The sequence below is a fragment of the Cygnus atratus genome, chromosome 1 (genome assembly GCF_013377495.2).
Source record: "Cygnus atratus isolate AKBS03 ecotype Queensland, Australia chromosome 1, CAtr_DNAZoo_HiC_assembly, whole genome shotgun sequence".
Lineage (NCBI taxonomy): Eukaryota > Metazoa > Chordata > Aves > Anseriformes > Anatidae > Cygnus > Cygnus atratus.
This window is the reverse complement of record NC_066362.1, coordinates 76,659,178-76,769,117: the sequence shown is the minus strand read 5'-3', so window position 1 is coordinate 76,769,117 and position 109,940 is coordinate 76,659,178. Positions and strand designations below refer to the sequence as shown.

Below are 109,940 nucleotides of genomic sequence, written 5' to 3'. Positions count from 1 at the left end.
TTTTGACGTGTTTCTTTTGCATTTGTACTGGCATCTTGCTTCTGAAGGGACTGTGTGGGTTATAGCACTCTGAGATAAGAACATTTGCTATTCTAATAATAGAGCAGTGGAGAACAAAACAAAGAATACAATGCTATGCTTTCTGTTTCTTTGGAGCATGTACTGTTTTATGTAATCATGAAATGTCCTGCAGGCACAGGTTTCCCAGAATGGAGGAAAGGGTTTCAGCTCTCCCATCACTGCTAGCTAGTGCAGCACATATTCCCACATCACATAATGTGGTTGTGGTCTTGTGACTGTACAGCCTGCCCACCCCTACTCCTATCATGTCCAACTATCCTTGAACAATGAGCCCCGAACTGGCTCATTTCAAGGAAATACTGATAAGCTAGCAAAAGTAGGGGGAATAAATCTATTTTAAAAGCATGTTCCATGTCATGCTATTCCACTGGGGATAATAAAATCTGCAAATTTCCTTTCTGGCCATAGTTCAGTTGCTATAAACTATCACACTGCAGTTTTGCTCAAGAAAGAAGTCCATTCATTCATGTCTGTGCAAGAGCAGGGAGACAAATGAACAAAATTGAAGGTATTAGGTAGATCTGTGCCAAGCTGTTACTGTGATCACTGTTCAAAGGTTATGATCTACTAACAGGCAGCACGTTGTGGACCTTAGCACGATAGCTATTAATCTCGTGGGCGTTTAGGGCAATACTTTGTTATGCAGTATGTAACTGTTAAAAACAATGTGTGTCAAGCATGGCTGAAAAAGAAACCTCATCCTAATGAGTGCCGGGGTCTGTATTCCAACTAACATCCTCTGAACGGCCAGTTGTGACATCTACCTTGCCCTCCATCTTCTGAACTGCCAGTCATGAGTCTGTTCACAGTGATTGCAACACTGTTCTTAGTCTGTAAGATGGGAAAAGTGTCTAACAGTGGTTCTCTGAAGCTTACATTGGAGCTTCGTGAGTCAGAGCCTTTGTGGTATGTTGGTGAAAGCCTGACTCCTTAATAACAATGGTAAGACTGCCATTGACCTAACTGGGGCCAGGAGTAAATTTGTGTGCATGAAGTGTAGTTCCGTTTATGTCAGTAGGGCCCCAAAATGATCCGTGCAGGTGGTTCCAATTGCAGGCTCCTATTTTTTCTGGGACATACTTAACTTAATGAGTACTACAGAAACAGATCAGAAAGACTCAATGAAAGCATGTATTGGAAATCTCTGACAGAGATTTGGGGAGATTCTGCTACATCTGGGTCATCTGGAAGTTACTCTTTCTTTGCCTTTCTCAGGTACAGGAAAGCTGAGAGGCTCAGATCTTGCCTTCCCTGCACTGAACTGTGGATACCTCCAGTGGAGTCTGTGGAGTCAATCACTAATGCTAGGGTCAAAACACTGCAAAGGAAGTAAGAAATGGGCCACAGGATGACGAGCAAATCCCCTGTTCTTGCTATTGGAAGTTTCATGCAAGTTTTGGGCTGTCCATACATAAGAGCTAGATAAATATATATTAACATGTGTTTATTAAAAAAGCCAACTCTCAGGGGTCTAAGAGTTTTCTAAGTCACCTCTGAAAAGCAGACTGAAAGGAATACAATTGCTTAGAGCTTACACTTGACTTGGTGTATTACTTAGACTTTCTGAAGAGAAAATGGAGCAAACTACTCTGCTGCAGCATACTGAAATGCACTGTGTTTAATTAAATGCTGGCTAGGTGGATTAGGTTCCCTATGGCCATCTGATGTACACAGAAGAAATCAGAGAGACCTGAAATGTGTGTAATTAACAGTAATTTCAAAATGCTTAAGTGAAGTCTTCATTGTTATTGCTTTGACTTTTTCATTATTATTGCTATGACTATTACATTATTTGACAAATGGTGTTGACGCTACCTGCCTGCCTATGAATATTAATTATTGTAATAACACTAATTTATATTTAATTTTTACTTTAAGAGAACCCAAACCATTTTGCAAATCAAATCTTTTATGTTACAGATGTTTGCACTTACACTTATTTTTCAGTTTTGTGACTTAGATTCACCCTGCCTAAATCCGGGCCTCTAACTGAGGCAATAAACTAGCAGGCTGCATACCTCAGATATATACCTTCTTTGTATGGCCAAAAAAAAACCACCATAATTTCAAGTATCCTTCAAAAGGTATCTTTAAAGAATGCTCGAAAGCACCTAAACTTTGAATTGCTCTCTACAAAGGGTACATCAGAAGGTTGCTTCAGCTGGAAAATGAGGTTTAGTGATGCTCATTATCCCATGATACTTAGCTTTTTCAGATGCCAGGTTAGTGTGTCCTGATTGTATAGGCGAGATTAAGCTCATGGCCAGATGTGCAGGCAGAAAGAAATTTTCCTCTAATTGAGACTTGTAAAGATCTTTGTTAAATTGGTTCATTGCTGTTGTTTTTATTTTATTTTATTTTATTTATTTTATTTTATTTTATTTTATTTTATTTTATTATTTTATTCTGTAGTATAGTTTAGTTATGGCCCTCCCTAAACTCTTCAAACGTAGAGACTTAAATGTCCTTTAAAGTACACAAATGGTATTTTTTCCTATTGTTGGTGATTTTCACTCTTTTCACTCTAACTCTTGTGTCTTGTTACAGTGTCAGAAAATGTCATGGTTTGGCATTCTGAGACTTTTTGAACTAAGCAACTATCACATGCATGCCCAGGTGATTCTTTCTAGCCTATTGTTCTTACAACTCTATCAACTAGCCTGCGGAAGGGTAGCTGAACTACAAAATTGTGAGGTAGTGTTGCCAGCTGGTAAAGCAAAGGATTGAAAATCCTGCATGGTTTTCCTTTGTAGCCTGAAATTGTGAAGAAATGGTGAGGGAGATGGAGATCTTTAATCAAAAGGAGGAGAAATTGAGAGGAGGCATGTCGGTAGGCCTGAAATAAGTAAAAGACTGCTGCAAGAAAAAAGAAAAATTCTTTGCCATGTTAGCATATTTAGGATGAGAAGTTATAAGCTTGAGGTATATCACAGGTCATTCAGGCTAGTTATAAGAAATCATAATTGGAAGGAAAATTACAGTCTAATACATTGCTTAGGGAGGATGTTGGACTTGTTGGTCTTATAGGTCTTTTCCAACCTAAATGATTCTAATTCTATGATTCTATGATGTCACGTCTCCCTCATTGGCAGCCAACACTGACACAGTGTTAGGATTTGCTCTAGGCACAGTTGCCATTGCTTTGGATTACAATGGATGACCTAAATATTCACTTAATGATCTAACAAATATTATATGTCAAATCACAGAATCATAGAATGGCTTGGGTTGGAAGGGACCTTAAAGATCAAGTTCCAGCCCCCCTTCCGTGGGCAGGAACACCACCCACTATAGATCAGGTTGCTCAGGGCCCCATCTAACCTGGTCTTGAACACCTCCAGGGATGGGGCATCCACAGCATCTCTGGGCAACCTATGCCAGTGTCTCACCACCCTCTGAGTGAAAAATTTCCTCGTAACCTCTAGTCTAAATCTCCCCTCTTTTACTTTAAAACCATTCCCCCTTGTCCTATCATTATCTACCCAAGCAGAGTCCTTCTCCATCCCTTTTATAAGACCCCTTTAAGTATTGAAAGGCTGCGATAAGGTCACCCCAGAGCCTTCTCTTCTGTAGGCAGCTCTCTCAGCCTTTCTTCATAGGAGAGGTGTTCCAGCCCCTTGATCATCTTTGTGGCCCTCCTCTGGACTCAGTCTAACAGCCCCACTCCTTCTGGTGCTGGGGCCCCAGACCTGGATGCAGTACTCCAGGTGGGGCCTCACAAAGACAGAGTAGAGGGGGACAATCTGTGCTCTTTGAATGATCTCTTTAGCTCCCTTCCAGCCCCCTTTCTTTTTATTTTATAAAAAGTATAACTTGCAATGAAGGCAATCTAACCAAGAAAACGGGAAGAGAAGAACCTCACACCTTCTATTATCTAGAAGTCTCAGAGAAGATTGCCATAGAGAGGAACTGAAAGACATAAGGGAATCAAGGGACATGGGAATACAAGTAACAGCTGTTGTAAGAAAATTCAGCATAACAAAATTCAATGCAAGCTCTTGGAAAAAATGAACATTTTATATTTGCTTACAAAATCTCTATGTAAATATTCTCTCTGGGAACAGCAACAGGATTCGATGGAATGGCATGGAGCTGTGACAGGGGAGGGTCAGGCTGGGTGTTAGGAAAAGGTTCTGCACCCAGAGGGTGGTCGGGCACTGGGACAGGCTCCCCAGGGCAGTGGTCACAGCATTGAGCCTGCCGGAGTTCAAGAAGCATTTGGACAATGCACTCAGACATGGGGTCTGGTTTTGGGTGGTCCTGTGTGGAGCCAGGAGTTGGACTCCATGATCCTTGTGGGTCCCTACCAACTTGGGAGATTCTGTGCTTCTATATAAATTGATGTTATGCACTGTCTTTCCCTCAGAGATTTCACTCACATGCACTCTTAAGGACCACTTGTGTGCAACACAGCCAACAAGGGACACTGGCTGTCAAATATTCATCATTTCTCTGATTGACAATAGTGAGCTTGTTTTTTGACAGATCTTTCATATCCTTTAGGAACCAGTACTTGTTATAGGGTGGTCTTTTGTTTCAGGATTTTGCTTACTCTAGTCTCCATAAATCTTAGGCAAAGTTGCTGCTTTTGCACATTTTTTCTTCTTTGTTTGAAATGTACATCTGTTTTTCTGATGGGCCAACAGGAAAAGGAATGCTATATGTCATATCGTGGAACCTTGTTGCCATCTTCCTGTTGTTAGAAGGCAGCATCTTCTGCTGCCAAGTTATCTGTGCTGAGGCCTTATCAGAGTGCAGGCCTTTTGGGCTTGACCTAAACATCACATTACTCAATTTTACTGCTGAGAACACTGTTCTGGGAGCAGTGTCCAGGGAATTGTGTTCTTCATTATCAGTACAGTCTATTCCTTTACTCCTTCCTCTGCTGTCTCATCTGGTGCTCTCACAAACATATGTTTCCATTCATACTGTGTTCATAACACTCTTAATATTTTTTTGTTACAAATCTCTCCAACTTTAGCAGCCCACTCACTCATTTTATCTGTGTGCTGGGTCATTAAACAGTTTATCTGCCTGAGTCTATAAACATCCTCAATCTACAGCCTCTGTTTGCCTACAATATATGTCAAAACTATTTATGAAATACATGTTTATTTTACACATTAACAAATTCTTCCACTTGAAACACAGGAATGTGTGTATATTTCCTCCTTCTTGTCTGACACTGACCATCCCTGACTGCCGCTAATGTTTTTGGTCTGCCAAGTGCAGTGCTTTTGCATATTCCTTCTCAGCAGAGGAGAAATCCATTATTTGAAACCGTGATCTATAATCTGAACATAGCTTGCTTTATTTGTATCTAGTCTTGAGCAACTTATACTTTCCTCTATCTAACAGAGTAGATTTAATTATAGATTCTTATAGCTCATACTCTGCTATGTCTCCTGAAACTGCTCCTGTAACAGAGCCTGTCACGACCCTGTGTAACCCAATTGACAACGCAAAGCAGCAGTCGCAGCTGGTGGGGACAGTGCCATCTAGTGACATTATTATAGCAGCATTAACACCATGCCGTATAGAAGCAAGTAAAACCAGCTGAGAAAATCATCGTCAGAGATGGAATAAGAACTCTGCTAGATTACCCTTCTTACTCTAAGAATGATGCTGATACATGTCCATGGAGAACTTAATAAAATCACCAGCTGTTTTTACTGTAGATATATTTCCAGGCAGGCATCTATGATTATTACACAAGAAATAGCTTCTGCAGATGCCATTATTCTATTACGGTATTCAGTTCCTAATTACTGTATTTTATATTTGTTTTATGGTCAGGTTGAGTTGGATTTCCTATTTTTTACAGACCAAAACTTTCAGGTACAGACCAGATGGTGGTTTCCCTTTATTGAAATGAATCACTTGTACACGCATGTTGCTCTTCTTCCTTTCAATGTAAACACCCTCCCTGTATCTAGGCCTCAAGCTGGATGGGAAATGAGTACAGTAGAGTGTTGTTGTTTGGACTGGTTCCTATTTTCAACCTCATTGCTGGCTGATGACCCACAGAGCAAGCCCTAGATAGAAAGCACATGTGAAGTCCGAACATCATTTTGCGGGGTCAGATAAATAGTCCTCTTAATAATTTTCTATGAGCATGTGAATCACAGAAGAGCGTACAAAAGATCAGGCAGAGATCAGGGTCTTCTGATACTACCTTTGTAATTCATGCTGTTAGGAAATCTACTTCCCACTCCCCATCACTTATGCAACAGCCGATAGAGTCAGAAAGTTATTTCTCTCGTGCCCCTGTGTTTAGCTGTCTTCTCAGACCGAAAGATATTTTGTGTCATGTTTCTGTAGGGTCACTTGCCTCAGCGCAGCTGCTGAGAGTATTACAGTGCTCAGGTCTGCACGTACAATCTTCCTGTTTCACTACAACGGAAATTTTTGAAAGATGGTTCTCACACTGCAACTAATCAGTTAGTGAGTAGTCATTTTGGACTACCCACACCAGAGCGTGAGACGCATCTCATGCGTAATTGCTGCTGGGAAGTCAAGTCATTGAGTATGTGTTTGCAGAAGCTAACATAAAGCCATATAACATTTGGGATAGTTTTTACTTTTTCACAACCCTCTCCCCTCCCCGAAAATGTACTGTGCTGATTATGGATTAAAGAATCATTTTAACTTGATAATAAAGACATAGCACATTCAAACATCTGCAATATAATGTGATTTTATGGATTTTTTAAAAATAGTTTCAGTCATGCAATTTTAATTGATTTTACCCTGATTTTACAGATAGCTGAAGTGACTGGTACAGCCAAGAGGTGACTAGAGTGACCAGGTACCTTAGGTGACTCATGTACTCTCCACTTTTTCCTTGCTGTGTCTTGGAGAAGAGTTGGACACACAAACTTTGTAGAAAGAGACATTATCTATTCATCTTATTATTAATAATATTCATCTTATTATTATTCATCTAGTCTCCCATCTTACGATACGGTTTTCTTATACTTGCCTTTGCAAGGTTTTTGACATTTTTCAGTAAAATCTCTGAAAACATCTCAGGAATTTTTGATAATGTGGAACAAAAAACTTTAGTCTGTTCTACAATGTAACCTCAAATCATATTTCAAAGCAACATTGAAAAGCCTGGTCTTTTAAATTTTCTACGCTTCATTACAGTGGTCTGCTTTCAAATATTTGGGCTACAATTTGCACGTATCATATATCATGTGTTGTATCTTAGAGCAATATCAGAGATTCACAATTGTTTGTTCTAAGTAATCCAAAACAAAGATCTCTGTTTAAGCGCAGGAGTGAGCTTTCCTGGGGAGACTAAGGCAAATCAAACACCACTTCTGTACCATGTTTTTGAGGAAATGACTCCTGAAAAAATAGTAACTATTGACAATACTGCACTTACAGGGATCTATGTGGTGCATGGTGGTACCAACTAAATGCTAATCTCTTGCCTGTTACAGTATTTGAAATGCATTACATCTTCTTTAATGTCAGAAATTGTTAAAACTACCTGAAAATAGATATTTGACACAGAAATAAGGATTTTTCTAAGGTTGGATTAGCTGTGTCTCAAGGAGAAAGTGCACAGATGGCTGCAAGGGGATGCCGTTCTGGAGCTGAAGCTCCTCCTGGTGCTGACCATAGCCATGCTGACCAGGACAATTAGCATCCAATTGCTCTGTCAACCGTTTTTCTCTTCAGGCTAAATTGTCCGTGTAAATAACACTGTAGGCTAATTTTCTCCATGTCTTTCTTCCCATTTTCCTTAATGAGCTACTCTGTTAGCTCAGACCAAGAATTTTTATATCCACTGAGGTGTTTCTTAGAGCTCAGAGGGAATGGCACCTATATGGTCTGACAGCAAGCACTGCTCATAGGGAGGAGGAACCTGAATCATGTATTGAATGAACATGATGCTTTAGCTTCTGAAATTCCAGCAACCTCAATACTTGCTTCAAAAGGACTACAGGAGAATGTTGTAGATATCTACATAAGATGGTTGCTCTATCAACATGTTTATTGGTGGTGGTTGATAATGAAATACGGAACATTTTTCATATGGGGACTATTCTGCCATTGTTACAAGCTTTATAAATTTTCATGGTGAAAACTGAAATGCATATTTGCAGGACAGAAAGCTTTCTGAACAAGAATCCTATTTTCTACTGGTTAACGTGTGTACAGAAACTGGGGTAAATGCAGTGGGAATATAATCTATTGTAAAACAGTATTTCAGTTTGTTTTACTTACCAGGATTGCACTTTATGGGGTTCCCCAGACATAATTCAATGTGTTAGTACATTAAGTAACTTATTCCTCATGTTCATATTCTTCAATTATTATATATGTCTCTTTATAGCTTTGTAAGTTCCTCAGAAAATGTGATTCTTGCAGATGCCAGGAATCAGCATCTCCTCCCAGCTTCAGTGGAAATGTACTTAACAGAACTAGCACTTGTTCTTAAGGAGGGAAGTTAAGATTTTCAAAATATGGGGTCTAAAGTTAGTATCCAGTATCTTGAAAATGTTGAAACAAATGTCGTAAGAATGAGACTAAGAATTTTTCATGTGTAAGACTTCTCACAATTTTATCAGACTTTTCATCTCAATAAATATGAGATATCAAGGACCCGCAAAATTCCAAATATTAGGTTTTCCAACTTCTTTTTCTGCACTTTGCTACTAAAAGAAGGAAGGAAATAAAAGAGGAAAAAAAAAAGAAAAGAAAAAACAGCTCTATTTTTCATAAGTAAAAAGTAAAAAACTTACAAAAATATTTTGAACTTTTTTTTTCTTTTAAACTAGCAAGACAAAAGTTTTTCAAAGCACAATTTCAATCAACTCTACTTGTCATGGATTTCCTACCAGCTAGTATAAACCAGCCTGATTAAACACTAGTTACCTGGGTGAATGGTAAAGAGCAGAACAAGGTATCCTTTACAACCACAGGCAGCATATGAATTTAAGAAACTTCAGAAAACAGTTGCCATGCAGTGGACCTGCCAGTCTTCATCATTATTCTGTTCTTTTCTGAAACTGACCAAATTCCTTTTTCTTTCTTTCAGTCCAAATGAAGTCACCTTATCTTACAAGAGTGTCTGCTAAATGCAGGTAAAAAGGGGATGAGCAACCATATTTTTCCTCAAAGACACAAATGCTCCTAGTCATCCTTTATAGTGTCTCCACTTTCTCTTCCCTTCACAGTGTAAATAAAAGACTGCACATATGCATCAGTTGCTCAGGACACAATACGATCTATGAAAAATGTATTGGACATGCTGCATTTCAGTTTCGTGAACTCATATTTCCACCCAAGATTTTCTGAAAAGGGACAAGGGAGTTCTGCCTCATGACGATATCATTTCCTCTGTTCAGATATAACATCATATGTATATGATTCTTATAACTAATGGCTGTTGCTTTATGTTTCAAATGCAAAACTGCATTATACTGCTCTCAGACGTCCCTCAGACACATCTAGCAGTTAGTTGCTGCAAAATGGCACACAGAATCTGTCCCATTGTAGATAATAAAACACCATTCAATTTAAAACGTCTGCTGGGTGATAACACATCTACAAACCAGATCTGGATCTGAGCTGTGCAAATGGGGTTCATTTTTAATTGTGGCTGGAATGACAAGCAATACATGACTTAACGTAGTGCAGACTCACATACATGTACTAGCTTGCTTCCTGAGATAACTGAGAGGAGGAATAAATTAATTCATCAGAATAGCTGCGTTCAAGATTGTGTGCAATCAACTTACAAACTGACTCACAAACTGAAAATTTGGCTAGAGTGATTCTGGTCATATTTGTTCGACAATGTCCAGATTGCCTCAGCATGTCAGCATTTTGTATGCAAAGTTACAAAAGAATCCGCTGGTCCACTTGAAATGAGGTAGTACTCCCTATCAAGTCCATTACTGTCGCAGGGACATGATGTAAAACAGAGAATGAACACTAGCGAAAGTCTGTTTAATTCCCTTTTACATTTCTCAGACCATTTGCTTTATTTCAGCAAATACGATGTAAATCTCCCTGAAGTCATATTAATAAATCTTATGGTGTCTGCTGAGAGTCTGTCTGGAAGCATTATATATCTCATGGTGTTCATTTTCTACTACTGTTCTATAGGAACTGTTATTTTCACCCCAGAGACTCTTTTATTTTCTACCATTTTGTGCCATATGGTATCATGTTATTGCTGTCTTGGAACTGGACTGAGTTGTGCTGTAATAATGTTTCCCACTTTTTCTGTATGTATACAATCCCTTTGACGATGCTGTCAGACTGCTGTCACAGGATCGTGATGAAATATTACAGAAGTACCTTAGGTATACCCTAATGAGGAGCTTTCAGAAAGTGTTTTTGGAGAGTCTATGGGGATACCATTCCTTGTGACGTGGTGTTTCTACAGTGTGCTGATTGCTGGACAGTTTAGGATATTTTTATTTATTTTGATTTGAGGTCTTCTGTGTCTTCTGATAAGACATTGCCTTCCACTGCTGTGCCATTGGCATATCCTTCTGTACAGAAGTAGAATTATTTGAAATTAATCTTAATGCTTTTAGCTAAATTCTTTTACGGATTTTAATCCTTGTAACCATGGGATTCAATAATGTTCTCTGTGCTGTAAGATAGACTTTAAACTGGTTTTACCATTTGCATTTCCAGCAAAGGTCATAGATAGCATCAGCAAGGAGAGAAGATGAAAAGGTCACAGATACAGGACACTAGTATTTAGTACCCACTAGATACAGAAGTAGTTGATAAGTCAAAAAGCATTTTAAGACCTGAGATACTACACTCATACTGCAGCAGTTAAATTACCCAGATGACATACTATTAACTCAAATACAACATAAAGAGTGACCACAATTAATTTAAATATATTTTAAATTTGCCTTTTTTTACAAAAGTGAATTTTAATAAAGTTGTTTTTTTAATTATTATTTTTTTAGTTTTTATTCCCAGAAACCTAGACAGAGACTTTGTTAAAAATCTTCCAGCTTCTAGATATGCAACTTCAGAGACTGGACTATAAGGATTTAGATAAAAGGCAGATGTGGGACCCCTTTTTTTTTTAGAATAGCAAGAGACTGCACTACATATCTTGCCTTGGAAAAAAAAAAAAAAGAGAGAGAGAGAGAGAAGGACCTTCTTAAGGATTGAATGCATTCTCTTATGGTAATGACTTTTAGAAGAATGTATTATATCTGGTGGAAATAACAAAACAAATGCTGTATTTTGGATACAGCAGATGTCAAATTTTAGGGTTAGTATAGGCAAATATGGACTCTATGTTTTCCTGTAGAATGTATTTCTTATCAATCTTTCTTATTTCTTATAAATCTTTACTTACATTTATACATTCATGCTAGCATAGAGCAAAATACTGCTCAAGTATGATTAACAAGTTTCAGAACTACCATCAGAGATCGTAAGGCATATTGGAGGAGGCTTGTGTGGGTTCTACCAGGTCTAGTAAAAATGGTGAGGATGACTTCTATAAGATACTTGTCATGATTATTACTCTTTTTATCACATTCTAAAGGACTCTTGCCATATAAAAAAACATAAAGTGGACCACATGCAAAAATATCTCGTGTTGATAATTATTTATTTCCATACCTCAAAGGAAAAAAAAAAAAAGAAGATATAGGGTAGAAAAAGATTTTTTTTAAGAAAAAGGTAGAATTTTCAAAAATGCTCCAGTTATCTGGATTCATAGTTCTCATTTCTAAATGTAGCATAGAAGCAGGTGTCCACTTCACTAATTCTATGTGTGTGAGAATTACTTAGGCTTAAAACAATCATACAGACTCTCTGTTAGTCTATGGAGTGAAATAGTGAAATACCCAGAGGGGAATGAGTTCCCAGTATCTTATATGCTTGCTTTATGATGAAAAGAATTTATTTTTCTCTCCAAATTCTGTATAGAGAGTCTAGGCAACTAGCCAAGATGTAAGCAATCAATTATCAGCCATCTAATTCTAGGTGAGGTGAGTTCTGTTTTCTGGGATTCCCTTTCAGGAGTTCACATTGAAATTAGTCACCTAAACATCTTTTTGTTCCTGTCTATGATGTATCTAAAAGCCAAAATTTGAAAAAAGGTGACTTGTCAAGGTAGGTGGCTGGTTGATTTCTACGGGAGAAAATGATTCTCTCCCTAGTTTAGTCCTGTCATGTTTGCAGAAAGGATAAAATCAGACCAGTAGGTTTGCTGGTTTAGAAATGAAAAGAGATTTTACGGTCAACATGCAAGAACAGTCTAAATTGTCCAATGTCAGCCCCAAGGACACAAATTCAATACAGCACAGATAAAAACAAAGAAAACACCAACACTTTGCTCCAGCTCCAGCCAGACATACACACACAACATCCACAACAGTGTTGTCATTTATACACGTGAGTCTAAGCATCTAGCAGAATTTAAATTGTAGTACAAAAGACTACTTTATGAAATTTAGGATCAAACACCTCTATGCTTAAAGGACATGCAAGTCTTCTATTGTTCTTGACAGCCTCAAAAAGCCCTCCAGTATTAAAAGAATAGCTGTCAGGTTTTGTGATTTTTTTTTTTTAATTTTTTTTTTTTCGACTAAAAATGTGTAATTGAATAAAAATGTATAATTTTGAATAAAAATGTGTAATTCAAACCGTACATGTTTTCTTGCCCATGTGACTGCCCATCAATACCTTTACCAAACAGAACAAATAAAACTGGAGATCCTAAAAGTAATACTGCGTTTAACATTTAAACATATAACTAATTTTTGTGTATTTATTCTAGTGCTTTACTTCATATTTCTGGGATCTGAGACACTGAGACTCAGCTAGTCTATCTCATTTTTGCTTGCAGCCACTTTCTAGTTAATGCTCTGTGTACAAAGGCATTTTATTCAAGTGTTCCTGTAGCAACTTAGAATTTTTTAACTCTTTATGTGATTGGACTTGTGTTTTTGAATTCATACAAAAACTACTTGCGGCTGGAAGTTTGGCAAACCAATGTGAGGAAGCATCATGGAAGGATGTGCTAACAACAGTAAGTCGTGGTCCAGGCTTGTGCTTATGAGCCTTGCACAGGGCAACCCAGATACCTGCAGCAGTGCAAATCTCTTCTGCGGATAAACTGCAATTTTGCACCCTGATTCAGCCAAGATTATGAACTACTGAGATGAATGTAGCATTGCATTTGGTGCCTGGGACTTCACTACTGCACCACTTACACTTAGTTGTCCGTCAAAAGATCAGAAGGATTGTACATCCCTGCTCAAGTCATGTGGCTGTATACACCTTTTATAGTGATGAACTCCAAGGTCTGGGATTTTCTTGTAGTTCTCCATATAGAGCTCTTTTCCACTTAGGTTGCTCTGTTGAACTTTTGCTGTATATATTTTCCACAACACTTTTCCCCATAGAAACCAGGAATAATAACTTTTTTTTTAAAGCTGTGGAAAATATTTGAAATAATGCTAAGCTTCTGCTGCTTCTCCTCTCCAAGCTTAATCACAATAAATATTTAAAAGGGACAGAGAAGTTATTCAAAGGACAGGCTGCATTTTCCATTACATTAAAAAAAAAATAAAATAGAAAATTGAGGTTTTGGTACTTCTTTAATGTGTTCTTGGCAGATCCATTTTTTGAGATAAAATTAACACAAATGCAGAAAACCTTTCTTTTATTTTAAATAGAACTGTAAGCATAAATACAATTAATCTTGAAGGTGTGTCACTCTGGTCTTTTTATATGATGGCAAGAGTCCTGACACAGAGCTACTAAAGGCTAGTCACTGTGACAAATTTAGAAGTAAAATAAAGACTTGATATGCCTTAGCTTATATAATTTCCTCCTAGCATTGCCTATGTAGCTTATATTAGTGTAAGACTCTGGTATAAATGATACACATAGGTTTAAAGTAAGTCAAGTAATTTATCCGCACTTGTTCAGCTGAAGATCCATGAGAGGTTTTCTCAGAAACAGCTGGTTCAGTGTCAACAGTTCAAACAAAACCTGTCTGTATATGTGAAACAATGATGATTTCAGCTCTTTACCTAAGGAATGGGAGAGACTGAGGGCTGGCATGCAGGTACCTAAGCTGGGCTAATGAGCAATAGTTCATTAAAGTCCAATTACTTGATTGCTAGTGTTGGTGGGCCGTGAAGTACATGTCGAGGGAGGTCTATGGACTAGTCTGCAACGTAGGAGAGAGCTGTACTCAGCTGAGACTCCACATATTGCAAAACAGCTCGTTATGTGAACAGTGTCCAAAGCACAGGTACCCTCTGCCGTGTGGTGAGTTAAATAATCCAAGATAATTAGAGTGGAAAGTGCTCAGCTGGGAGCTGTGGCAAATTAATCCACGGCTGCAGTGGATTGTATTCACAAAGGTGAGTGCTATTTCATGAAAACCTTTTCCCACTCCCGCTATTCCTTCACCATTTAGATTCCTTCGGGTTGAGCCGGTCACGCATGATGCAAGCCCGCAAACAGCGCAGAAACTACTGCCAGCATGTTAATGGGCTTTGGCACTTGATTTTTACCTGCCTGCGAGCCAGCAGCCAAAACTCGGCGGTTTCGTAAGATCCGTGCACTTTCCCCCCAGAGTCATCAGGTAATGTGGCTGGCGGCGCTGCGCTCCGCAGCCGTTCAGCCCTGGTGGCCGCACACCCGCTCCCCGAGCAGGGACAGCGGCGAAAGGCTGGGGCCTAGGCCGGGGCTGGGGCTGGGGCTGGGGTCGGGGACGGGGGGCAGCGGCCTGCGGCGGGGGGCGTCCGAGGGCTTCTGAGCGGTGGCTAGCGGGCCTTCGGGAGGCGAGCGTGGGAAACTGGGTGGGAGGTTTTGGGCAGAGATACGTAAAAATTGCCCCGTTTTTCCCATTTAGTTACAGATCCAAACACATCTCGAACCATTTTGAATTCCTTGTTATTTATTTATTTATCTGGCGAATCAACAAGCCCAAATGCAAAAATAATAATTCTGGATCAGAGCAGAATGTTTTCTGACGTCTTAGAGCTTTCCGCTCTCCTTAATCCTTCTAAACATGCATTTACAAAGCATTTTAGCTAAAAATTAAAGCATTCAATTGGAAAATAGAAAATGAAACATGCTGGTAGCTGCTATGTTTATTTTCATTTACTGTACCTTTTTTTTCCTTCCTTTTAAAACAGTTTGATGAAAATGGGTGAACCAAATTTTCATGTTTTAATTAAGAAATTCTTTCCATTAATTTTGTCCCCTTCTGTCTGAAATTATACCTTTTTTTTTTTCAGAAACGCCACATGATGGGTTAAAGATTTTATTTTATATCATCTTTAATGAAACATAGATATATAACAGAACTCAGATCCTTTCCCTTCAAAGTTATTTTTTTCTTGAAACATTAAATATTAATATGTTAGAGAGAAGGAAAGAAAGTAGAAAAAAAAAAAGGCAAGTAAAACAGCAAGTGCTGTGGAGGACGGTCAAGGGCTGTCACAGTCGCTCAGTGTAATGATGTGTTGATGTTTCAAGTCAATGGGATATATCGAAAGGCAGTACTTTTCTTCAGATCCAAGGTTTCCACTTTTTTTTCCCTACAGTCATAAGGTAAAAAAATAAAAATAAAAAATCTCAGAAAAAGGAGAAGGCTGGGTTTGTCAAGATTTTAATGATTCTGCCAATATTTGGCCCCAAGCATTCCCCTGCATATTCAGCTCACGGTTTTCTGTAATCCCTTTCATAGCATGAAAACATATTTGACCACAATCCATTTGAGACCGTCTGCTCCCCACTGATCTCAGTGCAACCCCTGGATTCTGCTAGGTCTGAGCAAACTTTGTCCCAGAGGCCTCCAGCTCTGGTACCCAACCCCAGAACTGCTGTGCTCTTAAATGCTCTGAGTATTTATGCCAAGCCACAGGTCTAGCCCTAAGAACTTTGCCATTTTTGGCCTCAAGCTGTACGGCTTGATAAGATGAAGCTATCATGACAGAAAATCTGAACCTTGGCATATCTTGGTTCAATGGCACTGAAAGAAAATAGGCAACAAACCAGCCTGTAGGCTCTCGAGGACCTCTTTATCTTTAAATAAAGAAACATATGCAATGTAGCAACTTCCAGTGCTGCCAAAAAATATTATCCCTTATAAATAAGGGCAATTGTATTGAAAATTATATCCCTGGAATAAACATAAAATTTACTTTGAATTTTATTTCAAGATTGTTTGTTTTAAATCTGTTTCAAAAGAAAAGCTATCCAATGCTTTAAGTGATAAAAAAGTGGGATTTGTTCTGTATGTTAAGCAGGAGAGTCTGGAGGGATCTAGGGTAAAGTAAAATATCTGAGTAGAGTTATGCTTTCTCTTTTGCTCAAGATGATGGACAATGTACAAAATTATGTTGTCAAATTCAAATTAACCAGGCTTAATTCAGAAGAATTCAAAAACTGAAGCTCCCGTGCCTGCCAAAAGTTAGACTACCTTGTCCAAATCAATTATTTCAGGATAACCATCTGATAATAGCCTGCGCGTTGCAATGCAGCCTCTTGGATTCTTACCACTCCAGCGAGTAAGAATGAAAATAAAAGCAAGCAGAAGAAATCCCAGGGGACTGTAGCTTCAGGAGGCAAAAAATTGGTGCTTCTTGCTTGCCTGTCTCTTCCCAGTTTCCTGCCCCCTTCGGCGTGTGAGAAAGACAAGCAGAGTTTGTGCGCTTTGGAAACTCGATAGGAGGCAGCAGCTGATCTTCCCATCACCAGCCTAAAAATAATCCACTCCAGGGCTTGGAGCTGCTTCATTAAGTGAAGGAAAATCCTGCCACCGGGATGATATTGATCACATAGCACAACCGAGTGAAAATTTGGGTTGGTATTTTGTTTTTGTGTTTGCAAAGGTAAGCTACAGAGTTTGCTCTAACATTCAGCAAGCAAGCGGGGCATGCAGTGACCCCCCCGTCATCCCCCACTAACCGTCTCCTCCTCCTTCCCTTTATATCTGTGGGACAGGGCTTCTCCTTGTTCTTTCCTGGGATTACAACTCAGATCTGTTTTCCTTTTCCTTTTCCATTCTCAGGCATTCTCAGGCTTTACAGTCCCCTACCGCTGATGTTTTCTTTGCTGCTGTGTACAGGGTTGTGTTTCTTTTTTTAAACCGTCCTGTCTCAGCATGTGGAGCCATAGGTTTTGCAGCAGGCAGCGTAGCACGCCGATGGTTGAAATCGCTTTGTGTTAAGGAGCTTACCAAAAAAGAAAAAGTAATGTCTTAGATGCGTGATAGCACTGCAGATGTTTGTGTGAAATGCTTTTCAGCGTCAGTATTGTGTTTAGCAGCCTTGCTGTTGTGATTTTGTCTGTGTTTGGGGCCTGATCCAAAACCTACTGAAGTCAATGAGATTCTTTGCATTGACTTCAGTGCAGTTTGGATCGGGCTGCTGGTATACACCAGTTAGCGATGAGAATGCTGACAAGTATCAGAAGTAATTCATCACCTTAAGGCCCAAGGTAACTGGGACAGTGCTTAGCAAGGAAGCAGGGTATATCTAGGGTAGCTGGTCAAAGCCGAAATAGAAATGAAAAGGAAAAAGAAATTTGGTACAGGATGATTTTGGGTAAAAGACATTTTATGTGGGCAGCACTTTTTTGCCATTGACTTAGCAGAACTCTTTGCAAATAATGCGTATCTATGAATTGCAGATTCCATTAGATCAGGTGCTTTTAGGGAGGTAAAAAAAATGAATGAATAGGTTTACACCTGGAAAGGAAAATGATTCAGAGCACTAACTAAAAATCCATGGCAAGTTAGACCTTTCATACTGCTTATCCAACCTAAAAATAATTTGATCTTTGTTAAAGTTTTCTCTGTGAATTTCAGGAAAGAAGGAAAAAAATCTTACTTTTGTAATGACTCCATTACTGAGAAGTTAAAAGCCAACTACTTTCATAAAACTCTCAGTACATTCTCCATCCTGCATCTGTATGTGTACGCATATGCATATATATATGTATACATGTGTACTTGTATATTTGCATATATGGGCATATAATGCAAATTCTAAGACCAAAAAAATATGAACTGAGACCCAAGTATGCTCAGTAAGCTGATGTATTTTAATCAGGAAGTGCAGCTAATGATTTTATTATTTTTTTTAAATATAGGCAACTGAACTACTGAAATAAACACTTTTTTAAAGTTCCATATTTCCCCCAAGCAAGGTCCACCTGAGAACTGTATTTATGCTCTTTCCTTTACAGACATATCTTGCAGAGTGTGCAGAACAGTGATAATCCAGGTAAGATAAAACTCTTGAATATGAAGACTTTTAAGCCCAATTTTAAAGTCCCTAAGTTAATTAAAATGTCTGTAACTCAAATTCTTAACAGTTTTGCACTCAGTGAGGATGTTCTTATTGTTTTTATGGAAATTTACATTATCTGCCATTTTCCCATTTTATTCTTTTCTATAGCTTATGTAAAATCTATCTCAGGAATGCATTAAGAATCCCAATTTCAGTTTGTTAAAATGAGATTTGTAAGTGTTTAGGTTAAATGCTACATCACATTCATGCTTAATTTGTTGTCCTTTTACTTTTTTCTTCCCAAAATGCGTTTCTTATTCACAATGAATATATGTTCCTAAACTCTTTTGTACTGATTTCTGTTTATTATATTATGACAATGTCTGTACACCTTAACTCAGAACCAGAAAGTCTCAGTTTGCCAGTGATGGAGATTTTAGGATGAAAATTTAAATGCTTAAAGGGCATAAACTTTTTTAGCTATTTCATTGCAGGGTGAGCTACTGTTCAGATAGTTCACATCCTCATTAAAGCAAACCAACAGGGAATCAGATTCCCAAATGATGTCAAGGAGAGATGAAACTCTGTCCACTGGCACCATCATGGACTCATTCTCCTGACTGTTCTTTTCATTCCTCTACTCTGTGAAGTTCTGCTCATTGCTTTAGCTTGCAGCAGACTGTTTGCAAAGGGAGAAAGAGAAAGCACCACTGAAAATCTGTAACTAGTTCTACTGTTTGCAAAGACTGAAGTTAAGCTGAACAATTTGTCATTAATTTTGAAGGACAAAGGCCTCCCATTGTACAAGTGATAAAACAAAAAATTACCAGGTATTTGGCAGCCTTACTGGGGTGCTGAATGTAGCTGCTACCCTCAGATAGTATGCACTTGTTATCCGAAGATCTTTATCACATTACTGAATTTCCCCTGACTGAAATGCTAGGTTAAGCCTAGTATGCTTGGCAACGTTATTATAAAGTGTAGTATTCCTACTATAATTAGTAGTAAAGCAAATATATAATGATATCCTCACTTTGGTGCAATCAGCCCAGCATAGTTTGGTGTATTCAGCAGAAAGAGAAATTATCTCTGGGAAAGCCATTTTTGTAATAGCCATGACTAATACTGTTTTCTGAAATGTTAGGATCTCAACAGGCATCCTGAAAGGCTACTGCTGCTTGATGAGAAATAGTGGTCAATAACTTCAGATGTCCAAAAAAATTCAGAACAACTTGTTACCCTTTCATCTGTCCTCTCCTGAATATTCATGTTTAGGTTATGCATTTTGTTGTTTTGTAGTGGCAGTTGGACTGCTCCCATTTATTGCAGTCGTTCCTGTACGCTAGACAAAGCCATCTGCCTGTAAATAAGCCTTCAGCTCCAAACACTACAAACTGAGTAAGAACTTAGAAAAAAGGTCTTGGTAATTCATGTGAGAAGAAGAGGTCTGTGTGCTTTCCAGAGGCTGTCCCTTCCTTAAGGACACATAGGTAAAGATTTGCTAAGAAACCAGTGGACATTTCCCTGCTGTGCTATTCCCCATGACTCATAGGTCCTTGAGCTTGTCCTAAATGAGCTAACATTGAAATTGAAGTATGCTGCAACAACTCAGCACTGATCTCGTCTCAGGCTAGCAGTGAGCAGAGCTTCTTGTCTTGGAAACAGTACTGTGGTAATAGAACACCGTTAACTCTGAGACTGAGTTAATATTTTCGTGGTTCCCCATTGGACCTTGTAGAGTACAGCAAAGCAGGCAGCTGCCTGGAGCAGCAGGCTGCTGGGGAAGATAAAGCAACCTGGCTTTGCTGCTTAACTCACCTACATACAATTCCAGGAAGAGAAGACCCGTGCTGCCGCCAGTGTCGCCAGGGGGCTTGGCACGCGTAGGAGGGCAGCTGCTGCTAGGGAAAGTGATAACCTCTCAGAGTTGCAACAACCTCTGCTGTTCTCTCTACCATCCCTTAACAACAGAAATATCCTTGAATCTCTCCTCATGTGGCACTGCACCCCAGCTTTTCCTCTTTGATCCCTCATTGCATACATACTGCAGCCTGAAAAGTCTGTCTCCACATCTTTGATGAGGAGAAAAGTCAGCTTTGGCTACACTGTGTGGAAAGCTTGAGTGAACTTTGTATTCTGACTTGCTTAGAGCTAACTCAAAGAGCTTCAACATGGCTATTCATTTCAGGCTTAGACTGTTTTTCAGTGTGGCCAATATTCTGTCTTTGGCAATGATAAAGAACTGGTGCTTGGGAAAAACATAAAAAGTCTTTGGTGTATTTAATTATGTTCTAGCATGATGCTTGGCACTGAGCGAAACAAGCAGCACTTCCTCATTTAGGCAATATACCTCTATCCATCTCTCTGTAGGTCTAGTTCTAAATGAACCCTAGCATAGCCTTACTAAAGCCAATGGAAGAGAAGTCTAATTATTAATGAGGAACCCAGATTTGGTCAGTGGTCAGCCATAAAAGTGTTCCATCTTCCTTTCTAAATCTAGCTGTAGTTTTGATGAGTTTTAGCAGTAGGAAAAACTGCAATTCTTGATATTATTTCTAAATTTGATGTTCTTCCATTTCACATTTTCATTCTGTGAAAAGAAATCTTATGGTATTACAGAACAGGAGGGATTAGTGCTTTTTCATTCTGCCTTTTATCAGTTATCTGCAGGTGAGATCTTCCAAGCTGTCTTCATTTCCAGGGTCAGTTTTTTGACTCAAAATTTTCAAATGTGCATCTGTGCATCTCCAGAGCCTCCTATGGAGATGAGTTTTCCAAAAGTCAGAGCTAGGTCTAGTGGTTTGGGTCACGTGGGCAAAACTGGGGAGGTTATATCTGATCTTATCTGATCTGATACCTTCTGCACCTGAAGTGGATGGGAAAGGAATGCTGGAGTGGTTTGTTGCTCCCTGTGAGGCACACTGGAGGAAAAATTATTTTTCTGTCTCTAATGTAATGCAGTGTATTTTCATACATCACTCTTCAAGACACAAAGAACAGCTAGCAGCCTGTCTTCAAACACCAGAAAGCATCCATGAAAGCTGGCATGTACCAACAGATGCAGAACATGGGTCCTCCACTCACAGCCATGGTTCAGGTCTAGCTCAATGACAGATGGACAGTTGGAAGGAAGGAAGGAAAGAAGGAAAGAAGGAAGGAAGGAAGGACAGATGGACAGAAAGGCGGGCAGACCACTTGAATATTAATGTTTCCTACCATCCTTATCTCTTCTGTTCCCTATCACTGCCATAATGTACTATATGTGCGTCCTGAAGCAAGTGATGATAAAAAGGGAGGTTGCACCTGATGAGCATTTCTTAAAGCCAAATCGTAAGTTGTATTGGGTCAACACTGCATCATGACACTGATCAGAATGCTTTAATAGATTTTAAGCCTGAGGAGCATTAATAATGGTGGTCACTGGATGTGCTGATTAAGAAAGAAGTATTTTCTGATTTAATAACTTGGGAATTAATAGTCAATTACTTTATTTCATTTCATTGACAATGCAATCTTTTTGATTGTCTGTTTTTTTTGTTTGATTGTTTGTCTTAACAAACTAACCAACCTAGATTCTGATTTCTCTCATTTTAAGAGAATAAAATTAAATTCTACCTCTTTGAACCTGTAACAAAAGTGTTGTAAATAGACTGCTTATGCATATCTTGAAAATGATGATCAGTATGACAGACACTGTCTGTCTGTGTTGGTATTAATGATAGAAACAGATTCTTTCCTCAGCCCTATCAATGTACAAAGGATGGTTGTTTTTAAGACAGTATACTGTTGGACATACTCCACCACAAAACTGAGCACAGCAAAGGTGCTATGCATCTTTCTTGACAGCTTCTAGGGACCACTGTTTGAGGTGTAATAAGAATCCTCTACAAACTGATGGTTAGGTCCTAGCTATCAGAGAGCACTCTCCACGCAGATAATGGCCTATTCTTCCATGGGAACATCTACTGCCTATATTCCATTTCACTTCCAGAAAAATCAAAAGAAAAAAAAAAAGGCAAAACAGTTTCCCTTAGCTTCTCTTGGACACAGTTTTAATCCTTTCTCCCAGATTTATTTTTGACTAGAAGCCAAAAGCTACACATGAAGTCAGTGATTCAGTACTCATTTGAACCCAGGATCCCCCTGCCCTTCAGTACCAATCCAACCACTAGACCACAATAACATCTTATGCTGTCTCAGAAAAGAGCCCTACTTGTGGGAAAGGGAGGAAAATTCCCAGCAGAACTCCTTTGGACTTCTGACCTTCGATAAAAATGAGGAAACAGCACTACCGATTTTCAAGAGATTATCATTACCATTATGTTTCTCTTAAAGGAGACATGTCAAGCTTTTACAAATTAAAAGCAAACAAACTCCTTGTAGTTTTTTTAAAAAGTTATTTGTTTGTTCTGTTAATAACTCCTCAGACTATTTAGAAAGAATTCATGTATTCAAAAGAATACTTATTTTGCATTATTAATCATTTAGAATTTTGAATATATTTTATGTTAAAGTATAATGTCAGATTGATAGTGGTCATATCATGCTATTCACTTTGGAGATTGGGTCAAATTCTCCATCAAATTTTGTTCTACTGAAAATTGAGTGAGTTGCCCATCATCTGTTGCACCACAGTAAGTACATGAATTCATGTTTGCAGAATGTGGTCCACCGTATGACCCTGAGTTATGCTTAACTTCTGGTAAATATCAATCCACGAATCCCTGATATGTTTGGAAAAGGGGCTGCATTTATCACATATTTTTCAATTAAACTCCTTTACAAGTTTCAGTGATATATTTCAGTAGGGATTATGCTTTCTGGACCCAGCAAAAAACTACTTAAAAGCAAAAAGAGGGGATTAGCAGAGGTTCAGAGTGCTTCTTTGAACTCTATTCTTTTGAAGATCTTTGTATTTGTGTTCTCTCCAAGGGAGTACTTGAGTAATTTATACTTACCTTGTCATACTTACCGTTTTTAAACAAGTAAACTGATAAAACTAATCTGAACTATCTAAGGAAATAAGGAAAGCATTTTTCCTCATTGAACTAAACTTTTCTTTTTTAAATTGTATTCATGTATTTTTTGCATGTCTTCATTGTTCTGATTATGCAAAACTCATTAATGCCAATGTTATTACAGAAAGATGCATTCACCAAAACATACAATATACTTCGCTGAATTAAAGGCATTCTTTTATTTAGTATGTAAAATTTGGAAAACAATGTTGTGAGCAGAAAAGTTTACACAAGCTATTCTACAGCACTACATTTCTGTGTATAAGTTTTGGGAAAAGAAACCAGCATGGAAACATTTTGGTGGCAATCTTTTTTGATCTTCCTATAAAGAAGAATGAATAAATAAATAATGCACAGGGTGATAAAAGCCAGAAACTGGCCATAACTCTGGGTCATATTGTGGCCCACGCTCTGCAAGCACGAACGCGTGGGCTTATCTTGGTGTACAAAGATAATCTCATAAGAAAACATGGAAGCCAGAGACTGGCCTAGATGAGGCTAAGCAAGTGCATAAGGATTTGCAAGATCAAGCATGAATGCTGATTTACTGCCCATGCAATCTTCAATACAAACTTCTTTGATTAAGAGTTTCACACTTTATCTGGAATGACTAGTGTATATGATCACTGTTGTTCAATGGGACAATGAAAAAATGCAAGATATCAGGGAATTCAAAGCTGCCAAACAAGAGGTTCAATGTGCTTGCACTGAAAATGTAGTGCAACAAATCATATGAACAGAGAAGTTGCACAGAGAGTGTTGTCTCATCAAAGAAAAAGTAACACACAGGATTCAACTAATGTGAACTTGAGTTTTCTTACTAGGAATGAAGGTATTTTTTCTCAAAACTTTCTTGTTCTTTTTCCATATCCTCTTATGAATATAGAGCACTTGCAGTCTATAACTCTTGTGCATATAATGAACACTAGAAGACATTGCACAGTATATTTAATTAATGTATATTCGTTTAATATATTTAATATAAACACGGCCTTCTTTCCAATGTGCTTATACTTGAACAGGCCCCAGAGCATTTTCAAAATACAACAAATTTATCCTTTGTCAATTGCTCAATGTGTTCCTCATGTATCTCTCTCTCTCTCTCTCTCTCTCTCTCTCTCTCTCTCTGTATGTAGCTGAAAGAAATGCTAGCAGTCTTGGTAGTCAACTCTTGCTTCAACATATCTCTTGTATTCTCTCTCTTTTTTTTTTTTTTGTAGTAGCCAGACCTTCTAGAAGCCATGAGGCTTGCATTTTGTGGTAACGACAATGCTTCAGCCTATAACATCAGTGCTGGCGTTCTTAGAAATGTCTGCTTTGTGGATGCCCTCAACTTGGTTCCCCACGTCTTCCTGCTTTTTATCACCTTTCCAATTTTGTTCATTGGTGAGTTATTCAATGGAGCTATGCAATCCTACAAACACTTGAGTGTGTGTTTAAACTCAGACATGTTTACATGTGCTTGGAGGCCTGTGGTGCAAACTGCTAGATGCCTTGTATTTAATAATTTTAAGAAAGAAGAGAAAGAGTGGTTTGATCCAGAGGACCCGAAGCAAACCCACTTGACATATTGGGAATTTTAGATACAAATCTGAAGTAAGCAACCAGAAAGATGGATGAGAACCAGAGAAACCAGTTTGCAATGCTTTGAGAGGCTTTCTTCAGATTTAAAATTAGCAACTTGCAAACTTTTTTATTTATAGATGCTAGAAGAGTTAAGACAGTGAGTTTGAATTCCCTTGAAGTTATGCAAATTTTGGAGAATATCTTGGATCTAGCACTAGGAGAAGTGTAGGAAACTTTTAAAACAGAACAATTCTCTCTTTTGCCAATATTTGGAAGCAAAGGTAAAGCAAAGGTTACAATCTTTGCCTATGGGAATGAAAATAATAAATGATAAATATCTCTCGAAGAATTTAGGACAATGAAATGGCTCTAATTTATATACTGTTGTTAAAAGCCCCATCTAAACTAGTACTCTAATGATATTTTTTTCAGTATAGTCTTCTCTTTATCCTAGTTATTTGTAGAGATGAAATAAATACCATTTAATGATCATAGAAGATGAAGACGCTTGAATGACTGTAAAAAAAGGCAATAAATATTAATAAAAATTTAATACTCTCCTGACAATTGCATGAGGTCACTTATTCTATATTCCCTTCATGGTGTTACGTATTTGCATAGTAATGCATTTCTTACATAAGGAAGATTTGAATTTAGGTCTATATTTGAATGAGAGATATAAGGACTTCCATTATTCAAAATTAATCCAAAGTGATTGAATAGCAGGCTACAGGAGCCTGTGGGCTAAGACACTTAATAACTAGCAATCAAAGGTATCGTAAGGTCCAGAGACTGAAAGCTAATTAAATAATTAAACAGGGGAATAAGAAACAAATTTTAACAGAAGGACAATTAAAGACTAAGAAAAAAAAAAAGAAAAAGAAAAAAACACCTTCAACAACAAAGGTTATGGAGGACTGCCTCCAACTGAAATCTTAATATCAGTGCTGGATCTTTCTCTGAGGTAAGATTTGAGCCATCCTTGAATTACGGGGCTTTCTGCAGAAGTGTTTGATTGAAACTCAGTACAGGGTCTGAGGGCTGACATTATCTTTTACAACTTTCTGTGTTGTATCAACTTGTAGCAGGCTCCTGTAATATTTTTACAGGTACTAGCCAATTATTTTTGAAATAGTATTGCGACCACTGAGAATTCACTGTTTTCTAACAATGTTAGGAAAAAAACATGGTAGCTTAAATTGTATGGCATGCAATTATATATATGTGTGTGTGTGTATACAATTCTTTCTTTTCTATTTTGTACCGTGATTGCCAGGAGAAATAGGTATTGGACAGAGCCTTAAGAGCCAGCTGGAGTCCACAATATTGACTGAATCTAAAATTGAAAACTGATGATGAAATGTGTGCAGATTTATGTGCGAAAGGAAATAAATATGAAAAGCAGCTTGGAAGAGACAAAGATAAAAGCAAGGTCAAAGGAAGACATATTAGACTAGGAAAATCTTTGGAAACTCTGGAGAGTTCTTGAGTTAGAGAGGGAGAAGAGAGGATATTTTGTTCCTGCAGTACTTTGCATATTAAAGGATGAAATGGTGATAAACTGACAGTTTCCAAGAATGAATAAACAGGGGTTCTTGTGTATGTCTTAGTCACCTGATAAGCCCTGTGCATTATGAGACACTACCTCTATCCATGGCAGGGACTTAGAACTAGATGAGCTTTAAGGTCCTTTCCAACCCAAACCTTTTTATGATTCTATCATTCTGTGATCCTTGTGTATCAAAGGTATATCCTCAACTTTAAATTCAGTTCTGCACCATCTGAAAGAAACAGATGGAAAGCTCACTACCCTAATTAAAAATGTTTTTTGTTTGTTTGTTTGTTTGTTTTTTCTTTACTTCCCCTAAAAATTGGTGTTCTTGAGTTTCTCTCTGTGATTTGGGAAGTCCATCAGTGAGTTCCAGAATTTGCCGTATAGTAAGAGGGACATGTACAGGCCAGAGCATTTAGGCTGAGTGGTTCAGGACAGGCCCGTACCAGAATGGGAAAGGACAGAGGACAAGTTGCCTTACGAAGCAACATGCAAGAAAGAACTCGACGCCATGAGAGGCTAACCTCTGATCAAACTTCAGCTCCCCACAGCACTGACACGTCTGTCAGGTCCCTGGTGTCCAGCTTGTTTTCAGGTTACTGGCTTAGAGACAATCTTCTCTGAAGAGGATAGTTGATATCTGAGGTGATGAAACTGAAATAGACTTCAAATTTAATTCATTGATTAAATCAGCTGAGTTCTGATGGCCTAGTGGGAGCTTTGAATGTGCAAGGAATGCACAGCACAAGGCCAGGGTGTGCCAGAGGAGACTGGGAAATGGCTGCCTGGTATCCCCTGAGACAGTGCTCCCAGCCAGGCCTGAGAGAGACATAATAAATTTTATTTGTTTGAAGTAAATATATCTCTTTGAGGCCTCATTGGAGGATGTATTTTTATATCAGCTGGCAACTTTGCCCACTGTTGATCTGTGGCTGGGAAAAACATGGCGACACCACCATTTCAGTTCTGTCAGCCCCTGTTTTGCGAGGGAGAGACTGAGATATTGCTATTGTCTTTTTCATCTTTGTTCTTGACCAGGAACCTCTTCTCTTTGATTGCTATTTTGGAAAGTCTGTTGTCCTGTTATCTGCAGGGTCAGATCTAAATTATGGAGGGCTACATGGCAACTCAGACACTCCTGGGTCACAAGGGTAGTAACAACAGGTCTTGTAGCTCTTTTATGCTGTTGATAGTTGATTTGCTCTACTACTGATGAAGCACGACTATGGCTTAGAATGGATAACCAGATCTCTTGCTGTCTGAAGGCTAACTTTATTCCTTCATTAATATTATTTTCCAGGCTGGGGAAGCCAAAGCTCCAAAGTCCAGATTCACCACAATACATGGCTACACTTCCCTGGGCACAACCTACGGTGGATCCTGACATTCACTCTCCTGTTTGTACATGTGTGTGAAATAGCAGAGGGCATAGTTTCTGATACGTAAGTGACAGTGATGGGTGGATAGCCAAGCTAACCAAATTTGTTAACGTACACTGTTAACATGTGACACACTTGCTAGTAAGGTCTAAAGAGTTGCTTTTTTTTTTCCCAAAAAAGATGGAGCATCAATTCAGAAACTCTTGATTTCAATGGGATAATGAAATGGTTGTTCTTAGCTCATTGTTATTCTCCTTTCAAGCTATAACAGTAAGTAAATATTGACAGAAGTTAACACATACACATGGAGAAAAAAATCCCACTAGGAAAGTCATATTTGTCCTCTTAAGTAGTTTAACAGAATACCTAGCAATGTAACAGTGGTGAATAAGGACACCAAATTCACTAACTTATACCTCATTTATTTTCAGACAAATGAAATCTCGCCATCTCCATCTATTTCTACCAGCTATAATGGGATTTGTGGCTGCTACTGTATCCATAGTCTATTATCATAATATTGAAACATCCAACTTTCCAAAGTTACTGTTGGGTAAGTCTGAGTCTGATATTTCTGTACTCTTACAAAAAGCAGTAGGTTAGCCAAAGTCAGCTTGCTTAGATTGAAAAGGAAGATGAAATCCAGGTGAATATTAAAAGTAATTTTCTGCTCCTAGAACTAGTATTGTTGTATGAGTTACTACACCTTTTATTAGGTACACAGTGAAAACTATTTTAAAAAAACTATCACAAAAGGGAAAGCACAGTATGCTTATTGTATTTCTAGCATGAGCTTTTAGGTGTTTTTTGACACTGCTCATTAATTTTGGGGAAAAAACTTATTCAACTCAAAAGGGCTATTTTGAAAGGCCATTTTTAATAGTAATCTGTTCACAAGCCATCCTGTGCAGGTGGCTGTTGTTTCTTAGCATCTATTGCGGCTTACTCTGCATTTATCCAGTCTAATGAATGCCATCCCTTGCTTTTTCCAAATACGATTGGCGGGTAGGCGATAAGGAAGGTTTATCTTTGAGAAACACAGCTACCTTGTATTCATGATATCTACCTCAGTCAGCAGGTGGTCAGAATTTGACTAGTCAATGCAGGATAATGTTTCATGGAACTATACTGTCCAAATTACATGTAGCTCAACAACCTGAACTAGTAATTGTCAGATACAAACTAGGATATAATTAAACTATATATACTTTGTTTCAAAATAAACACATTTCCAAATGCACACGTATGATGAACCCTACTATTTCAAAGAGGCAATAAGATATTTGTCATGTTAAGTGATTTTTACTTCATTTTAATAACATAGTTTTCCACCAGATTATCTTCAATGGACTTTTGTAGTTGTGCGAAGACTCAAAATGGTGGATCTCTTTGAAAGGTGGTAGCCCAGAAAAGTAAACAGTGTCTTGGGAAAAGAAAATGCAAAGGAAATCTCTCAATCCCGATCTCCTGACTTCGGCTGACATTACCCTGGGCCATCCTGCAGGCTGGTGATATAGAGGATCACCATGCTTGCATCAAATTAAGCCTAAGAATATTTCTGCTTGAGAAAGCTACAGCTTCTGCAGCATTAGCATAACTAAACTATGTATTTTATAATGATGCATGGGCACCTGTTTTACAGCTCTCTTTCTTTATTGGATAATGGCATTTGTCACCAAAACAATCAAGCTTGTCAGATACTGCCAGGACGGTGTGCCTTTTTCTCAGCTGCGTTTCTGCATCACTGGAATTATGGTCATTCTCTATGGACTGCTGATGGCTGTGGAGATCAATGTTATTCGAGTTAGGGTATGTGATTTCTTGATCAGGTTCTGAAAAGATATCTGTAGTATCTCAGGGATGAAGATGGATCAATAGTCCCAGTAATTGTAACTTGTGTCAAGTTTACATCCAACTTTGTCTTAACCATGAATGTCCCATTAATTCTGTAGAAATCAATGGGACCTGGCATCTCTTTTAAATATATCCTTGATTTAGGCCCTAGACTTGTTATGTATGTGTGCATATGAATATATATACATACAGAGAATACATATGTGTATATAGATATACAAGCATATTTGTGCATGTATCGGTATATGTGTGTGTAATCTATACAGTATATGCTGTGTTAATGCAGATAAACTGTATATGCATAAACAAGCATATGCTTTTACCCATTGTAATTTAAAATATATCCCAAGAGTTCTTTTGTTGCTATTCAGACAGAGATAGGTGGTACTGGTAGGGTATAGTGGATTGTCTACATACCATAGTGGTCAATTATTTGACAGTTACATTGTCAAAATGGAAATACTCCTGTTTAAATGCAAATGTATATTTAAATTTAATGTATAATTGCTTTTACATGCAAATTTGTCGTTGCAGTTATATTATACATATTTTTTACTAGAAATTGCCCTTAATAAGATAATTCCTGGGGACATGCTGTCTATTTTCTTCTTTCCAGAGGTATGTATTTTTTATGAACCCTCAGAAAGTAAAGCCACCAGAGGATCTACAGGACCTGGGGGTGAGGTTTCTTCAGCCATTTGTCAATTTGCTCTCAAAGGCGACTTACTGGTGGATGAATACTCTCATCATATCTGCTCACAAGAAACCTGTGGACTTGAAGGCAATTGGGAAGCTCCCAATTGCAATGAGAGCACTGACAAATTATGTTTGCCTCAAAGAAGCATATGAGGAACAAAAGGTAACCAGAGATGTCCATGTCAGTGTTTTGGCTTTCAGAACCGTAAAGTCACTGTGAATTTCTTCTGCTTCTATGAAATCCTAGTTTTAGGATTTTTAACTTAGGACTGTTTGTTCCAAGGTAAAAACTTGGCATAGGAAGTTCCAATCTAATAGTTACTGTTTGGTTTTAAGTGAATTTACAGCAGGGGAGAGTTGCCAAATTGAGAGCAAGTGGAAACTAAAACCATAACAGAATGATCACTTGCTAGATTCCTCTTTAAAAATGAAAGCTTTGTTTAAATATTAGATATTCATGACAGCACGTTAATTTAGAAGACATTCTAATTTTCCATAGTTTCAACTGGAAACACTCATCTTCACTTTCTCCTCAGAAATTGTGCCTTAGAAATATTGCATATTTAAGTAAATGTTGTCCTTTACCCTTGCAAGAGGGTACAAACTCATGGACAAACCTGTCCGTATGAGGTAAGGGCTCAGCTGTGGTTTTCCTCTAAGATGCACATTGGAAGGGGAACAAATCCTTCCTTCTTTAGACAGAAAGTGGTGTTTGAACACAAAAGTCTTTGGGCATACACAAATTTTAAACCTCCTCCATGTAATTACACCCTAATTTCAAAAACACACACAAAGAAAAACATGGTGGGTTGGCCCCAGCCAGCAGCTAAGCACCCACCCAACCACTTCTCCACTGTCTCAGTGGTAGGAGAGAAGCAGAAGGGGAAGAGTTTCTAGAGTATCTTCTGCATGCATTTAGGCAAGAACGTGGAGTTTCATATGTGCTTAATGCTGGTGATTTCTGCATGCGCGCACACACACAATCAAGAAATCCTTTGTTTTGTAGAAAAGAGAGAGGGTAAGAGAGCCTGTCTCCCTGATTTGTACATAACATGTCAATTTTCAAGCATAACCAGAGAGGTTACAAGGAGTCAGAGGCCACTTTGGACAATGTAGCACATAAGACAAAGGCATGTAAATCCCTTTCTTGTACACATCAGATAAACTTGTTACCAAGCAGCATACAATTAAGAATGTCAATGCAAAGGGAAGCTGGAAAGAGCAGCTCTCTCCACCCAGTAGCTGGTGGAGCTGCAGACTCTTCTGTGGTCTCTGATATGAAGGCCTAATTAGTACAATTCTTTACATTTTAATAGATTGAAGTTGCTTCTTTTGCCTTTTGTAATGGATTTTTATGCTATCAGAGTCCAAGACCCTTCTACTTTAAGCAAAAAAACACTGAGTCATCAGAACTGGGCTTTTCACACCAAAGGAGAAGTGCATCTCTTAGACCAGCTCCTTAAAGAAGCATTTGGTGCCTAAATCTTACTGAAAGAGACCAATGAGCCTTAGGCATCTAGATATCCCTGAAGAGCTCAGTCTTGTTCTTTTCTTTATCACAAGCATGCATGACAGTGCAAGCATTTGTCTGTAGCTCATTTATATTTGCAGATACAGCGTGTGCCAGCACAAATATGTGAGTCAGATTCCAAAAGGCAACTGAACTGTGTTATTGCTTCTGTGCATGAACGCAAGCATTCAGTGCATAGTTTCCATCAATGTGCACCATGAACATATGAACACTTGCAGTATTTTGCCCTTACTTTTGCATGCACCTACATTTATAAAGATGACTTACATCAGATTTTTTTCTTCCTGTTTTTGCATAAGTGTTTAAAGTCTCAAGATTATGATAGCCTCTATTTGTGCTAATATTCTAAAACAGGCTGTAACCCTTAACTGGTATTTTATAGACAATGTGGAAGTAAACCAAAGGGCTAAAAGCAATGTGTTGGTTTTGTACATGGCCAGGTTAGAAAATAGCCACAGAATTTGGAACATTGCATGGTCTGCAATCTGGAATAGATGCTACATCACTGTCTCTGTTGACAGGGTGTATTTTACACTAACCTTCCACAGGTGGTGAGGGGAGCCCCCATATCCACTGGATTAAGTTGGATTACCCCTGCCTATGCCTGCACAGAGCTGATCTCAGCTGTACTCTCTGGCCATGTGGGAAGAAGGCTACTGTTCCTTTCCAAAACCTTTTTATCGCACCTTGATGAAAGACACTGTGCATGAACATGAATGTTCTGTATTGTAAAATGCCTTTGACACAGCTCACATGAAGTGTGGTTTGTCATTTTGTTGTTGTTGTTGTTCGTTTGTTTTTGTTGTTTTTCTGTCCCTTCTGACTGAAATTAAATTTGAAGGCATACCAAAAAATAAAGCAAGGGAAGTTAATTAGGTTAATGACTGTTTGCTCAAAATCACTGTTTTCCTAGTCTGTGTCCCAAGCATGTTGGACTGTAGGTTTGTAGGGCTGAAACAAATGTTCTATGGCTGCTGTATTCTGCTAAAATAATATTATGCCACTTGAATAACAATGAAGTCTGTGAACACTGGGTGAAACCTTTTCTTCTTACCTTTGATGCCAGTAGAATCACTCCTGAAATCTGTATTCAACTCTTTTGACAGAATCCTTCTGGCTCCTTCCAGATGAGGGTTTGCCCACTGACACGAGACCACAGTTAACACTTCTTGGTGACAAATCTGAATTCATTATTCTTTTCTTACATTTACCAATCTGCATCAAGCAGTTCTTGACATTGTTAATACAAACACTGCTCAAAATTCTTTAGTTATAACTATCTTTTCAAAGCATCAAGTCATTTAATTTTAATATCACTTTCATGCTGCATTATATTTTATAGACTATTGAAGTCAGTTATCAGTAATGTTATTATAATATAAAGTATTTTAAAACAGTACAATAAAGGCTAAATAACTGGAGATCGACATTCTAATTGTCTGTTAGTTTAGTAGTCACTACTGCCAAAGGCATTCCAGCTCTTACAATAACATATAGGTTATTTGTTACCGGATTTGGAGATCGTTTGTAACAGGCAACATAAAATAGAATATCATAAAATAGAATACAGCATGTGTTCTTTCAGAGTAGAAAATATTATAAATTAACAGGTAAAACATGCTCTTTTGATAATGAAGCTTGCTTAAATATGTTGTTTGAGTTTTTTCCTAAACAATGTATATTCAACAAAACACACTGCAATTGGCTTTCCTTTACATTATTTTTTTCCATCAGTAAATATCCTAAAAGATAGACACAATGTATTTTCTTGCTTTTCTAGATAGTCTGCCCTAGAAACTGAAATACTTGATCTTACTGTATTTTAATATCACCTTTCTAAGAATTGTAACAGTGGATGTGAAGGTTGCTTCTGTGAAATAAGCTGTGGTGCACATCATGCGCATAGGGTTAGACCTTTAATGCATGTTCCTAGTTCCCACTATATAAAAGGACATTTTGGCTAAAGATAAAAAATTCTTTAATAAGATTAAGATGGTAAAAAAGTCCTTAATAATATCAAACTAATCTCTCACAGCCAAATTTTTGGACCAATGTACTACATGTGAGTAGGACTTGTCATATAATCCTTAAAAATATTTTGATTGTGTTTGTGCTGTTGCTTGGTGGTTATTTTTTTTGGTAACTGTACAAGTGGTCTAGATGTTTCAAACCACAAACTAATGCATATATCACGTATCCAGGAGAGATTTGCACTGTACACCATACTATACTGAAGCGCATAACATCAGGCCTAGAGGACCATTCCATAAAATCTCTTGTGATTATTAAAAAAAAATCCACTCTTCTTTCTCCTCCCTTCACATTAGATACTTCAGTAATGTTGAAGTCCTGATTAAATACAAAAAGAACAAACATTGTTAAGCAGTAAAGATTAATAGTCTAACAACCCATTGACAGATATGTCTAATGACGTTTCTATTTTTCTGTTAATAATGTCTTTTTTTTTTTTTTTGGTAGAAAGTTCTTTGAAGGAATATGGAATGACTTCACAAATTTAAGTGGCAGATATCAGGGAAAGAAAATAAGGCTTACATTTGATCTTTTCTTTATTTTTTGTCTTTGATATACTGAGCTTTAATAGCAAGGAGGATGACAATTGCACTTGTAATTAGAATATTAATTTAATTTAATTAGTAGAACTCCAGTGAAGAGTAAATGCATTACATGTAATGATGACAATTATGTGAATTTTGTATACGTAATGAAAATGGTAATTAAAATAGCAAAAATTAATTAAAAAAATAAGAATTCACCATTACCATTTCCCAAATTTGCCATTGATGGAATGCCCAGAATAGCATGTGTTGTTTCTAAAAGACAACATGCATTTTCCTAAGAAGGTAACTTAGCTCCTATCACACTGTTAAAGTGCAGGTCTCTGTAGCTGTCTGGTGAGATACAGATGTGTAGGAGTGCCTGGGTGCAGAGGTGCCCACCATCTGCTGCTGTGGTCTGGATTGCCCCCAGCAGCAGTGAGGATGCGGGCACACTGCAGGGCAGAACATGCGTAACACCCATTCAGACCAGGTCACTCTGTCAGTGCTGTGGTTTCAACAGGAGAGAAGAGGCTTGAGAAAATTGCACTCTAGCTCCTAATTCTAAATTAGTTCAATGGGATTTTTGGTCTGTCTGATTCCACCTGTACTCATTTATTTATTTATTAATCTGGTTGTTTCATCTTCAAGTGCCAAAACATCTTTAAAATTTGGTCTCTGCTACCTGAATAACCCAAAGTTTGTCTGTGACATACATTCTGCTTGCCTACAAACAACAAAAAAAGAGAATTACTTCTGTGAAGTGGTGAGCCTGAAAACAGCCTGTTAGCTCTAGTTTGTCCCCATGCTGCCTATTTCTCTGTACTACACTTATTGCCATTGGTTATGACCAGCCTGGTCTATTCTCTAGAAGTTAGCAAACAGTTATCTGCTCCTCCAGTACATTTGTACATTTTTGGCACCATGGGAACATTCTACCTCACTGTTGAAGTGGCACAAAAGGAAAAAAATGAGAAAAGAGAAAAAAAAATACATGAAGCAGACAGACAGTACAGACATACTAGCTTTTCGTTGGTTAACTTGCTGGGGCAGGGGCCTGTTATTACTGGGCTGTACTTAAAACGTCTCTGTGAACGCTCAAGATTGCTTGGCTTAGGTTATAACTTGCAGGCATTTGTGCTACTTGAAAAATGACAGATGCTTTTTTACAGTGTCAAAAGCTGCTGCCCAAAGTGCAAGACAGCACTCTGCAGACCATGGATCTGTTAAATAAACCTCTTTCTTCTTAAGATTAAAAGGGCCTCAGCAATATCAGTACTCCTCTGACAAGGCTCAGAGATATCCATTGGCTGGTGTTTTAGTGCAAGAGTCAAGATATTGCACAGATTCACAGAACTGAAGGCTCAAAAGGACCACTAGATGATTTAACCTTACCTCCTAAAATAGCCCACTGCTTTCACCTTTTTGAGTGCAGTAATTAGTGATCAGCTGAAGTATAATCATCCTGAAAGGCATCCAAGAGAGAGAAAAAAATCCAGATAAATTAAATTAAACGATATTCTTCTAGGTGTCTGACCATATTTTTTCCCTCTCATATCAGAAGCCTTTGGATGAGGTGGTTTCACACCTACTGTAAAAGTAAAGATTATCCATAGGAGCAAGGGCTTGAAAGGTCAGACCCTTTCCTGAGCACACGTGACGAAGAGCAATATCTACATACCAGTATGCTTAATCTGTATTTGCATTCCTGTGTTCAAGGGTTGAGAAAAGTTTTAGGATTTAGAGGTGAGGAACCACAGTTACCAAGAGTAGGCAGAATTTGAATTTGCTGTGAAGAGTGTCTGAAATCTGCTGATACCTACATCATGTTTGGTGCTTTGTCTACTCTAAAACACCCTGCAGGAACCATTTGGCCATCCAGACAGGAATGAAATGGAAGTTGCCACATACGGCCAAGGAGGCCTCTTGGTGCATTGACACCTTTCTCTCTGTTTTCCAGAAAAAGGTAGCAGACCAGCCCAACCGGAGTCCCTCAATATGGTTAGCAATGTACAGTGCTTTTGGACGACCAATTCTTCTCAGTAGCACCTTCCGTTACTTGGCTGACTTGCTGGGTTTTGCTGGGCCATTATGCATTTCTGGCATTGTCCAGGGCTTCCAGAACACAACCAATAACACAAATACAACAGAAAAGGTAACCCGACAACATGGATTAAAAGATTTTGTTTGGCATAAGTTCTTGATTGATATCAGGTATTTAATACTGTATGTTCCTATATGCCTATGATCATCATTGTAATGTTTCATTATTACTTTCAAGCGAATTGAGTATTTTTTTGTGAGAGACCATCAAGTTATAGACCTGAGTAGTGAAAGTCTTGGGTATGAATGCAGCACAGGTACAGAGATAGTGCAGGCTTCTCCCAGCTGCCCGGCTGTCTGCCTCTTTGTGGAGTCTGTTCTGAACTTCTGGGGAGAAGGAACAGCTTCTGTGCATCTCTTCAACTGTGCCTCCTCATTTCAGGCAGGACACCTCACTGGTAGTGCCCCAATGATGGATCCAGCAAGGAAGAGTGTGGAGATTATGCCTAATTTCTGTCCATCTGTCCATTTGTCAATCATTGACACTTTGAGCAATTTGCAATCCATTTTCCTCTGAGAAGCCAAGAGTAGTCACCCTCTATGACTGATCATTCTGCTTGTTGCTGTGATGAAATACATTGAGTATGTGCAAAGTTGAAGACCATCCATTTTGTTCAATAGAATCCTTTCTTCTAGAGATGCACACAAGTTGCTAGTTTACATATCATTTCAAGCTTCACTGAGACTGCACTTCCAGATACCATCTCTCAGAGCACTGAGCAAACCTCTGATGCAAAACATTTTCTGTCATAAGAACAAGAATTTGTTAGTGAAAACATAAAGACAAAATATATTTTACTAGCTGACATCAGACAAAACACAAAAAAGGTATTTTCCTATGTCTTTTTTAAGGTATGGAAATACAACCATACACTTTATATAGTGAATGTTTTATATTTGAATGAGCAGATAGGTATGTAATGGAATAAAATTTTCCTCTGCAGATAAAGCATTTGACTGTCATCGCTATCCAAGCATCTTCTTGGCTGCTTGCTCCTGACATTCATTTTCTTGACTGATTCTCTGAATTTGGCTTTAGACTCTCATCCAGCCATTACACTGAAGAAGCAGAGTGTAACTGTGCAGCTCATCAAATAAAGCTTTTTATCATCTTTGAACCTCCACATACTGGATTTGAGCCACAGAGTTAAAAGGCAAAGTACATCTTTTGCCTCAAAAATAGGTGGTGTTTTTTGTTTTGTTTTGTTTTATTTTTGCTTGTTGAACAAACAGGACATTTTAGTTTGGAAATGATCATTTCTGGATCTCAAATTTAGCAACCTGTACCTTTTCCCCTTCCTTTAACTGTTGCACTCTTCGGTGAAGTGTTTTATTTTGTTGCATTTTAATCACCACTGCCTAAAAGGAAGATTAAAATCATCGGAGAACTTGAAAGTGCTCCAAGAGGCTGGCTTGGTGACAGACAGTCACTATTTCTGTTGGATATATTTCAGAATACATTTGTTTTTAATTTACAGATTTTGATAAACTTTCCCTTGGTTGTTCTTGCTATTATGTTTTTCTCCTTTAAATTATTTCTAGCTTCAATTAATGTAAATTACTTGAATTTTATGTTTATTCTGCCTTACTTCTTGAGAACCCTATATATATATTGATAAAGGTATCTAAAATGGTAGTTTGTTATTGTTATCCCTACTATGTACACATGGGGAAGTTAGATGCAGCAGAACATTGAGAGAAAATATTTATCTGACCAATTATGCACTTAAGCAGCCCTCATTTCAAAGAGTCTTGAGCTGGTAACCAAGTCAGTCCTATTATTTCAGCAGGATTTAGGTGTCTTACAGACTTTGGCTCTTTGGAAAACACCATTAGGTACTTATAAATGTTTAAGTACCTCTATGACTTTTGGAATTTTATGGTTTAATTTGTACAGAAGATGTCTGACTGGGGATGGGAAATGATTCCCCCCAGCTCCACGACGGGTTCAGCCCAGACCCAGGCTACCCGTCCACTGTGTGTCTTTGACAGAGGGAGGAGAGTGGAGTGAGGTTAGAATAGAATAAGACAGAACAGAACAGAACCAGAACAGAACAGGAAGAACAGAACAGTTCAGTTGGAAGGGACCTTCAAAGATCATCTAGTCCAACTGCATGACCACTTTAGAGCTAACCAAAAGCTAAAGCATATTATTGAGGGCATTATCCAAACATCTCTTGAATATTGACAGGTCTGTGGCATCACCCACCTCTCTAGGAAGCCTGTTCCAGTGTTTGAACACCCTCACAGTAAACAATTTTTTCCTAATGACCAGTCTGAACTTCTCCTGGTTGGGTGACCATGGTGAAGTGCGCCTGCAAGCTCAGGGCACCTCTCTCCTCCCTGGAGTCCTCTGGCAGGTTACAGCAACCCAGAGCAATGAAAGACTCTTTAAGAGTGTAGGTACACAGCTTACCTTTCAATATTTCCCAGACCTTTCATCTCAGCATCAGGCTGGGGATTTCAGTAAAACAGGCTTTTCCTTTCTTCTTTTTTTGTAAGAATTCCAGTACATCCTGCTTCCAGCTGGATCGGAAATGCCAAAGGAACAGCCTTCCGTGCAGTATTTTGGTACATTTATTTCCTTCTCTGGCTGAAACAGAGCAGCACAATGAACATAAAAAAAACAGAAAAGGAAAACAAATTAAGTGTTTTAAACAAGAATTGTTTTTCCTCGTAGAGGCATTTACATGTCATTTCATGGGAAATACTGGCAGCTAAAACATTTCTTTATTCAGAGTTCACAGGTAAAATAGACTATATTTCTGGAAGGAATTGCTTCCATATTGTACAAATGCAACATACTCAATATTGCAATATCAATGCAATAAACCAATCACGTGTTACAGAAAATACTATTTTTGCAAATTCTTCATGTGCAGGTGGAATAAGCTTTATCTTCTGCTGAGTGGTATTTCTATCCTCCAAATCAGAATTCAATGGATAAACTAATGAACCTAATGAACCTAAACTAATAAACCAAGCATGGTAATCTCACTGTCCCTTTTCTGCTAAAAACAATTTATTTCAGAACTGCTAGAAACATGGTAATCTCACTGTCCCTTTTCTGCTAAAAACAATTTATTTCAGAACTGCTAGAAATTAGGGTCCTAAATCTTTAGAACAGGAACAGACAGTTTAAATTCTGCCTAAATGATTGTGATATGTACAACAGTAAGAGTTATAATTCCTGTAACTTTCCCATATTACCATCAATATAGTTTATTCTAATGCAGAACAGACAATCCCTCCTTTGCCACCGTTGTCATGTTTTTCCTTTTCTTTTCAGTTGAAGGATCCATCAAATTCATATCTCTCCTCAGAGGAATTCCTCAGGAATGTCTATGTTTTAGCAGTTCTCCTCTTCCTGGCCCTTATCCTGCAGAGGACATTCCTGCAGGCTTCCTACTATGTGACTACAGAAACTGGTATCAACCTACGAGGTGCTTTACTGGTGAGCAAAGATGTTCCCATGATCTGCCAAGAAATTCACTGACATTAGCTCCCACTTTGTACTTTCATTTATCTTTTTTTTTTCTAAAGACTCAGTTAATACTAATAGTTTGAGAGAAGATATGCACTGTATTTTTACACAGAAAACTAGAAAATGTAATATCACTGACACAGCCAAAGTCGTGGTAGAAATTCCTTTCACTGAGAACTAGACACATCATAGTAATACGGAGAAGTTTAACACTCAGTCTGTGCATCTAAGAACATATCTCTGCAGATAGTATTAGGTGTATGAAGATAAGCAGCATTATTCAGCATACTGAAGTTTGAAGCTCTGTGTTTGCCTTGTTCATTTGCTTATGAAGTTATTTTTGCTGACTGTGAACAGAGTCATCTGCCATATCATTGGCTGAGCTATGTTTTACTGGAGAGCTGTCCATGAATCATGAGTGGTGATTCTGAACAGTTATGCCCTTTTGCACAGAGCCCTGTGGGATGAGACAGGAGTGATTCATCTCCAAAACTGTCTTTAAAACCAGCATCTATTAACCCTCTGTGAAAGTCATGCTTATGAACTAAAGCCAGCAGCTCTAGCTCAAATTGCGGGCTGTAGCTGGAACATCCACAAACCAAACTCCTCAAAAAGTATCAGGACTTTGAGCAGAACAGAAGTTGGACTGATGTTCTCCCAGGTGTAACTAACCACAGGAGTATTGTGCCATTGTGGAGGCTTCTCTTTCTGTGTGCACAGTGACTGATGTAGCTGTTTTAAACATTTTCTCTCTCAGGATAGAGGGTATAGACTTAGTGAAGAAAGAGTACCTGATTATTTCCTTATGTTTTTATGATTCCTGGTTGCCAAAATGGCGATTCTATAGGATCTACCTTGCTCACAGACAAAACAGGGCAAAGAGTACAAATTATTTTTAAAAATTCCCTAAAGCTGCACTGTGTGAAATTTAATCATAGCAGTGACTGGGCTCACAGCATTTGTCTTTAAAATTCTTGTAGGTAGAAGCCCTAATTAACCTTAAACCCTGTTAAGCTCCTACAGATTTTATGGAAATAAATGGCTAGGTACAGGAGAGAAATGCAAAGGAATATAAATCCACCCTGTTCAAAACTTCATAGCTTGAATTCAACTATTTCACTGGAAACAAGAATTTCTTTGACAGTGCCCGGAAAACCAGGCTCACCACGTGTTTATTAAAAAAAGATCTGCCCAGTCTCCTCAATGTTGATGTTTTCTTGTCATTTTGTTCTGTTTTAGGTCTGCATTAAACAGCAAAGCTTTTGGAGTTTTTAAAAGTCTGTTCTCTCTCTGGTTCTTTTTCTCATTCTGTCTCCATCTCTCTTTGTCTCAAGTGAGAGAGTGGGAGAAAGTCTGTGCTAGGTAATCACTGATACTGAAATGTGAAACATCCTGCTGCTGCTATTGCTTTATAATGACATCATTTTCATATATGCCATTTTATTCCTTTCCCACAGGCAATGATATACAATAAGATCCTGAGACTTTCCACATCCAACTTGTCCATGGGAGAGATGACACTGGGACAAATCAATAACTTGGTCGCCATAGAAACAAATCAATTAATGTGGTTCTTGTTCCTGTGCCCCAATCTGTGGGCTATGCCTGTTCAGGTAGAGCATCAAAGTAAGGGCCAAATGTCAGGATCCTCCAACCTGTTTGAAAAGAGTATACGTCTTCTGTGAGACTAACACCAAATTCAGAGGGGAACCGCTAGCACTAGACTTCATGGTCATTTTCCTGGAAGAGGACTAAGAAGCAGAAATGTGGCCCATCATCTCCTCCAAGAACTGGAAGGCTGTCTCTTAAAGGGCCGATAAAGAGAGGATTTTCTTTTTTTGAGTAGGATTTTGCTGTCATTGATATGATCTGTGGCTTTAAAATTATGACCTGTCATCTTTTCCTGGCTCATCTCTCTTCCTCTACCGACACAAGTCATTGCTTTTGCTTCTGCCACATAGCAGCAGCAGGGGCATCTCTCCAGTGTCAAGCGTTGCATTTGCAGTGCCCACTTGTAACTGCACTTTGTGGCAGGAACAAAAAGCAATTGAATTCTGCTCTGTGACTGATGGCAGCACCAACAGTGTGCTGCGTAAAATGCTCAGAGGTGCTCTGATACAAACACCTGGTTTTTATCAAGGCTGGAAAAAAAGGAAGAGCAGATGTGTAGGAAGGAAAGGTAAAAATTATTAGCCTGAAAGAACTCTTCAGAAGTACATAGATAACTAAGGTCTTAGATAACTAAGATAACTAAGCCACACTGATTTTCCACGAAGCTTGAAACCCTATAGCACCTTCAAAATTTTAGCTTCAGGTGGGATTGGCATGCTCCTAACCTATAGGTGACCCCATCAACACCAAACAAGTTAAAAATGGGATAGAAGCCATTCTTTTTGCCTGGAACTGTGTCAATAATTGATTATAATAGACAGTAGTAAGACTACTGCTAATGGAAACAAATATTGTTTTTATGTGTATATTTTAGGATATGGTAGGGTTTAGAAGGTCATAAAATAACTAATAGAGAAAAAGACCAAAAAAAAAGTTTGCATGGTAACAGACGTTAGAAATAATGCAGAGGATTCCGTTTTAAGTTATAAATCAATAAAAAGAGGTTTCCATTTCACATCCAGGTTTATTTGGAAGTGTTGCTGTTAATATTGGAGTGTTACTAAATGAACAGGCTGTCTAGTTCCACTGAAGGAATGTAATGGCCTTCCTCATCAGTACTGTAAAAGGCTAGTGTGAGGAAACTTCTGTTCTTGTATTTCACTTTCAGGGAATCAGTAGGCAGTGAACACAGGGACAACCTGATCATATCTTTGTCCAAGAATGAGCATAACATCACCCAGGAATTAGCACCTGATGATGAATTTAGTGAGTGTCTGTGGCCTGGGTTATACTAGTCTCCTTCTGTGCTTAAGCACTATAAATTGTAGTGAGTACTTTACAGCTCTGCTTCAACAATAAAATCAGAAGGAAAATACTATTTCCTTCTCAAAGTATTATGCAGATGATGTCAATGGCACTGTTATTGTGATAATGTGTCTTTATGCCTGTTCAGTTCAATTGGCAGCTCTTTGAAAAAAAGAAGGAAAAAAAAAGAAGAGAACGAAATAACCCTTGGTAACTATGGGCTGGATTAGAAACATACTGCTTTGGAAAAAATGATGGAACTATCCTGTCTTGCCTTATGCAAAAGAGATGAGCTTCCAGGGGTGTCCCAAGAAACAACAGTTGTAAAGGCTGCCCATTCCTCAAACAGAACAGCTTCTAGCAAATACTGAATTTATATCCACCCAGTGTGATCAAATGTAGTGTAACTGGCCATAGCCTGCTGAAAACTGTCACTAACCTTAGGAAATGTATTGTGTCTCCACCGATATATTTGGCCTACTATCATATGCTATTTTGCCCTACTAGGGCAAAAACTCATTACAGGATTGGGCCTGCAGTAAGGATTTTGGAGTTTACCCCAAGTAGAAATTATTACCTGTAACATTGTACTATTCTGCTAAGAAAAAGGCATCTAGGTATGTTAACTTGCATTACAGATGCCTAAAAATCTAAATAATGCTTTCAAAATGTTGAACTCCACTGATTCTTATTTTTGATACTGTATAATAGGGCAGATTTAAAGAGAGAGCTGAGTCATGTAAGGGAGAGCAAAACAAAGTGGGGAACAAGTTCTGTGTGTCCTATGACAGGATCTCTCTGTACCATAAAGTGAAGCTTTATATGAAAATACTTATGTTGTAGAGCTTGTATTAACTCTGGCACCAGAATCACAGTAATTGCATCAGAGTCATTCCCAAGTAAACCTTTGTGGGTACTGTTCCTAAACATTTTGTAGTGCTCAGCTAGCACCTTGGTACTTTCCTACAGAGCTACATGGTATTGATGCACAAACTCATGCTTGTGTCACGCCCAGCACGTCTGCTTTGTGCTTCGGTGCCTGTCTTAGACATGCCTCTGTCTGCAGTTGGAAGAGGACCCATCAGACAGAATGCAAAAGTGATTCATGACAGTTCCATGACCTTCGAATGCTTCCAGCTTGATGTAAGGAGCTCTAGTGTAAATAAGAGTTGAGGCCAGTGATTCTGTCAGATGCCTTGGGGCAAGCACCATCTTTTTTGGTGCTACCTCAGTTCTTTGGAATCATTGTCTGGTATTAGGACTACCAGGCACCAAAACAAACTGTGCAGTTAATGTCAGAAATAAAGGCATCTGGGTTCGTTTCCCACACTTTCTAAACATGACCTTCTGAAATAAGGTCTCACTTAATTCCTAGGAAACATTTAGCTGTTTATTAGAAGAATAAATATATAGATATATTTGCTATCATTCCGGTGTATTGAAATCTACTTTTGCTTCTATATTTCTTTTTTTCTTCATAGATAATAATGGGTGTAATCCTACTCTATAATTTGCTTGGAGTGAGTGCCTTGGTTGGTGCAGCAGTTATTGTACTGTTAGCTCCAATACAGTACTTCATAGCTACAAAGTTGGCTGAGGCTCAGAAGAGCACACTGGTAAGTAATTTATATCTGGGGCAAGCCATCACTTAATTCCATCATTCTTCCCTTTCTGTTTCTCTGTGGCTCAGCAGCCCTTCCTGTCTGAGAAAAGCACCTCGATGTTTGTCAGAACGAATCCAAAGAAAGCGTGTAGGCCTTGGCTTGTCCTCTCTACAGAGAGTATTTTCACCCAAATGGCACAGTTTTCTCTGAATTCAGTTCCATGAAAGGATGTTACTCCTAAATTCAAATGTTGTATTTCATGGTATGTTACCAAATAGTACAAATGACTGATAAATTATGGGAGTATGTTATTAAAGAATGTGTACAACCCCCCTCTGAAATGGCTGGAGGTTACATTCTCACTCCAAGCCTTTGCATTCTCTAAAACTCAGCTAGCATTGCTGGATTAATATCTATTGCGCCCTCTTCAATGCTGAGAGTTTATTTTATCATCTAATTTAGTTTACCAGTTGCAAGTGTTTTCTGATACTTTGTCTAATGTTTAACCTTATTCTCATGGTCCTTGAACTTTTTTGTCAGCCTTTGATATGCGAGTCCTCAAATATTTAGAGATCATTGTTATCTTAATATTCAGTAAGCAAATTATAGCTAAGTGTATCTACTCTTCAACATACTTCAATCCTGTTGAGTTATTGCAGTTTATAACAACAGAGGATTTATCTTCTGCATCGTTTCAGAAATCTTTCTTTCACCATTTCTGAATCTTTCTTGTTGCTCTCTTCTGAATTCCTTCTGACTCATAAAATCTTTTGTGTTATGATTTTACCTGCACATATGAGCAATGGTTTCTGGTGAGGAACAATTAGCTAAATACATGAATAAACATCTCACCTATTTTCATGACCATTCTGTATGAATCCCAAAATGAATCTTGTATCAGCAATTACACATGTGTAGTTTTCCATCTGTTCTTATGGACACCATCGACCTACTAATCCACCTTCCCGAGTTTCAACCTGTTTGAGGGATTCAGGTATTTTGTTTTATTTCTCTTCTCAGAACAGAGTCACTTAATTTTCCCTCATGATTGTAAGTATTTTAATATCTCCAAAGAACCTGAAATTGTATGTTGCCTTACTCTGTTTGACAACAGAAAGTCTGTGCAAAATCACAAATAAAATTATAATTCTTTAATGAATTTTACAAGAGAATTAAAGGGAAAAAAATTCTCATTAAAAATACAAAACATTGTCAATTTCTTATCCTTGTTTTCTTTTGAAATAAAGGACTATTCTACTGAGAGATTAAAGAAAACCAATGAAATACTAAAAGGCATAAAGTTATTAAAGCTCTATGCCTGGGAGCACATATTTTGTACTAGTGTAGAAGAAACAAGAATGAAGGAACTCACCAGTCTCAAAACATTTGCTCTTCATACATCTCTTTCCAGTAAGTAACTGTTTTTAGCTCTTGGAAATGCATCCTGTTCCTCATGTCAACATTCCTTCTGACTTCAGCTACAGTGAGATACAGCTGTGTCTATGACATTATTCTGTGTGGAATGTATTACAATAAAAAGACATGACAAATATATAACACAGAAACTTGAGAAGACGTCTTGTTGATTTTTGTAAGTTTTCTGTCACCTTAATTATGACGTTACAACTACAAGTTGTTTTATAGCAAAGTTGATTACAGCAAAGATGAATTATTGTCTAAAAGAAATTGTATTCCTTGTACTGAGGAAGAGCTGAGGGGATAATGTTTTAGTTATGTTGCATAATAACTGTGCACATAAAACGTTTTATCCCAGTTCACTAAAGTATACAAATGAGATAATTCTTTGGCTTATTCATTTGTATGTTTAAGATCTCTCTGTCACGGAAGGAAATTTCTTCCTGCAGAGGAATTTTCCCTTGGGAGTTTCAAGTACTTGAATTGGAAATATCTGGATTATTCTAGTGCCATACAACTAATTGTAAGACTGTTTTTTATATGTCATGTAATCTGATGCCTATTTTATCTCTCTTCCCCAGTTTTTATGAATGCAGCCATACCAATAGCAGCTGTTCTTGCAGTAAGAAATGCTTTTTATCACTTTTTCTTAAAAAGGGGGAAAGAAAAAGAAGGGAGGAGAAAGAGAAGAAGGACACTGGTGTTATTGCAGGACCATTGTTAACGGTCATAAAACCAGCACATGAGTTAATGCACGTGTGCTGGCTGGAGCATAGCATGACGTTAAAAATGCCCATTCCCAGTACTGGTATTTCACCAGCTGTAATTCAGAAAAAATGAAAGGCACATTTTAGAAACTCAGAAGCTCTCATTTTGAGAGCTCTCATTGTGAGCTCTCATTTAGGTGGCTTTGCTTTTCTGTTGTCTAGCAGTGAAAAAGCATTCCTGTTACACAATGCATTGTAAGCCTCCATTTCAGTATTCACGAAAGCATACTACAGAGTTTAAGGAGAAATAGATTTTGTTTGTCCTCTGGCCAGATCTCAATCTCAGCCTATTCACTACAGTAGTTATGGCCTGCTGGTCAGTAAGAATTCTGCAGAGACCAAATTCTGGCCATACTCAGAGTATGATGATGGTGTGCACCAGAATTCAATGAAATATGATTATAGTTCTGTATCTGTGAAAAAAGCATAACATTTAGTAGATTTTTTTCTGAGTTGTCTGTTTTCTCTAAACACTGAAATCAGCTACAAAACTTTACAAAACTAAATGCTTTGATTTTACAAAGATTTTTATTTTTCATTCTTAATTGCATGAGTCACTTGAAATTACTGGCAAATGTTTAGATTCTTTTTTACTTTAACAGGACTCACCTTTTTCTTCAATTTTCTGGAATTCCCAGCAAACTGAGATATGTAGTTCTTTGCCTTATTGAAGTAAAACATTTTGTTTGCTTTCTTTGTTTTCAAGAGCTTTTATACTAATATGCTCTGTTTTTCTGATGTGACAGACATTTGTGACTTACGCATATACCAATGACAAGCCACTGCAGCCTGCCCAGGCCTTTGCATCACTGTCATTGTTCCACATCCTTGTCACACCATTGTTTCTGCTCTCCACTGTGGTTCGTTTTGCAGTCAAGGCTATCGTAAGGTAAGCAGTCCTTGTAGTTTCTCCAGCTCTTAACATCTACATTCATTAATACAGCAGGAAAGGTGCCGGAGAAAAAGGTTGTTCCTACCTGGTCACCTGGAAGAGGATTTAGAGGTGGGACTCAGAATGTCTATAAACCTGAGAGAAAGCAGAGTAACCATTTCTCTTCACTGCATGATACAGAGACAAATAAGTGTTCTGTTCTTTTTTATAACTTCACTACGTTTCTAAGTCTGGATTCAGAACCAGGCCGGTCTCTCTTGTGTTGAGGTTGCTTCTCTTCTCACAGTGTTGCCACCTATCATCGCACTCACATAGTACTTTTCTGGGCTGTAGCCAACACAGAGGATGATAAGAGAGGCTGGGTTGCAGCTATCTAGCAAGGCTTGCCTTGCTGGTGCAAGGAAGAGCAGCAGGCTGAACTTGACCTCCACAAAGGATGCATTGTGCTTTAAGTGAGAAGTTAGTATAATCCTCTCTCATTGTCTAGTGATAGCATGGACTCTCTTTGGAAAAAGAGTGGTTGGAGGAACATTAGGCACCGAAGAACTACTTATGCAAGAACAACAGCACTACAGGACTTTTCTTGTAGAGGAAATTCTGATTTTTTACTGCCATTCCCCTGAATGACATTAAAGAGGTGCAGGAGAGGAAGCAGAGAAAGGCAGAAATTTGTGAGTTTAGTCTCCAAGTGCAAGAGATCTTCATGTCAGGACAGCAAGGAAGCTGGCACGAAGTGGAAAATTAAAAAAAAAAAAAAAAAAAGAAAAAGGAACTCATAAAATGTGTTGCTTCATCAGAAGCATGTGTGTGCCAGGCATACGCTTCTGCAAGTAACCTGACAAAACAGCTTCCTTTGTGCTGGGGTACAGAACATTTAATCTCAAGGAAGCTGGTTGGTAGTAATTCAAATTTCAGATCTTCAGCTTTGAATCAGTGGTCTGTATGGAAAGAGTCACAGTCATAGGGCAGTTATCTAGATGTAGACACTGCCAGGCTGTCCGAAGAGGAACAGACTGACACCTGATGGGCAGTAACATGTCAGAGGTCAAGCACTAGCAGGACATGAAGATCAAACTGGCCTTCCCACCTGGAAGTTCCTTAAAATAAAAATTAGTGAGACTTCAGGCTACACAGCTGTAATTTACCAGCACCACACTCACTAAAAACAAAAACAAATTAAACAAACAGTGTTTATTTTTATCAAAGCAGCATCAGAGCCACATAAGAGATTTTCCCTACGTTGAAAATGCTTTCTGACTAGTGGAAAATATTAAGTCTGCCTTATAAATCATCCTAGCCTATACATCTTTGTACTATATTTAACACAGCCTTGATATCAAAATGGTGTGGGCATTTTCCTTAGCACTGCTGGCCATCCCTCGGGACATTATTTAAAAATATATTTGCCAAAGCAAACTTTATCCTTTGGCAATCTTCTTTGCTATCATCTTTCTCCCATGAGCATCACATCCCCCAAGTAAAGAATGAAGAATGCCTTCCGTCAGTTAAATATATGTATACAAGTATGCATTTATGTTAAGGTTAAAACACTAATACTTTGGTCAGAATCTCCATTTCATTTTAAAGAGTAGTTCTAGTAATACAAAAACTTTTGAGGGTACCTGTCCTCTTTCAAACACAAAGTAATGTTTGATGTCTTATTAGGCAGATGATCGGAGCAAGGTTTCTTATCTTCTCTAAGATAAATTCTTGCCTGATGCAGATATACTTCTGAAAGTCTGAAATTCTGTTATGTGAGTTAGACATCTAAAGAACAGGTATACCAGCAAGAGGAAACTATGACAATAGCAGTACATTCTTGCTAACCACTACCTCTGTAGCTTGAACAGGTACTGGTTATTCCATACAAAATGCTCAGACAGGTCTTGAAACAGGTCTGCTTTCCCATTTACAGGTTCATGTTCAAATCATTGATCTAAAGGCATATATCCTCCTGCTTTCTCCTGCACCTAGATCTTAGTTTTTGCAAAGTGATGTAGCTTCACCATGGCAGGCGGGAGCTTATGTTCATCCCTTCCTCAGAATGATGGAGCCAAGTAATTATGGCAGTCTTACAGGAGGTGGGACAGAAGGAAGATCAAGCCCTTCTGTGATGAAGAATTAAATGAACCTTTGTGGTGTATTTCCCAGGAAGCAGTTTTACAAAGTAAGCATAGAGAACTCTTGCTGTATTGAATATTGAAATATTTTTGGTGTATCCTGCTGGCTGGACTGCAGATAGCTGGAAAAGTACCTGTGGAAACCTGGGCTTATTTAACTCACTGTCCTGTGGTTGTTTTGTTGTTGTTGTTTGTTTTGTTTGTTTGTTTAAGTGTACAGAAGCTGAATGAATTTCTCCTCAGTGATGAGATTGGAGATGACAGCTGGAGAGGTGGGGACAGCTCTGTGGCTTATGAATCCTGTAAGAAGCACACGGGACTTGTAAGTTCTGTTTCATGACACTGAATTTCAAAGCAGAGAACCCATACAGCCCAGGACAAGGCCAATGGCCTGGCTGATAGGGTTCAGTTTTTTTGGCTTCTTACCTGACATTACTGTTGACCAGTTTTATAACTATCCCAGGTGCAATTCCTGTGTTTACAAGGATTGTTCTGTACATTGACAGTACAATCCATGGTACATTGGGCATTTTTAGGTAGGACAACTCCCTGCTCTGGGAAATTCAGGACTGGAAGTGGAAAAAAACAACACTGAAGTTTGTGAAATAGGAATTCATTCCAAAATGCTGTTGCTGGAGTGCTAAAAATCTAGTGAATTTGAGTAAAATTTGAGGAATAGTTCTAGCCAAGACATCAATGACAACAAGGAAGATGATTTGGGAAAAGACTTTTTTTCGTTTCAAAATTTTTCTAAAGCTAGATAATTCAACTGTTTCAAACTGATGGTATCATTTAAAATGTGACTAGAACTCGAAGAAAGCAACAGAAAGAATTAGCACAAAATAAGTTTTATTTTGAGCTGAATTAACCTTTCCAACCCAAAACAACATTTTTTTTTTCTGTCTTAACAATTATAATAAAGGAAATAAAAACAAAATTATTTCAGTGTTTATTTTGTTTCTTCTGTCTACCTACTATGCCTATTCAGCTCAATACAGTGCTGCTTACAAATACCCCAGGTAGCTCTAAACAAGCTAGTTCTACAATCACAATTATGCATTAGTGGAGGATTCTGCACAAGCTAATATAATACGCTTTTCACTGTTGCATCTGTTTTGCTTCCAAGAACCAAGCTGTTAACTCTGCGTGTCTTTAAGTCACTCTGTGTGTCTGTCAGTGACTTCTACTGACACAGTTTTGTTTGGAGCTACCTCAGGTAGGGCAGACGCACCTAGTAGTTTGAGGAGGATGACAGAGCTGTAATTTGGGATGGTTACGCATGGGAGACCAGCATCAAAGAGATCAATCCCAGTTCTTCACTTAAGGATGTTTAAAACATTGCAATATATACAACACAGTATAGTGTTTTATCACACATATTGAAAAGCACTGTTTTCTTCTTGTGACCAAGAATGGTGGGAGGAAAGGGAATGGACTTTCTTTTTTCTACGGAACCAAATGCTTTCCTTTCTTGAGAATTCCAACTTTTCTCTTCTCTTCACCTCACTATTTAGCACACCAAGGCCATCAACAGGAGGCAGCCCTTGAGGTATCAGCTTGAAAGCTATGAACAACCATCAAGGAGGCAAACACGTCCTGTGGAAACAGATGACATCGCAATCAAGGTGGTTAAAAAAAATCAACACATACTGTCCTCCTGCTAAGTACTACAATACTAGAAAGCACCTAATTGCTGTTCCTTTTCCAAAGGCAAATTGTCCATTGCAAGAACAAGAAAAAATAAAAATAAAAATATAAGCACTTTATCCAAAAATAAAATGTGAAGAATTGTCTTCAGACCACCTATTTACAGTGTTTCCCTGTCTTTTCAGGAAACAAGAGGCATCATGAGTCTAAAGGAACAAAAGCTAGATAATCTGATTCTCAGAAATTAATATAGATTTTTTAGAGTTTCCCTTCATGCACTTCTTTTTCACTCTTAGAACCAGGATAAAAATTTTTGTGTCATTTTTTGTCGTTTATTCTGCCACACTATTTTAAGTTATTTTGGACAACTTTTCGCCACATATGTCCTTGTTCTCTTTGCAAATAATGTTTCATGGATCTGTTAACTCCAAAGGAGGTATGCACATAAAGGCCAGATTCTACTGGGGAGTGTTTTTCTTATGTTCAACATGAACCTTGAGAATATTTAATGTGTACTTTGGGAATCCATTCACAATAGGCCATATATCACAATATGCAGAATTACTCATTCCTTGATGAGCTATGGTATTTAGAATGTCACCTGTGAGATCTTGTGATCATTATATTCAGTGTTTAATCTTTTACTTGACAGAATGAAAGTGTTTGGTACAGCTCAAGATCACAACTTTATTGCCTTTCATGCTGTGTATATATTTGTGTATATAACCTTTCTTATTCCCAAACATTTCTGAGTTTGACAATCTTTTCTAACCTAACTTGCATTTTTATGTCTGTGTGAGAATACCTCATCATTCCTCATAGGTTTTTTTAGTAACATATTTTAAATACAAACTAGACATTCTAGATTTTGCTCCTCATGTTTGTGTGTCTGACATGATAATTGTTTTGTAGGTGACCAATGGATACTTTTCATGGGGAAGCGGTTTAGCTACGTTGTCCAATATAAACATCAGAATCCCAACAGGTATGATAAATGCACATCTTAAAAATGAAATACGTAATATCAGATTGCTAATAATTCCATTTCTTGATGTTGTTAAAGGTTCAAAAATACAAGTTTAGTTTTTTAAAAGAAAAAATTAAGATTAAAAATATACACAAAGTTATGAATTATATTGGACATGGAACTTTGTCATCAATATAAAGTACTATATATACACAGAAAAAAAAATGTAGTTTTTATATACCTGTATTGTTTATATTGCTTTTATAGTCACAGGAACAACATCAACACTAAGAATAAATGTAAAAAGGATGGTTGCAGAAGAATACATTTTTTTATTTTTAATAGGAAAAAAAAAATGAGAACTCCAGACTTCTTCAAACCACAGGTCCATCTAGTCCAGGATTTTGTTTAAGCAGTGGCCACCAGTCAGTGCACAGGGATGCAGCAGTCATATGTTGTACTTCTCCTCTCATTCTTCAATGTTACAGTCTCCCAGTACACAGCTGTTTTCATCTCAGTGCATTCCTTGACCTTCATGCAGTTTGTCTTTTGAGGAATCCTGAATGAATTTCTTTTTCAAGTAGTCGTCTGGTCTGCCTCCTCTACATTTCTTGTATCCACAGCATCTTTTGGCTAGGACATGCACAGGTTTACAGAACATTGATTTGTTTTGGAAAACCTATGTAGCAAGTGCAAAAGCTATTTTTTACTTTGATAATGGTGAATGCTATAAAATTCCTAATGCTGGTCTGGTGGTATTTCATGTTATTAAATAAGATTTTATATATATGCATATATATGAATATATATATATTATATCCTACTGTTTACTTTCAAAATAGTTTGTTCCTTTAAGCTGACACATACTGGATGTCACACAGCTGGTTAGTAATCCTAGAGTAATTTATTTTATATAATCTTTTTCACAGTAGCATTCGGTGTCCTATACATGAATGAACATTCCTTTGTGCTGGTCCAGTCCCACATGTAACACCAGGAGCAGGTCTTTGCTCCAAGGAGTTTACAGTCCAAGGCCACAGGTTCACAAGTTTGGTCAGCCATTCTAAGAGCTTACATACTTTGGAAGGAATGAGTCCATTAACACATTATCTGGCAAGAAGCTCACCTGGCAAAAGCAACAAATAACACACTTTGTGATTTCAATAAGGTTGTGGCAAGATCTAACACCATTACCACCATACGGTGGGACTGCAGATGGAAAAGTGGGGGGAGGAGGAGGCAGGAGGAAGAGTACAGCAAAGGAGAAGAGAGTAAAATGGATCTTCTTTCAGATGCAAACACTTCTGTGATTGGCCCAAATTTTCATGGAATCATGGACTGAATAATTACTGCCCAGCCAAATTATCATTTGACCCTAAATAATTTTCACAAAATAATACATTCTCATACAATGTATGATAATGTATGTCAAAGCAATATTCTTGTGCTTATGGGACTTGTTGTGTACTTGTACTATCCATTAAAGTGTATTTCCATAGTTGAACAGATGCAATGCTATCTAATTACATAGTGTATACTAACAAATTTAACCAACTATCTCAAGTGCTGTAGAATGGGATCTAGTTGGGCCTCATGGACTTGAGTAGTTTTTTTTTTGTTGTTTGTTTGTTTTTTAATGTGTTTGTTGTTATTATCATAGGTCAGATGACAATGATTGTGGGTCAAGTTGGCTGTGGCAAGTCATCACTTCTCCTTGCTATATTGGGAGAGATGCAGACACTGGAGGGAAAAGTTCACTGGAGCAAGTACGTATCATATAGCTATTAATTGTTTTCATTCAAGAAGGAAGTAGCTGGATTTTTTTGTGAGAAATGTAAACTTCATGTCTCATACTGCTTGTTAAATAATTACCCATGTGCATCACCCGGATCCTCTTTGAAAAGCATCAACTGAAAGCTTATGAGCGATTTTCATTTCTGGTTCATAGCAGGCAGAGCAGAGTGCCTCAGGAAGGGAAATGGGCCAGTATGGTGATTAATACCTAATATATTAGCACTAAGAAATGACTGGAATAGAAAGAATAGAATATACTCTTCCTATTATCAAATATCCTTCCGTGGTGTGAATCAGCTCTGGGTTTACAGTACTCATTATATTAGAAGAAAATCTTACAGCAAATAACATGTATTTCCCTGTTGTGGTAAGAACAATGAGGTTCAATTTACATCTGTTGTGTTTCATCAGAGGCGTTTGTCGTCTAGTAATACTGTGCATAGCATTTGCAACTCAGGTTGTGCAAATAACAAGATTCTTCAAGAAGCATTGAAGGGATGGGATAGTTAACCAATGTAAAAGGAAAAACAATGCTGATTCCTACCCAGACTGTTAAATCAGCGTTATTATGCTGCAGCTGTTCACAAGTGAAGGCGTGACAGTGAAGGCTTCTTCACTTGAGAAGTGGTACGTGTGGAGTACCAGCATATGGGAAAGGCTGTCTTCGCCACTCAGTGATGTTGCTGCTAGCAGAAGAAAAAAAAATAAAGCTTTAATAATAACATGAGAGAAATGTTTTCCCCCTTCCCTGCTATCTGCCCAAGCTTCATCTGTGAAAGTCATATTCTTCTCCCTATGTCTACAGAAAGCAGACTGAGGATGCCAAATACTGGAGAGTGAACGCTCTGAAGAAGCTGTTATTGGGGAGGGGATTGCAGATGGGGTCAGACCTCTGGATCTACATGGATTCAGACCCAATGAATGAAAACTTCCTATGGAACTAAGTGGGACACTAACCTTTATTCCAGCGTAGGCAGGACAGAGGCTGTGGAACGGGTGTGCTGTAACCCCAAGACTTGTTCTCTGGTTCTAAAGCTCAGTTCTGTTTCCTTAAATCTACCAAGCCAAAATCTTCTTAAGTAGCTTTTTGAGGAGAATGGCTGAATTTTGTCACAGATACCAATGTTATTTTTGCCCTATCCCTTGAATAGGAACCTGCTTTGTCATCTTTTTCTTACAGCAATGTTGCAAGCTGGATATTTTTACTTTTCCTGTGTTAGTACGCATGGCATTTTTTTGTTCCCTAGCCATATTTCACTGTCTGCTATTCTAAACGTATGATCTCACTGGAGTAGTAGGTACAGTTGGAGCCAAGGCAAGACTAACTTTAGTGTAATCATATGCAAGATGAAGTTTTGATGGACAAATACGTGACTTGCCATGGTTAATTTTTTCAAGATATATAATGAAAATATTGAGGTCGCAATGAGGTGGATTCTATTCTGAAGTAGTTTAAGAAAAGATGAGCCAGAAGAGTATACATAAAAATTATTCTCACAAATGTTTTCAAAGATACATTTGAGAAAGACTCAAATCAAGTCCTAGAGAAGGATATGAAATCTTAGAAAGATTAGAGAAATAGAGAAATCTTTGAAAGATGCTACAGATTATGAAATATATTATGAAATAATGTTGAACTTTCACAGTGTTTAAGGGATTAGAACCATATTGTCTCTTTACCAGCAATCTGTACACAACCAAACAGGTAACTCAGGTTTTTGCAAGCATCTCAGGCCTTACTGAGTGACTGTTTTCATTGCAAGGTATAATTTGGTTCTTTGCTATAGTTGATGCAAACATGGTTATGTTTTGCTGATAATTTCAGAGTGCCTGACAGAGAGATAAATACAGAAGGATACTTCAGGTATTTAACTGAATGGATCCTATACTTTACAAAATAGCAATAAAGGTCGTATTTACTTTCTTGAATCGCTTTCCATGTGATTCCATATGCATGACTAACGTAGCTACTGATCCAGGGATGATATGCAGTTAAGGTGAATTCTCCAACAAATTCAGGGGGTAACAACACAGTAAAGTAATGATGGATCAGACTTCAGCCATAGTTGTAATGGGATAATCCTGCAATACATCACTGTGAAAGCCCATCATGGGGCTTGAATGCCCTGTTGCTGTTGTGGTTGGCTCTATTGAGAGCTGTATGTTCTATTGCCAGGGTTGTAATCGTTTTGGTGTCTTAGGAAAGCAAGAGCATAACAGATCTTGGCAAGAACAAATCTTATGGGCCAGACCTCAGTTCTTCCCAGTTATATGAGACATGCCTCGGGTGCATTGCAAACCTTTACAAGGAACTGTGGTTTTGTTTTCGCAGTGAACAATCAGCTAGACAGACGTCTTAAACACTGAAAAATGAGTCTATCTAGATTCAGTGATTCAGCTGAGCCTGTTTCAGATCTGAGTTACTGTTAATTGCATACCGGGATGGATGTGGGGAATATGCAAAGATGTATATTTTCCTCATCCACATCAAGCCAAGGAGTCAGAACCATCTTCTGAGACAGACAAGCAGAGAAGAGTAGCTAAGTGGAAGGCCCTTCACTTGGTATACATCCATCGAACAGGTTTCTGTGCAAACAGGCTGCTGTGTACTAAGTGAGAAACAGGGGAAACACAAGAGTTACTTGCATTAGGCTTTCTTCCTTTTTGTTTGGTTTGACCTAATTTCTAACCTCTTTCTAATCTCTCACTAGTGTCCATCTTTTGATTTCTTGTAAATTCTTTCCATCATAGGGAAGACTGTGAGCTTCTGCTGATAAAGGACCAACTCTGGTGAAGCAGTGTCTGTTCAAACTGAGCCTCGGTTTGTGGCTCTCTGACCCTTCTGAGATTACCAGCAGGGATTATTCACCTCTAATCTAACATGTTCTGCAGCAGTTGGTGCATGAAGAAAACACACTGATTGTGCACTTAAGGAAGCATTAATTATCAAAGTTCTTAGAGAGCTGATGCACAGCACAGAAAGCAGCATGTCTCAGTTCTAGCACTTCGGGAAGATGCTCAATATGTGAGTCTGGCACTATGAGGGCTCTGCTATTAGAATTTTTCTGTCCTTTGCCAGATTTGGATCCTCTGCTTTCGAGTGCAGCTGCGGTTACTGGTATCCCAGCAGGCAAAAAGACATTTCTGTTTCAGCAACAAAATACTTCATCTGGAGGATTTGTAGACTTGGGAAGGGAGGATTTTGGGGATTTTTGTTGGTGGTTGCTTTGTTGTTGTTTGTTTGTTTGTTTGTTTAAGTGAGGCAAATAACACATTAATATAATTTTCCTAGTCCTTTCTAATGTCTGTTTCCATTTCCATCTGTTTCCTGTTCCATGGCATAAACTTACTTGTTAAGGTTTTGCAGTTTGGAGTGATGCATTGGTTTTCCTGGCAGCAAGCACCGTTGCTGGTCTAGAACTCCTTTGTATGGCATTCCATGGCCTTGGCACCGTTAATAAGTTAATTCATGGACAAAGAACACCGCAATATCATTACTGTCATTACTGACATTGTGTGTTCTACAAAATGCATTTCATGGATATGATCCTTAGAAGTGGAGGCTGACAAGAAAGGTCTAGGCATTACAGTGCCATGCATAGCTTGATGCAGCCTCGCTGCTACAAACAGGTTCAAAATCTGTTCTGATTAAACAGTAACAGTGTGTCACCTGAACCTTGCGAAATCATATTTGCGAAGGTTGTCTTTGCTCCAAAGAAATCTGATGTTAGGGTAGTTACCAGCTTCCATAGGTCATTGGTGGAACAGTATAGAGAAGCTGACTTATTGATTGTCAATTTTTTATGTTCACAGGCAATGTTAATAATTTCATTTTAACAGGTTTTACAATGCAGTTTTCATTTTTAATTCATTTTCTAACAACATAGATTGCCTGTTTAGCCACTATGCACAATAGATACAAAACAGTTGTATTTAGAAAAGTTATATGCTTTTAATTAGTCCATGTTTATTTTCCCTTTAAGAGCAAAAAAAAAAAAAAAACCCTAACCAGACAAAAAAAAAAGCTGATATTGAGTTCTTAAAGTATGTACTTAACTACAGTTTTCCTGTATATAAAACTTGTGTAAAATGTTATTTTCTCTATTTCCTGCTTACTAAATGTCATTTACCATAACTTACAGTGTAAATGAGACTGAACCTTCTTTTGAAGCATCCAGAAGGTATTATTTCTGTTTTTAGTGTATCATAATACACTAATTTTTTCAGAATTTCCTCAAACTTTCATCTTCATACCCTTCAGCCATCTCTGTGTTTCCTTACTATGTCAATAATTATTTACTGTAGAATTAACTGACAGATTGCTCTAAATCCAGTGGATCCCAGTCTTTCCCAGCCATTGTACCACTACCTCAGTCTGAGGACTAGCATCCCGGAAAGGCCCACGTCTTGCTTAAAAGAGGTTGAGTGCTCCCAGCTTCCATTTGACAACACTGGGAATGTAGTGTGTTCCGTATCTCGCAAGACAGGACCTCCAGATACAAGTCATCATCACATGTACCCTCCCATGAGCTTGCATGTTTTCTGATTGGCACTAGGTTTCATGCTGTTGGTAACCCAGCTGCTTGCTGCATGATGGAGCAGGGCACACGGCGTACAAACGGAGCGATCCAGCTCATGTCAGCCAGTGATTCCAGCCCTGGCTTCCATGAAGGAGCCTGCAGGTTTAAAAGATGGGCAAGCTAAACTAAAAAGGCACACCATAAATGACAAACAAGTAGTGGCACCAATAGCTGTGGTTGGGAGCCACACCGTTATTTGATACCTGACAGTCCTGAGGACATATTTCATACTAGTGGATATCGAACTGCTAAAACTGCTAAAATTTTGGGAGTGCTACTGACTGCTTCTAACCAGCTATTACTCATACCCTATCACCCTCTCTCTCAAAAATACTAGATACTTAACATTCAAAGCTAATTTGAATGCTTGGTTTTAAGCAATGCCATCAAAGAAATGGAAAGGGAAGATAAGTGTTCAGATTTACAAGCCATTAACAGTGCTTCCCACACCTCTCAGGCGTCTCAGAAAAAGGCCTGGCATTATATGAACATTTTTGCCACAATACACAGACAAAACATCCAGAAGTAAAGAATATTCTTACCCTTATTGTACATATTTAATGAGGTGTTTAGACACATTTAAAATTAAGCCTAATAAGTACTTGGGATACTGTAATGATTCCTTCCAAATCTGTATTGAATTGCCCTCTTCTCCCATATCATGTCTGTTCACTGAACATCTAGTAGACTTAAAGGAGAAAAAACTTTGCCTGAGAAAAAGATATTTCATGTGCACAGGCTGGTAAAATAATTTAAGGCTTCAGAAAGCAGTGAGACAAGTATAGTGATGACATTTGAACAGTGCCTTTTTACTACCTGTTTCAATGTTGGAGAAAAAAAATAATTAAAAAAAACCTCATTTTTGTGATAATTTCATCATTCTGAATATTTATAATCTACTTTTGGATTGAAATTACAGTTACTAAATTGAGGTAGGTACCAGTCCTTTTATAGTAGAATAGAGTACAACCTAGAATATAGATTGTGCCACCAGGGGAGAAAGTGCGTGCTGTTCTAACAGAAGCATCTCATTTGAAGTTCTTCCCTTCACTTTAGTAACAATTGCTCTGTCTATGTGTTTCTCTGTATTTTCTATGAATGAACATTGTTTCCCCTGATTCTCAGACAGTTCATAATGCGGATGTGTTGCTTTTTACTAATGCTCTTTATTCATCTACAGTAGAAACAGATATTCAGTGGCTTACGCAGCTCAGAAGCCATGGCTGTTGAACGCAACAGTGGAGGAGAACATTATATTTGGGAGCCCATTTAATAAACAAAGGTAAATATCAAAACACTTAACAAAAAATAAAAATAAAAATAATAATAATAAAAAAAAAATCTGACTGCTTCCCTAAAGGGGTTTTGTCTTCTCCTTCTGGCAGAAGCTTGCAGATTCTGAAAAATATCAATGCACATGAACCCTGGTGTGGATTTAGCTAACCTGACTTTAACCATTTTAAAAGAAAGTTTTTGCTTTAAATTAGCCTTTTGAGGCTCTCTTTCCACCCTGAGTGCATGTCTAAAATTTATGTGAGGAATCACACAGCGGCAGCGGTTCTCCATGGAATACAATGGAAGTCATATGTGTATTTTTCAAGCAGCTAAAGTCAGGTGAGATGAATCCCATCTATGGATGCTAGTGCCGTATTTTTGTTCTGTTTAGTGGAGCTTGAGGTTGCCAGAGGACTATGGAAACAAAGATAGTAGGCAAGTTTCCACTGGGTTTATGTCCTAATCATGCTGTGATCAAGTTTCTGGAGCAGCCACTTTACAAAAACAATGCACATATGCAGATGGGGTGCCTCAAAGAAATAACCTTAATTCTTCCTATAGAAATACAGGAGAAGGGAGTGTGAAAGCTGAAGTGCATAGTTTCTGTTCTGCCTGTCCAGCACTTGCTTCTTACGTCTTTCCAAAAATGCCAGCTAACAAATACAGTGGAAAAAATGACTTAAGTAAAATAAATTGCTGTTGTTTCAAAGGTCATACTCACTTTATTTTAAATTATAAAAAATACAACCCATTCCTCTCAGTGTGTACTTTAATAAGATGTATGATTCTATTCCCACTTAACAAAAGTTAACAAATATCTCAAAATTCAGATAAGCACCTACATTTCCAGGGACCAGGTTCTTCAGCTAGTGCATCAGCCTAAATTCATTCATATCAAAGGGGCAAAACTGAATTAACACCACTCGAATTTTCTGGTCCCAGCTGCTTATTAGCAGATCATCAGAGATACCCCACAGACCTAGAAATCTCACAACACATTTCAAGTTTTTGCAAGAGGTTTCCTGACTCAGGATCAGAAGCACTGTAAGGATCCTTTGCCCTGAAATATCACACTGAAGTTAATGAAGAGGCACCTAAAAGGGGAAGAAGAATAACTCATTGAAAAATGCCTTCAAATACTCCAGAGTCCAGCAAAACTGCTCAGTGATGGGGAAGAATGTACTCAGCAATTTAAGTAACAGAATCTTCAAAAAAGAGTCTTGCCAATGAAAATCTCTGATAAATATGTGATTTTTTACAATGTTTGCCTTACTTATTTTTGCAATTATCATTTGCAAAGCATCACAGGGCCATAATAACTTAGCTGTGAATTTGAGCTTTTTTTTTTTTTTTCATTAATAAAGCATGTGGCTGGTTAAATAATTGCAATGACCATATTGGTTTTACAGGTACAAAGCTGTTACGGATGCATGCTCTCTGCAGCCTGACATTGACTTACTACCATTTGGTGATCAGACAGAAATTGGAGAAAGGGTAAATAACCTCAAGGCTTTCATGTTTGCTTAGTCTATGTATTAAGAAGAGTCTTTCTGATGTCACTCATCTAATCTGCTTTGGGTTGCCAGCCTGGTAAATAATTGTAATTCACCAGGGTTTACTGAAGTTATTTTGCATTAGCTGCTGCAGCGTTCTAGGCAGTCATGACAATGAATATGTGTTATGACAGTAAACAATATTGTTATGTGATCTCTAATCTGGAGAGCACAAGACAGATACAAATCTAAATAATGTATTTTCACAGAATCACAGAATCGTCTAGGTTGGAAGAGACCTCCAAGATCACCCAGTCCAACCTCTTACCTAATACTAACAAGTCCTCCACTAAACCATATCACTAAGCTCAACATCTAAACGTCTCTTAAAGACCTCCAGGGGTGGTGACTCAACCACTTCCCTGGGCAGCCTATTCCAATGCCTAACAACCCTTTCAGTAAAGAAGTTCTTTCTAATATCCAACCTAAACTTCCCCTGGCACAACTTTAGCCCATTCCCCCTTGTCCTGTCACCAGGCACGTGGGAGAATAGACCAACCCCCACCTTGCTACAGCCTCCTTTAAGGTACCTGTAGAGAGCGATAACGATAATTTTGTTTCAGAGATCAGAATTTGCCCTTATGCATATGTTGTTTCTTTGTATGCCATAGAATTACTACACTGGATGTTATGATACACAATGAAAAACAGAGATCCTCAAGGGATTAATTTTGTGCAAATTTCCTAAGAAAATTGGGAAAGATTCATACTGGAATTATTTCAGTGAGTTTGTTGTTCGTTATGGGATAAAATTCCAACTGTAGCAGTCAGTAAAAGGATAAATAGGGTTTAAAGTGCGGGGGGAAATGGCCCTTTTACAGTATGTTTATATAGCAGAGTGATGTTGCTGTAAGTGAGCATACAGAAGTTTATACTGTATATTTTGTCCTACAGGAAAATTGGGTTACTTGGCGCTGATCTTAAGCCAGGAGAGCTTTATTCCCAAGCTCTTGTCAAGCACATCTCCATTGCAGTCTGAATGTGTGTGAATGAGTTAGTTTAAAAAAGCTAATTCTGGTATCCCAATAATGAATACATAGCCATATAAAGCTTAATTGAACATCCTTGGATAAATACTTGGGCAGATAGACAGGACTGAGGCCTGTACAGCTACAGCACAGATCAGAAGCTATCTGGTTTATTAAGACCTCAGGGATGTTCATGAGTGGCCCTCCATCCTTAACTGTAGGATGGACGTGCCTGGAGCAAGAATAACACTTTAATGGTTGAAAAGGAAAGAAAAAGGAAGAAAATAAAAAAAAAAAAGTAATGTGCTCCTTTTAAACAGCTGCACCTTGCTTTTTGTTGTATTGACATGTTAAAAATTATTTTGGAAAAAAAAATCCTTCTTCAACTATACCTCAAAAGGGATTTTTTGATCGCCAATATTTTGCTTGCAGAATTTTATGCTAGTATTGGTTGCGTTTTTCAACCTAAGAAGCCTACTGTGCTTAGAGGAGCTCTTCATAATTTATACTTATCCATGATTTGTTGCTGAATAATATTTTTTCTTTGTCTATTATGTAAGGATTATGCTTGTTTATCAACAGGATTAGCATTTTAACTAAGCAATTGATTTTTATTGGAACCTTGTATAACTGTAAAAATCATATTTCCCAAGACCTATCATAATGTTTATTCAAAGATGCATATTTCTGATCCATTATATTCATTAGGGGATTAATTTAAGTGGTGGCCAACGACAGAGAATCTGTGTAGCTCGAGCACTCTATCAGAACACCAACATTGTCTTCTTGGTAAGATTTTTCTTTTTCATATGGAGCACATAAAGTTAGTAATAAAACTGTCATTCCTTGTATATATCTTCAGAAAACTTTATATTATCTTTAGAGAACTATAGGGACTTGTATTCAACTACAAATCCAAGTTATGGAGTTAGGAAATAAAAAGCCATCAGAGGCAGTATCAAAACATACTGGGAGACTTAAGAAGGTGGGATCTACAGAGGTTAATGCTGAAGGAGGCGAACAGCTTGCCTTTTACTCACTCACAGTGGTACCTTGTATCAACATAATCCTGCTGAAATCAGCAAGACTTCAGGATAAGGAGAAGCACCATAATGCAATTAGTTCTGAGCAGTGAACAGACTGAGCATTCAACAGTCTCCTGTAGAACGCTGTGGATTCAGACAGACTTTTTCTTCTCTGTTACTAATTTCAGGGTATGTCAGGAATTTCAGGACTCTACTGTTCATGAAGGGGCTGTCTGAGACCCTTCAAAATTAACTGGGGACTTAGCTCTGTTCTTAGAGAAGAAGTGTTTGTACAGCTGAGTGTTATCTTATTGCTAGCTGTACTTACTCCAAGTGAAGACCAAGCACACCTGCAATTTAGTTTGGGTGAAATTAGTGTAGTTCCTGACTCTGCTTTATCTTAGCTGTACCGGTTTCACATCAAAGTTAGACCCAAGTTTGGCTCTGGATTCCAACATTTTCAGTTTTGAATGTGAAATTTCCGATTTAGTGTTCCTGATCATGTTTACTTCATACTGTCAGGTGGCACCAGCACTGCACACATCTAGACACAAAAAATTATGTGAGTCTATTGCTATGAATTGAAGAATAATGGATTCTAGGTCACTACTTCATAGTGCAGCCCTCTGACTGGCTCTTAGTCATTAGAGAGAGATGATTGGTAATGGGAGATGCTTTCTATTTAAAAAAAAAAAACCTCTAAATTAAAAATATATACTTTTTTAAACCTGTTCTTTTTACTTATTTATTTATTTTATTTATTTTATTTGATTGCAGGATGACCCATTCTCTGCTCTGGACATTCACTTAAGTGATCATTTAATGCAGGAAGGGATTTTGAAGTTTCTCCAAGAAGACAAGAGGACTCTTGTTCTGGTGACACATAAGTTACAATATCTACCACATGCTGACTGGGTAAGAGAAGAGCTACTATGCTGCAGATTTGCTAATGATGAACATATGTTTGAAGTTAACACTGTAATGCTTGACAAATTCACTATTGCTTTCTGTAATAGAGTGATTAATTCTATATATCATGTGGCTAGGTACAACATTACATAACATGGATTTTATAATAGAAGAAAACATTTTATTTTTATATTATTTGTGTAGGATTTTTGATGGAAAGCCACTAAAGAATTGTGACTTAATTACAATTATGACTATAACTTATGGCTTGTCCATGTTTTTTACAAGTACAGATGAGTTTGGCTTACAGAAGTTTCAGTTTATGAGCTGTGCTAACAAAATTAAGAAATTATTTCTTAAATATTGAATACAGTGAACACAGAAATTTATATGAATGTAATCTCACCAATTCTAGGACATCTTGTAGGATCCAGGTCAGTGATTATACTACATATATTGCTGAGTAGACCTATTGGATGCTTTCTCCCGTAGATCATAGCAATGAAGGATGGAATGGTGCTTAGGGAAGGGACACTAAAGGATATACAAAACAAGGATGTTGAGCTGTATGAACACTGGAAAACTTTGATGAATCGCCAAGATCAAGAATTGGAAAAGGTAAATAGGAGCATGTGGGCAAGGATGTCAAGGAAATATTTTTCAGTTAATTTCTAAAAAATCAAAACGTGTCATGAAATGTGTTTTAAACTAGACACTAAGGAATAACACATGAACAGTTGGAGATTTAACGTCTAGAAGAGATTGTCTGAGCAGTCCATTCTAGATGGTTTTTAAGGACACATCAGGCAAACATCCTTTTGGAATGATGTGCACAATTGATCCATTCCTGGGGCAAGGGGTCTACAAAGGGACTTCCTAAAATCTCTCTTAGCCTTATGTTCTGTTATTGCCATAAGGATTTAGGATTCTTTAAGAGCTATTTTCGAAGTTTTTATCATTTTAGAAGAGAGGGAAGGAAGGAATACAAGGAAAAAAAGCGGAAGAAAGTGGGCAAAGCAGGATTTTCTGAAAGAAAAATCCTAAAATACTGTGCTTTTGCATTCTGTGGCCTCACTGATCCAAATAAAGTCTCTTTGAGGTTAATGTTGGTGCCAACACAGTAGCAGACAACTGAGCTCTTAAATTAATGAATGATTTCTTATCACAGGATATGGAAGCTGACCAGACTACTCTGGAGAGAAAAACTCTTAGAAGAGCCATGTACCCCAGAGAATCCAAATCACAACTGGAAGATGAAGATGAAGGTATGTTTTATCATTTCATTTTTTTTATTCTATTGCTATCATTGCCTTTTCACTTGAATATCCAAAGCTGACAGTTAGCAGTGAAGTATGAAGATGTTGAGGGGAGGCTGGATACTGGCAGCTGGCAACAAGACCCATCAGGAACATCCCTGGGATGACAGACCAGGCCTAAAGGGATTAGTCAGTCCTGAGAAGCAATTTAGTGATGCCAGGGAAGAGAAAAGGTGAAGTGCAGGCTTCCTCTTACAGGGAGCGCTAACCACAGAGATTCTGGTGGTGCTGTTTGCTGTAATGATCGTAGAATACAGAGTAGCTATTTGCAGGCTCTTTATTAACGCCTTGTATTTCATCTAGCAACACTCATGGTGGATTGCTATTTAGGACATAGATCTGTTGGGCCTGGATTACTGCATTTTGAAGAGATTCCCAATCACTGTACAATAGGCAGAGCTAGACACCAAAGTCCTTGAGATGGAAATACTACACGGTCTTCATATGTATTTGGTGAATGTGGGCAGAACAGCTCTTACTATGTGCAGTCATCACTACATTTTATCAGTTAATTTCTTGGAGGAGTTTAAATTGGGGTCACTCCCAAGCTCCTCCTTTTGGTCTGTGCAGGAAAGCCTTGCCAACAACCTAATCCCAGAAATTGGAAGCCATTATTTCTTTGTGGGGTAAGATAGAAAATGCAAAAAAAAAGATGTGTCCATATAGTCCACAGAATGCTTACAAAAAAGCAGTCATCGTTAGGATTATAAAATATATATCAATATCTTCAGGGCTGAAATATAACCTGAGAATACATTCCAGGTCATCCACACTTCCTATGTTACCTGGGAATGTACACGTCTCTGTGTCCAAAAAAAGTATATAATTTTCAAAAGTGTATAATATTAACTTTAAAGAAAATGCTTCTTACTAATTCATTTTTAATGTTCAAAATCAGAAATAGGTTGCATACACTGTCAGTTTAAAGCTGTCAAGTAAGAGCAGGTCATCGTTTTTTTTCCCCAAGTGTAGCCTGCAAAGCTATCAGACGTATATTCTTTTTACTTGGTGGAAAAATATTTTAATGTAATATTTATGCATATATGAAATATATATTTGCCATAGCAAAAGTCTGCCACCAATTGTATTTCAGTATGATGTGCAAATTATCATATAGTCAATGGTAGGCCTAGAAGAAACACTAATCCAACATCTACGTTCTTTTAAATAGACAAAACTTTAGTACCTCTAAATAAAGTGAGAGTAAAATTCACTTGTACAACAGATGACAGAGCCTCTGAATGGAAAGCTTGGGAGAGCGTTTTGTAATCTTGCACATAACCCAAAATGCTCTGCTGACAGTACAAGAAAAACAGCTGAACACATTGGGAAAAGGCCTAGTCTCTACTATAAATACAGTCAGTACTGAAGACTTGACACTGACAGACTACAGAGTTGCTCAAAGAACACAGGGGAAGTCTTATGAAAATATGTCTGAAGTGTTTTCTGTTTTCAAATGATGAGTTGTATTTTGCCATTAAAACGTAAGGTTCAAAACAAAAGTCAACCACATACAGTAAAGCCAGGTATAATTCTTAGGACTGCATCCAAGCTAACTTGATTAAATGTCTGAATCACAGAGGAAGAAGAGGAAGAAGATGAAGATGATAATATGTCAACTGTCTTGAGGCTCAGGACAAAGATGCCATGGAGAACCTGCTGGAGATATCTAACTTCTGGAGGATTTTTCTTGCTCTTTCTGATGATTTTCTCAAAGTTGTTGAAACACTCAGTTATAGTAGCCATAGATTATTGGCTTGCTACATGGACATCCATGGACAATGAAAATGAACTCAGGAATGCTGCTGATGCTAAGAGCACAAAGAAGGTGGGCCATACCTTGGAACCTGACAGAAAATAAAAAAATAAATAATTAATTTAAAAAAAGAGAGAGAAAATGTTTGCTGTTCATTTCAAAGCCAGCTAGACTGGAAAGACAGATAGACGTAGTAAAATCAATCATTAGGTAGGATGGATGAAAAATTTATGCTAAAAATATAAGGCAATTCAAACGTTGTCTTTTCAAACATGTAAAACTGAAGCAGAAGCATGTTAAGGGTAGAAAAATGGTTGAAAAATCAGGAATCTCATACCAAACTTTTCCAGCTGGATTTTTTAACACCTAAGTCAATGACCCCATTTCCCTAAGTACTGGCTATCCAGTTATGTCCTGTCAGGAAAGAAAAGAAAAAAAAAGAAAAACAAACAAACAAAAAGTCTTCAAATCTTCAAATGTACTGCTTAAATAGGATCTGTTTGTTGTTGTAAATGTAACTAATATACAAATATCATAATTCACTTAGCAAACTTTCAGAAGGCTTAAGTGTGTTATAGACCTGGCAGGTTAGTGTAGGATTTGCTCTAAGAATTTTAGTGGTGCTTGAACTTAATAATGTGGAAGTTTCCAACATCTCTATAGTGCCTTAATTATTGAGAGATTCTAGTCTGTTTGTCTGAATTCCCTGGCTAACAATTTGCATACATTCATGTTTACCAAGCTAGTCTATCTTCATAGTTCTATTACTTCAACATCTTGAAGGATACTTATCAGTAGCTTGAGTAATCTTGGAGCAGTCAGATTTTCTAATTATATTAACTTCATGAATTTCAGTTCCATGACAACTCTTTTATTTTCCAAAAAAAAAAAAAAATCTAAAATGTAATATAATTATGTAGTTATCTGCAATGTGACATACCAGCTGTTTCTACCTGGTACTAGTACCTTGGGAACTTCACAGTAGACAAAATAAATGTGTGGCTACTTCCAGGACTGATATGTTTGTCGTTTTATTAGACTTATCATGTAGCTGTCTTCAGCATCCTCTCTGGAGCAGGAATCGTCCTGTGCCTCATCACATCTCTCACTGTGGAGTGGATGGGTCTTACAGCAGCCAAGAACCTACATCATAATCTCCTCAATAAGATCATCCTTGGACCAATCAGGTACAGGAAAAATAATGTTCCTTCTGGAGAACTACACAGTCAAAATCTGCCCTCTTTGTAGCTGGAAGGGTACTCCTGTGAAAAACTCTTGTAATGGCCCTGTTTCCTTCAAGACTTCAAAAAGTGAAAATAAGCAGTGAAGCAATGGGGGAAAAAATTCCATGTCAGCACATGTCAAATTTTGACCCCTTTTTTATCTGGCTGAAAGGTAGGTGTGTCAGCTAGCTGCATGGAAGCTTCAAGGCTTGGATATCAAGGAAGGCTTTGAGTGTAGTCCTGGCTCCACAGTACCCAGAGCCAGCTCTGGGGTCAAATGATTTGGACACTAGGCTTCTTCTAATGCCTGTGGGGATAGATTCTGTACATGCCAAGAGTGGTCTCCTGTAGGCAATGGGCTGGCCAGAAGGGTCATATTCATTCCTGCATAATGAATACAGTTATCACAGTTCTTTCACATAACAACAAAGTCGTGGTGCCTGGACCTGTGCAGGAGGTCAAATAGCAACCAGGGAGAGGATTTGATCCTTAGAATGGAATGTAAGCCTGGAGGGAGTGTAGATGAAAGAGCAAAAGGTAAAATGATTTGGGGGCTTTTGCAAGAGGTGATTTAGCAGCTAGGTGGGAAAAACGCCAAGAGAAGCATTTGGATAGTCAGAATGCAGACATGATGGGCTGGTGTGATATTTATGTTCATTGCTTAGTTTTAGAAAATAGCTGGACACAGCCTTGTGTTCTATCTGACTGGGATTTTTATCCAAAACTGGAATTCCATTTCAAATAACTTTTTGCTTTTAATTTTTTCAACAGGTTCTTTGATATGACTCCACTGGGGCTAATTCTAAATCGCTTCTCTGCTGATACCAATATCATTGATCAGGTATACATATCAATATATTCTGATTTAGTATATCTTGGCTTTGTAAATTTTCACTTAGCTGCTGAATAAGATGATGCATTAAAGTATTCACTGGAGAAGGGCATAGCAAAAAGAGGCTCTGGAAAGGATAACAGACAAATTCAAAATATAAATTAGTCATACATTTGTAGTAATGAGGGCATGAAACTATCAGATTAAACGTGATATGAGACGGCAGCTCTTAATTTCTTCATATACAGATTAGTAACTTCTGTTAGAAAATCTGGATTAGCAAAACACAAGATTTTGGATTCAAATCAGGAAAACAGAATTTAGAATATAACAACTTTTACTATATGGGAGTACATGTGAGGTAAATAGGTGCTCCATCCTGGCTGTAGCACATATGAATTTAGATCATTCATGGAGAGGAAGGGATGCTTTTACTATGTCTGTGAATCAAAAGGTTTGGATGAGCAATAATCCTGAATATAACGATGATGGGAACATGGAAGGAAAATTAAGAGGTTCTGAGAAAGAGAGTGCTGTTTCTCTAAATATTTAGTATATCAAGAACAATATTCTCTTTCTTCCCTCTTACATAAGTGAGGTGGAAATGGCCCCTACTTCATCATGATCTTTGGAACACTGACCTCTAGAATAAGAAATACTAGGTTGTTTTTTTAACCTCTGCACATTAGGGCAGTGGAACCACAGAAACATGCAGGCTCCCAGTGTAGGGGGGTATCAATGAGTGTACAGTATTCCAGTACATTCCACTTTCCCTAGGGTCCTCTACAGGAAAAGGCATGTAGTGGTGCTATCAGTTAATTTTGTCTTATATATGTTTTTCTGTTTGCTTTAGCACATTCCCCCTACCCTGGAGTCTCTTACCCGGTCCACCTTACTCTGCCTGTCAGCCATCGGGATGATCTCGTACGCCACTCCGTGGTTCCTTGTCGCCCTCGTGCCCCTTGGCATAGCATTTTACTTCATCCAGAAATACTTCAGAGTTGCTTCCAAGTATGCATTCAAAATCTTCCCTGAAAATTTCTTTTTAAAAGTTGGTATATAAGGGCTGTATTGAAATGTGAGATTATTGAACTAGTATAAGGGGAAAATTGCTGTAGTGACCATGCCATCCTGTATACAACCCTGAGGTATGAGTTTGAGCCATACATTAGAGGATGTTTCCAGCAGATCTGACTACAAATAAGGTATTTTGGGAAGTAACATTAGTTGCTGAAGTCTTGTACACTATTGGATGTCAAGACTGATTAGCGTGAGTTTTGGTAAGTCACCTGAGCCAGCTCACATCTGGTCAAAGCTCCTCTTTGATCTTTTGAGGGTTAGTAGAGAATTGAAAATAACTTCCTGGATTAATGCCAGTCATGACTTTTTCTTCATATTGTGAAAAAATCCACAGAAAGCTATTTCCACTGTATAGCATCATCTTATACTCAGAATGGTTTGGCTAGTTTTAGAGAGCATTTTTTTCAGTAGAAAACTGCCATGATTTCTCAGAGTTATGTTTTTAGTACTAATTATATAATTTAGTAGCACATCTAAGCAAGTCATTCTAAGTTTTTTCTTACGTTTACTCAGTCATACTTCTTTTTTCTTTTCTTTTTGTAATCAGACAGATGTCTGACTCGTTTTATTCCACTTCCTGATACTTAAAAATGCCCATCAAGGTACCTGCTGGCGGACCACGCATAGAGGCCAAAATAACCTTCGAGTCAGCAACAGTTCACTTCAGGTCCTGTCTCTGTAGTAGGCACATTGCAAAGCATTAACTTCTGTTTTTTAGCATCCATCTAAGAGGAATGGTGCTTTTCAATCGAGTGCTCCAGTACAGTTAATTTCATGGATAATTCTCTTATTTAGGTAGCCTGAGAAGTAATTATGCCAGTTATTTCCCTTAAATCAATGCAGCAGGTGGGGCACAGAGCAAAGTGTCAGTAATTTATCTTCGCTGTAGCCGACTTTTCTTCAGCTATCCTCAGAATTTCCAGTGAAATTTTTTCATAAGAAAACTTCATAAAGTCAGAATTGGCAAAACAAAAACTGTTTAATTCTAAAATAATTGCTTACATTTTCTAAGATTTTGCAAAAACCTTGTTATTTCCACACTGTGTTTCCAAACTGAATCTGTGCATGACAGTCCAGCAGGTCTCAAGGTGGCTAGGGAACCAAGGGACCTGGTTTTCATTCATAAATTCATTATGATCTTCTGTGTCACCCTGTTCTGCTACACACAGCAGTGCACATCATTTAAACTTCTTAAAATACACAAGAATAAACAAAACCTGATGTATTAGACCCCAGGGAAATACTGTGGTTTCTCTCTGTGATTTTATATGTGAGAGAAAAGTCTCCATCCATCTCCAAACCTGTTTTTCCCACGTGCTGAACTGATAGCCATACCACACAAGCCAGCAAGAGGTTGGTCACCCCTGTAGGTCAGCACACACACACATGTACCCATTGGTTTTGCAGTCACTGATATTCTGCAAGTCCATAACTACCTCATTCATTTTTATTTCCTTACAGTTTTCTGGGAAAATATGCATCAGCAAGTGCTTTATTTTTTTTAACTTATTTAAATTATTTTAAATCACTTGTGAGGCACACAGGATTGAGTTGTGTTCTTCCACTTCATGATAGAAATGAGTACATATAATAGTTATTTGTAGAAAAAATATTCTTGGGAAATGTATGATGAAGGAATAGCTTGAGCCAGTATTTATAACGTATTTGCATGCTGTACTTTCCAGCCATATAAGCTTCAATAATTTTTAGAAATGCAAATATTTACAGTATTTCTTGCAGCACTTTGACTCTTTATTGCATTTTCCATTACATCTCTCAAAAACTTCTGTGTATTTTCCATCATAAATTTGAAATAGAGCATATTTATCATCAAAACATAAGCAGCAAATTCAGTTCTGTATACTGTAACATTCAGCATCATGGAGCAGCTATTTCTGCTGGCCTATCTAATGCAGTGTGCAAACAGAGTAGTATTTTAATAAGGAGTTTAAATATCTAATGCTCTGGCCTCTGTTCTGTTTATACTTGTACAGCTGGCTGGTATGCCAATGGCAGAGTATGACAGAAAGATGTATTTGTCTCTGTGCCTTGGAAAACACTCCTGTTTCAAGAGACTGGAACTTTTAGACTTAAATATCATTGCTCCATACAGTTTTTGAAAATAAGAAAATTTCTCATTCATATTATTGCTCTATCAGTGATATCTCTATTTCAACCAGTGGGCAAATATTAACGCTACACACAGGTGGTCTGCTATACTCTGCCATATTTTGAGTTCAGCATGCTGTTTTACTTACAGATACTGAAAATGAGGAAAGGTTTTTATGCAAAGGCATCATCTTTGTCAGGCCAGCTGAAACGCACTAAAATAGACAAATTTACAGATACACAAGCTTTACTTTATAACTGATGTAAGAGCCACAAATAACATACATTGAAGTTTCAAATTAACTGCTCTGAGCTGATTGTATTAATTATATTAATAAATTAGAATGTTTAAGAGTAAAAGGTGATTAGTGATGGCTAAAATTGACAGCAGGGTTTTAGCCAGGAGAGAGGTGATGATATCTTCACTGTGGGATCAAGAGAAGCTTGACTGTAACCAAAAACTGGCAGTGTGGAGGTGGCTGCGATGTGATTGTAGTCTTCTGTGACAAAAGTGAAATGTGAGATTTCTGTGCCAGTTTCTTTCTACACTATAGAAATTGTATTTTGCATGATCCTGAAAAGAATATGTTCAATACATTAAATACTGATTGTTGTCCATTAGGCAGTAACATTTCTACAGGAAAAGATGTAATAGCTTCCTGCTGTTTGTTTTCTCTGCCCCAGGGACCTCCAGGAACTTGACGACAGCACCCAGCTACCTTTACTCTGTCACTTCTCTGAAACAGCTGAAGGCCTTACCACCATCAGAGCATTCAGGTCTGTAAAACCAATGATTAGAGGGAGGCTTGGGTTCTGGTCAGGCCCATGTAGCTTTCTTGGAGCATGTCAAATTACTTGATTTGGTGGACTTTAATTAAGCTATCTCATAAAAGGGAAGTGGTTTTTGTTTTCATGTTGCTTTTCCATACCTTTAAACTCTTGTGCATGTTTTCAGTAACACACTAAGCATGTATATTGGTTTTCCTCTGAATTAAAGATGGTGACAGTTTTAGGATATGCTTTTTAAAATTTCAAGATGTTTAGTTTAACTGTGCCTTACTTGGACAGCACGGAGCTCGCCTTTGAGGGCAGGCATGGGAATCACTCCTTCAAAATCCCTGTGCTACAGCCTACAAGCTGTGTTATCCAAGTGCCTCTGAATCATTTCTTTATTTAGCCAATACCTCAGTCAGGGGTGCATCACTGCTGTACTCTCTAACTGGGAGAGTAAATAAGCAACTAGAGAGACTTTCCAAGAAAACTACGACAGAACAGAACCTGATCTTGATATTCTACAATGTAGCCTTGTCAACCAAAACAAAAAAAATATATTCCAGGTGAGAATATTTTCACTTTTCCATGCATGTTTTTCTTTTCTTTTCTACATGAAATATAGGCCAAATTCTCATATTTTCACTGCATTACAGCTAGCATGCATAACTCTGTCAAAGTGCAAGCTTGATGTTGTCCCCAAGTATAACTTGCACTCATTCCACACACAGTAAAATTTCAAACCAGAGCAGATCACACTGTACTACTATTTACATATGTATTTGATCTGATTCAGCTCAGCAGTAGACTTCTGATATTTTTCCCAGCTCTACTGGCATTGGCCCATTTTAGCCAGCATTGATCAGGCTGAGCTTAACAACAGTGCCTCTGCGTCTTTGCAGAGAGATGGGCAGAGTGGGATAGAGTCTAAACCCTAGATGGCCAGTGGCTGGAAGAACTCTTTTCTCATCTTATCAATGAATTACACATTTTCTGAGACTGTTCCATCACTTCAAGCTAGCTTTAGGACCTAGTCTATTAGTTCAGAGAGCTGCAGAAAGGACTGTGGCAAGACAAGCAAAAACGTATGCAGTGTGTTGAAGAGATATGAGCCAGTGGTTAACACAAAATGCTTTGACAAGCTGTATCAATTTGAATGAAGTATTAAACCAGTAACTCATAATTAAGTCCTGATACTGATGTATGCTGAGTGCTTCTTGAGACATTCAGCGTGGCCTTTCATCACATTATCTCCTGAGAAAGAAGAGGAGTTTAGCATTTCTTGGGAGTCATTCAACTCTTCTTTACCTTACAAAACAACTATGTGAGCTTGGATGGCAGAGAGTAAAAGACAGCCCCAGAAAATGACTAGGCATCGTAACCATCACTTGAGTTTTCCCAAATTTCTGGTGCAAATCAAAGCCATTTCATTTCCCATTTTGTGCTTCACTGTCAACAAGAACCTGAAGTCTCCAGTGTATTTTGTCAGCAAGCTCATATTTACTAATAATCCCATTAGTCATTCTCTGTAGTTTGAGTTCAGTATGTTCCAGGATAAAATAGAGCAGCTCTCTGCATAACTTACCACAAAGTAGCACAGTTGGATAAGAAAGCGATTTCAGTGACCTTTGCTGTTTGTCATCTGACAGGATAAAAGTCTAAAAGAGCCCAGAAGATGAGCTGGATGTGGATGAAAAGATACAGATCGAGCAAGTCAGATTTTCCATTAGGAAAACAGGAGTTTTGCTGCCAGAATGGCAGACGAGCAGAATATTCAGTGAATCTTTGCTCCTCCCGACGTCATTGCTGTTGCCAGTTGTTGCCTTGGGGAGGTTGCTTGCCATGTTTACAAGCTGTTCAGAGGGAAATGAAGTATCACTGGGAAAAAAAAAAAAGAAGAAGAATAAAAAAAAAGATAGGAAAAGCTTCTGGTAGAACAAGGGTTACAGGAGCTTCATAGCAGGGCCCTGAAACTTTGAAATGTAAGAACTTGCCATGATAAAACAGACGTTAAGCGGCTGTATGAAGTTTGGCTATTTCTTTCAAGTGATGGTATTGAACAGACAGCAGAATGTGAAATGAGAAAATGTCTTCCACCTGACTGCAGGCCAGACCCTGAAGTACTGTAAGGCACCATGAATTTAGTGTATTTATACCAACAGAGATTTTATTTATACCCCTCCTCTCCACCCAAGTCTACCTTCATTTTCAGGTGCTCTGATGTTCTTGCACTTGTTTTGAAGACGGCAGGCATTACATGGGAGAGGCAATTGACACTGGAGGTGATACAACTCATTTCTGTAATTCAGAAATGATCTATAGGGATCATTGACTACATGGGATCTACTCCCTCATTGTAGCGGTCTGAGCCTCTTAGGCAGTGTATGGCTGCCTGAGAAAACAGCTGAGCTGAGCAGCTGAGAGGTATTGATCTACAAATCAATCTACAACCTACTAATAAACAATGAAACCTTAGAGATGCCACTCATTTTGAAGACTCACAAAGCTGTTCAGCTAACTTCTGCCTGGTCAGAAAGCTCTGGCAGCAGGTTTGGGTCCTTAGGGAAACGCTTTTAATCCAAAGTTTGGCAAAGGCACAAGGGCAAAGAGTTTGAGGTTGAGGGAAGGGGAGGGAAAGAGGAATTAAATGCTTCATCCTTTTGTGTATGAGCGTGTAATGTGTTGTAATATAACAACTTTGCTCTCGGCAGGCACGAAGCCAGGTTTAAACAACGTATGCTGGAACTAACGGATACGAACAACATTGCCTACTTATTTCTATCGGCTGCCAACAGATGGCTGGAGGTCAGGACGGTACGTTCAGTTTAGTCCCAGCCATGATTTTGAAACCTTGGAAGCAAAGAGATTTTGCATGATGCAGAAGAGAAGATAACAAGAATAAATCTCGCGATGAGATTATACACACTGTTACTTAAAATAGATTGGGATTGTTTATGATAAGCACATAGGGTTTTTTAAGCTTTTTTGGCCATGAATAAGAAAATATGAGTCTCCCTCATCTTTTGCTGTTGTGATGTCTACTGTCTGAAGAGACTGCAAGAACAAACATTTACATAACTTGAAATAAGGTTTCTCTACTACTGTGCAGCATCTGCAGACCTGTCCCTGCAGCAGCTATTTTCAAAGCAGAGCATGGCTTTTAAGTAATTTTGTGAACTGTCATAAATCTGCCAGGGCTATTTCAGGCATCATGAAGCTCCCTGAGATGTCTCCCCAACAACAGGTTTAATCCCACAGCTGTAATTTAGAGCCCCTATTTGCACAGCCCTTACTGCAGCTGTGAGCCCATACTGTGTGTAATGTACAGTACTGTTTAATATCACAAAATATAGCAGAGCTAGACTTCAACTTAAAAACAGTAGGCCACAACACAGCCAGTACCAGTGAGACAGGCTTCTGGATTTTATAGGGGCTCTCCAGTGACAGCATGTGAGGAACTTCCCTGATGTGCATGAGGGGCAAGCAAAATCACTGTAATTTCCTTATTCATCTGACATGAAAAGAGCAGAGAATGAACAGAGCTGTGACCTGATTTTGCTAGACACAAATAGTAACATACACAACTAATCCTCACATCAGGGGCATTATTCCCACCTTCACTTCCTGGTACACTGCTAAACCAACAAAGATGTACTTCATTTCTTATGAGGGCATGGCTTTCCCTTGTGCATGAAGCGTTCAGCATGTGAGATCAAGCTGAACTTGCGTTGACACCAAAGACAGAAAAATAACAGAGCCTCATCCAGTACTGAAATAAGCTGTGGCAATGCCCATTAATGTCTCAGTCTCAGACTTGCTTACATGCAGAATGAATTTGATCCAAGAATATGCATTGCTTCATCATCACATTAGAAATGATGTGGTCTTGCCAAGGAATAGTTCATTTAGCTTTACCTAACAGTGCAGTGGTACTAATACCACTCAAAACTTAGGAGAGTTTAATGGCAGCTGTGAAGTCCTGTCCCAACTGCTCATGGAGATCCAAGAGCACTGTGCTTCTGTTTCCCAGTAGTTAGGTTAGAGTCTGTCATCTGCTCATCAACACTTCTTACAGACAGATGAACTAGGCAACCCTTGTTTCAAATCTCAGAGGAAAAGACTCCAGGCAGGACATTATCAAACAGAAGGGAAAAAAATAGATGGAAAATGCTAACCCTGTAGTCCAAAGTAAATATAATGCAGGGAACAGTAAGAGAGTGGGAATGCCAGCAGTCCCATGAATCCTGATTCAACTTGACAACTACACCTGGACAACTACATCAAGACCACACGTATCTGGCATTCACTTCAAAAGAGAGATACACATCAAGGAGATCGGTTCAAGCTCCTGCAAAGCATATGAGAAGTCAAATCTGTCCAATACAATCTCCACAGCAATTTGTGCAAGAGCAAGGCTTACTAGCCCAAATGCAGCCCTATAACTACACTGCTCTACTGCTTTCAGCTACTGCTACCAACATCGACATGGTGTTTCACTGCAAGCTGTGAGTGTATAGCAGGCTTAGAGATGTCTTCCCCAAGCACAGTGCCCCATTGCACAATGCTTTATGCATCATGCTTTATTGCAGACACTTTATGTCTGTCTGCCTACAAAACGTGCATTAACTGTAGAAGTCCTACTAGAGTCTTTCATGGACTTTGTGAAGTCAGCATTACTTCTGTTTTGAAAGGTAAACCCATGTTTGAGAAGACATGGAAGTGGAGAGGAATAGACTTGATTTGTTTTAGTAGTAGTAAATAAGGGTGTCAATGTTATGCCATTCTTATGTTTTTCTTTACACGCTCAGTAGATTTTTTTATACCTCCTCTTTTGGGTGTAGCCACACTGAGATGCCCCAGCCCAACTGTATTTGAAGAAAATACTGGACTGTTTCACTTGTGTCCAGCAAACTCCAAGAGTGTTTCAGTTTGGGCACCAAAAGTCCTGACCTTTTCCAGGAAAAACAACCCAGAAGTAAGGACTAGGTGCCATTATAGAAGTAACTCTCAGTAAACTGAATGTGCTGTGAGACTGAAGAAATTTTCTTGGTGCTGCATTTTAATGTTGTCTAGAATCTTTCTTTCTCTGTCTCATTTTAGGATTACCTCGGTGCCTGCATAGTTCTTACTGCAGCTGTAACTTCCATCACTGAAGGGCCTAACTCGGGGCTTGTGGGACTAGGTCTCCTGTACGCTCTGACGGTATGTACCAAAGCAGAAGAACTTTCAGACCAATGTATTAAGTTTATGGTAGTTTTAAAAATACATATACATGGTTATCTTCCAGCTTCCTTAATCTTGAAAAAAACAATCTTGCAAATAATGGATTCAAGCCAAAGTTGAGAGAGTTCAGGGCAACTTGGACTTGCTTCAGGTTTTATGAGCCAATTAAAAAAACACAGCCATTCCCAGGCCCCGCATGTTCCCAAGCAGAGCAGAAAAATTAAAAATGCATGAGGACCTGCTGTGCACTCTGTTTTGAACAACGCTGTGTTGGTTGCTCCTGTATATGGCAAAACCTGCCAGAAACTGCTATCCCACAGACTGTCATAACCTGGGTAATGTTTAACCAATGGCCAATAGAATCATTGCTGAAGAAGCACAAATGCCATTTCTGCTTTTGGAGGGAATCTGCTCAAATGCCCAATATTCTCCATCCAATTCTGGATGTATTTGGGGATTGAGACCTTTAAGGTTGGTAGGCATGGCCCGTCATGACAAGTAGCAATTGGAAATCAGAGAAGATGCGGTTAGGAAAGACAAGATTTTGATGGCACAGTAGCCAATTCATTTTAACTCTTATTGTTAGCAGGGAGCTATTTGAGATGAGTCACAGAGGTGAAACAGTGTTTTAGTGTAGTAGGCTGTAAGAGAGAATGAGAGAGCATCATGGGCGTAGAGTGAGTACTATCATCATAGAGAACAAAAATATCACTAAATTCACCAAGAGAGTGGGGATAAAAGCGGGATGAGGATAGCGGCAGGGAGAATTTTTGAAATCATGTCTGGCATGGCACAAAGCTGGCTGCTTTGTGCACTGGTACAAGGAAGGTGGTGTCCTCTAGAGGATATGGGTATGGGTCTAACACTGAGATTTGGCTTTACCCATAAATGCTGGTGAGCCTATGGTTGCAACAGAAGATTCTCGGCAGCTGCCTTAGGGTGGCCTTAGATCCCCTTCAAGCCACTGTTGCAGCACAGTGAGCATCTGCCAGCAACTGAGAAGCAGTCCCAGACTTTCAGCTTCACTCTGAAAACATTCCTGGTAATCCTGCTTCATTAGCAGAGATCTGGAAGCGCCAAGATGTCTGCATCAGCTTTGGCTACTTTGTATTTAGTCTGCATTTGCAAACAGATCATTAGTGCAAGTTAGCTGTTTGCTCAAGTCTGGTGTAGCAGATGAAGAGATACTCCAGTTAAAAAGTGGTTACCTGTCTCTCCCCTCCCCCATAACAACACTAGTGAAACTTTGGATGCAGTTGGATGATTGCCTGCATCCCCTGACAGGTTTTTGTGTCGTTTGTCTTTGGAGCTAAGAGAGGGCTGACGTTTGGACCTGGATGAGATCAAACTGTTTGTACCAACATGATGTTTACTGTAGACATTCAGAAGCTTATTCTCTCCCCTCGTATAAACCCTGCCAATTCTGTTGCACAACTGCGATAAAGGCTGAAACAATGGGCAGAGCCTTTGGGATGCCAGGCTCTTTTATCAAATCTGCTAGAGCTATGATTGCAGATAAATTTCTGAATCAAAAGCTGGACACAGAAGATGCGTATTTCTGAGCAATAAAGGAAGTACTTCACACTACCCCTGAGAATAACTCCTTATCATTAGGGCAAGCAACTAAATCATCTAAATTGACCAAAACAAATATTGTTGACTCTCAGTGAAAAATATTTACTGTATGCCTATTGCATCTGTATTAGGTAAGTGGTGAAGAAGTGAATGAGTGATTTATTCATAATAAACATCTGTCAGATTCATCAGTCTCTGGCAAATAAATGACAAAATCATTCTCTCACTGTGTTTGCATGTAGAATGTTCTCCTTAAGTGAGGTTTCTACACCCTTATTCAGGTTTCTAAAGCTGCTCAGTTTCTAAAGGTGCTTGTCAATCAACAGTACCTAATAAGATCAGTTCTTTTTTTTTTTTTTTTTTTAAATTGGCACCTAAACATACAGTTAGGAATGTAAGTTTAGGAAATGGCTATACAGTTTTCAGCCTTAAATAGTCTTGACTAGGGATCAGCTTCCCTAAGTTACTGGGTATTGTTTGACAACTAGTAATCAGTAGTTACTTACTACAAGTAATACCTTTTTGATTACAAATGGGAATAAAAACTAAGAAGGAAATATAATTGAGCTGATAATATATTTTTTCTCATATATTGCTATGCTAAAGAAACACACATTTTCCACTGAGATAAATGGATTATCTAAATATGCACAGAAAGAAGCAGAATTGAAATGCCCATAAAATTATTTTCAATGTATTTGCAAATAGTGAATTTTCTTAATCTTTAGTCTGTCTTTGAAAGATTATAAATTGCCATATTCCCAAATGGCGTTACTGATTTTGATTTCTTCTGTGTTGTGTGTTTAAAGAAGGTGTCTGTCAGTACTGCTTACTTGGGAACAAGAGATTCCCCTAATCAGTCACATCTACAGACTCTGGGTATAACTTCCTTCAAAAAAAAAAAAAGAATAGAGTATACTGGGTGCTAAATTACTATGTCACAGTTGTTTGCATTGGAGTATGACAGGCCTGTTATGTGTTTGATGCTGTTCCACTGAGTTTAGGACTGTTGCAATGCCAGTAACAGATCCACAGTGCTGGGTCAGGCCAAAGACTTTCACAAATTTATCTGAGTTTTATTCACAAACAGATAGATGCACAGACCTGAACCATGTCCTTGTTTTCTTTTTGTAATGTAGATAACAAACTATTTGAACTGGGTGGTGAGAAATCTGGCTGATTTGGAGGTGCAGATGGGTGCAGTAAAAAAAGTACACAGCTTCCTGAACATGGAGTCGGAGAACTATGATGGCTACTTGGGTATTGCACTCTAAACTTTTTTGTTTGTTGATTTTTGTTGTTGTTTTTTCTATAGGATTGTTAAAGCAAGGTAGACTTGGTCATGCAAAATTTATAGGTCTCCCTGACATGTAGGAACTCCCACTGATTGGACTGACAAGGATAGCCAAAAGCAGCCATGAGATATGTAGCCTATACTAGTCAACAGGAAAAAAAAAAAAAAAGAGGAAGAGGAAGAAGAAGAAGAAGGAGAAGAAGAAGAAGAGAAAAAGGAAGAAGAAGAAGGAGAAGAAGAAGAAGAGAAAAAGGAAGAAGAAGAAGAAGAAACCTATCAAAATGCAGATAAGAACTAAAAATGCATTAACAGTCACATGCTTCAGATGTGGGATCTTTGCAGCAAATGGGGGCTACAAGACAGGGGCATGATGGCAGTCAAACCTCAGTCAGACCTCAGCAACTCTTCCCTGAACTGTATGCTGCTCTTTGTACTGCTGCTGTTTTATTCAAATTAGCTTTGACTGGTATTTTGCAAGTGCTAGCAGTGCAAGGATGAAGAAGTTCACAGGTCAGAAAGCCTCCTTGGAAAGCCAGGCTCCTATTCTGAGGACAACACCTACCTGCATATTTGCAAATCAGGATGACATATGAGCTGTGATAATGTCAACAGCTCAACTTGTAAAGCAGTAACAACATCCTTCCTTGCACTGTCCTTCCTCTGCCGGTTACTGACCTCAGAACATGTTAACACTCCGCTGACCTTTTCTGCTCTCTTTGCTTCTCCCCGTTTCATCGCTAAGAGCCCCTTAGGCATTTAACCTCCTGTCTTATATGTCAAGATCTGGCAGCTAAGTGTTAACGTGCCCTGAGACAGTTCTCAGCTCCCCTGCAAAACAGTCTGAACGCCAACCTAGCGGAGGGCGCACCTTTAGCCTATGTCCTTTTGGCATGGCCTAGGTTTCTCAAGTGGCTTCATGAAGACTCCCAGGAAGGAGGGAGGGGAAAGGGAAATGTCATAAAAAGTGGCCCTTTGATAGCATTTGTTTTGTTTTGTTTTATTGTAACTATTCCAGACTCTTCTCAAGTCCCAAAAGACTGGCCTCAGGAGGGGGAAATCAAGATTGAAAATTTGTGTGTGAGATATGAAAACAACTTGAAGCCTGTTCTCAAACATGTTAAGGCCTATATTAAACCAGGACAAAAGGTACTGTATAATTGCATATGGTCCTCATTCTGGAGCAGATCCTTCTTTATTGTGTTTTCTTTTCTAAGGTAGCAGAAGAGCAAGAATAACAACAATTTGCAGTAACATCTGTATGCATTGATGGTCCTCTCTGAGGTCCCTAGTTGATATCACTTTATCACTGATGATATCACTTTATTGGCTGGGGTCAGTTTTTCTTCTGAGACTCCCATCTCTTTCTGTGTCTATCCCCCCTTGCTTAGAGTGAGCATAGGTGGCAGATGAGATTAGATGAACATCAAAAAGGAGATGAGTAAACACTCAAGAACATCTCACATTTCAGTATATAGTGTCATTTGAGTCCAGGACAAAAAAATTATGAAATTTTAAAAATCTTCCTGGAATAGATGTTCCTAAAGATTATTTAGCAAAAGGGAACTATTTTGTTCCAACATTTTTGACTGAATATCCCAACATTCCTGAAATTCTGTTGTTTTTTATGTTAAATTTCAGCTACTGTATCGTTATAAAATGCTCTAATCAAAGTACTATTAAATTGTACATTACCCCACTGATCAATTCAACAAACCGAAATAACAAAATTCTACGTGAACCAAAAAATATATTTTTTCCTTTGGTTAAAATTGCATTTATTGCAATATTAACATTGCAGAAATTTCGTTTTCCACTGTATGAATTGTGATGCATACATGCAACTCATTGCATGCAAATGAGAAACACCATAAGGTCTCACTGTGAAGTAAATAATACTCTTTTTTATCAAGCTGAAAATACCTAGCTTTTACGATGTGATTGCTAAGGTTGTTTTGGGACAGGTGGTAATCTCTGTCACATGTTCCATGAGCTCTTCAGTGTACACATGAAGCTGCTTCACCTTTCACTTAAGGGTTCCTCTCCAGGTCTCTGTGGAATTTCAGCACTGCACAAGCCATATGGAGAAATTAAGCAGGTTTTCTTTTTTCTTTATTTTATTTTGTTTTATTTTATTTTATTTTATTTTATTTTATTTTATTTCTTTATTTTTTGAGATAAGGCATCAGCTGTAGCAGCTGAAATACCACTTTAAATAGGTTTTAAAATATGTTTGTTTGTTGTTGTGGGTTGTTTTTTTGTTTTTTTTTTTTTTGTTATTACCTTCTGCCTGGAGTTTGGAGCAGGGTAATGATCTCTTCCTAATACTCCTTAGCATCAGTGATAGCCCAATGCTTTTCTTTTCATTTTACAAGTCTTTTCTGATGCACAGATCGAAAAGAGTCTGCCACTGGCCATTGGGAAGGACCTTTATTCTCACCAGTAGGGCAGTCCAGTCCAGCTTTCCTGAAGGACTGCAAGTCTGACTTACAGCTTCTTTTTATAAGGAACATCTTGCTTTCTTTTGCAGGTTGGGATCTGTGGTCGTACTGGCAGTGGCAAGTCATCCCTGTCTTTGGCGTTCTTCAGAATGGTGGACATATTTGATGGTTAGTTTTCACTGGAGTCTGTTGTCACTCCTGACCTCCTCCCCCCTTATGTCTTCAGAAGAAACTATATTGATATTTTATATCCTAGCTCTTTGGCTTGGAAGACACTTGGTTTGAATGGGGCTTGTTATACCTGATCCTTCAAAGTGTCGTATTGTGAGTAGCATTTGGTTCTTCCAGGAAATGTTACACACAGATTATGCTTGTAAATTTATTTATTTATTTATTTGTCATTGACAAAACAATATGCCATTTTTGAGGTAGGAGGAAAAAATATGCAACTCTCTGGAGCCTCTAAATTTCTCCCTAAAGAATAACTGTATTAGCTTATGATAAGTGTCATAATATTAGCAGAATAGAAACTGGAACTTGATAAGCCCATTCCCTTGATAATTATTTTTATTTTATTGTGTTTTCCCACAACTGCAGCAGAAACTGACTAAAGGTTTTGGAAACTTTTTACTATGTTTTCACTCCTGCAGCATTTCACTCTCCTAGCTCATTGGAATGAACTAGTGTGCAGCAATATGCACCCTGGCATTTATAATAAATATACATGTGAACTGTTGTACAAATGTGGAAAACTACTGGAAATTCATCTTTTTGTTACAAAGATTTCTATGTTTCTAAATTGGCCATTATGCATTAAATGTTTGCTAGGGAAACCCCAGTAGGATGTGGGAGGATAAGTAAATCTGATGCAGCTAATACTTGCTTTTGTTGTGGTTCTTTGCCTATATGTATATATGGTTTCTGATTCATGACTGAGGTTCCTGGATATATAAGTAGTGCAAACAGTTTTATTTCTGCTCAGCTTTCAGTTTCCTTCTACTTTAATCTTTGTTCTATATCTTTTCTTTGTCTGTTGCTTCTGTATCCCTGATTTTTCCCTATGGGAATTCCTCAGCCTTTTCTAATTGAGCTTAGTTTATCCTTTGTGCATAACCATCTCTCTCTCAGCAAAACCCATATTTGGACTCTAAGCTGATCCACTTCTGAGTGGGGTCCTGGCTCTAAAAAAAGATTACTTAACAAGATTACAAGTAACTTTAGTGAAGCCAAGATTTCATTCAAGGTATCCATCTTGCTTCCTTATGTCTGTGTTACTTCTTAAAATTTTTATTTATTCCATATTCCATGTTCTCACTTTCTTCTTCAGTCTTTAATGTTTTCCCTTTCTTGTCCTCTCTTCAAACCATCTCTTTCTTTTGTCTTGCTTGAGCGCCCTCATTACTTTCTTGGTTTCCCAACTCCTCTCTACTTCACTTTTTCTCACAAGTAAATCATCTCATCTGCTCTTTTCTTTCCCTTGAGCACCCTGGCTTCTATCAAAAAATATCTTACCTTGTTCCCAAGGTATGCCATATTAATTTTTCTCTCATTAGTCCACTTCATATTCTGCTAACCTTCTCTCATGTCCTCATTCATGGAGAAAAGAGATTGCTTGAGTTCGTGCAACCACTGTTGTCTCATGCTGAAGTCTTATGAGCTGATTCAGTCTTTATGAAAGTCTGGAAATAATTGAGCTTTGCATTCCACAGATGAAATCTTGGTTCCTCTGAACTTCTGAGAAAAGCATAAGCATGTTAGTCTGGCTAGGTGGGGATTGGGTCTTTCATTGGAATAGGCCCTCATATTGTAACCTACAAAATGGAATCTCATTAAAATTGGAAATGATGGAAGGGTCACACACACAGAGCTTTGAATATCCATTTATTTGCCAGTTCATGGTTAGGTTCTCCCTGGTTGTAGAGAACTTAAGTAGGTACTTTCCAGGGCTGTGTGCAGTCACACCATGAAGTAATGCACAGGGAAAAGGCAGAGTTGAGCCTGATGAAAACACCTCTTATAATATCCTCATCCAGTTTACCCCGGCCCATCCCTTCCACATGTGCAGAGGGAAGCTTCTGTGTCCAGGGAAAGTCACTGGGTTCAGTAGTTCCTGGCTTTTCTTTGAGGATCCAAGGGAAGAGATTTCTGTTGCCCTTCCAACTCTTCTACTTTCAGAGTAGCCATCCACAGTTCCTCTTGTACGTTTCCTCCACCTTCCTCGCCTGAATATCTACAGTTGCCACAACTAACACATCATGAATCAGATTTTCAGATGAGATCCATATGCTCATTAACCTGAAGTAGTGACTAGGAATGGAAAAATCTTCTTGCTTTACCAAGTATCCCAGCTGTTCCAGCAACTTCTTGTATGGGAATGAACTACTAGTTTAAGGAATGATTAATGTGACTGCTTCCAGTAATCTTATGCTAGAAGAACAGTGTATGGCCAATTCACAACCAAATATTTAAATGAAATTGATATATAAGAACTGCCATGAATGGCATTAAAATGCTTGTAGTATGACATCCTTTTTTTTTTTCCTGATCTGCCTCTTGTTAAAAAGTTAGTGCTACCCCATTCCCTCTAGAGTTACAAGAAGATTTTTGGCTCCTGATGCATTATTGATTGTAGATACATACATATATTATGCAAAAGAAGTGAGCATATCTGAAATTAAAGATCTTCTGCTACTGTTGAAGTCAAGGGGAATAGAGAAAGGTACAGAACATCGCCTAACTGCATAAGTTGCTCCCGTTCTTCTTGATCCGTTTGGCTGTAAACCGTAGGTTGCCCCAAAATAAATTATCTTTCCAGTGCTATTATTAATCACATAGCATGGAAGCCACACATTTCACTGGGGAGGTGTGTGGGTGGGTGGGGGCAGACAGAAAGGCAACAACATCACTAATAAACTGGATTCCCTCTGGCTTGTGTTAATGCATACATGCACCTTCTCCATGTTTATGTAACAATGCTGAGAGAATGCAGAGGCAAGCTGTTTCATCGTCTGGAGCCTAGCACAAAGGATCTGCTTTATCCTTCTGCCTGCTATCTGCAAATCACGTTTTGTGCAATTCCCTTACATGTCTTCTGCACGTTGTTTTAAACAGGGAGGATAGTGATTGACGGAATAGACATCAGCAAGTTGCCTCTTCATACTCTTCGTTCCCGACTCTCCATTATCCTCCAGGATCCAATACTGTTCAGCGGTTCCATCCGGTAGGTGTAAGCAGACGGGGTGAAAACAGCATTGCATGGCATGTTTGTGATGGTTACCGTGGACAGCAAGGGATGGAAATGGGAATGAACATTCCCAGCTCACCCCAATGTGCCCACACAGTCTGTCCAAGGGAAATCAATTGAGATACACTGTGCCAAATTGTTCCTTTACAGAAGACCTGAATGAACTGCAATTGTAGTAACAAGACTCCTGCTATGTTTTTCTTTGCAGATTTAATTTGGATCCAGAATGCAAGTGCACTGATGATAGACTCTGGGAAGCTTTGGAGATTGCTCAGCTGAAGAACATGGTCAAATCATTGCCAGGAGGCCTTGGTATGTCCAAGTAGCCAGGAATATAGGCCAATAATGACATTCTACACGCATGAGCATGCACTTATATAAACAGATACATGGGATCTTACACACTGAACCATCATGTTGACAGGCATCTTATGAATGTACTGTCTCCATGACAGAGAAAATATCTTTAGTAAAAAGCTGAAGAGTAGTCTTGTTTTCCACTCATTTCAGAGAAAAATGTGGCACTTCAGCATCATAGAGGGGTGACCTATCATTGAAGAGTTTTAAAAGTGCAGATTTACCTCTGCTCCTTCAGCAGAATCTGGCTTGGCCAGCAGAGTTGTTGCTCTTGTTAAGAACACTGACAGAGCATTTACCTTATCATTTGATATTTGGTTCATGAAGGAAGCTCACCTAATTCCCGCCATATTGTGTATTTCATATTACTAAGATACAATCCTGCAGCCTACCAGATTTAACTATTTTTGTCAGTTATTTGCTTAATGATATGTTGATCCTTTCCCAAGAAGATGTGCTAATTTTTCTTGGTATCTCTCCATTCCAGTGTTCAGTCAATATTATGCTTACTAGATTTTACAGGGATTTTGCTTGATGCAGGAACAGTGCACAAGCAGAGCTTTCATGGTGACCACTCAAAATCACTGCATCCTGATTGTATGAACGTACATTCAACTTAATTGATTTTATTACAGATGCAATGGTAACAGAAGGAGGAGAGAACTTCAGTGTAGGGCAAAGACAGCTTTTCTGCCTGGCCCGAGCCTTTGTTCGCAAGAGTAGCATTCTCATCATGGATGAAGCCACAGCATCTATTGACATGGCCACAGTGAGTATAGCAATTTGTACCATTGATGCATGGCTTTACTAGGAGAAGAGGCATCATCGTCCCCAAAATGTCAGCTATGAGATCTAGTTAGAAAAGAAAACCGATGGACTTTTTGCTTTTGTCTTGTGTTTAGTTTCAATTATGTTGTGTTTTGGGGTCGATGCCTGCAGTGAGGGGCAAAAAAACCCACACAAATGAAATATTTTAGAGTGTCCCTACTTTTCACCTGTGTGTCATTTCATTACTAAGAGTCTGATGTGCAGATGGAAGATGGTGTAGAATATGATCCTGTCTTTTTGATGTTTGAAGACACATAACAAAGTAAAATACAGAAGGATGAAATAACTGAAGTAACTCTTTTACTTCGGTAGGAAAACATTTTGCAGAAAGTTGTGATGACTGCCTTTGCAGACCGCACAGTTGTAACAATAGCGGTAAGTATTGACGCTCACAGATGCTCCGTCCTCATTTCTTAAGCAGTTATTCTTGCCTTTCATCAGCTAAACATCACGATGAAAACAACATAAAAGTAAAACCCAAGGTCAGAATATTCCCAAACTAAAACACTAAGATCTGAAGAAAGACTTTATAGGAAACTTCAGCATATAGATTGTCTCCAAAAAAATTTGCAGTCATTCTCATTAACAAATTGAAAGTGAATCCATGGGTTAAACCATTATTGAAAGTTGCTTTAAAATCTAGATTTGAATTTTGCCTCTAAAGTTCATGCATGTATGGCATCTAAAACCATGGCTCAAATTTATAAAAGGAGCCAAAATTCCAAAGGATTCAAAAGATTTCTCAAGTTGGATGGTCTTTTCTCCTTTAGACTAAAAAAAAAACAGTTGGTTTTATAACACAGGTTTTAAAAATTAGAATCAACAGGGATTGCTCAAAAATTAATATCTCTTCAACTGTCTCTGACATTTTTTCCTGTTTTTCCTGCCATTTCTAGTGACACAGAACATACCCAAATATCCAAATATCTGTGCAAGTATGCACATGTATGTGCATACATATACATACATAAACACACACACAGAGGATACCTTTTAGATAAATTCTACCTTGTGATGGTAGGCTTACTCAAAAAGCAGACATTTTATCCAAGAGATAAATATGTGTTTCAACAGCTGTTTCTTCACTGTGTGTAGAATCCAATCCTGTGGTTAGAGATTAGAGTTATGATTCTTGGACTCTGGTTTCAAGTCTGTCAGTGGCTAGTTGATGTCAGACAAATGACTTAACCCAGGGTAATTTACAACAGGCTCTAAGATTACTGGATGCATAAGTGCTGAAGATGCTAGCAGTAAGCATATTCCCCTCCAGTTAAATGCCATTCAATTTTTTAGTATTGTTCTCTCTGGAATCTCACTTTTCCCTTGCTTTTTGAAACTTGATGTCTCAAAATGGCACATATTAATATTTAGCTTTCCTCACACAGCTGGCTTCATTTCCTTCCTTTCTTTACTCATAGCTGATCTTTCCTTCACCCACCTGTTTTTCTTTTCTTTTTTCCAGCATCGTGTATCTCACATCTTGGATGCCAATATTGTCCTAGTCCTTTCTGAGGGCTCTCTAGTTGAATGTGACACTGCCTCAAACTTACTCCTCAAAGGGGATGGCCTGTTCACCACTTTGGTGAAGACTCACAAGTAGACTCTCTCAGTCCACACTGTTCACAAGACTTCTGGCTCTATGGTAGTTATTTTTTACCTCTTTAGTTTCCTTTCATTCTGCTTCCTTTCTACTGCACAGCTTCTGAAATGACAGTGCAAGAAGGTGTTTATTGTGTGGTTCCTGGGTTTGTTTAATTTTGTCACTATTTATACTAATTATATTTATCTAAAGCCTAGACATGCAACTAACATTGATTCTATGATGTGAAATGAATCCACCCCATAAAGTAATCCCTGACCTTTAGCCTATATAATGAAATTACTCTCTTTTAGCTAGTCATGTCTGTATTTGACTGGCTACATTCACATAGCATTGAAATCAAACTCTACCCAGTTTCATTCCTATTGTATATAGGACTAAACTATTCCCTTCAGCATGCACCAATTTAATCACAGAGGGAGCTAAATGATTTGCAGAAGGAGACAATGTAGGAATTCCCTAAGATGCATGCAGTGTGTACAGAAAATGTACAAAAACCAAGGATTGGAGCAGGATGCTAAGACACCTGACTATGCAGGCATACTCAGGATGTTTCTTGCCCGTATTTCCTTAAGGAGAAGACGTATTTCAGTGATGCCGTGGAATTTATTCCAACAGCTGTGTTGTCCATAAAGGCAATTAGCTGACTGAAAGTGAAGTGCGTGCGTGCATAAGTATTTTCAGGCTTGGTGCCAGAGGCTATAAAGTATTTTGAGATCTCTTCATATTAAAGATATAGTACAAGGACCTACTCCGAATACCACTGTAAACAAGAACAGCCGTTCACCAACTTCATAGGCCTCGGATTAGGCCCATTAATGAACTGCAATGAGAACTATCATAATGAAAACAACTGTATGTTGTTGGTTTTTTTTTTGTTTTGTTTTGTTTTTACGGCAGCATCGGGTTCACACTATTCTAACTGCAGACCTGGTCATCGTCATGAAACGAGGGAACATTTTAGAATACGATACACCTGAGAACCTGCTTTCTCAAGAAGATGGCATCTTTGCTTCATTTGTCCGGGCTGACATGTGAAGAATCACACGATGTATGTTAATAGCTTATTTTTAAACAAATCAAATGCAAATACTTTCTATTCAATGTAACATCACTTTAACCTTTTTTCAGAGCTTTTTTTTTTCTTTACACGTCCATCTTTCAAAATAATAAAACCCATTACAATACATGTATGCCTCAAAGCAATAAAAATATCATTTAATTAAAAATCCATTAAAATTCACAAACACAAACACGCAGGCAGAAAGTTTTTATTTCCTGGAAATCTGGCATTTTTCTTAGACATTTTAAGTGACCTTATTTTCTTTTATAGACAACAAAAGAATGCACTGTTCTTACAAACTGCATATGTTATTGTGGAAGCAGGAATCAAATCGTGCAGTTTGTCAAGGAAGCTAGAGACCCCCAGAAGCATTCAGTCCCCAGAGAGGAAAATTAAAAAACAACAAATCCAAACCCATAACACTTGTGGCAATCTGCTGCATTCCAAAGGGATAAACTTTGCTCTTCAAGTTGTAGTAGATGGGCAGTGAATGAAGAAAAGGAATGTCATCAGAAATAAGGAAATTCTTCCTGTCCTTCATGTTAGTTCACACACTGTAGTTAGCACAGCACTATTTTTTCAGTGCAATGATGGCTTATCCCTACAGCCAGTTCCTAAATCCATATTCATTCTGCAGACTTTTTTGAATCAAAGACCCAAATCATCCTATAATTATGCATGCTTTGATAGGTTTATAGAGTACATTTTGTACAGTATCTTAAGACTTCATATTAAAATTAATCTGAGTTTATCTGAACTTGATATTAGTCAATCTTTTAAACATTTCCACTAAGATATTATATTTAAAATGGCATGTAATTAGCCAACCACTAAATGTTTTATGTCTTTAGCCCTTCACATTATTTTTTATGCTTGAACAACCTGTCTTTTCCTTTTCGCATTTCTGAATTACCTCTAAATCAGATCTTGTCCAAGAAGACATGATTTTCAAACGATTTCTTCAAGATTTTAGGTGCACTTAGATATATATTTACCTCATACATGTTTGAAAAGGTTGCCTGCACTTAGCTAATGCATATGGCTAGATTCTGAACCGTGATAACTGCACAATGAGCAATGAACCCCCTCTAGAAGGGGTTTCATAGACGTATTTTCAAAGGCAGAGTTTGAGACATCAGTTTCACTAGTGGTATTCCATGTGATTCTTATTCATCTATTTTTATAGACAATTTTTATATTTTATATATAAATATATTTTGGCTGGCTGAGGGAGTTGGGGTTATTCAGCCTGGAAATGAGAAGGATCAAGGGAGACCTTGTAGCGGCCTTCCAGTACCTAAAGGGGGCCTGCAGAAAAGCTGGAGACGGACTCTTTGTCAGGGGGTGTAGTGAGAGGACAAGGAGTAATGGCTTTAAACTAAAAGAGGGAAGGTTTAGATTAGATATTAGGAAGAAATTCATCACTCAGAGGGTGGTGAGGCACTGGAACAGGTTGCCCAGAGAAGCTGTGGATGCCCCATCCCTGGAGGTGTTCAAGGCCAGGTTGGATGGGGTTTTGGGCAACCTGGTCTAGTGGAAAGTATCTCTGCCCATGGCAGGGGGGTGGAATTAGGTGATCTTTAAAGTCCCTCTCAACTCAACCCATTCTGTGATTCTATGATTCTGTAAGATTGAGGATGAACAAGAAGTGCAGTTATGCCTATTTCTAGTGTAAAGAAAAGAACATGAGACAATAATTGCTACCCTTGGCCCCAAAAAGTAGGACGTGAAATTGGAATTGTATTTAGTCTACTATTGTAAAAATGATACAGTGGTTTATGTTGTTGGGTTTGGGTTGTTTTTTTTGTTGTTGTTGTTGTTTTTGTTTTTTTTGTGTGTTTTTTCTTTTTTTTTGTCAGTAATGTGGGTCTTGTTTTGGTTTGGTTTGGTTTGTTTTTCCCATCTTAACTATTGGAAATAAAAGCTTTGTGGCACAACTAAACAAAAAAAATCAGCCTTGAAAATTTTAATAAGGGAAGCATCATGATTTCCCTGTCTACTGCTGTGAAACGTTTTTGCTCTTTTCCCAATTAATACCCTGCGTTGAACTCTGTCATACAAAGAAAATAAAAAAATAAAACAGATGTTTACAACATGTTTTTATATAGATTTCAGAGCCAAAAGGCCAGAAATATTCTTGGTTTAATTTCATTGTATTCAGTGAAAAGCTAACTGGATTCATTGCTGCCAGACTCAGTCAGTGTGAAGATGAAGTACAAATAACTTTACCTGTGTATCTTTCATGATGATGCAGTCCTGATTTATTTTAAGCGGTACTGATTCTATCATTGAAATCCTATTTCCTGTTAAGCCACATTAAGTGGCTGTAGAGGAACTAGGATTTGTTAGGCATTCTAAAGAACTTAAAAGGGGCCAACAGTTAGCACCTCTTTCCTCTTACATTTGTCCCAAAGCCATCACAGAAGTAAGAAGACCCTTCTTTGTTCATACATTCCTCCAGAGGTATACAGTGTAATAAACACTGCTATTTCAATATGTAGAAAAGAAAATATATTGTGGGCTGAGTATAGTCTACCAGCATGCTTGATTCGTTTTGCTGGAGGAATGCAGGAGTACTGCATGGAGTTCAGGAGTTACGCGACTGTGGTTGAAGTGTTGGATAATCATTGGAGCATATCCTCTAGCAAGTTTAAAAGCACGGTTTGGTTTCTCAAGCAATTAATCCTGCTCAGTACACACAGATTCCAAGAGACAAAGCACACAGATTGCCATAGATCTATCAGATCTTGCATTTTAGCCATCATGCCTATGTTATGTACTTACCAATGGAATACATTGAACTTTTGCTTTTTTGTGTTTCCCAATAATGAAGAAGGGTGTTCCCAACAGTCACACAAGTCAGTTTTGTTACTAAAACGGGTGCAGAAGGGATGAAGTCTTTGAAACAAAGTTCTCTTGATTACATGTAAAGGTCTTAACTGAGGCCCCTTTAGGAGCAGTTTTCTTAGGCTGTCGGGCCTACATGGACAAGGAAGCATCAGCCTAGAGATTTTGCTTCTTTGACTCTTGCCACACTCCTGCCTCCGGTGTCACTCCTCAGCCCTTGTTCTCTTGCCACAACCTCCTTGCTTTTTTTCCTCCCTCAGCACCTCCATATATCATACCCTCTTTGAGGTTCATGTTTGTAATCCTGAGTGCTCCCTACTCTGCCTGTGGCCTTCCACTCCTTTATTTAACTCCGTGCCCTCTGCTCTATTTCCTCTCTGACACAGCTTTGCTCTCTCCTCCTTCCCCTGCTTTTCTCTAGCTTGCTATCCTAACACCCCTCCTCTTCAGGGGACACATACTCTAGTGTGATCATGATCTGGATTTTTTTCCCCAAAAGCAGTAACTAAATAAGGCTTCACTATTACAATATTATACTCTAGAAATATCAAGTTCCTCCTTTTACAAAGGAGCTTTGAATGCAAACACTGGCCACATGTACATTTTTTTAAACTATGGATAGAGGAAAATCACCTCTTGTGAGACTTCCTAAATTAAGTTTCTCATCTCATCTGTAATTTTTTTTCTCTGTCAAGTGTTTTTCTGGAATGTTTGAAGTAAAATAGAAGGCGTAAGGTCCCTTTTTGCCAATGCAGCTGTTTGTGGATCCACAACTGTGTTCCTCAACCTTTGAGCTGCAACAGTAGATTGTCTTTCCCTTTCCCTGAGGTAGATGTATTGGCTGGCACAAATGGCTCTGTGCCCTTCTTGTATGTGGTCTTTCACCACACTAGTAACAGCTAGCTGCTCGTTACTGCTTCTCCTCCACCAGCAATGCCCCATACAAATGTTGTGTTTATTTCTGGACCAAAATGTTCATGTGCCGTGAATCCCATTGCAGGGGTTTTAAGTTGTGTTTCAGACAGGTCCATAAGCCTCTGCTATCAACACCGTTGACAGGTAGGAGGGTGAAACTTCTTCCTCCTTCAGATCCAGCACAATGGATGTTGGGATTCATCTAAGCAGTACTGTTTTACTAAGGGTTTTCCAGGTAATTTCAACATGACAGATGATGAGAATCTCCTTAAGCATAGCTTTGTTTGAACCACTTGTGTTCTACTAACTGTTATTTATGACTCAGGAATTTGGGGAGCATAACAATTTTTTTGGACTTGACATTTCAAACAATACAGTTGCCAAATAGGAAAGTTTGTTTGTTTGTTTGTTTGTTTGTTTGTTTTGGTCTTGTTTGTGTGTGTGTGTGTTGTGTTTTTTTTTTTAAGGAAATAAGACTATGGCTGTGAGTACTAATTCTGATCTGAGTTTGTTGCTGATTTTTTGTAACTTCAAACTTGTTTTAGATGAAAATGATAAGTTATTTAAAAGAATCCCATAAAACTCACTATTCACAGTCCCTTCGCTTTGTTATGAAGACCTCTCAGGACCACCTGGATAAGTTTGCCACTTGATACGCAGTGTGTTGTCTATATATGTGTGTGGTTATACACAAAAACATACACGCAATCTTTTATTCTGAAGTTTATGGTGCAAGTAACTCAAGGTTCATTTCCTTCTGGTCAGAAGAAAGGTTTCCCAGAACAAAATCATGCTTTTTTCAATGCCAGGCAAGGGTTTGTGACACTCAGCGCACAGAGTAGTTCACACACACTCTGGTGGTGCTCATCTCTCACTGATGTCTGCAAAGGGAATCCAGGCAATGAGCTTGAACTAGATGTCTGCCTGTTTGGTCACCCACTTTACAGCCTCAGAGAGCCTCTGAGAGGTGGAAACAGATGACAGGTGGGGATTTCTAGACATGTATAAACCACAGAGGAGACACAGATCCACCAGTGTTTCCCATAAGGCAGACAGCCCTAGGGACTTTGGGATAGCTCTGATGAGCCAGGGACATAAGCAAAGCAAAGTCTGCAGGGAGAAATCATTGCTTTGATAGGAAAACTGGTATGCAGAAAAAGTACTTTTATTTGCAAGAGCTTGCCTGCTTTTTCCAGCTATCATTTCAAATCATTTACATGAACAAATACATAATGAAAGGCTTCTCAAGCACTTGGATGAGCAACTTCTAGTTTCAAGTAAACTGGCAGAACATCTCTGCTATAAACTGATGCACCTCCACCAAATTCAATCAGTACCAACAGCAAATATGGTCCAGCTGATCTGGCATCTCATTACATGTAAAACCTCTGCTAGCAAAAAGTAACAGTGGTGTATTATGTTTTCTTAAAATACAGATTACATCAATTTTGAACATGGCCAAACAGGTCTCTTCAGACTTCTTACAAAATAAACTATTTCGTGTAATTGCTTTCTTTTTGCTTACTAAAACAATGGGCTCTTGTGCTTCATTGTGAAAAGATGCTGTTACATTCACATATGATGTTGCTCATGTCTCATGAGAAGATGAAGGAGACATCACACATCCATTTTACCCAAGCTGTATAGGCATATTATCACAAACGTAGATATACTTTATTTCAGGGAAATGCCTACCTTTATAAAAAGCTGTGGACAAAGACCATGTTTCTATTATTAGGAAATGAAATTTTTTCAATGTGACTATAACAGCAATCTTGGAGTATTTTTCCCTTGCGAGCACTGCAGGTCAATATCCCCAGTGTGGTAGTGTCAGTAGAAATCAGTTCTAAAATAGCTAGTGAAACCACATAGCTACTAGTTAAAATCTCTCTGGAGCAATGATTCTCCCATAAAATGTGTTAAAAAGCAAAAATGAATTCGTCAGATTTGCTATTTTATATCCTCAAGTAGTACCTTTTGAAAGCCTAATTTAAAATCACAGTAAGTTTTGTAAACTGTCTGATATGAATGCAGTGATGGCATGTGAGGAGTTCTTTGGTTTCTTTGGAAATAAATCCTTTCAGAGGCAAAACTGAGAGAGTACTAAAAAAAAAAGTCTGAAAACAAAACTGTAAATCAAATTCTTCACTGCCATGCAAACATTCCAATCATTTCCACATTGTTTTTTTACTGCTCTGTCTTTTCTCCACCAGAACTGACCTCTGTGTAGAATTGTGGGGAAAGACTACCAGGTTTTCAAATTATCAAAAAATTGTTGTGAGGCAGAAGTTCCCTGACTCTTACAAATCAGTGATGTGCTGACGCTGTTTTGGCAGGACAGCTTAGAGTATTGGCTTATATGAAGCTGTGAAGTTCAGAGAAGCTTCCAAATGTAATTCTTCAAGAGAAGAGAGATTTCTAGAAAAGTCTTAATTTCCTACACAGTCATTATTAATTATTCACCATTGATAGAATCTGTCTGGTATTAGACACTACTCATGCAAACATAACAGACATTCCTGGCAGGAGTTTTTTTATTCCTCTAATAAAACAAGCCACATTCTTAACAGACTATAAACAAACATTTATTGCAAAATAACTTTTATTAATAAAAAATAGTTTCTATTTGGTGTATTGACACTCACCATGTGCAAGAAGTCTTAATTCATTTTCATTGAATATGGAGATTTCCATCCTATGAATTACTCTATAATAATGTAGCATTCAGCTCAAATGTTACCATTTTGCAAATTTCACCGCCTGGTACACTGATTCTTGTGTATGCATATTAGTCATTTTTGTAAATAAATACTTTACATAGTTGCACATCCTCAGAATAGAAGATATAAATAAGTAACAAACAGTGACAGCTAGAACTGCCCATGAGTGTCTCTTAGCTATTCCCGTGACATTTCTTAATTCTCCCTTTATTTTACTTCAGGGTTTGCTGGCTGTACCAGCTTACATCCGAAAGCATCACTTAAACATCCAGTAAAATATTTAACCATGTAACTAAGGAACTAATGCACCTCAGTGTAAGTGACATGGTCCAGAACCACTGTCCTTCAGTATCACAGTTACAGATGCTCCAAAGCTGCATATTCTTTGAAATGCATAAAGTTATAGATTCGTGGTTGACAGTTATGTGTGTTTTTATCATACTAGCTAGATTTGGCCCTTACTCTTTCAGCAATACCAGCTATGAGTATTAGACTACTCCATCAGAGGTGGGAACCTTAAGTTGTGAGAGGCTCTTTGTACCGCAGATTTTCACAGCTGAATCATTTGGGTTTGGGGCCATCTATTGGGGCCACCATAGCATCTGAGACCAGAGGGTTCAGAGTTGCCAATTATTCTGTGATATTATCTGAAGATGAGAGGTGGTGTCTATCTTCCATCAATGGCATATCTTAATTTAACCCTCACTCTGTTGCCAGCAGAGAGAGCTGTTATATCAATCACTTGTAACCAAAGCGACTTGGAAGCACAGAGATGGAGATACAAAAAAAAAACCATACCTTTATGGAATTTTATAGAGATAAAAATGAATTATGCTACTCTGATGCTGAATACAGCCACAAACCTTCTGGCTCCTGCTACACAGGAGGAATAGGAGAGTTTGGACAAGGACATCAATCAAAAAACCTTTGATACCTGGCTCTGTTTCTCCAGATCCCTCCAGAGGTAAAGGAGAAAAGAATTGTCCAAGCCCTAGCAACAGGGGTATGTACCCTCTCCTAACTTCTGGTTCCCCAAAGTTCTGGCACAGAAAAAGGAGACAGAGGCTGTTCTGCCACATTCAGCACTTTGCTACCTTAGGCATCTTTGCCTGTCCCTAGAGCCAACTAGGGACAAGCAACTGCCCTATCAAGGGATAGGGCATGAAGGTTTTGTGACTAAGTCTCTATAGTGCTGAGACTCAGCAATGTGCAGCCTTTGGTTTTCAACCTGCACTATTGAGATTTGGAAAGAAAGAAACACACTGCTAAAATAAAATACAAAGGCAGGGAGATGGATAAGTAACGTGGGGCGGCAAGAAGTCTTGGTGGGTTTTGCACACAGACATAGTACGATGTGGTCACCTCTAGAGGGAAATGAGGCTGAGAGTGAGTATAAGGTAAATCCTGGAGCACAAGGCGTTTCTTTCGTCTACCCCTTTCTTGGCTCAGCCATGTCCCTGGAGCAGAGGTGGAGTGTAAGAAGCAGAGGCTAAAAGGTGCTGGATTTCATAAATCAGATCACTCTAGGAATCACATGGTTTGGGCACAATAATCTCTCTCCTCTCCTTCCTCCTCCCCCCCCTCTGCTGACTCTGCAGGAGCCCCAGCCCAAAAGGGACCTCCCTGCACCATTTCCCTAAGACTATGCCCTCTGTCACAGATGCATGCTGGTGGCCTGCGTGCTGATCCTCTGGAGCACTGGGGAGAGCCTTCTAAGTATGGCAGTACTTCCTAGGAGAGGCCATGGGAGCCAGCAGGGCCAGGGGAGCTTGCCTTGTTTTGCAAGCAGTAGTAGGGGCCCAGCTCTGGGCAGGTTTGGCTGGAGTACCACTGCCCATCTCAGGACACATTCCTGTGCAAGCAGACTTGGCCCCTGTTTCCTCGGTGTAGAAAGAAGCATGAAAGAGGCATGTGCTATCAGTTGTTCCATAAAATCTTGTGTCAGAACTCCCTGGAACCCCTCCACCACTACAGTGACAGAGAAAGCCAAAAGAAATGACTATTTCTCCAAAAGTGGCTAAGATCTCAACAATGTGTATCATTTCCAAACCAGACAGTCTTAATGCAAATCAATGCCTCTGCCAGCAAACCCACAGGACATATACAGACTCTACTATGTAACCTAGCAGTATTGGATGAGGGGCATGAGTTACATGCATTTTGATGATAAAGACTATTTTTGTCCTGCTGCTCTTGGATGAAACAGAAAAGAAAAAAGAAAAATTGCTTCAGGGTAACAGACGCCCTTAGTTTGCAGTTTCTGCTCTTTCATGTTTGATGGATCTACTGCCAGTTCAGTTGGGGAAGAGTTCATCCATGCTGTCCGTATAGGGCTTATCAGCTTTGTGTCTTTGTGGAAGCCTTGTGCTGAGTGCATGACATCTCTGTACGCCTGAAAAGTCATCCTATCTCTAAGCTAAGATTAGAATTTCAAACAAAACTTACTATGAAGCAGGATTTTCTGAAAGGACTGGGCACAGCTATAACGTGGAAATTTAAGATTCATGCTTAAGAAAATTATTTAATACTTTTTAGATAGGCATAATTGTGAAGTGATATTTGCCATAATACCAGTAACTCTTGTGGGTGGAGGGCAAATGAAACAGCAAAAAGGGAGAAGCATAATGGGCTGTAATAAACGTGGACCCAAACCTGCCATCAATTCTGACTTTTTTTTTCCCCTGTAAAGGATGTGTTCACAGTACTCAAACACTATGTTCTTAACAAAAAGGGCTAGGAGACATTTTGGGAGATTTTCCCAGCTATTACTTAAATCTCAGACTTTCGTGTGCATGTGGCAACCAAGCAAGTATTTAAAAGGGCAAAGGGGAACATTTTTGGTAGCTGTCACTCTCTGGAGCATATTCATGTACTGGAGCTTGGGGAAGCGTGTGCTGTGCTAAAAATCATGTCTCATATTATTGAACCAGGAATGGTTCTTGTTAGTAGTGCTCCTGACCTTCACATGCCAGGAGTCGCAGCCCAGCAAGCTTCCTCGAAGCTGATCTCAGGTATAAGAGTGGAGGGAGGCACCCCTTTCTGTGAGGGGGAAGCTCTTCCAGTATTGAGTAGGCAGAGATGGAAAGATGGGATTTTACAAGCATTTTTCTTCCAGTGTATAATGATGGGGAAAATGATTGATAGCTTTGGTGTAGTCACACTGGGTTACACCAAGACTATCTGTGTACGTTTGAAGGGACCCCTTCCTATCCCAGCTATGCACGGTGCTCCATACGTGGTGAGGAAGTGGAGCACCCTCACGTGGTGCTCCACCACGGTGAGGAAGCCCCCAGCAGTTCATGCGAAACAAGAGGGGCTGGGAGGTAGCAGGGGGCTCTGACAGCCGCAAGGCAGTTCCTGTTCCACCTGACCAGCTTTTGGAAGGTTCCTCCTCAGAACCCCATCAGCAGATGGGATAAGGGGCACACCGGCAGATAAAGTGCCTTGGCATGGAGAGAAGGGTCTGAGACTGAACAGAGCAGCAGTGGTGGGTTTTGCTCTAAGGTGGCCTGGTCTTTAAATGTCTCCATTTATAAAGCTATGGATGTCACTAATAACCTTAGGGAAAACTAGAACTGGCTGCATGGCATGAGTTGTGTCAGAAGCAAAATAATAATATGCAAGGATCTTCTGCAAAAGGAGGGGGGTTTGCATGCAATTTCCTGACAGCTCTGTATGTTTTTTGAAACACAGCTAGCAGCCATACTGGGGAAACATCAGTCTTGTTTCTAGCCCTAGCATGGAACAAACGCTTCATGGGGCTAGAAGGGGGAAAGGGGAAGGGAGAGGAAAAAGGAAAGGCGATTTTTTGCATGTGTACTAAATCAGCTGTTTCCAACAGTTACACCCAAGTGAGATGCTCTTCTGGAGGCTGCATCAAATGAATGAGTCAGTCCCCCATGACCAGCCTCTGCCACTCCATTTGTAGCAGAATAACCTCCCGAGCTCTCCCATACTAGCCCATCGAGTGCCACAGCGGACAGCAACGCCGATGCTGCAGATACACACACAAGTGACTTTATGTGCTTGCACTCAAGCCTGGTTACAATCCAAGGTAATTGCTTTAGAACGTGATTTTTCACACTGAAGCTGGTCATCTGCCTGGAGTTAATTTTCTACAAATATGTTTAGCTAATTGCCTAATATGACCGTGGCTTTGAGTCTGTCTCTTTTCTGACTACTGGATACTTGGTATTAGAAAAGTATACTGCTAGAAAGGTTTCCAGGAATCACTCCTCTATTTAAACTTGAGCACGTGCATGTGTTTGACAGGATGGATATCTTCAAGCTGAGGATTACACTGCCTGTCAAATGTGCCTTCTCAATTTTTCCATGCCTGAATACACTTAAAAACTTCCTGACTGCAGCAGGCCTGTGAAGCATTTCTTTCTGTCTCTAGTTTACAGAGAGAAGTAATGTATTATGTTCTGTGTAAATTTTATACTGTAAAGGTCATTCACTTGAGTGATACTCAGAAAACTTTAGAAACCTCCCCACTGTACACACACATTCCTTGGGCATGGAGGAGTTAATCTGACACAATGAAATCTTTGCACTTTGCTTCATTAAAATCTAAATTTAGATCTTTTCATAAAGTTGATGTACTGTTTATTCTTCCTACTACAAACCCTAAGACCTTGGAAAAAAAGCCATAATTTCCAAGAATGCAAGTTTCCATTAAACACAAGAGCCAAAACTGTAAACCTCGACCTGTGGGAAAACGAATGAACTTCTGTTATTTCATTGTTTGTTTTTGGCATTGTGCGTAATTTCTCCTATACCCATCACATATATAAAAACCCATCTGTCAATGCCTGTTCCACCAGCTGAAGATTATAATGGCCCTGACGCTGCGCCCATCCAAGTTAACACAAATTGTGAACCTTATAAAGGAATGCCTCTTTTCCTCTCGCAGAAACAGGTAATTAAGTTTGTCAAAAGCAGCAAAGGCCGTGAGATTTTGGCATTGCTCCTCCAGACACTTACGCACGCGCTTCACTTTCTGCCTGTGAGCTGTCTCGCTGAGATCCAAGGCACGATAAAGCTAAAAAGGCAAAAACCCTGGGCTCGCCAGCCCTGCTGCTGCCAGAGGTGGGCTTCGCGCAGGGAGCCGCCTTGCCCCCTGCCACATTTGCAGGATCTGGCCCTAGGGGATGCTCCAGCATTCCTCAAGGCCCCTTTTCCAGCCCCACACCACCGCTGCTGGGGCCACGGAGGGGGGCCGGTGGGCCGGGCCGGCCGGTGGTGATGCTGGGAGCCCCGCTCGCTGCTGCTGAGCTTTGGCAGCCGGCTGGGGCCAGGGCTGGGGATAAAGGCAGGGCTGCCCCGCCTAGTCCCGGCACGGGAGGAGGGCTGCGAGGGGAAACGGGAACGCCTGCTCCGCCAGCCCTCTCTCCAGCTGCCAGCTCGGCTCCTTCTTGTGATGCTTTCTGGGGACCGGACGGGGGCTTTTTGGCAGGGCCGCGGCAGCTAAAGCCCTACTGAGCGAGGCAAGCCTCGGTTCGAAGCAGAGGAGCCCAACTCTTCGAGTCCCAGAGGATGCAAACCACCGAGCACCCCACATTGCGGTACCCACCAGGGCACAGCTGCCTCCCGGAGAAGCAGCCCGAGGATCCGTCCTGTCGTACGTCAGGTTACTTTACACCGAGTTTGCGAGACGGCTCTGCAGCCTGCCTTCCCGCAAGGAGCGTGGGAATGGCACCGTTCCTTTCTGTCGGGAGCTGATACCGACTGCTCGCATAAAAGTGACGGGCTGAAAAGGGGAGGGCGCTGTAGAATAAAGCCACGCAGTGACATTTGATGTAAAGGTTGCTGATGTAGGGTTACCTAACCACAGTGCACGGGTGACAAATCTGACCGGCTTTTCTCTCTTCTCAGGGTAGGCAGTGAGCCCTCCGGAGTCGCGCTAGAGGGACTGTCCCCTGTTTCACATCTCGCTGGGTGGACTATGGTGGCAGGAAGATGCTGGCTCGGAAGAGTATTATCCCTGAAGAATATGTGCTGGCACGGATCGCTGCTGAGAACCTGCGCAAGCCCCGCATCCGAGACCGGCCACGCAAAGCCCGCTTCATCGCCAAGAATGGGGCATGCAACCTGGCGCACAAGAACATCCGCGAGCAGGGGCGATTCTTGCAAGACATCTTCACCACCTTGGTGGACCTGAAGTGGCGTCACACACTGGTCATCTTTACCATGTCCTTCCTGTGCAGCTGGTTGCTCTTCGCCATGATGTGGTGGCTGGTGGCTTTTGCCCATGGCGACATGGATCCAAGCACAGAGGGCACCACAAACAGCACAAAGTGGACACCTTGCGTGACGTGTGTCAGGTAAAGTACCGTTGGTGGGACAAAGAAAGGGGGGAACAGAGCTGCCTGCTGTCCTGCCGATACCTGAAATGCAGCTTTTTTAATGAACCGTGATGTTTGGTTGAGACAATTGAAAAGTGTGGTGTTTTCCTCTAGAGTACATAAATTCAGCAAGCCTTCTGGGCTTGGAAAATACTGTACTGTAGATTTCTTTGATTCCTTACAGGATCTGAAAGAGAGGGAGACCTGCTGCTTTTCATGTGTCTCCACACTCTGTGGGTAACATACCCTGCCTGTCGAGATAAGAGCCTGCTACAAGAGTGGGTATGTGTTACACGTATTGTAATGTTGTCTATGGCAGCGGGAGCATCCTGAGCGTGGTGCAAGCCGCTTGCCATGCTGGTAAAAGGTCGCCCACCCCAAAAGCGCTGCCTGAGAGGCAGGGCACTGGCCATGGGTGTCAGCTAGCAAGAAAAGTGCTGCTTAGGGCAAAGCTAGATGTCTTTTGAGACAGTTCCCATGAGACAGCTCCAAAATGCCTGTCCCTTGGTGAAGCCACAGGCCAGTGGTTTGACGGATGAACTGTTTCCATGACGTGCATGATGTATCAGACAGTGAAAGCTTAAGGGACTGCTGGGTTAAATGTCAGCTATTAAAGAAAAGTATTTTCCTCTCCGTCCCCAAAGCCATGGCAATTTTCAAGGCTCTGACAAACTGGCACATACTTACACAGGCTAGAAGAAGTGTTTGTTACTTGGAGATGGGGGTAAGCAACAAGATTGCTCTGCCATCAGTAACATCTCTTTTTACAGCACAAGGTTTTTAAGCAGAAAGATCCAGATTCAGAATGGCCAGAGCAACTGCCTTTACATGGTGCAGTGTGGTAGGGACCATGAGGGGGCTGCAGAGCTGGCTGAGGGTATCCACTCCTCTTTCCTCCTCTTGGAGAAAAACTCCAACGTGGAGTTGCATGTAGGTTTTGAGGCACCTCAGCAAGTATGAAGGCACATCAGATCTGGCTCATGAGGGAGCAGTGATTTCATTCTACCTTCACTTTGACACTTGTTTTGCTAGATGAGTTTTTTCAAACTGAAAGGAAACAGGGATTTTCCAAGCCAACCTTCCTCAACTTTGGGGGCTGAGGCAGGGGGAGGCTGCTCTTATTTCTCTTCCATTAAGTGGCCACAGTTGCCTCTGAAGTGAGATGTCATGGCCCAGCTTGTGCCTACTGGGGAAGTCTTTCAGGGGTGTCACCCCCAGCCTTTCTGGTGTATTGGTCCTAGAGAGAAGGATGTGTGGGATTTGTCCAACCCAAACTAGCAGGTAGCTGCACCCAAGCAGCTCTCCGGCATCAGCTGGGAGGACACTCCCCTGTTTGCCTGGAGGCCTCCTTGGGACTCCCAGACCACCCCACAAAGCCTGTTCTGGGTGCTGAGGGCTTCATGCCACCAGGACAAAGGAGAGCCATGGCCTCTCACTACCTCCCCAGCAAGCCCACTGCTGCAAGAACAGCCTGGAGGGATGGGGATAAGCAGAGCCAATGAACTGGTGTGGCTGTGTGGCTTAGCCCATAACAAACAGCACACATCGCGCTCTGCTGTGAGTGCCTGAGGAGTTTCAGCAAACTGCTGCTCAAGTATCCATCTTCAAGCCATAGAAAATCTTTTATCTTCATCTTCTTAAACCTGGCTACCACTTTGGACACAGCCATGCAACAGCAGTATGACTGCTGATATTTTTAAGAGCAGTGAATTGCTGGATGTAAAACATTTCATGCTGAGACAATCTGCCAAAATAATAGCAAATATTTTTTAACTTACTTTTTCTGAGATTTAGGCCCAAAGATATTTCAGGAGAGCTTTTTGAGTAGGTGCCATTACAGATTTATGGGAAACCTGGCTTTGGAAATTCTAATCATTGGATGGAACTTGCACAACACTTTAATTTTTCAAAGTACTGCAGAATTTCTAAAGCTAGAAGCACTTTGCCACGCAAATCAAACATAGTCCAAAGAGGAAAACTTGCAGAGCTCTGAAGAGAGGGAGCTGGGAATAGAGTGATTTGGCATTTATGGATCCCTCTTCGCATGTTCAAAATGCTGTACAAGCTTGCTGCTTCTGTTACTTCTGCTGTAAAAAGGTAGATTCCCCCCCCCCCCTTCTTTTTTCCCTTTTAAAATGGCTACTGTTAAGGGGAATCAGAATATTTCACTGCACAGAGCCTTCAGCTGAATGAAATTAAGTTTCAGCCAAAAGTTTAATTCTGCATGTAGATGAATATTTATGAGCATAGAAATCATTCCCTGAATTACATTAATAAAATCCCTCATCACTGATTTCTTTAGAATGAAATGCGGAAATAAACCCCTCAATACAGGGGATCTGCCAAAGAATGGCGGAGGGTGGGGAACGAAATGACAAGTTCTTTCAAAGTTATCTATGTGGAGGCTGGCTGGTTTTCTGAAAGATGAGCTTTCTCATTCTACAGAAAATTATCCCTGGTATTACCTATGCTATTGTAATGCCTCTTCATGATCCCAATGATCCCAGGCTCACTGCAAATATGGTTAGGAAAAACAAACAACAACAACACCAGAACAATAAGAAGTTATTTAAAAATGAATTCATTGGAAAGCAAACCAAAACCAATGAATGCAATGAATGTCCATCTTTAGGACAGGATATATATTTTCCATAGTTAAAGCCACAATGAGAATGAGGATGCTTCAAGTGTTTGTGTGTTGCACTGTGTTAAAAGGGTAACTATAATGTTAGTTCATGAGATCCCATGTCTACCAAATAAATTCCAAGGTACAAGTTTTGGACATAAGAGACTTTGGTGAAGGACATATCTGTGTTATAAACAGAAATTAAAGATCCTGGTGTATACAGGGGAGGTGACATTGTTCAATATTATAAACCATGTGTTTTGGAAAGCTTGTGGACAGCCTACTCTGATGTCCAGCACTGTAGCTTATCAGGGACATTTAACTTAACTCACACTTTTACAGTACACTTCTTTGTTGAAATTTTCCAGCTAGCCTTGACACAACAGTGAGCTAAACCCAAGCCCAGGGTCACAGTGCTGTCCTCCTGCAGGGATGCGCAGAGGGGACCGTGGAGGCCACTGCCTTCCCTCTGCAGCCTGATCCGGCAGGCTCAGTCGTGAGGCAAGCGTGGGTTTGGGAGGTGTGAGAAATGTGGGAATGTCCCCTTTCCCTCCAGGGAATCCTTTTAAAGGGGTTCAGGACAGACGGGCAGGTAGTGTGAGTGAAATGCTGCCATTTTCCCAGCTTCTTTTCCAGGTGCAGGGTGGTGGGAGAATGTCAGTGTGCAGCCAGTTGCTCACCTGTCTCCAAAACCACAGCTCCACCAAGATCTCTGTGGGAAGGAGAAGGTAGAAAGTCATGCTGCAAGTTAAAGCACTGTCGGCTAACATGGTGTGGGACATATCTTCCGGAACAGAGGTTCTAGTGAGCTTCTCAGGTTCACCTCCTATTACAGATGGTCTTATAGGAGCTCAGGCTCTCAGGTCTTCCTTCCCCTCTCACCATTAGATGCTGCTCTGACCATGCAAACACTGAGTCACCAAGAGTGCAGTCTTTCCGCTGATGTTAACAGACAACTTAAATGTACAAGGACTGCAAAAATAGGCCTCTAAGGCCATTTGTTTCTAGAAAGTACATGCTAATAGCTTATCAGTTTATGTTCGATGTACTTTGAGTTAACTTTGTGCAATCTTCCCCTCCAGGTCTTTCACCTCTGCTTTCCTCTTCTCCATTGAAGTTCAGGTGACCATTGGTTTTGGGGGCAGGATGATGACAGAGGAATGTCCCTTGGCCATCACAGTCTTGATCCTACAGAACATTGTGGGTCTGATCATCAATGCTGTCATGCTGGGCTGCATATTCATGAAAACTGCACAAGCTCACAGGCGGGCAGAGACTTTGATTTTCAGCAGGCAGGCAGTCATTGCAGTTCGAAATGGCAAACTTTGCTTCATGTTTCGAGTAGGAGACCTGAGGAAGAGCATGATCATCAGTGCCTCGGTGAGAATCCAGGTTGTGAGGAAGACTACGACCCCTGAAGGAGAAGTCATACCCATTCACCAAGTAGATATCCCTGTGGATAACCCCATTGAAAGTAACAATATTTTCCTGGTGGCTCCCTTAATCATTTGTCACGTCATAGACAAGCGGAGTCCTCTTTATGATATCTCTGCTGCTGACCTGGCACTCCAGGATCTGGAGCTCATAGTGATACTTGAAGGCGTCGTAGAAACGACTGGCATCACAACGCAGGCAAGAACCTCCTACATAGCAGAGGAGATCCTGTGGGGTCACCGCTTCGTGCCCATCGTCACTGAAGAGGAAGGCGTATATGCTGTTGACTACTCCAAATTCGGCAACACCGTCAAAGTGGCAGCACCACGTTGCAGCGCTCGAGAGCTTGACGAGAAGCCATCAATTCTCATTCAGACCCTGCAGAAAAGTGAGCTGTCCCACCAAAACTCCCTACGGAAACGCAATTCCATGAGGAGAAACAACTCCATACGGAGGAGCAACTCCATGCGGAGAACCAATCCCTCTCTCATCGTGCCCAAAGTGCAGTTTATCACACCCGAGGGGAGCCAGAGTGCCTCAGAAACGTGATACACAGCCTTGTGTGAGGTCGAGGAGTTCAAAAGGAGGAGGCACTGTCGTGTTTGATTTAAATTTTATTCTACTGAAAAAAATGAGAACATGATGCAGAAAAGGACTGTTCAAGAACTATTTATTATATTACTTACTGAAAGCACCACCTAATGGCATTAGGAAACACATTAGCACTTAGTGTATGAATTAATAAAAATGGCACGTACACTAAAGAAAACACAGTCCACTCATGTAATATAAAGTGTATTTATACTTCTTTTAATGGCATACTATTTTTTTTAAATCATATTTTTCCTATCAAAGGTCTCTTTCTTATCTGTTTCTGCTGGCTGTCGCAAAATGTGTTTTTTCCTGTAGAACTGGGTTACCAACCTGCAGGCAGAAGTTCAAAATTGCTGCGTATCAACAGCTTGAACATACATTGTGTGGAATATTTGGATATTGATCTTCTTGGGGTGAATTCTCTGTTCTCTTGAAAAGAGTAGCTAAATTCCTCAGTGATTTCACTGGAGAAGAGCCAGGATTTTCCCTTCAGTTTTCCAAGTCTTTTCTTTCCATTGTCTTATGGTAAAGTCATTTTGAGAGCAATGCCAGTCAGCCAAAGTGACCTGGCCACCCCAGAAGAAACCTGGTGCCACACTGGGCAGAGCCAGGAGAAAAAAAAATATTTCAGCAGGCCCATGAAATGGCATGGCCTCTTGCAGGACACTGCTCTTGTTCTGTGGGTGAGATACACGACTGCAGGCGTTTGTTATGTAGCTGTAACCCAAGACTCAAGTCTTCCCAGACACCACTTGAGCATCTATGTCGCTGAAATTATTCAAGTTGGAAAAAGCACACATGTCCTTAACATTCTCCTTGTACTGGTGGAAGACCAAATCCTGTTTTGTTTTGTTTTGGTTTTTTCTCTTACAGATTAATATATTGAAGGCAGGAAGCCTATTTCATTCACTTACATTACTTTTGCAGGATTAAGTATGTTTGCTTCAGCAGGTTACTTTTTTTGCCAGTGAGAATTCATGAATGGGAATGAGAGGGGATCATGGCAATAATATTAATGATAATATTTTCAAAACCAGATGAACAATTTTCAGTTAGGGGGAGTAGGGCACTGCTGCTGAAGTATTTTTCAGCAGTGTCTCTCTTGTGTTTTTATGTAAAATGGCAGTGAAAATTGGTGGTAAGCAGCTTTTCTCTTCAAATTAAAATGGGCATTTGTTATCAACATCCTTCTCCAAAATGTCACCACAAGTTTTTCTACAAGAATAAATGCAT

At 39.1% G+C, this 109,940-nt stretch overlaps 2 protein-coding genes across 5 annotated transcripts in view; both read left to right on the top strand.

Annotated features, from left to right (window-relative positions):
- The first annotated feature begins 16,760 nt into the window (after positions 1 to 16,760).
- Positions 16,761 to 101,642, top strand: ABCC9 (ATP binding cassette subfamily C member 9). Of its 4 annotated transcripts, XM_050708360.1 has the most exons (41): positions 16,830 to 16,943; positions 18,301 to 18,338; positions 24,583 to 24,748; positions 27,781 to 27,922; positions 28,291 to 28,412; positions 29,502 to 29,668; positions 30,330 to 30,572; positions 36,456 to 36,650; positions 39,888 to 40,052; positions 41,540 to 41,695; positions 44,480 to 44,614; positions 45,850 to 46,012; positions 46,600 to 46,640; positions 47,532 to 47,674; positions 50,011 to 50,119; positions 51,312 to 51,422; positions 52,357 to 52,429; positions 54,072 to 54,177; positions 58,348 to 58,386; positions 59,966 to 60,067; positions 61,470 to 61,554; positions 63,290 to 63,370; positions 64,384 to 64,521; positions 65,008 to 65,133; positions 65,684 to 65,780; positions 67,412 to 67,659; positions 68,626 to 68,774; positions 69,582 to 69,651; positions 70,496 to 70,653; positions 73,516 to 73,608; positions 76,314 to 76,416; positions 78,703 to 78,804; positions 81,540 to 81,660; positions 82,710 to 82,840; positions 84,222 to 84,300; positions 87,244 to 87,352; positions 87,585 to 87,688; positions 88,369 to 88,502; positions 88,874 to 88,936; positions 91,062 to 91,212; positions 101,548 to 101,642. In XM_050708360.1, the coding sequence occupies exons 3-40, from the start codon at positions 24,604 to 24,606 to the stop codon at positions 91,197 to 91,199; spliced, it is 4,686 nt and encodes a 1,561-aa protein (XP_050564317.1). In that variant the 5' UTR covers positions 16,830 to 16,943; positions 18,301 to 18,338; positions 24,583 to 24,603; the 3' UTR covers positions 91,200 to 91,212; positions 101,548 to 101,642. The 4 variants fall into 4 exon arrangements, with proteins under 4 accessions (XP_035396708.1, XP_050564316.1, XP_050564318.1 ...); XM_035540815.1 differs by lacking the exon at positions 101,548 to 101,642 and having other exon boundaries at positions 16,761 to 16,943; positions 91,062 to 93,283; XM_050708359.1 differs by lacking the exon at positions 101,548 to 101,642 and having other exon boundaries at positions 16,763 to 16,914; positions 90,024 to 91,815.
- Positions 101,643 to 103,125: 1,483 nt separating this feature from the next.
- The window catches only part of KCNJ8 (potassium inwardly rectifying channel subfamily J member 8), a 7,524-nt gene continuing 709 nt past the window's right edge, over positions 103,126 to 109,940 (top strand). The window contains exons 1-3 of the mRNA XM_035540817.2: positions 103,126 to 103,329; positions 103,584 to 104,032; positions 107,762 to 109,940. The exon at positions 107,762 to 109,940 is cut by the window's right edge and continues 709 nt beyond it. Of these exons, the coding sequence (XP_035396710.1) occupies positions 103,668 to 104,032; positions 107,762 to 108,662 (1,266 nt within the window). The 5' untranslated portion in view covers positions 103,126 to 103,329; positions 103,584 to 103,667 and the 3' untranslated portion in view covers positions 108,663 to 109,940. The remainder of the gene's footprint in view (positions 103,330 to 103,583; positions 104,033 to 107,761) is intronic.

Coding starts and splice junctions, on each gene's coding strand:
- ABCC9 (XM_050708360.1), top strand. CDS start 24,604: ATGAGGCTTGCATTTTGTGGTAACGACAATGCTTCAGCCTATAACATC. Junction 54,178..58,347: donor GGAAAAGTTCACTGGAGCAA/GTACGTATCATA, acceptor CATAACTTACAG/TGTAAATGAGACTGAACCTT. Junction 63,371..64,383: donor ACACCAACATTGTCTTCTTG/GTAAGATTTTTC, acceptor ATTTGATTGCAG/GATGACCCATTCTCTGCTCT.